At 37.7% G+C, this 144,179-nt stretch overlaps 6 protein-coding genes and 4 non-coding genes across 12 annotated transcripts; all 10 read left to right on the top strand.

Annotated features, from left to right (window-relative positions):
* The first annotated feature begins 33,052 nt into the window (after nucleotides 1-33,052).
* ppp1r3b (protein phosphatase 1, regulatory subunit 3B) lies at nucleotides 33,053-40,106 on the top strand. Its single transcript, XM_088912308.1, has 2 exons — nucleotides 33,053-33,272; nucleotides 36,254-40,106. Exons 1-2 carry the CDS (start codon nucleotides 33,250-33,252, stop codon nucleotides 37,143-37,145), a joined length of 915 nt encoding a protein of 304 aa, XP_088768434.1. The 5' UTR covers nucleotides 33,053-33,249; the 3' UTR covers nucleotides 37,146-40,106.
* A 6,110-nt stretch (nucleotides 40,107-46,216) lies between these two features.
* Nucleotides 46,217-53,964, top strand: eri1 (exoribonuclease 1). Of its 2 annotated transcripts, none has more exons than XM_088911676.1 (7): nucleotides 46,217-46,621; nucleotides 47,904-48,103; nucleotides 49,215-49,434; nucleotides 50,216-50,299; nucleotides 50,439-50,548; nucleotides 50,917-51,031; nucleotides 51,765-53,964. In XM_088911676.1, exons 1-7 carry the CDS (start codon nucleotides 46,544-46,546, stop codon nucleotides 52,005-52,007), a joined length of 1,050 nt encoding a protein of 349 aa, XP_088767802.1. In that variant the 5' UTR covers nucleotides 46,217-46,543; the 3' UTR covers nucleotides 52,008-53,964. The 2 variants fall into 2 exon arrangements, with proteins under 2 accessions (XP_088767802.1, XP_088767800.1); XM_088911674.1 differs by having other exon boundaries at nucleotides 46,233-46,621; nucleotides 47,901-48,103.
* Nucleotides 53,965-58,490: 4,526 nt separating this feature from the next.
* mfhas1 (multifunctional ROCO family signaling regulator 1) lies at nucleotides 58,491-107,607 on the top strand. Of its 2 annotated transcripts, XR_016090876.1 has the most exons (3): nucleotides 58,491-61,768; nucleotides 103,439-103,708; nucleotides 104,347-107,607. XR_016090876.1 is itself a non-coding variant. In XM_088912174.1 (2 exons), exons 1-2 carry the CDS (start codon nucleotides 58,888-58,890, stop codon nucleotides 103,567-103,569), a joined length of 3,012 nt encoding a protein of 1,003 aa, XP_088768300.1. In that variant the 5' UTR covers nucleotides 58,491-58,887; the 3' UTR covers nucleotides 103,570-107,607. The 2 variants fall into 2 exon arrangements, 1 of the variants encoding a protein (XP_088768300.1); XM_088912174.1 differs by having other exon boundaries at nucleotides 103,439-107,607.
* Nucleotides 107,608-113,126: 5,519 nt separating this feature from the next.
* LOC148838035 (uncharacterized) lies at nucleotides 113,127-118,462 on the top strand. The gene is made up of 4 exons (XM_088911152.1): nucleotides 113,127-113,254; nucleotides 114,447-114,501; nucleotides 117,000-117,072; nucleotides 118,347-118,462. Exons 1-4 carry the CDS (start codon nucleotides 113,127-113,129, stop codon nucleotides 118,460-118,462), a joined length of 372 nt encoding a protein of 123 aa, XP_088767278.1.
* A 2,464-nt stretch (nucleotides 118,463-120,926) lies between these two features.
* Nucleotides 120,927-127,580, top strand: rpl17 (ribosomal protein L17). Its single transcript, XM_088911640.1, has 7 exons — nucleotides 120,927-120,958; nucleotides 121,470-121,522; nucleotides 121,632-121,672; nucleotides 122,731-122,865; nucleotides 124,180-124,278; nucleotides 125,347-125,538; nucleotides 127,499-127,580. The coding sequence occupies exons 2-7, from the start codon at nucleotides 121,483-121,485 to the stop codon at nucleotides 127,544-127,546; spliced, it is 555 nt and encodes a 184-aa protein (XP_088767766.1). The 5' UTR covers nucleotides 120,927-120,958; nucleotides 121,470-121,482; the 3' UTR covers nucleotides 127,547-127,580.
* On the top strand, nucleotides 122,557-122,627 carry LOC148838034 (small nucleolar RNA SNORD58). Its single transcript, XR_016090896.1, has one exon. It is a non-coding gene; the product is annotated as a small nucleolar RNA SNORD58 (small nucleolar RNA).
* Nucleotides 123,974-124,043, top strand: LOC148838033 (small nucleolar RNA SNORD58). The gene has a single exon (XR_016090894.1). It is a non-coding gene; the product is annotated as a small nucleolar RNA SNORD58 (small nucleolar RNA).
* On the top strand, nucleotides 124,999-125,065 carry LOC148838032 (small nucleolar RNA SNORD58). The gene has a single exon (XR_016090895.1). It is a non-coding gene; the product is annotated as a small nucleolar RNA SNORD58 (small nucleolar RNA).
* On the top strand, nucleotides 127,048-127,115 carry LOC148838031 (small nucleolar RNA SNORD58). The gene has a single exon (XR_016090893.1). It is a non-coding gene; the product is annotated as a small nucleolar RNA SNORD58 (small nucleolar RNA).
* Nucleotides 127,581-131,828: 4,248 nt separating the features above from the next.
* nkx6-1 (NK6 homeobox 1) lies at nucleotides 131,829-134,380 on the top strand. The gene is made up of 3 exons (XM_088912041.1): nucleotides 131,829-132,390; nucleotides 133,028-133,200; nucleotides 134,135-134,380. The coding sequence occupies exons 1-3, from the start codon at nucleotides 131,829-131,831 to the stop codon at nucleotides 134,378-134,380; spliced, it is 981 nt and encodes a 326-aa protein (XP_088768167.1).
* Nucleotides 134,381-144,179: the final 9,799 nt, after the last annotated feature.

The raw sequence follows: 144,179 nt of genomic DNA, 5'->3' as shown, positions 1-144,179 counted from the left end.
CACATCACACCAAGATGGGATGAGAACTGAAATTAATTGTTCAAACTAAGCCATGTAGGTTTTTTTTTTTGCCTCTGCAAGCATCTGGAGATGTGAATTTAATACCATTGCAATTAGTTACAGTTCAGCTTTCCTGTTTCCCATCTTTCATCAAACAAAGCTTTGTTATAGTCAGGCATTCTGCATACCTTACAGAAGCATTGAGAAAAGCAGTGTGCATGGGAACCGTGGAGAAACAGACCTTAAGGTGATGCTTAAAGATAATAGAATTCCCAGTGAATTACTACTGTGCCTTGCCTGGAACAGAATGTGAATAACTTCTGTAATTTCTCTGTACTCTGCTGTAGTTAGTTTCATATTGCACATTGATGTAATAGTTCTCCAGTTCGTGTCAGAGGAGACCCCACAAACAGAACTGAAGTCAAAATGTCACAGAGGTCAGAGGAATTCTGTAGGTTCGTCATGTGTTATCCCCGTGCAAATCAGCTGGAATTCATTACTACTTCAGACAATAAATGCCACCAGAAAACTTAGCAACTGGCCCTCACTTGGTAGGACTGGGTGTGTAGGAGTAGCCACTATGTCATCCTCTGCAAGGCAAAACCATTGCAGGGAAGGTTAGGGAAGGAGCACAGGGCAAATTACCACAGATCTAAACATTTCCGAGAAAACTGCCCCACAGAAAAACATATACAACAAAACCTAAAGCATGCATGTGGCACATGCTGAACAAGCAGGACAAATGGAGATAAGCGATCAAAACGCAAATGTAGAGCAACCGCTTATAGTTACTGGATGTTCATAACCTTGCGCCCACAGACCCCTAGTCCTCATCATGCCAGGTTCAATCTAGGAATCCTAGGAATGGCCCCTTTGTTCAGGGAGTCTTATCTTGTGAAACTGTACAGTACCACATAGTTTGTGCTGTGGGTGGACAGAAATGCCTTGGTTATCATTTCCCTCGGAGTCGACATGGACCAGAATTGGATGTGAGAAGGACTTTTTGAAACATTCAGGAGGTGCCACAAAGTAGTAATGACCCTACTTGAAAAACAGTGTATGAAACAATGTCTTTATATAAAGCATTTTCTGGGGCTGATATGTGAATCCCCAGATTTTGTATGTAGCAGGGCTATTTCTTAATAATGTTTCCTTCAGATTTCAGTTCATTTCATTAACCTGCATAATCGGGCATTTTTAGACTTTTCTTTACAGCTGACACTTTAGTTAATGATCTAAGTCCCTAAAGATACTAGTACAATATTGAGAGACATCTTGAATTAGAACTATTAGGCAAATTATATGTCAGTTAAGTAACAAAGAGCTAATAGTAATGTTAGGCAATAGACATTGTGGCCACTGGAAAGCCTCAATGACTGCAGATTTTCAGTCTACCCAAGCTCTTTACTACTTAATTGATGTAATTATTGGCTTAATTAACCCAGGTTTAACAATGATACAACCCCCCCCCCCCCACCCCAACATCTATAGGCTGTGGGAGAGTTTTGTGGAAAGGTGTGAGTTATTATGGTAAAAACACCAATATCTATCTGATATTAATAGCTGCTTGGAAAGAGAACTGCAAAAAGACTGGGAAGGTTTTTAAACTACATATTGATAGCCATAGTAAAAAAGCTGACAAAAGGACTAGCTACATTGTAGTTGGTGGTTATGGTTTGCACTTAATTATAGAACAAGGATAATTTGTGTATCATTTTGCTTGTTCTTGGTCATGCAACTGGTTTCTTTGTTGATAAATTGCTCAATGGACCAACCACCTAAAAACTCAATGTGCAATGTTAGGAAAGATAATTTAAGCATGTTTGCAAATACATTAATAAATGACTGATTTAAAGAATCAAAATACATGCCAGTAAGAACTCTTAAAACACCACCTTGTTTTTATGGACCACAACTGAACTTCACAACATTGCCCTCCATACTGCTATGTGTATAGGGCAATGTTTACATCAGAATTAATCATTAAAAGAATTTTAAAAGGTCTCATCTTACCCTTCTGGTATTTATAGAAATTAGAACATCAACTGACCAAGTCCATCCCAGTTAATATCCCTTAGTTATCCCTTAGCAAATAGTTATTGCCCATTCGCTTCTCTCTATCTCTTCTCCTTGAACTTGAGCAAAGTTCAAATCAATCATTTGCCTGCCATGAGCAAATACTATGTGGAACCTCTTCCAGATTGTGTAACTGTGGGTGATGACACAATTTCTTCATCCTCAGAGCAAAGAATCCCGGTCTATAGTCACAGTGTATGTTTTGTGTTAGTTAGTCTTAATTTAAAAATATTATAAAAGAAAGAACTAAACAAAAGCATTCCACAGTTTCATTTTCTTCTAATTAATGTCTAAAACAGGAATCTCTAACCTGGATCTCCAGTCCAGCAGGTTTTGTAGGTCACCATGGATCTACCAATCTCTTGAGAAATGGATCAATTCCATTGTGATCAATTAAACAGGTGATTTGTTAAACCGAGTAAATTAGAGACCATTTTGGACTAAAGTCTAAGTACTCTTCAACCCTCAAGGCCCAGAGTCCTCTTAGCTGAACAGATGACTTGCTTGATTTGTCAATAGCTCATAGGTGTTGTCAACACCTACTATAAGATACGCAAACAAGTGACTTATAAGACTAACTGTATTGGGGCTCTCCAAGACCAGGGATGGAGACTCTGCTATAAACATTATAAACCAATTATGTCCTAGTGTCCCAGGCACAAGATGAATATATATTTATTTTTTGAATGGAATCAAATATGATGCTGAGCTCCAAAATAAGGGTTTTATTCCTTCTCAAAAATACAGAAATGCACTGTTAATATAAAAACAATAAAAACAGTCTCAGGTGAAAAAGGTATGAGTCCTGCCCTGCAGTGGTGCAACTTTAATCCATTTTTAGAAGTCAGTTATGATACATGTGGGTATACAGTACGATGCTAAATCCAAGAAGCTTGTATGTAATAATCATAGCGCTGGTTATCCATATTTCTAACAAATTCATTAAGTGTGTCTAAAAATATTCTTGTTTTTCAAATCAATTAAAGCTAACTTAATAAGAAAGCTAGGAACATATGTAATACATATAGCAATATTATGAGCTCTGTGCCTATGAAATGAATTGCAATGTGGTTTAAGAAATACCTATGCGAAGTTAGATTGTTTATCTCTAAAATACTACATTGGTGGGACTTTACATTCTTTAGGTTTTACAGTACATTACAAAGCTTTTTAAAAGACTTGAACTTAAGATAACTGTATGTGATGTGTAGAGTAATGTAACAGAACTGCAAACATTGACAGTGCATGTCAGACTTTAAAGTCGGAATAATTTTAAAGTTGTGTTTGATTAGATCAACATTGTATTTTTGCCTCAATAGAAACATTCCATATATTTCTTCTCAATCCCCATTATTTAATCAGCAAAAACTAAAATTCCAAAGGGAAACTACGAATCTACAATATTTAATTGCCTTGCGTTCTCAGAAAGGAATTTATTGAATGATTAAAAAGGAACAGCATTTAAAGAAAGGAAGTTTAATTAACTGGAAGTAATTACAACACCAAATGAACAGTAGGGGATGCAGTTAAGTGTCTCAGAGATAAAAATGAGGAAGTTTTTAGAGCTTCACCAAGGAAAGATTCAACAATATGCCTCAGATTGAGTAAAGACATAGTTCTAGATTAAATCAACAGTCACTCAAAATAGGGTTATTACCCACTGACTAGAAAATTGCTAATGTAGTGGCCTTCCACAAAAGAACAAGAACACTGAACCAAGTAATTATAGACTGAACGCTTTTGGAATTTAAAAATGTGGGGGATGAGGGACTTGAATTCGAGTAAGAAACCTGGGGTTGTATGGCGTTTTAAACCTTTGTGAAAGAAAGCGGTCTGGAAGCATTTCAACTGAGATTTCAGCATTCTGTTGCTAAAGTTGCGAGATAATTGCAAAAGAAGCTAATGAGAAATCCTACTATTTCCAGGAAAAGAAATATTATTTTTACTCCCAGAGTGTGTTACCACTGAGTTCCATACTACAACATTGCTCGTGAGATACATCACAATAAATATACAGTAATGGTGTGGACAGCATTGTCAGTTGTAGTTGTGGTGCAAAAATGTACTGTAAGTACCATAATCCATATTGAGCAAACATACAGACATTTTTTCTTGTTTTTACGATTATAATCCTAACATTATAACATTTTTTTTCTTGAAAATTGAAACATATCGTGGGAATCAAATGGTATCACCGAGCCCAATATTGTTAACAAACCAGTTCAAATATTAAATCTAATATATTTGTACAATTTATTGCTCATCTAATACAGGTCAGATAACATAGAGATAACATACTGCACACTATAGTTTCATTTAGATTTTACTGACAGGTTTAAATCAATGTTTTGCTTGATGTGTGCCTTAAATCATGTTCTGAAGTTTTAAAAGTTTTAAAAGAACATCATTTGTAAATGCTTTTACTACAGAACAGTTTGCTTGTTCTATAGTTCTCCACTAATGGAGTAATTAGTTTATTAAATTTCTGCCAAATGTCTCTAAATCGACAGTCCCACTCTTTGAATTCTGGCCTTCTCTGTGGCCCCATGACAAGATCTTTCACTGGATGATAGTACTTTTGACAGAAATGCACCTGAGATGTAGGATGTTCTGCCTATGCATTATGAGCTTCTCCCTCTCTATCTGTATTCAATACCCATTTCAAAACACACTGCTTCAGGCTAGCATAAATAAATGAATTTCGTTCTGTATCTCAACATTTCTTTCTGCCTGTGTGCTGTTCAATTTTTATCCCCAATTGTAAAATGCTAGAGATGACTTTACATGACAGGAAGTCTATAAAAAGTTTATTAAATATTCAAAATATGATATTGAGCTAACCACACTTAATAATGAAAGAGAATTTAAAAAATTAGAATTTTAAGAATGACAAATTGAAAAGGTCAATGATCTTTATTATATACATTTTGTTTTTGATTTTGTGTCCTTTCATGCGGCAATAGTTCATTTTGCAATCAACGTCAAAGGGTCATTTTGATGTCCTCCTGTAACCTCAAATATTACATCAATTAAGTATGGATCAGGCAACTTGTTTCAGAGTTCTAAAAGTGATATTCCTTCTATTTTTGTCACAGTTGCTCACTGAAATGTTTACAGATAAGTCATCTGGTGACTCTTGCCACATATTTTCCATTGGACTGGAGGCCAGACTCCAAAGTCACCATTTTCAACTTCAGCAAGAACAAATCTCATTCTATTTTATTTCATAAGGAGCAAAATATAGTGCCAAATTTGACGAAATTTGTAAAGCTCAGAAGTGGGAATATTATATTCAGGTATGATCTGATCAAAAGATTTCCAGACTTACTCGTGACTTTTTTGAACACTTCTTTTTCTAATAAGGAAAGCGATTGAAGAAATCTGTATTCTTATTTAGGGTGATTTAACCCCTTGGTGGAAATAATGCATTAGCATTAGATCCCACCCTGGTCATTAATGTACAATATCCTATTATGGTCTATTTCACCTTATTATGAGGTTTATATCTTCATAGATTACACGACTTTCCATGAAGTGAACATTACTTATACTTTCTATGAATTAATCAAAGTATGCTAAATATTAAATCTGAATTTTTACAATAGTTTATGATTCATCATTGACTCTGAAATATATCTGATTATAGACTGTGTTTAGTGTAAAGAAACAATTCTTAGCCATCAAGATCCCCTAACAAAAATAATTACGAGAACTCTTTAAGTAAGAAGCTTACCAAGCATTGAAGTAAACAGAGTGTTACGACCGCAAGTGTCTAGGGGTAAAGGGGTGTAACATTTAGGATGATTCTTTTGGAAGCAGGGGGGGTTTTGGTGAGGGACTAGGGAGCGTGATAACAAGGGTAAGGAACTAGAGTGGTGCCAAAGGAAAGAAAATAACAAACAAAATGGAGCGGGCTAGGACAGTGAGGGAAAGCTAATCTCAAACTCAATGATGATGACGTCATACTGAAAGTGTGGTGTGATGGTTGGCCAATGGGGAAGGGAGAACAATCAAGGGTCAGCAGTGTGGACATAACAGAAAAAACACACAGAGAACACACACTGGGACGTAACACAGAGAAAGAAGAAAGAGGCATAAAACTATACACACTACAAGCAAAACTGAACATTTCCCAGATTATTTTCATGTAGGGCTCTCAATAACCTGCAGTCTGCCTATATGCAATAACACAGGAACCTGGATTCCTTAGTTTGGCCCAAAGAGTCATTTAACCATGGCAGGACTAAAGGCTAGAGAGCACAGTACGTCACTATCGATATAAACGTTGATGACCTACAGTATATTAAGCGAACATGTTATTGACTAGAGCGCATTGAGTCTATTGACCTTTAGTTTTGGTAAATATACTGCATTTGCCCAGTTGTCAAGGTATATGTTGATTTGGGGACACAGATAGTAAAGACATGGTGAAAGACCAACACTTGCTTTTAAACAACACCTACTTCCATTCACACACAGACCCACCACAAAAAAAACCAACAATCCAATCCCATGGAATTTTAAGACTATTCAATGAGCACAGTGTTCCAGAAAGCAAAAGCAAAGTATTTGGAGGCTATGACCAATAATTTGGCAAATAATTATTGGGCAAAAATTGTACATGAATAGGGAAGACAACAGCCAATATAGAACAATAAACAGCATAGACAGAATTTATAAATTGGCACCAGCATGCATGAGAAACCACCTCACAGGGTGTGAGAAACTGGAAATGTCAGGAAACAATCAGACTGCCACACAATAGGAAGGCAAGAAAAACAGCTGTCAGTCTTTTTACTTCATTTCCATTACCCACATACCCATAGGGAGACAGATATTCAGCCATATATGGGACTTGACACTGGACAGCTTAAAAGAAATAAATGTACAGAAAAAATCAACAGAAAAAGGGATGTTGTGACAGAAATCTTGGAATTCAAAACAATTTACAGTGTATCTGAAAGGTGTCATTGTCATATAAAATACTCAGTCTACATTGCAGTTTTCAGAATTGTCCTTCACTTCCATTATTCAACACTTTAAACAGACTCATATTATTAAAACAATGTGATCTATTATGAACAGAGAATGTACGCTTAAAATCACATTTGATTCCTACTAATTCCCATGGATAATTTGCTGAAATTGTATGTACTTATAAAACAGCAATAAAAAGTTTCAAATTTATTCTCAAAAAAGTTACAAATCTTTTTTGGGCTAAATTGGTAAAGAATAAATTAAAAACAATTTATGTGACTCCAATACAACATAAAATCAGTTTAACTCAAACCTCCAGAGCTACTGATTTTTCAGTTGGGAATGCAATCTAATAATTCACAACAATACTTAAAAATAATAATGAAAAAGACCTACAAAATGCACCTGAATTTTAAACACAGCCGGGATTTATTAAGGCTCAGAGGAAGAGAATGTCTGTTATTAGCTCAAGAGTTTAGCTTAGGTTCTGCTTTGTGTTTACACAGTACGATATGATCAAGCAGTGTCAATTAGAAAACAAAAGATAAACTCATAAGAAAAACATTCATGCAAAGATAATTTGAGTCATATTACTGTTGCTTGATGTTAATAACTTCTCTGAGTGAACATACATTTAATATAACAGCTCATCCTGTTCATTAGAGAAAATGTATTAATAATGTGTGGTTATTAGCAGCACATTGTAGTGGAAATAATTATGGAAACAAAGAGCTGGAGGAAATGTAATGTACACAAGACAAAACAGTATCTTTTGTGTAAACATGGAATGTTGCCTAAAGCAGTGCTGTATTCTAATGGCACAATATGACTGGTTGCCTAACATGATGGGCTTCAAAAGGTTACTCCTGTTGACAGAATGTATAAAAATGCAAACTATCTAAACACATCAAAGAGTGGATCTTGTAATGACCTTGAATGACTTTGTGACAACTGGTCATGTTAATGTTTCTTCAAAAAAGAAAGAATATAAGTACATAAGTCAGATGCACATGAGCACTAAATCAAGGGTTTTCAACCACGCTCTTGGAGTTTCCCCTGAAGCAGGTTTTATTAGCAGCAATTAAATCAACAGTTTCTTTAAATCTGGAACAAGATAACAGTGATCACTTAAACTGGTGATTTTTAAAATAATTTAGTGACTATTAAAGACAACAAAGCTAAGAATTTCTGTTGTGCGTGTTAAATGGGCAAAGTAGAATTCCCACACCAAAGAAATAGTGTACAGTTTAAGTTCCTCTATGAGTCCCACATAAAGTTCTATTACAGTATGTTTTCTTTCACATCCCTATAGAACATTCAACACAGTCTCTGAATGTCCTAAATTCTTTGCATATCAACTGTGTACTTTTGTGCAAATGTCTGTATAAAGTGTTTTCATTTGTTTGGAATTATACTCAAACTAATAACGGGGGCCCAGTTAAAGAGGGAAACTATTAAATCACCAGAACCCTTCATAGCGCACAAATGGAAAAGCTCCGTCTGGCGAGGAGGATTATTTTTAGTTGTGAGTGCATTCCACCACCCTGACTGCGCCTTTCCCTGAGAGAGGTTCAATGGGTTCATTGCTGGCTTGTTTTTATTCGGCCTGTGGCTACTGCCACCCAGCTCATGTGTCAGCTGAATGATCGGAAGGCACTCCAAGACCCCTCTGGGCTTTTTCATTGGTGGAGAGGAAGGTGGCATCTGTAGCCACCTCTCCCTCCTGAGGAGAAGTGATGAAAAGGTTAATATGCCATAGCTTTCTTAAGATAAAACACCCCACTGGACTGTTGAATCAAACTGGATGATATTATTCATGCGAGCACTGTACGTTGACTGCCTTGTTTGGGAGACAGAATAAATGGCCATTTAATGGTTTTCTTGGTTTTACTGTTAGGGAGTTATGGGGATTGATCCATGTGAGTAGGCTCTACTCTGTTTGTAGCACAGGTTTGACATTTTGCCTCCATTCAATTTCCCAAACATTGCCCGTCCTCATTTCGTGCTTCACGGGCCATTTTTTTATTATTCTAGAACTTATATTTTAAATTATTTCACAATTGTGACCTCAGAAGACTTAGACTAGCACAAAACCCATGCAGATAGAGTATAATAACTCTTCATATTTGATCACTATAACAAATAATATTATGGTTCATAAAGACTATAGGTAAGCCAAAGAATTACTAAAATAGCATAAAAAATGTTTATATGTAGTAAACTGCAATGAAATCAGTCGTGTGGTTTTTGAAGAAAAAAGGTGCACAGCTCATTATTTCCAAGGGATATACAATCCTGTGTTTACGACAGCTGATAAAATACAGTACCAAGTTTATGATATACAAGAACCATATTGTGAACTATTTAATTATTAAAAAGCAAAACTAGCCTATATATTAGGAAAGGTTAAAATACAGGGACAATAAACATCCAAAGCAATCTATATGGGTGGTCTAAATTATGGCTACAACTGTTAATCTAATAAAGAAGAATATACATAAACATTAAAACTTTTTATTCATGTCAAAACTATATAAAAGTTTGTGTCTTTTACTATCGTTCTAGTTTGTATATTCCATTGACACAGTAACCCCTATGAATAAGACATATTTACAAGAATTTTGAAGAAGTCAGAATTGCAGAGCCTGAAATGGAACTTGTGAGTCTAAACTCATTGACCTCCTTCACCAGTTTGCTTGGCTACACTCAGTGGCAGAACTATTTTGTTCTGTTTATTCTGTTTTGCAGAGATTCACTCTGTCAAATATAAAGATGACAGATCTTTCTCTAAAGGCTCACAAGGTAAACTAAGGTAAAACACCTTTAAATACCTTGGAGACATTCAAACATTCCTACTAAATAACATTCAGTCTTATCTTCTCATACAATGAGGATTTTACTAATGTTATGTGTTAATGTGTCTGTTAGCTAGATTAACTGAGGCAGATGAATCTGTAAGTGTTGCACTGCAAGAAAAGGTGTTGAGAAAGTCCTTAGGGTTTTAGAACTCAGTTAAATCTTAAAGGGGAACTGCAGTCCCAATTTCTCAGTAAATCTCAGTAACAAAATAAATTCATTGACAGTATTTCGAATTAAGCACAAAATCTTGAACTTTTATAAAAGTACTGCAAGTTGCCATGTTGTCGAAAACTTGTATTCGAGTTCCTTCCTGGAACCCTTCCTGCTCACTAGTCACTGTAATGATTAATGTTATATGATTTATGAGCAAATAAGTACAGGTTGTACAGCAGACATTTCACTACAGAAATGTTCCAACTTATTCAGAGTTAAATGACAACTGTCAACAAAACCGTCTCGAAATCAAGAGCAATATTTCTATTGGATTAAAAGAGATGTATTCAAAAGCCTGTTTGTTTACAAAGTCATAGGTTCTCTGCATGTCACCGGACTTTTGGTTGCCTCACTCTGAATCGCAGAATATGGCACCGCACATACCTGGAAATTTTGGTGATTTTGTGATGTAAATTGGAGGTTTTACAAGTTGCTGTGTACATTTATTTTTATTGAAGCACTCATCAATGCTGATTCTTTCTAACACCAAAATATAAAAATAGCATTGCAGTTCCACTTTAAGTGAAATTCTCACCATTATCCTGCTGAGCCAGACCTCAGGTGTATAAAACATGAATCTTCATTGTTGTCTTTCTTTGCCCACTCTATTTCAAATCTTTGTATTTGACCCTGTCTTTCCTGAGGGTTCCAACCTTCCGGTACTAGAAAACAAGTGCCCAGCAAAGGTGTCAGTAAAATGCATTAATCAGCTTGCATTCAATTTCCCATTACTCTTCTGCTTGATTCTATTGTTGTTGCTCAGAGCAGCTCAACACACTGAATTACACATGCTAGTTAAGAGAAAATGTTCTTGTATTTCTGATTTGAGTTATATAACACTTGAAGTGTCTTGCACAATCAACCGTCATCCTAAAAACACTAGTGTTGTGGGTCTCATTTTGAAATGCAATTTCATTTCATATTCAGCTACTCCATAGATATCCATATATTTGGTCATTGTAACACGGGATTGCAATTCAAATTTCATACTTTATCAGTATTTAAAAATCTGATTTCCTGAATAAAGTTGAGCAGACAGAAATGAGCAGCACTCAGACGCTCATGTAAAAATGAAAAAGGATTGTATAGCCCAATGAAGTCTGAAATGTTAAAAAGATATATTTAAAAAGCAAATAATCAAAAACAAATTTATCTTCTCACCAGGGTAATATATCTCTGTGACTGCCTTAACATATGTGATTTCAGTCAAAGATTTTACGCTGCAAGGTTTTCTGTGAGTACTCCTTGTTTACCTCTCAGATTTATGCACACTTATTGATTTTCAGCTGATCTTTTCAGATCGCAAAAGGTCACTGGGTAATTGGATTGGTTGAACACTTTGTCAGTATGTTCAACATGTCTTTTTTTACAGCTCTTGCAAATTTTAGCAAGAGTTGAAAAAGCGAAGGGCAGCAACACCAGCTAGTGGTGGGCATGATGGCTGGTGCTGCCATGAATGGTTTTTCCCAGCTTTGACAGAAAACTGGAATCTTGGCAAGGAAAATACAGGAGTCAGTTTCTTGGCAGTCACATCTTAATGAGAACTGTGCTGCATGTGTTAATGATCTATTAATACAACAGTGTAATTAAAGTGTGGGCTTTTTTGAGTTGTACATCCTCAAACAATAGGCTGTCATTCCATCATGACAGAAGGAAAACAAGGAAAAAGTACCCTCAGCTGTCATTTGAATTCGTTTCCTTGTCTTTTCCATGTAACCAGCTCATTTCCTTTTCAATCTTTTCAGGCATTAAAATGTTTTCATTTTTTTTTCTCTGGAAATAGAAGAGAAGGCATTAAGTTGTCACCTGCTAGTGATGTTAGATAATTTAGAATACTACATCATTTGTTGACCCATGTCCCAGAGCAACAGAAGAGAGAGCAGGACAGCTACAGTACCTGCATATGCCAGCAGCCATATCACCCTGCAACTCACAACAGGCAACCCCCTGAAGCTAAGCAGCTGTGAGCCTGGTCAGTACCTGAATGGGAGACCTCCTGGGAAAAACTAAGGTTGCTGCTGGAAGAGGTGTTAGTGGGGTCAGCAGGGGGCGCTCACCCTGCGGTCCATGTGGGTCCTAATGCCCCAGTATAGTAACGGGGACACTATACTGTAAACAGGCGCCGTCTTTCGGATGAGATGTAAAACCGAGGTCCTTACTCTCTGCGGTCATTAAAAATCCCAGGGCGTTTCTCGAGAAGAGTAGGGGTGTAACCCCGGCGTCCTGGCCAAATTTCCCATTGGCCCTTACCAATCATGGCCTCCTAATAATCCCCATCTATGAATTGGCTTCATTACTCTGCTCTCCTCCCCACTGAGAGCTGATGTGTGGTGAGGGTTCTGGCGCACTATGGCTGCCGTCGCATCATCCAGGTGAGGGTGGAGGGGAGTCTCCATTACCTGTAAAGCGCTTTGAGTGGAGTGTCCAGAAAAGTGCTATATAAGTGTAAGTAATTAATTATTAATTATTATATGGTCACTCCTGTGACCCAACACCCAAAACCTGGGAACGTCTGATGGTTTATGTGAGGTCATTAGGAAACCCAGTGAATTAGGTCATAGCAGAGTGGAGCTTTTTGTTGTACACCTGAGGTAATTTTGTGTTAGACCATCTTGGTGATGTCTGCTTAGTCTAGATATAGTATTTCTCTCCCTACAGTGTACTAAGCCTCCCTACTTTAGAGGCAACTGTGAGAAAAGGAATCAACCTTTTATAACATATTATAACATACACCAATGGTCACTAGGGTATTCTTCCACTTACAGAGGAGGTTTCAGTAAGGGAAATTGTAGTTTATAGTTTATCAACATTCTCCAAAGAGATTGCAACAGAACATATGTTTTGAAATCATTTAATAGGAAATGTTTCTCATGACTGTTAAACAGCCAAGCTGCAGTTCCTTCAGCAAATCACCATAATGGTTACATGGACATGCAGTTTTTATTGTATTTGGCGTACTGCATTACTTGGCCATAATGTATTGCATACACCCTGGACACATAGCAGCTCTATTTATATTGAGATTTATCTGAATTTATCCTATTCAATCTCTATTGCACTATTATTATGTAACCTTTTTTTGTAACTTTAATTTTGTGATATTTATCCCTACCTGGCGAGCTCGTAGAAAAGACATTTCATTGTCAGCAATTACTGCTGCACACTGTATCGTTGTGCATTTGATAAATAAACTTTGATTGATTGATTGACTGTAATAGATTGGTATCGCATCAGAGTGTATCCCTCCTTGCACCTGTTGCTTGATGGGATAGGTTCCGACTCCCCAGTGACCCTGTATTGGATAAAGTGGCTGAAAAACGGATGGATTGATGTTTCTCATGAAAATGCATTCTGTTGCCTAAGACAAGTAGTCTGTCACTGTCCATTGTTGTCCAATCAGTCATGATCATACTAAAAGTGTACAATAATTTACAAGGACAAAAAAGGAACTTTATTGTATAAGTTTGAAAAAGAGGAATTTCTATTATATGTCTACTATATTATAAATATGTAGGCATTGCTTCAATATACTATGTTAACCTCTATATACTACATACTATGTTAACTTAAGTTAAGTTTGTCACAATAAAGGTTAAAGTTTTAAATATTAAAAAATATCAAAACTGTTTTTCAAACTAAGATCCCATTTCTGTCTTGACGTTTTATACTGTATTTGTCATGATTTTATTATATGTGATTATTTTTCCCTTCATTTTACAATATATCACCTTGAAAAGAAACAATAGTCAGCCAGTATCGTTTTTGATGAAAGCACCTTACACAAACGAGGCAATGAACTGTGCATTAACATCAGCTGCAGAGCTACTGTATAACAGAAACTGTTTTATGTTTGATCTGTAGGGCAGGTTTAGATGTATCCTTGACTGCAGTAACCTCATTCCTCAAAAAGGGTCCCACTTTCTCAGGCCTTTGATCATTGGAAAAATCTTAATTTAACACAGGTCTATACCTTCTTAAAGGGTAGCATAAAATCCATTTTAAATAATGCAATAGGCTTTGAATAAAGTGTTGCTTTGGCAGTAGTAAAACAGTCTGTAAGTGGCTTTACACATCTCATTTTGGTAAGTAAAGTAATTAGATTTGGGAGAGAATTGAAACAATTCTAATCAGTAGAGATCATTTCTCCTTTTAGAAAGAATCTCTTATGGCTTCTTCCATAGCCTTCTTTTTTTCATTTTTTTTCAAGGCTTCAGTGCTTGTGAATGAATTGTCATGCACAACATATCTATTTGGCAAGCTGTTAGAGTGTGACAATAGGTGAAGACTAAGTTCTAAAGAGCTTCAGATAAAACTGCCAAGCTAACCATCTATAATATACTGTACTATATGAATTTACATGTTGCATTTAAAACCTCTAACCGAGTTACACAGAGACAGAAGGCCCAAATTTTTATTTTTCTTTCACAGGTATTTTTAGTGTTTAGTAAAAACTGAAATACAACTGGTACTGATCCATCAATGTCAGACAGCTGGGTGTGCATTAAGGACAGAAGGCTCACTCTCTACCTTGTGCTGTACTAAATCTGAAAGGTGAAGGGAGCTGGGGTATTTATATATTTCTGAGTAATCACACACACAAAGGCCACAGTGCTTTTTATGAACAATAAAAATATGGCTGGGCCTCCTATTCCTGTGAAGTGTCACCTTGCCAAGAGACAAACTTAATAGTGGGTTGTGCCTTTTTTCATTATTCAGAGATAGACCACAGCTCTGTTTTACTATAGACCACAGCTCTGTTTTACGATATTCTGGGTGAATTTACCCCCACATCATTATTACTATGTCAATTTGTTGTTAGTTTGCCCATCATAGAAGGCATGGCACAGAGATTTCCAGGAAAGAGAAGCATACAATATAAAACAGTAGTGCATGTATGTTCAGCTGTATTACACTGTAAGTTAGCGTACCTCGTTACCTCCTTAAGACAGCACAAAGCCAAAAGCATTGTACAGTAAGTGTGATTCCCTGATTTATCAATCTAGTAATTTATTTCATCTGGATTTGACCATTGTCTTTCTCAAGATCTCAGACTGTTGGTCTGAGGACATCAGAGAGGAAGGTAGTATTTTTAGGTAAGGAACAGCCAGCATTTAAAGATCAAACACCGGGGCTCTGAAATCACCACCTATAGTTAAACTTGTACAAGAACTATTTATTTTCTCAAGAACGTACGAGTCATACTTCTTTCCATAAGAACAGTTTCTGAGAACCCATGCAGCCAAGCACAATCTAATGGTATGTCAGTCATCACCCACTTTGGAGCTTTTGACAATGCGGAAGATATAAATATGGCTGTGCAATCAATTTCAAGATGTCAGCTTCCATTCGCTGCAGCAAGGACATGCCCTTGAGTCTGTCCATCTGACATCATGTACAGCTGCTAGGTGTTTATTTGCCTGGTCCCATGACTCTGCAAAACATTATCCAATTATGCCACTATAAGAACAGCTGGTATGCATACCCTTGTACAGTATGTGTTGGACATATTGATTATGCTAGTGGTCTGTGCTGCTGGTACCCCCTTTAATTGCACATGTGCTGTACTGGTATTATACCCATTCGATTGTTTCCTGTGCTATGTAAACTATATAATACAAAATACTTGACACTGTATCTCACTACTGTTAAATGGTTTAAAAGTGAATTGATACCAGATTTTCCTATTTTCAGCCCTGCAATTCACTTTGGATACTCTTACCAAGAAGGAAAGTATGCTAAATTGCTTCTCTGTATCCATGTTATGTGCACACTGTTCTACCCGTTTCTATTTCATTCGCTTTGTACAACACATACATTACTTGCTTATTGCTTACATTTCTCTTTCAGTTTGTACAAGTCTTAAGGCCTTTGTACTAATTTAATTTACTGTTCCTGCGACTTCTGCTTAATATAAATTCCCAGTATTGTAAGTCTCTCAGGTTAAGGTTTGTTTACTAAACAAATGCAAATTGGGATTAATATAAACATCAAATTATTCTTGAACACAAAATTGACAAATTAAAAAAAATTGGAAAACCGGCCATGAAGAAAAATCAGTTGCAGACGCACTGGAGCCAAAGAGGTGTCTCTGTCTGTGTTAGGATACAGAGGATCCTCAGCTGTGGAATTTGATCAGCGGCCTATAGGCCAGTGGCAGTTGGTACTGTGCAGTGGTGAGCTTGCAGGGAGGTGAAGCAGACATGTCAGGTGCCAGCAACATCTGATTCCATGGGTCAGTATATTATTGCGGAACTAAAACACAGAAGGTAGGGATGATCAGAGACTATCCATATCATTCTATAAATATAACAGAAAGGCACATTTAATCTCCGTTCTCCCTTTACCTCGTTTCACTGCAGCTTTACTACCTAGGTTTATGCAGGAGGTTTTTGGTCCTTGGACTGAAATGCTGTTCACCAATTGTTTGCGTCAGTGACATACAGCTTTATTGCTCTTGTTTTTCTTTCCACCCTTATCTCTATATTTCTAAATTAAACAGGATGAATCTTATCTTTCAAGATGCGTGATAAAAATGATCTGAAATCATACAATAAATGAAAAACTGGGTTAATCTTTGTTTCAACCTTATGTCATGGGGACAGCATGAATAATTGCGAAAGTTTCTGTGCTTACAACTGACAAGTTGTGGGTTTGAGTCCCTAGGGACTCACTGCTGTACACTGCTGTTGTACCTCGAGTGAGTTTTTTTCCTCACTTTCTCCAGTCCAGCCACTGGGGACAAGCATTGCTGGGGGTAATCCCTGCAATGGACCAGTGTCCCATCCAGGGTGGGTCATATGCTCTCTGTCCACTCAACCCTATGATAACCAAAATGAGCTCTGACCCAATGATCTGCAGAGCTCTGGTAAAGGCTTTGTCTTTAACCTAGGTCTTCTAAAGATCATGCAGTCAACATCCAGCAATAGAACGTCTACAGGCTCATTAGGGCGAAAAAAAAAAGCAAAATTGTAGCTACAAACTGTGGTTTTAAAACATAGATTTTCGGCTGTACCAACGCTACAACACCTGAAATGCCAATAAGAAACAAACTAATTATTTATTTAAAGGAAAAATGTATTAATGATACGTTCCTGCTGACCAGTGATGAGAATCAACAAATTTATTTCATTCAAAGGCCTAAAATTCACATTCTCCCCAAAATGGACAATAACAGTGGTACACACAAGTACTGCAAATGACAAGTGAAGAGCATACAGGATGATTGTTACATGACATTCAGGCACAACCCTTGGTGTCTAAATTGCCCATAGTAATCTGTTAAACTGGGTCACTAAACAGACATTCCCAGTCCAGTGATTAACTTTGCTTAAAACAGCAAAGTTAACTACTGGGTTGGGAATGCTATTCCATATAAACAGAATAGAATGACAAGTTCTGTTTCAGTTTCAAACAACCTGAGAGCAAATCTTTTGTGTCTTTTTTGGTTACAAACCTTGATTTTTTACTACATTGCAATTGGACTTTTTCAGGACTTTTTAAGTCAGATATATAGTTGTATCCTAAATATAGGTATGTTTAATAGTCATCTTCAGTTTTGCAAAATAATAAATCAATTATTTTACCAATCACCTTATCTTTTTGTGGTACCTGAAACCTGAATATAATCTGTTGTGAGTTAAAAAAATGATATTATTATTTGGTTGGTTGGAGTTTTCAAGTTGAGGAATTAAGCTCACTTAATCCATCATCCAGTGTGATATTCACATTTGCCTGAAAAAAAAAATCTTAGCCTATAATTGAAGGGACCTATAAGATCTGGACTACTGGTGCAGTCAGTTACTGGGGTGAGAGAACTACACATTCTATGAGTGACAACATGCCCAATTATTTAGCATTTTAGCGCAGAAGTTCACTTGCTGCTCTCCCCTGTGCACTTCCTATCAATAGGAATTAGAAGTCATTTCAGAGGCAGAACTGGCTAAAACAATAACTCCACCTATTGGTAAATAACATTGTGTAAGATATACAGCTGATATGAAGTGCTTGTGGATGTCTGCACTGTGATGTACTGACATCTCACCCATGATGTAGTCTTGCCTTACACCCTGTGCTTCCAAGGATAGGCTCTGACTGGCCGTAATCCTTACCCGGAATAAGCTGTTTTCTGATAATGGATAGATGAACTGCTCTCATAGGTTAAAGTCCTTCACAAACCTCAGCTGCTCATAGAGTCAGAGCTTATCTGTTTCTGTAACGCTAAACAAACTGAGAGCAGGTCCATCCCTCCTGAGAGGAGGACATTTGGCCCATCTTAGTTGTTTGGTTTTTAGTACCACGGAATACTGGTGTCCTTATTTTGAACCTGGATCGAGGGGAGCAATTCTGGCAAAGATTTAACAGCCATGCCCTCTTTTGAGATTTAAATTCATGACCATCTGGTTAAGTCTCTGGGACCCTCCACCGTTACATACTATGACCTGAATTTCATAAAGAAAAAATACATTACGCAGCCTACACCTTTTAGCAATAGACACTAAAGCTGAATACTAACATATGAAAACTGTGTAAGCTAAATCACAGAAATGTGTTAATTAAACACCTCTGTTTATCTTAAAAACACATTACTGACATCAGTCCCCTTATTATCAGATTTTGTGTCTGATAATGTTAACCTTTTAATCATGCATATTTTAAGCTTGGAATTGTTGATGATCTAACTCTATAATTCAAATACTGTTTAATTTTTATCTCACTCCAATCATGGCAGTGTTTATTTACCTTTTTTGTAATTATTGTTCTACCTACAGTATATATTTATTATTTACCTATATTATATTAATTGACATACTGTAGTTTTAGGTGTCTGGGGTGCTTCAAGAGTGAGTTCAGCCTAGCCATGTATAGCTTTAGCTCAGACTTGAGGTGTGTTCAAATACGTCTCAAACCCACCGAGTCAGATTTCACTTCAGTATTTCATTTCATGAGCAGTCTCTTGCAGCCCTAACCAGTTTTTGCACCTTAAAGAAACTTAAAGTTCCAGTAATTTCTGTGACACTGCAAAGGAGCCCTGGGAAAAGGTCAAGCAAGAGTCACCACACGTAAGCAAGCTACTGTGAAGAGTAACCACAATATCTCAATAGTAACCGTATGCATGAATCATGGCTTTGGTGATTACTGCACCAGGTCAGTATTGCTCAAACTTTACAAAAATGCAGTGGTGCAAAGTTCTGTTGCTGCAGAGCTGAAGAAAAAGCAGCCTTCCATATACCGCCTAAGCACACGCTTGCCAAGTTCTTTTGTTCTCTGACAAATAAACCAATTTATTTAAACCAGTTATTGGTTTTCTATTTTTTTGCTGGTTCCACCTCCTGCTTCTTCCACCAGCCTGCCATGCCATTCATTTTCCACAGATCAGTGTGATATAGATTCCGAACTGCTCAGTGTGACACAGGATTGATTTTACATTGCTAGCACAGGGGGGATTTTTACTTTCTCCAAAATATATTTAAAAAAAACGGAAGCATCATCTTCATATTTGTTGAGACGATCTATGATTGAAACCTCCTCTGCCTGTTTCTTACTTCCACCAGTGGAAACACATGATGTGACCAAAAATGAAGTGCAACACAGCCTTGCTTTCAAATCCTGATACATTCATTGATTTAATAAAGCCAATTTTTTCCTGTGAGAGACATATTTCTTTTCTGGAATTTCTCCTAGAAATGGGGCTTCTACAAATGTATATATTGGTATAGTGCAGCTCTTTGTGTTTGTTGAAAAGCACACAAATTTAATTGTATTATTATTCCTGTTATTTATAGTTTTTTTATACATGATTAATCTGAAAGCCTCCTCTTGCTTTACAGTCATTTATGATCATATGTTTTACAGGTGTGGTTTCTCCTAAAATTTTTATATACCATATATTACCATTTGTAATTGCTTTTGTTTTGGTCTTCTGGTCTAAGTACTCCTATAGATTTCCACTACCACTGCAATGTATGAGAAGGCTGCTTTGAAGACTGGGCCTCAGTACAGCTGCACAATGCTGTATAACTGATTGGTGACTTTATTGCACTAGATACATTAGCTGCGGTTCAGTTTCACCATTGGCTATGTGTAATCTGCAGGAGAAGGCCCTGTGTGTTAATGGGGGTAGAGGCAATAAATTAACCACAGTCCACATATCTCCATTTCCCAGTCTTTCTTTCCTTGCAGTAGAAGGTGGGTGTGTTGGCAGGACTTTTTGGGAGGGGCCCCATGCCTGACCTCCTGTCCCTGCTGGCTGCTAACATAAGTCATTTATCTCCTGGTCAAGAGGCGGTGGAAGGAGACAGTCATGCTCTGTGTTAGGAGACAATCTTCAACTGCCTGCTTCCTGCCTCTGCACTTACCAATCACCAAGCACTGCACTAGCAGGATCTGCAGAGCTGAGGAGAAATGTGACAGGAAGAGAATCAAAGATTGCCAGCATAAATGCTTTATTTGAGAGCAACTTTTTTTCAGTTTTTTCTTTTTTAAATAGTAAACAAGCTGGTTTGTTTACTGGAGTGTAAGAGTTTGTTTACTCGACAGTTCCGCAGGGACCTAAAATGAAATACCAGAAGACCTTAACTTTATTTTTAAACCGTAAAAATAAGACACGTCATTTTGTTTTAGGAAGAAACACGTACAAATAACCCATAAATGTTTAATGTATCCTGCATTCAGCAGCTCCAGCTGCTAAACCAGTGACGAATTTGAAAACAGTGAGCATGCCAGTAAGTGTACAGTAGGTGATGTCTATAGAAAGGATATAAACATTGGGGTTGAGAGTTACACTAACTTTAAACTTATTACGTCTTCAGTAATTTTAAACATATAGAAGGGAGAAAAAATGATTTTGCTCTTTTATTTCCTTTCTCTAAACCTTGTCAAGGAGCCTTATACAATAAAAATCATTTTATACATCCCATTCTCCCATATAAGGCCACAGCAACTGCAGAACAAATACCACAAGTATAAAGAACAGCCCTTTTTAAAAGAAATTGCCAAGATCGATTTGACTGTTATCACTGTCGACACAAAGTTAAAACAGTTTATCTTGGTTAAACTTTGATAAATGGCTCTTTTAACTGTGTGCTACGCTCTTACATGCAGGGAGACTATCAGCATTCTAGCACTTTCTAAATGAACTTTCTACAGGAAGTCTGCAAGGAGGGATATTATTAGAGGCTAATGAGAACATAAATAAAAGAAAACATTAATTTTCTGATTCACATGATTCTGGTTTTGAAAGAATCTTCAGTGCAAGGAAAAAGACACATTTAAATTCCTGGAAAATCTGTCTCACTTATAAAAATCCACTGTATACAGAGAGGCATTAAAAATTAAGGATGGAGGTGTGGGGATAGCATGCTTAGAGGGTCCTTTTCTAATTTTCTGTGGGAAGTAATTTTAGCTCCGTCTTTAACTGCAGGATGAGTTATCTGAGGATCCCCCAGAGCAAAAACAGAACATGCGCCTGCTTTTCTTTTAAATCTTTTTTTTCTTTTTATGAGCAGAAACGCGCCATCCGGGGCAAGGAGAGGGAGGCAAAAAGAATGGCTCAGAGAATTTTAAAAGCAACATCTGTCCGTTTAATTCTCACTACTATCCTTTTGGGAGCCAGGCTCCAGAACTGCCTGCTCCTGCCATGGAGGAGAACTGGAGGTTTTTCCCTGAAGCTCCTGGCCTGTAGTCAGAACTGCTGTAGGGGCCCCAGAGGTGATACAGTCACTCTAGGTTACAGCAGCCCAGCACCAGCCAAGCTGCAATGAAGCAGTAACGGGACTGCTTGTAAGTGACCTACAGAGCAATAGCAATGTGACACCTGTTAAACCTCAGGAACAGAGCATGTGGGCGGAGAAGAGTTAAAAAAGGAAATGGCTTTGTGGTTTCCTGTTTGTACTCATGTTAGTGTCTGTGTAATTCAGCACCACACCTCCCCTGTCCTCAGAAACACCGGTCTTTGATACACTGGAACTCTGCATTCATTGTTTCCTTAAAATGTAACTAATAAAAACTAGGGTTTCTCTTCAAACCAGGGTGGAAAACCCGGTTCCTGGAAGGCCAAATCACTTTACAGTTAAAGGCTCATCTTAAGATGCCAGTTACATGAACTGATCTAAACACCATCTCAGACATTTATTATGATTTTTTCAAAGTGCTAGCCACTTTTGTGAAGTGAAGTGAACCTTGCAGAATTTATGGGTTCTGTCATTGTTTGCTTTTTGGATTTCCACAAATCAAGTAATGTGTTACTGTCTTAACAGAATTTGTTTAAAAAATAACCAAACCAGATTGCTTATACTGAATATTAAACATATTAGAGTAAGATTGTGAAATTCATGAAATTCCTAAATATTTCAGATAAAATATTTACAAGGAACACATTTCACACATTTACTGAAGTATTAAAGGGTTTTCTGAAATCCCTTGTTTCAGAAGCAAACATGCAAATAGGAATAATAACAAAATGCACTGAAGCAGATTATTCTAAAACTAAAATTATTATTATTAAACCTTATTTGAAAATAATTTTATTTTACTGAAAAACCATAATGTCATATTGGGCCCTCCTGAAAACCTGCATCTCCAGAGATATTGAAAGAGAAACATAAAAATTAACACTTCAGACATGTACCTGGAAACCTTCAAAGTTGTTGTTAACACTGTGGTTGTAAAGGATGTGCAGCTTGAAGTCATGGAAATTGGAGAAGCTAGACACATATTCCCACAGGTACCTACACCAAAGAGAAATCGGTTATGAATCTTCACTGACTCAAAGTAACTTGTTCTCTTTATTTACATGCAGAGAGATGTTGCAGCTGTGAACTGTTCTTTGAAAAGCAAAGGGGAGAATGGTGTCTTTCTTTCCTGGCTTGCCAGAAGTAAACCCATATTCCCAGGACAAGTTCATTTTTCATACTCCAAGTTCAGGTTGTGTCTACAGCAGCAAACATGATAAATAATTAACTCCTCACAAAAGGTAAGTAAGATGACAAACTTTTTTTTTAGAAAGTTCTCTTTTGGAAAGAGTTTTTGTGTGTGTGGTTTTTTATAAATGTATCAAACGTGTTATTTTCTTAAGTACAGTACAGAGTGCTGCCATATTTCAAATGAGCAACGCCAACATATGAAACATCAATTTCAGGACTGCAAGTCAGGGCCTGTGATTCTTAATGAAGTATTTTTCAGCTGAGCCAAAGAGGAGCCCTAACCATTTCAAATGTTTCTTTCTTGCACATACTACATATTATTCATCCTAGTGATGTGATCTAGGTTCGGGTTTTTAAATAGCAACGTCTGGGCTCAATCTGCACTCAGAGCGAGGACTTTGACTACTTAAACCACTTGGTTGCTCAAACCTGCTGTTACACAGTATTAGAAACAGTACCATTTGCTGTGAAAACTGTGCTTTCCCACAGTGAAACCACCCATAGGAAATGGAAAACTCCATTCCTCTGCAGATTGAATTCTGGACATCACTGCACCCTTAGGGAGCAGAGACCAAAACTGAAGGAAGAGAATTTAAAATTACATGGCCTTCAGTCACTTAAAACAAAGCTGGGATGAAATCAAAACTTCAGAACACCATCCTTGACAGTGGGTTTGTATGAAATAAAAGCAAGAGGTTTCTGGAAAACAAAAAAGATACAGTTCATGCCAAACCAATTGCCACTGGGTTTGTGTTTTCTTCAGCTAGGAGACAAGTCTCCTGTATGACTTAATCCAGACCCAAATCTCTGTAAATAGCTCTGCAGCCTAATTGATCCTCTTGCAATGAGTCATGTGATTGAAGTGATAAAATGCAAATTAAGGAGAAATAGATTAGCGAATTGATTGATACCCATAATGAACTGATCTTAAATTTTTGCGTTTTTTTCATTGGTTTAGAATTATTTTACACATCTTATCCTCTTGTTGTTCCCTTTTACAAAATAACTTTTTTGACCAAGAAAGTCATTCGCTTTCTCCTTCCAAAAAAATTCAAAAGGCTAATAACAGTAATAATTTTATCCAAGGTCATTTCTTTATTGAAAAGCTTTGTCATTGTTGATCAATGGGCCGAAATAAATGAACTCAACCTTCTTCTGATCGTTATGCTAAGTGATATCATAAAAGGCACAAAGACACCCAATCATTAAAATTGAACCGCTTTGGGTGCAAAGTCACTTGTGTTAATTAAATATTGGATTTATTCCTTTTAAATGAAGTCAGTTCCACAGTCAGATTTACTGATGTAAGAGTGGGCTTATTATACCTTCTGGGGAGATTTTAATAGCCTAGCATTCTGGGTCTTGAAATCCAATTTGTCTGTGTGGATGTGTACCATGAGAATCTGACATATAATTGCAGCAGTTTTGCAAAAGTTAAAAGTACCGCTTGGGTCAATATTCAAATAAACAACTTTCCCCATTTTAATGAGTGTAATTAGAGTTTAATTAACATATACTAAAGCTTTCTTTGCATGGATGAGTGCTACAATTTTAGTTATATCATTTACAGTCTCCATCCCCATGGCTTATTTGATAAGGCATCTGTGCTACAAAATAATGATATTTTTATTTCAACAACGTGACAATAACAATAAAGCCTTTCTCCATTGCTATTAAAAAATACTTTTTTGCCTCATTAGCGCAGCTGTCAACACCCTCCAAACTTCACAAAAAGTACCTAAATGAAAGGTTCAGAAAAATCCTGAACCAATATGGAAGGAGACACAAAGTTCACTGCCATCGCATAGTATACACAGACAACTCACATATTCTAGATTTCTTTCTTTCATATTCACGCTTCATTCTTCTGCAGGTAGCTCCAAACAGATGTTATCAAATATTTAGTGTTTTGACCAAAAAGAGAACGCTAACCCTTATTTGAATTTAGAGATCTTTGAACAAGCAGCAACAGTAATGGATGTACACAAAGCACATGATATTGTGTATTCAGATTTACAGAATGCCTTTGACAAATTTCCTCATAAAAGACTCATTCTTAAATTACAAGGTGTAGACATCCAGAGAACCACATGTGCTTGAACTGAGTTGACAGAATTAGTGGAGCACCACAGGGATCTGTACGAGGTTCACCACTCTTCCTAATTTATATCAATGATCTAGATTCTGGTGTAGTTAATAAACTAGTCAAGTATGCAGATAATACCAAATTAGGAGGATTAGCAAACTCTGTAGAAGCAGCAAATTAAATTAAAAAATATCAAAACAAAATTAAATACTGGGCTTTAAAACTTGGACCAGAGAACACAAATGGAAACTACTGAATGTGGAAGTGCATTTAAAATCAAGGGTTTGGGGAGTATGGAACTAACTGTTCAGCCATGTTACAAGATGGCGCTGTTCCATGGCGACGTCTCGCGCATTGCTCACTCTTCTCTCTGTCTATGTTGATGTTGAGGGGGATACCCTGGTTTTATTTTCAAGAAAGGGCTTGATCAGGTCCTGGACTCAGTTAACTACTAACTACAAAATGGGCCAGATGACATAAATGGCCCTCTCTTGTTTGTAACTTTTCTTATGTTCCTATGAGTGCAATGGTTTTCCATGACAGCACAGTGCTTGATTTTTCTTTTAGAAAGTTGGCACCCAGTATGGTCTATTGTGAAAGACTAATCAGGTGGAGATCCTGCTTATCCTGGTGAGGGTCGCAGCAAGACTGTCCATCCTGGAAGCACAGGGGGCAAGGCGGAACAAAGAGCTCAAGACTCCCCTGGATGCAACATCAGTCGTTTGGCAAGACTTCAGAGAACTCTAGCTACCCTATGAGAGGTGGGAGGAAACTGGAGCACCTGCCAAACACCCAGGTGGGCACAGACAACCCCACAAAGACAGGCAAACCCAGCAACCTGAAGCTGTGAGGTAAGTGTGCTAACTACTGCTCCAGCATGCCTCCCATTTTTACCTGTACCTTTGGAGACAGGGATGATAGTCCAGCAATTTCAGAAATACCTTTATTAACAAATATATTTTTAGACCACAAAGCAAAGGGGAAAGTGCAGATGACTTCAGTCACATGGGCACTATCTTTGGTAAAAGACATACTGATAAGGAGCAACTTTGTAACTTGGTTAGTTTGTGTGCACTCACCCTGAACTTCTGGGTGTTTGTTTTTTTTTACAGCAATGGTTTCTAGAATTTCCTTTTATTAAGCTCAGAACGTTGCACATGATGCTCATACCCTGTATACTACATTAATTCACAATGCAAGGAAAGCTACCAGCTGTACTACAGGATGCGTCAGCTGTGATAAAAAAGGAATCTTGCTTACTGCACTCTTTATACCAGCTGCTTCTGAAATGAACATAGATTATACACATACCTCTCCAACTCCTGCCTTTCATCAGGATTGCTGTATCTCTTCACATGTGCATTGAGGTGACTTCCAAATGCCAGGAGGCATCTCTGAAAATGTTCCTCTCCTAGGGTTGAAAAGCACCTTTGGTCCAGGAGCTTCAGTTCAGTGCTTCATATACCTCTTACACTGGAGCACACAGAATCTGTCTTTGTCCTTGATACCATTGTCTGATCTTTCTCCCAGGCCTAATACAAATTTTACTCCATCTGAAGTAAAGAAATTGTTATTTTGTATTGATTATGCAAAGAATCAGTTGTGGTTTTAATGTAAACTGAAAAGTCATTGATACTCAATAGGTCCATATATTAAGATAATGATGAGTTTCTTCAAGGACACCTAGTGCAAGATTTTGTAAGCTTGTATAGCACCATAAAACTATTAGATTGTCATTACGGTATTCTAGAGAAGATATGTTTTTTATCACCACTGGCTAGAGCAAATAAAGCACCCTGGAGGATTTTGGTGTGTTCTCACCCTCTGACAGACAAAGGCTCCAGCTGTAGACAGTGTCCTGTCTCTGAGGATGGAAAATATCATAACCTTAGATCACACGATTGTATATAAAAATAATTTCAGCTTTTTAATGTTTTACATCTAAATGGAGCCTTTTCCTTTGTTATGTGTATATTTCCACTCCTTGTAACTATTCCTTTGTGTTTGACCTCTCTTCACAAAAATGTTATTTTTTTATTTTGATCACCTTCTTTAAAAAAAAACACGCATTGCTCATCCAAGGGTCTCGTCCTTTTATCTTTATTTTTTTTCCTGTGTGGTACAATTACAGTGTTTTTGTTCAGACTCTTTCCACTTGTCCTGTGTCTTAAAATTACTCACATTCAATTCAATCTTGTACCTTTGACATTATGAAGAAGGGAACCAATCAGGGTAAACAGAAGGTTCTTCTCATCTTTGCTGCAGCCCAGACCACAATCAATAAAGAGAACCTACTGATATTTGAATTCAGATTAACTTGACCTAAAACCACTGATTGAAGATTGAAGACACCTCTAAATCCCGGATGATTACAGAACAGAAAGACCAAGGGCTGGAAGCTGTCTTGTGGGAGGTTTATAGATCCATGTAAAAAGAAAATAACCCATCATTTCTGGCATTTAGCATGCTATTGCAATAGCCTAAGATTGCTTATTGATGTGCTTCAAAAATACACATACAGTACATAAAATAAGAATATATGGAACAGAATTCTAATCTATGAGGTACAGGACCAAAATTATAAACTGCCTGTGAAAGAGCACACAAGACCATCCATAAAAATATATCAACCAAGATAAATTACAAGTGATTACCAAAACTAGAGAACAAGCAATTCCACTTGTGATTCTCATTACTACTTAAGCTAGAGGTTCTAATTTTTTTACTTTGAATTCATGAACAGTGGAGCAACCGAACTACTTTGTTTCCTCTTTTCCCTCAAAGCCACCCCCCCCCTCTTTGGAAAAACAAATACAATGCAATCAGAGTAGAACTGGAGTCTTATACAAGACAGAACAACAAACAAAGCAATAGAAATGGTCTGACAGGCATCTTTCCTCAGCTATAAACAAATTGCTCAAACCGAGAAGAGATGTGCTTTCAAGGGAATCACAGTTCTAAAGATGTGCAAACCATTGGTGGGGCATTCTAATTACAATTATGGATGGCCTGTTAACTTTTAATTGCCGCTAGAATAGCTTTGTGTTTGCCTGCATGAATATTAATGGACATACCAGGTGGTAAATGCTCTTGTTTGTTTTCTTTCTGGAAGCAATGGCTTGTTTTGCTGAACAATTTTTAGATGGCTCTTTGGAATCTTCAGCAGAGCACTGTTAAGGTGAGCGAGAAGATTCACTAGCCTAAAAATGGGAAATAAGTATTCAAAGAAACATAAATTATTAGGACTCTGCTACTTCATTATAATTTTTCAATGTTCTAAAGTACTGTAATTAGTTACAGTACAAAAACAATGGTCATAATTTAATTAAATTTAAGATCCCAAAATATTCCAAAAACAAATACCCAGGGTGCAGTAGCATTTGTGTTTTAAGTGAATTTCTTCAGATTCACGTTCACCTGTGGTGCTTTTCTGCTTCTAGACTTAGACTAGGTACGTAATTTCCACATTCAATGAATGGGAAGTTAGTCCATCACAGAGCTTTTCCCTAACAAAAGCTGCTCCCATTCATATAGCCCGGTGGACTAGAACAACTGGTATAAAGTGCCGCACTGAATGTACAATAGCGGCATCTGTAGTGTAGACCCACAACCCACCAGTCATGAGGCTAAAGACTTACCTGTTACACTACACTGCTCCATACAGATACAGTATACTGGTGAACTACAGTATATGCGGGTGAAAGAACAATAAGGTGTAGTAGAGTGTAGTGAAAGCATGTGTATCATAGGATTGAATGAAAAAAAGTAAATTTAAATCAAACTACATTACGTTTATACAAAAAGTATGAGAAAATGGCAGACGTTGCTCTGTAACCTATTGGCGGCCTTTCAAATAATGATACAACTCCACTAGTAATTTTTAGAATTAACTCTGAGGTAGGTATTAATGGTTCATTATCACAGCACAGGCATTGTCAACCAGTGACAAGGGATGTGTATCTTACTAGGAATGTCTTTCTGGGTTATTTAAGTGCTTGGTTAGTTTGATGTGAAGCTTCCCATACTTCATGGAGAAGTATTTAAAGCTTCATTGCTTTTCAGGAATCACTCTGCATGGTGTTCCCTGTCTGACAGATAGAGCTCATCGGGAGCACAGTGAGGAAGAAAATTAGCCTTTTGCCATACATATCAGTCCCATGTGGTCCTTGTCTCATGCCCATCTCCCAGGACTCTAGTATTCTACACCGCTGGGGCTTGACTTCCAGTTACTATATACAGTACGACCAGCTCACTTGCCAAAGAAGTGCACTCACAGGATGACAAAAGTGTTAAGAGAAACCTCAGCAGAGATATTGCATGCTCTATATGTAAGTATATATTTTACAAAAAAGTCTTACACAACCAAAGTCAGGAAATCTACCAAGCAGGCACATGCAGGCCACTATACGAGCCATTAATCTGTTCATCGCAGCTTGGAATACCCCCTGGCAGATGGTCATGAAAATGACACAAAAAGATGTGAAATATTCCGGTGATCTGTATGGTGTGTATCACAAATATACTACCTCATTAACCTTCTTTACACCAAATGAATCTTGAGGGATGCTTTCTGAAGCAAAATTGTTTCCAGAACAAAGTAAAAACAAACACGAATGGGTTAGGAGAGACAGAAATCATAGCAAACATGTAGATGTTAATTTTGCAGCTTGCACGCTGAAATAGCTCCCCCACTCAAATTTCTTCAGAATGCTCTTTAAAGTACTTGCACTATTGCAGTATCTTTTTTCATACATCACTGGTGCCAACTGTGAAATTTGTTCTGTCCCCTCTCCCCCCCATATTTCTTCCTATTAGTCTGGTATCCATTAAGTTTAATGTCCATTACGTCAAAAGAAAACTCAAAACAAAGTGTCTCTAACTCTTCTGTTGATTTCTGAACTAAAGTTATCATTTAAACATGACCTAATTCTAGACTCCAGTGCAGATAATGACATCGTAGAAGCAAGCATACACTAAGGGATGTTTTTTTATGAAAGATTAAAAGATACACAACAGTATTCAAAAGTCATTAAATGCTTCAGACATCTGTGTTTTGTGGTAGTTATTCTTTCATACAGGCCATGATGTATTAATGTTTTCACCTTTAAGCAAACAGGAATATTACAGTACATAATGAGTACTGTTAACAGAAAGGAACGTTTAAAACAGAATAGCAACCAAAGTCAGATTTTCTTTCACATAAGGCATATTGAAATTCCTAAAATATTTGAAATTAAAATTGTTCACAGATGGAATTTGAAAATGCATTTTTTGTTTTCTGGATTTTGTAACTTTAAATTAAAATGCCTTATTTCTTTAACAAGTAAAAAAGCTAAGATCCTCTCAATACTGAACACAGGCATAGTTTGCTTTGACACTGACTCATAGAAAAACAACCCTTTCATAAACAGCAACAGGTAGGCTTTTCTATAATGGATTGAGTATATATTTTCTTATACCTTTGTACTGTATGTCAGAATTCTATCTTATCAAATTTGAAGAGATCCAGGTCTGTCAAGATGTACAGCATGTAGAGCACAATGATTCTTCAGTTGCCGAGCTTTAAACCCTTATGTATCTAGTATTCACACTGTGAACATTTTCTCTGTACAAAAGATGAATTCATACTTAATCATCCACCTCCCTCTGCCTCTTTCCTCCCACACTTTGAGGCTGACTGATTTGTAGTCATGATATACAGTCACTATAGAAAGCCTACAAAGCCTTTCCAAAGAAACACATTTTGTGGCCTGACAGCTGACACAACAAAATTTATGATCATTATTAATTTATTTAGCAGACCACTTCATCCATGGTGACACACAAAATCACCACGCATTGCACAACCAGGCACGTCAATTTGACAGTACAATGTAGCTTAGTCACATGGTACAACAAGACAAGCGACAAAATAAAGCTAATGCTACTACATAATTCATTGAAGTATGTGATTATTATTGTAATTATTTGTACATCAATGGAGAATGGATGTCTGCATTTAACAAGACTGGTTTGCCTTGGTAGAAAAGAAAGACCTCAAATTTATGCTGGATTCTCATCTTGAGATGAGATATAATGGTTACTCACTGCTGTTACCCATCTGCTGCTCTGTTTCGATCTTTATTATTTTCAGTCATCCTTTTGGAGGTCTTGTTCTTTAGCTTTTTTTCCTTGTAAATGGGTTGCCAGCTTTGTTTTTTTTCAGTAACGTAGTGTTTAGTGCGAGAGTGACAGCTAGTTTCTCTTCTGACGTTAGAACAGATGTTGCTTCCCCTATACAAAAGAGCTTTTTGTGCCCTTCACTTCACATATATAGAAATTTCCATCAACCATAAGAGGAGTGAAATCAATATGCAACGATATCTGAATGTATAGCACAATAATAACAAACAATTGTGAGAGTAGAGGCACAACCACTGAATGCAGCAATTTTATTGCACTAGTGTCCATTCTATATTTTTCCATGTATTATTAAAGTGTTCTGGACAGCGAGTGGAAGACCTGCTTTGTTTCTTTGATATTTAAGTATATTACTCCCATGACATTGTTTAAGAGCAGGTATGACAGTCACAGACAAATCTATTGTTATCATTTATCTTGAACCAAGCTATTTGCCAATATATGAAATGTTCTAACGACTGTTATACTTTAATAATTCATACATGTGCTTGTAATTAATATTTATGCATGGCCATTATGACAAAAAGTGAAAGTATGAGCTACAGGTATAATTTCTTTTAGGACTGCTTGTAGTTGTCTTCATTGCTCATATTAATATTAATCAGCTCACATGTTAATAAACCACATTTAAAATTCTCTGAGCGAAAAGCAAGTTTTAATTATTTGCTTAGCAGTCAGTGTGCCAAGTATGCCAAATCACTGCTGCCAGAAAATTTTGGTTTTCTTTTCTAAATTTGAAGTGTTTAATATTTCCACAAATGGTACAGCATAGCTGCTGAACTGCAGGCTCAGATACGTGATGTCTGTGCTTGGCTAAGGAGCCAATTGTTACAAACTCCCATCTGTGGGATTATGGTAAATGCCTCCGAGTCACAATCATTTCTAAACTGTTGGGTTTTCAAAAAGTAGCTTTAAAAAACTAATTCTAAAAAAGTTTACAAAACACTCCAGAACTAGGGTTTTTGTATACCACTGCTGGAGTATTGTATGTGCACTGCTTATCACACTGAGAAAGCCAGAGACTGCTTTGGGACTCAAAACCATAGTGTATGAGCATGAGCCAAAATGAATCAAATCACTTCATATTACCTGTTCTAATCTAACTTTTTTTTTAATCATGCCATTCAAGCTCACTATATTATTGCAAAATCCAATGCAGCTGTAGACTTTTGTTGATTTAAAAAAAAAACTTTTTCCCCCGTTTGCAGGTCCACAGGTCCACTGACACCACTGCTAGGAAGAGTTTACCAGAGTGTTAGCAGATTTTTCATCTTATTTGTTAGTAAAAAAAGGATCTTGCACATAAGTGTGATTTTAGAGCTGCATGAATGAATATCTTTCAAAATACTTAAAGATGGTCACTCATTAGAGGTTACATATAAAAATAATCCACCTTGGAAAATGTAAGGATGCTACCTACATAGTTCAGGAGCTGGTTTGTTCTGTCCTGTGCATTGTCCAATGTTTCTTTTCAAAATGGGAAAGAAAAACTAAACTTCTTAAAAAAAAAAATCCACCCCCACCATGCCCCTTGACTTGTCCACGAGGGAGACTTGGATCTGGGGTAAAAATACTACTGCGGGCCAGGCGGTCTTATCACGTGATCATGCCTGGATCACTCGCTTCCAGGCCGTCTTCCTATTGGTCAAATGCCGAATTAGGCACCTAATGATTGGCTCTGGCCAGAGTTTCACGTGAAAGCAGTTTCTGGTAGAAAGCCGGTTGATGCCGAAGTAGTTGCAGTACAACAATGGTAATGGCACATGCAGAGGGAAAGAGTTTGGGCACTGTGGCTGCAGTGGCACATGTATCATCTTTTGGAAAATGAAGCCTTTGGAAAAAAACGAGCAAGTAACGACGTAAAAGGGGCCGACAATGAAGTTTAGCTTGAAGAGACATGAGCAATTGTAATCAGGTCACCTCGAGTTACTGTGCCAGATGTTTCAAATGAACTGTACCAGGTAAGTTTGGCAGCAGTCTTCATTACATGGTATGGTTTCATTCATTTGAGGGACTTTTAGCAAGTACCTTAAATGTCACTGTCGATTGCGTGTACATCCAGGCACGTTTTCAGTCAATTCTCAAGATGAAACTCCCAGAACATTTTCTATCATCTTGACTAAACGTGTTGCTAAATTATTGTATATTTTGCATTTAAAAGTACTTAAGAGAAATTACACCATGCAGGCCCTCCGAGCTGTAAGTACACACTAAATTGCACTGCAAATTTGTATCCGGCGCTGAAAGTTACAAAAAACAGGCTGTGGTATTTCCCATCATCCTTATGCAGATAGAGTTGGTCTCGTATAGGCGAGCTATATGCACTCTTTAGTATCCTGTATTGTTGCCCATTACAATTTGTTATGCCTTTTGTGATTTAAATTCAGTGTAGTTACTTTACACGCTACTGAAGTGGTGCTTGTCGATATTAATTTGTATGTGAATCGCAAGTTCCTTTTCGTTGACGGAAGGAGAGACTCTTGCCTGCGAAGATGGTTTTAACTTAAAAAACCAGGAAGAGGTGTTGACCAGGGATTGCAAGTTTGCGCAGTTCTAATCGTTTAATCGTGCACCCAGGTTACACTGAAATGAACTCCTCCAGGTATCAGTATTGTTTTTTTACCTATTTATTTTATTGAAGATGGCATTAGTGAGAGGCAAGATGAGGGGGGTCGCCCGTGCTTTGCATTTTACTAAAGTTTTCGGAGCTATGCCGGACTTCCTCACGAAGTTTGCTAAAACTGAACACGGCTGTTCCGTGCAGTGAAGGAAACAAAACCTCAATTTTTTTCAAAAACCTGTGTAAAGATTTTTTTGGAAAGGAATTATTCATTCGTTTTCTTCGCAAGCTGGAGGACAATTTCAATTTGGGGGGGATTTATAACAGATTACATCCTGGCTGATGTAGACTTCATTTTGCACCCGGAACTGTACTTTGATTTTTATTTTAATTTAAAAAAAAGGATCGAACGGCGAGCATCTTTGCATTGAGCTTTAAAATGTGAAAAGTTTTGTTAACTTCCGGAATCAAACTGTAACCGATCGTTTGAAACCTGCTGTCTGCTGGCGGCCGTATCGCGGGAGCTATTTTTACCGTCAAAGCAAATTGGGCTGGCAAATATTAACTGTCTGCCTTAGTGACCTTATACTTAAATCCTATGTACGCCGCTGCACCGATGATGCAAGTTATGTTGAAAGCTGGTGTAAGTGGCAGATCATTATCCTCCAGGATAGTGGTCTGATCAGTAAGTGTTGTAACTGTCGGATGGATGAAGACACAAGACGTTTACCTAGACCTGTTTGCGCAGAAGGTTTCTCTAAGCCTTAAGTGCCCCCCCTTTTGTCAATTAGGAAGTTGTTTAAAAATAAAAGGATATTTTCACAATAACTTTGAAAACCTAAAATGCAACTCTTAAGAGATGCTCGTCACTCCCTCCCACTTTCATCATTGCCATTTCATGGGGGGTATCCAGAGCGCCAAACCACTTTGCCACTCATTTTTCTTAAACTTAGTTGAAATATGGAAATTGGTACTTAAGTGGTAGTGCTAAAAAATTAAGGCTTTATATTTTTCTGTTCACATGATATTTAATAACATGTCTTCTTCAAGAAGACCTACAGGGCGGTGTGAAACGTAGTTTGATATGTTTTATCTCTAATCAGTCTTGTTTTTGGAATGCTTTCGTTTTAACATTGGTGGACCTCGCAGTGACTGTTCAGTTAACCCTGTATTGTGATAATTTACTGGGTTAACTCTTAATGCTGGCCACAATTAGAATATGGCCGCATTTGTCACACTTTAGAACTAGCTAGCCAGTAGCTCATACAGATGTTCCACTATTGTCAGTAGAGCATCTTCATTGATGTGTAGGTTAGGTAAAGGAAGTTGGAAAGCCCAGCTATTGAGATTTACCTGTTAGTTATGGGTTAAGAAGGTGGGATGGGAGGGAGTCATGTGGTTGCATACAGAGCAATTTTACAAATGGTTAGTGGAAAAAGATATTAACCTGCAGCTATAAACATGGAGTAAGCATGGTTACCATTGTAAGAATGTCAATGTGCTGTTGCTAGGGACCGACTTATCTCCCCCGTTAGACACATAGTTGCCTTCTGCAGTCTGTAGTGCAGAGCGTAGCAGGGTATGGGCTAATCTCCACGTGTTTAATGTGATTTACATGAAGAGCTAGTAATGTTGAAACACTCAACCAGCAGCTCTGGACCTGCAGTGGGGTTTTTTTTTTACTCTTGTATTTTATATTGGCTGTCTGGGAAGCCCTTTTAAAAAAAACTGAATGCAAAAGTTGCTAGGAAACCTAATGTTCCAGGAGAAGGTGTACCTTTGATTTATTTTAGTCGAGAAGAATATGAGTCCCTGTCCTTGAAGAATTTGAAATGTTCATCTTTCTTTATTTCATCTGATAGATTTTTTCTCATCGGTCTTGCTTTTAATTTAAGTGTCACATTGCTGTTTCTTGTTCAGTCCCTACATTTTTCTAATAATCCTACTAGGTGTCTTGCAGCATTATGATGTTTTTCAAACTGCAATAGTGTATCGCTTATTCTGTGTACTCCTTACCATATGCTGTACAATACTTGTGTTTGTTCCTGGAATAAAATTGCATTTCAAAGTCATTGGCTACCTTCACATAAAGGGGATAGTTGAATAAATGTGGAGAGCCTGAGAAAATGTTTTCTTCCTCAGTTAGTTGAGCTGATGTTGGCTCTCATGTCACTTGATATTTCAATGTATTTTGTTTCACTAGAACCTCATGTTCTAAGTGACCACTTAATTATTTATGAGGCTCTACTGTATGGCTTATTGTGGTTGTGGAAAGTTGGCATGATCTCCAAAGGTCATTTAAGGGATAGGTATAAATGCTTTTTATTCATCTTCTTATTTACGTCTTATGATGTGATTTTTTTTCTCCCCCTCTTCCCCTAGTGTCTTAGGCTTTTTCCCTCACAAGTCTGCCATACCTCTAGAGTTGGCCATGCCTCTGTATCTGACGAGAGATGACTTCCGTTACAAGAGGATCCCCAAGCTGGGCAAACCCCTGCGGTCTTGCATTCACCAGACCTCCATCTTGAAGGTGAAGCCGCAAGACGTCAGCAACCACTCGGAGGAAAAGTCCAAAGCCAAGAAACAAGTGTCCTTCGCTGACCACAAGGGGTTTGCTCTCACCATGGTCAAGATCTTCTCCGAGTTTGACGACCACATTGATATTCCTCTGAATATCCAGGAGCTCATTGATACGGTGGTGAACATGTCCATGGAAGAGGATCACCTTATCCTGGACTTCGCCCAGCCCTCCTCAGACTACCTGGCCTTCCGTCAGCGTCTGGAAGTGGACTGCGTGTGCCTCGAGAACTGCATGCTGAAGGAGAAATCCTTGGTTGGCACAGTGAAGGTAAAAAACCTGTCCTTCGAGAAGTCCGTGAAGATGCGCGTCACTTTCGACACTTGGAAGAGCTTCAGGGACGTGGAGTGCCAGTACGTCAAAGACACCTACACCGGATCCGACAAGGACACTTTCTCCTTTGAGATCAACCTCCCCAGCAAAATCCCCCCTCACGAACGCATTGAATTTGCTGTTTTCTATGAATGCTGCGGGGAGACCTTTTGGGACAGCAATCAAGGTCAAAACTACAAGGTTGTCCGATCAGTCCTGAAAAGCTCCTCCCAGAACGGTGACAAAGGTGGTTTCCAGTCAAGTAGCTCCATAGAGGACTTGGGGATTCACTGTGACCTATATGGCAGCCCCAGATGTGCACATGGAATCTTCCCTGAATGGCCCAGCTATGCAGGCTATGAAAAAATTGGACCCTACTACTAGCTGTCACGCAGAGCTCTCCAGGATTCAGTTTGTAGTAGAGTGCATCCTTTTTTCTGGTATGTTCAGGGAAATGCAAAAAGAAACTGGGATAGCCATCTAGTCACCTGCTTGAAAGGGTCAAAGAGATCTGTGGATGAGCTTGAAAGAGCTGAGCAGGTTTAAATGCAGCTAGACAGTAATGCCTTTACTTGAAGGTTGTCTGCTGAGACTCATGTTGAAAAAGACATTGGTTCTTAAGACTGTTGCGCGTACACTGAAGTGTGACAGCCTTGGAAGCATATCTCTAGAGAGAGGCCTTACTTGCTTTTGTCAGGCTTATTGTGAAAAGAGAAGCTTTGGACATTTTCTATTTTTCTATTGTAGTGCTATGCTGTGTGCGTCTTCTTAATGTATTACGGGGACATTTTGAAGCCAATATTTAATGTCAGTGGATGTAAGACTAGACACTAGTGGATACTCAGGATTATAGAAAATGGCTTCAGACATGTTGCTGCTATTGTTGGCAAGAATGAGCTGTCTGCAATCATAGAGGAGGGCTACGCTGAATTTAATGGAAACAGTCTTTATAGTCTGTTAGACTCCCAGACATGTTTGCTGTAGTGGGTAGAATTCTTCTTGGCAAGCTTGGTGGGCCTGGAATTAGCATTCACCACAGGAAGGCATTGGAGTAGTTCTGCCATTTGAAATTTCTTCCACATGTTGACAGCTTGTACAGTTGCTCCATTACCCTGTTGTTGAAAATGTAATTTCTGATCAGCCTTCATGATTTGTCAGAAAGGGAAAAAATCATGTCTCTACATCAGATCCTGCTTCCCTATTTGAAGAGATTTTTTTGGGGGGGTTGGCAGAAGTGATATGACGTGGCAGTATTGTTGGTATATTAGTGAAGATCAGAAGCTTGTTTATCTGTGGGAACAAATGGTGGGATAGATATTCTTAAAGCAGATCTACACAGTGCAGTTGTACAAGATCGACCATCCACTGCATTTCAGCAGTAATCCTTTCGTGGAGTAATTGTGGACAGAAAGCAAACAGCTTAAGCTTTCTTATCCTGATGTTAAAGTTTAGTCACGTTTATGTGGCCTGGACAAAGGGACCAGCCGCAATCGTTGGAGCTTTGTGGAACTCAGATCAGTTTATTTCATGACTGCTATTGCACTCATTTGTCTGTTGTTTCTCTGTTATACCACCTGTTTTACCTTCCTGTAGCCTAGTCTTGTGAGGCCAATAGTTACTACATGATCCCTTGACTAGGGATTTCAGTGGGTATGTTATTGATAAATCATGAAATGTAGTTTAAGTCAAAGCATTTTTAACTTCCCTTTTCTCATTTCTTTGCTAAGGTGGGAGGTCAAGAAACTCTGCACCACAAAATTTCAGTTTCATATCAATCCCTAATTTGAAAGCTATTTTCTCCCTGTGCTGCATCATAGATTTTTAAGGACGAAAATAATGGCCATTGAAAATGAGCTGCATCTATTTTCTCCCTTCGAGTTCATGACTTCTTTGCAGGTTTCAAAGGGATTTTATGAACAGAATATTTATGTATATAACAGTTACAGGCTGTTATTGGTGTCTGATAGAAATGATTTCATTTTGTTTTGGCATAATTTGCCTCTCAGTGTGCAATTTTTGTGTTAGTGAGATTGAAACATGGAAAGTGTAAATGTGATCTCATGATGAGTTACAAACTCTTATCTGAGACATCTGTACATTAAAATTACTGTGGCTGATGCAATTTTACCCTTCATAGTTGTACTATATATCATAACAGAATGAGCAGGGATCAGAGTATAGGTTTTGTACATTTGTAATCTAGATTGTTTCAGAGTCCTTTGTCACATTTAAAATGTTGAAATATATGCATTGTTTTAAATTGCAGGAAATGTCTACTAAAGGAAAGCAGTTGAAGACTAGCTAATGATTTACCCTTCTGCAGAGAAAAAAAATGTAATTTTAAAGGAGAAATGGCTTGAAGATGTGAATTTTTAGCATTGTTAATGTGAAGGGAACCTTTCAAGGGGTAATGACACTGTAGATTTTTGTGTTTTGTATGTTTTATTGTCATTGTTTGCTGATTTGAATGTCATCAAGTGACCTTTGGTGTAGTTTTATGCAAAAGAAATATGTAATGGGAGAAATATTTTATCATGCTGACTGCCATGTTTTTTGTCTCATTGTTGTGGGGGATAGTATAGAGTATGAGAACTGTCTGTGCTTCCTCCTAAACTGTTGTTGAACTGTATTGTATGTCTCAAAGCATTAATGTTTAAAAAAATCTGAGATGTGACTCCTTGACAGGAGAGCTGTCAGGTGCTTGTTCTTTTTTTGGCAGTCAGTGTTGAAACCAATGAAAATGCTGGAATTCTCCCTGCACTTTAAACTATCAATAACACTATTGTACACAAACAGAGAGCTGATGAGGCCTGTTGACCACTAACAACTGTGAAGGAGAGGTCGTTTTAAGCAGGTCGAGTCATCCTTTGTTTCTGTGGTGTGAAACGTTCAGACAGCCGAGAAGCGAGCATAATGTTGATCTTTGCAATGTGGTTGGTATTGGAGGGTTTTGTTATGTACAAAAGGGCCTGAAGTGTACACTGTAAAAAAAAAAAAAAAATAACACCACATACTAAGACTAGTTGCAAACTCACCAACTTGTTCAGTGATTGAGGGGGTGTGGGGGTGTCGGATGAACACAGTCAAAACTGTGAAATGAATTTAATGTTCTTTAGTAGAAATTTCCCTCAATTCAGAATGTCATCATCTGCATCCTTGCAGTTGTGTGTTCAAGCAAAATATGTGCTTTTTTGTGCTTTAAAGTGCCTTGTATCATAAGCTATGATCAAAAGGACCGTAGGGATATTTTTTGTATGGGGTGGGAAAATGCACTTTAATTGCAGCGATGTCGGAGTTCATTTGTGCTTTCAAAAAAAAAGTGTTTTATCATGTAAAAAAAGAAAATATTTAATAAAGGTTTTGTTAATAATTTTTCTCTGATGTTGGTACGCTTGAGAAGCTTGAGCTATGTTGTGTGTTCTATTTCTCTAAAAGGCATTTGTTGATGTGATGGGTTAAAGCAGGCTTGTGGAGAATTGTCTGAGGCAAGCCCTGACCCTTTGCAGCAGAGCTCCTCACCTCTGGGCATCAAAGGGCACAACTCATCAGGTTTTATCCATCTCAAAAAGCTGCGTATTGCTTAACACCTGTGGGAAAGCGTCAACGTTATCCGCACGACCAGGTAATGCATCCAGTGGACAAAGGTCGGGCTCATGGAATGAACGAGAAGATAACTAAGCTGAGGACACTATAAAAAAACTGCTGAGGATGGCAGCTATTTTAATGAGTTATGGTAAATGCTTGCAGGGGTGGAACTCTGTAATCAGTCCAGTCTGGATTGTCTCTGACTTAGATGCGTGGTGTAGGTCATCAAAAGAAACGGGGGTGAGAGTAGGTGATGGTTTCCCTTATTTTAATTTTTTCCTCTCACATTTCTCATAGGCCAGTGCAACTCCTCCACTATCAAATTCCATTTACACAGATCAGTTGTACAGTTTGTGCTAGATTGCATGCAGGGCTGGCTGGTGCTTCATAAATACTTGGAAGGGAACCTTCAGAACTTCAGAGGCAAAGTTTGTGGAACAATTCGCAAAATAACATGCTGTAGCTGAATATTGTAAGTCAAAGTGGTGTGGTCCATTGATTCTCACCAGACAAACTGCCTGAATTGATGGCTGTAAGAAAATGAACAGATTGTAAGTATTTTTGTACTGCAGAAACGTTTTCAATCCTGAATTTACAAACACCTTTTCCTACTTTGTTTTTAAATCTGGTGGGTGGGGGGGTCTCAATGTAGTATAGCTTTGTTTTTTAAGTGGATCTTATTGGGGGTGGGGGTAGAGTATTCAACATAGCCTTTGTTACTAGTAGAATTCCAACACGCCTTGGTCACTTATAATGAGCTGTACATTACCCTGCAGCTGAATTAGCACAAATTAGGGGGGTGGAACACCTCTGTCTTCGAGCACTGCAAGCAAACAAGCACCTGCCGTTGTCCGGGTGTCACTACTGTTGTACGGTAAGCCAGGGATATGCTGACTGAGTCCACTGCCCCAACACTTAAAAGCGTTTGGCCAATTGAATGTTGCTGTTTACAGAGCTGACCCAGCCAAAGCTTGAGCTACCACTGTTCAGGGCACACACTATCCTTTAAACAAGGGCATTTGTCTTTTGTGCTGTTTAGGAGGCCTTTTGTTTTTAATTATCTTAACTTTAAGTGTGTGCTATAATTGTTTCATTATACTGCTATAAATGGGTTTAGTTTTTGTCAGATGTCAGATATGCTACATTACTGATGGAATGGTAGGGCAGATGAAGTGATCTGATTCTGCACATTTTTTATCATCTTGCCTAAAATTAATTTAACATTGCATGCCTAAATCTTTTATGAGTCGTACTTGCCATCGAGCTGTAATTGTATTTTTCCACCTTTCACGTGGTGATGCGGTGTTGGAGTTCCAGTAAGGAGGATGCCTTCAACCTGGTGTGATAGGCTGGTGACGGAGAATCCTTTTTTTGCTAGAGATTAGTTTTGATTTTTTTTTTATATATATATATAAATTGTCTAGCTGACTCAGCTGCTGAAGATTACTTAAATACTGAAGGATTAGTCTTTTAACGGAATAAAAGGACTGGGGGGGGGGGCTTTGCCTGCCAGGAATATAAATATTGGAAGTGTGAATGCTAAACTGGGCTGTGTGATATGCCAGATCTGTGATGTTGAAGAAATGCCAATCACAGTCTGTGTTGGCTGCAGCATTTAAATCCTCAACTGCATCAAAACCACCAAGAGAGAAAACCGCAGATCCAGTTTACGAATACGTAGTACTGAAAGATACCTTTTTGAAATTGGCTCATCGGATGTATGTGCTATTGATTACACAGATGGTGCATTATGAATTATAATCAAATATTGCTGGCTACATGAAACAGATCAAACTTTGTGTATTTCATAGGATGAACAGGCACTGAAGTTAAGTCCTTGGGTCTGCCTCTTATTTGACCAAATAAGGAAAGTTTAGTTTGTCTGCTCAGCTGTATTGAGTGAGAGCCTGAATTCAATTAGATTCAATTAAAATGTGTCCTTAAACAGAGTAGAATTGATAGTAATGGGTCCCATTAGCTCATTTCATCTGTATGTTCAATTGGCAATTCCCTGCAGACAATGAATTGATTGCTATTTAGTAACCTTTTAACTGTGCACCGTCTCTTTTGCTGCCTAGCAATCCTTCACTAGCCATTTACTTTCTGCAAATTAACATCCGTATAGCTAGTTTTTGGCATGTAGCCTCACTTCCTAAAAGTTATCACAAGCTTCCTCCTGTCATTTAGTGATTGAACAACTGTCTTCCATTTTCATTAATTGGATTGCTGCCTCACAAATGCTTTCTCCACTAAAATAGCTTATTTAAATATTTAGACGTGCAATTGGTGGTCGGGATGTTAACTCATTACATGTGGAAAGTGTTTTTTTATGGAGAGAAGCCAGATGCTAGCGACTGTTTGGTATTTGTTTGTGTCTTGTGGGCTCAGTTTAAAATAAATATTTTAGAAATACATAGTAAGTGTACTTTAGCAGTTATGTCTGTGAGCAAGCATCTGCTGTCTAAATGGCACATTTAAGACCGTTTTCTCTGCTTAAGTTGTTTAAAAAAAGCCTGCAATCCAGTCTTGTGAAGGCACATGGGTGAGGATAACCCCTCTTCAGGAGACTGGGAAAAGGATCAGAGTCCGGGCTACAGAGGTGAAGTGCTCATCAGGCTTCTATTTCAGCTGGAGTTAAGGCAGCATGAGAGGAAGAAAAGGTTTTTCTCTCTCTTTTTCTTTCTCTGCCTGTTTCACTGGTACAGCTCTCTTTATAGCCAGATAACAGAACTTACAATTCTCATTCTCACACAACCCCCTCTTCCAGTAGCTGGATGACTTTCCTTTCTGTTATCAACAACATAATTTGTAGCCAATTGCTGTCCATGCATTATGTCAGAATCTCAAGGACATACAGTATTGTTAATACAATTTTGAGATTATAACGGAGTTATTTTTTGTTGCATGAAGGGTTTGAACAACTTATCTTCCTCTTATCTTTCTACTGAAACATAATATAGTATGTAGCTCCAGACATTAAATTACAAGTTTGAAAAACAAAATAGAAGTTCTTTGGATTTTAGTAAAAACGGATTAGCTCCTGTAAATGCAGAAAGGCAGCATTGCAATTTTGTAAAATGCATTCACAATGAATTGTAGTTTTCGCTGGTTTCCCAGTAGATGGCACTCTACCCTCTGAATCTTTATTTCTGAACTAATGCTCTGATATAGTGACTGCTGTGAAATCTTCCTTCAGATAATACATTCCTGAACACTTGATCTGCTGTGGTCCTATGATGCTTTTAAAAAATGTGGGGTTGTTAACCCGTTGTCTTTCTTAATTTTCACTCCCAGTTGACCTTACTTTCCTAAATTTTATTTATTTATTGTATTGTTGCATTATTGTATCATTTCGTTTCACTGTTGCTGTGTTGTCTGTGTTAAGCTGCTGTTGCACTGCAATTTCCCTCACGGGATCAATAAAGTATCTATCTATCTAAAAGCCAGCATTACTTTTGAATGAGACATCTACTTTTTGTTTAGAGAACCAAATTATTGGTGATGATTCCTGACAGGCTTAACCAGAACAAAGGTGCTTGTTATAAGCATTATAAGCAGAAACCTACTTAGTTTCCAGATTTTCTCAGTTCCTGCCTGTTGTTGAGGCAAATTTCAATTAGCTTCTAATTAAGCCCGGGCCTGGTAATGGTTGTTTCAAATTGTGGATTACATTATTGTTCACTTAATTGCTTCAATTAAGGCATCAAGGTAGAGAGAAAATGAAAAGCAATAACAGATGCTGCTTTACTGCACCCAGCAACACAAGAAACTGGTAAGAAAGTGACAATGTAAGATTTCAATCAAAACAATTAATGCAGTATTCTCTTTTATTGAAACTCTGATAGCAGTGCTGTTGAAATTTAATTCCATTATTTTGAAAAATGCAATGCAAATAAATTCTGTGAAAATGAACAGTTTTACTGAAGCCGCTGTATAATTTGGAACCTTACAGTATTTAATTGAAAATACATACCTTACTCTTAAATATTTACATGTAGGGCAGCGGTGTGTAGTAATAGTTAGTGTTCTGAATTTATAACTGGAAGATTGCTCATTCAGATCTGTTGTGGGGCACTGCTGTCGTACACATGTCCAGGGGATTTGACCCGGATTACTTTGGTAAAATGATCAGCTGCACAAATGTAAATTGCTTTGGCTAAAAGTGAATAGTGTCTTAGAGAATAGAGATGGAGATGGAGAGTGTACTCTCGACATTTCTGTACCACTGGGAAAAATGCTGTTCTTTTGCAAAGGGCTGTGAGTCAGTGGAACAAGCTACCAAAACATGTTGAAACCAGTACCCTGGGCTCTTTCACAAAGTAGCTGGATAATATCTTTGCATCACTTAATAACTTAATAGTTAATAACTTAATAATGCTCCTAATTATTAAGTTAGTCAAATGCCTATCAAGTGGGCTAAATGGCTTGCATCTCCTCTTATTTCTAACCATTCTTGTGTTTTAATGTAAAATGGCATCCAGTGAATGAACAATAAATGAGAAGAGAAGCAGAATAATACAAAACAGGACTTGTCTTCCAAGCTGTTCCTGACTGAAATCATGATCATAGAAAATGCTAAAGGCTCTTTAAGTGAGGGGTGCTCTAGTCCTGCTGGTCCTGTCTCTAGTCCTCTAGGTTTTTGAGTTGCTTTTCAGTTGAGCCCTCAATCGCTAATTCAACTCATTATTTGTGTAGTTGGACAAGTTAGAGCCTTTCCTTGCTCTTAAAATGCTGGGGATTAAAGACCTATAAAATGCACTGTACAATGGCCCTTGAGGGACAGATTTGGTCATCCCTGCATTAAAAGGTCAAATATTGCCCTGATTCATTTAATTTTCTGGGATTTATTTCAGCATTGATTCACTATCATGAAAGCCAATGTGAAGAATTTTAAATGACTCACTCCTTGGCTGTACAATAATCCACAACTCAAAGTTCAAGGTGCTGCTGTTAAAAGGTCATTGGATATAGTTCAGGGTGTATTTTGCTTTTATTAAGACATTTATATACCTAGATTAAATGCAGAACCATGATATTTTAGAAGTTTATCCATTATAGAGTGACCTAATGAATGTCCAGCCTATCCCCTTATCATTTCATCAGTTCATATTGCCATCTTTCTGCTGGGCTTCACTAATGAAATGAAGTTCTAATATTTAAGATGAGTTTATGAAGGTTTTCAGAAGTGTTGAAAAGGTTTTGAAAAATTTATCATATTATTATGAACTGATACCTCTTCATTAAGCTCTTCACAGAGACCAGGAACATAAAGATGAGCATGTTTTCAGGTTAATGTTATTTATCTCAGAAGCAGATAAGCACTCATCTCTGAAAAGCTGATTATCCTTCTTGCATTTTTCTGTTCTTCAGAAGCCAGTATCTGAAGATGCTAGAAAATAAGTTAATGACTGCATCATCATCCAGGTGGATTCTGCACATTGGTGGTGGTGGAGGGGAGTCCCCATTACCTGTAAAGCGCTTTGAGTGGAGTGAAAAATGCTATATAAGTGTAAGCAATTATTATAATTGTTATAATCATTATACCTAGTAATTATATAGTTCCATTCTCATTTAACATTCATCTCAAAATCTTGGATGTATTTTACTGAAAAATTTACTGAAAGCAGAATTTATTTAATTATAATTGTTTGAACGTAAAGAAGATAGCAGGTTATATACATTCCTTGGAAAATAGTTTATTTTTTTCTTTTAACAGTGTAAGAATTGCATTCAACGGGACGCACGACTTTTTCATAGAAGTTCATAGTAATGAGTCCTCCTTGACGCTAGAGGGTACCCAAGAACATTACCTCCTTTTCAGTTTTATTCCGTTGGTTCCAGGATGTCACCTCAGACAAGCAAACGGAAGCAGTCGTTGTTTGGAGTAGGGGAGCTCATTTTGAAATGTTGCACTTGTTATTATTTTAAACCACTGTCGACGTGATTTCTACTTTACTAGTGAATGCCGATTAAAAAGTCGAAATAGTTATCACAGTTTAGTTACCATCAGTATAGAAGATGAGTATCCTGTCAGTTCATCGTTAAACAACAATACATAAATGAGGTGCCGTGTTTGACACTGTTGTGAAGAGGTATCTTTCGGGAGTAGGGCACCGACTGAGTTAACTCGTGTACGTCAGAAAATATCAGGATTGGCGCCGTGTGGAAATAACGGTCTTCATGTCGGTATCGTTACAATGGCGGATCAAAAGGAGAACGTGAAGTTTCAGGACGAAAACAAGCAGCAGCGTAATGGATCAGACAGCTCTGCTCATGTAAGAATGATCTGTTTTGTAGTGTTCTTTTACTTCCATTTATAAAATACCAGAGAGGGACTACCTGAATTGAAGAGAGATTCCGGTTTAAAAATTACATTTTAATTGTCTATTAATTTCCTTTTTATTAACTTTAGGGGTTTGCTTAACTGCGAAAAAGCGCTGTAGTACTAGACGAGCAAAGACTTATGTGTTGATGTGTTTGCAAAAAAGTTAGACCGGATATAGTTAAGTTGTTTGCATTAACGTAACGTTAACACCACAAGTTTGTTTTTTAGACAGGGTGATGTGTTTCCGTGATTTTCAACAGTGTCGATATATGACTAACTTTACTTCTGTGTGTAGAATCGAAAGAGGGTTCTCATTTTATTTTGTCAAAATTGTGTTGTTCACATTCTACAACAGGACAACTCCAGTCTGTTCTATAACAATTTTTCTATCTCCACCTTCTTAATTTTGGAATTAATGACCAGAAAGACCAATGTTGAGATAAAGGCACTGGTTACATCGAAGTACCAAAGTATGGAAATACAGTACTAATGTACTATATTATATCTCTTAGTTTACCTCGTTTTTACAGATAACCAGGTGAAGTTTTTTTCATATAATGATATTTTCAATCTCTCTTGGCTGGAGAATTCATTTTGAAGAAGTCAAACTAAAAGGGACACCTAACAGCTAATTAAAGGAAAACCCCATATCAAATCTATGCTTTTGATGATCAATAATGCATCTGATAATTCTATTAAATGGAGAACTATGGTTAACAAAACTGAACAACTACAATGTTCTCCTATGTTTCTGGGACATATGTGAGGTGGGGTTCCTCCTAATATTTTTAAAGAATTAAAACATTTCCAAAAGCTCTGTATCGGTTTCTTTCTGAAAGTCCACATGCTGACATAGTATACTGACCTGGAGAATACGTTTGTACAGTAGTACCGACAAACACATTTTGGAGACTAATCAGATAATTCTGAATACATGCTGGCAATGGACTTATATCAGTGAACAAATATGACCCTTAAGAATGACAATGTGAGTTATTGTAGATTGGGTTTTATTATAAATTGGGATTAAAGGCTTCTTCTGTTGCTGAATAGCTTGCCTGCTTACATTTTCAAGCCTCTAATTAGCGGTTATACAGCACAACTGTGCCAAACCACCAGTTGCAAGGGGAAAAAGGTTTTCTCTATATATTGATAAAGTATACAGTACCTGTGGAAATATGGGATGGGTGAGAAGATTGGAGTAAGGCCACATGAATTCTGTGATCCAGCAGATTGAGGTCTCAGCCACTCTTGCGTGTCCCAGCTGCACTCCGAGTGGCCTCACGGAGAACGACGCACACAGCCCTGCTGCCAGCAGAGGCGAGTTCAGCAATCCTGTTTACAAAGAGATCGCGCTTGCCAATGGACACATCAACAGGATGAACAAAGACGAGCTGCGCAGAAAGCTGTCCGAGTTAAAGCTGGAAACCAGGTGAGAACTCAGCTCTGTGTAGGAGACAGTGCAAGCCATTGCTCCTCAGAACTGCTGACATTTATTCCCCTTTGTACAGCTTGGAATTTTACTCAATTATATATATATATTATTTATTTATAAATATTTATATATTTACTATATACACTATCTATTTAATATTATAAATTGGTCCTCAAAAAGGTGAAAATTTGTAAACTTAAAACTGAAATTTCCTTTTGTTTACATCTACAACTTTCCAGTTTGTCCTGAGATCTGAAAAATTTGCCCATTATTATTTTACCTTAACAGTAACAACAACGTTACCTCTTAATTATAATTACTCTATTTACCTTAGTACAGTAGTTAGGAAGATAAACAGACAAAATAAAATGTATAAATATTCGCAGAACACAGATGCACTGACATGTTTCTAGCCAGCAGTGAAGCTAAGCAGGTGTGAGCCTGGCCAGTATTTGGATGGGAGACTTCTTTGGGAAAAACTAAGGTTGCAGCTGGAAGAGGTGTTAGTGGGACCAGTACAGAGCGCTCACCCTCTGGTCTGTGTGGGTCCTAAAGCTCCAGTATATTGATGAGGACACTATACTGTAAAAAGAAAGTGGCACCATCCATCAGATGAGATGTAAAACTGAAATCCTGACTCGCAGAGGTCACTAAAAATCCCACAGAATCGGGGTGGTACCCAGATGACCTGGCTAAATCCCCCCCGGTATTTACCAGTCATGGCCTCCTAATAATCCCCCTCTCTGAATTGGCTTTATCTCTCTGTTCTCCTCCGCACTGATAACTGGTGTGTGGTGAGCGTACTGTGTGCACTATGGCTGCCATCCCATCATCCAGGTGAGGGCTACACATTGGTGGTGGTGGACCGCAGTTCCCATTGTCTGTTTTAAGTTCCAGAAAAGCGCTGTATAAACAAGGAATAAGGAATTATTATTTTGTGGGAGATCAGGCTGTAAGCATGGTGACTTCTGTACGGCAACTGCAGCAGTTTTACCCCACACACAGCAGTGTCACGTGTCCTCAGGGAAAGGGGGTGAAGTAGTACTTCTAATCCTTGGTGCAGGCAGCGTCACAGCCCCCTTTCTTGTCCTTGGGCTCTGTCACTCAGGGGGGCGAGGGACGTCTTAAAGAAGAGGCTGAAAAATTACTACAAGAAGCAGAAGCTGATGCAGGCCGTGGTGACGGAGAACAGCAGCACCGACACGTACTACGACTACATCTGCGTGGTGGATTTTGAAGCCACGTGCGAGGAGAACAACCCCCCGGATTACCTCCACGAGATCATCGAGTTCCCCATGGTGCTCGTGAACACTCACACGCTGGAGATTGTAAGTGAAGCCATGTGCTGGAGTTGAGACTTGCCTGGCAGCGTGACCGGAAACTCTTCAAGGTCGGTCAGCAGCAGACTGCTCCTTGCATATTACTGATGAAGAAGAAGAAATGTATGCATATACACATTTATTTCTTAAATAATAATAATAATAAATCTTAATAAATAATTCTTCTTCCAAAGTACAAAACAAGTTCTGAGCACATCAGTATGTCTATAACAAAATGATCACTACATGCCAGAAGACAGTACACAGTCTCTACTATTAAATGTTAATTTAGTAAACAAGGAAGTTACAGAGACTAAAGAGCACATCCAAGGAAGTTCTGACATGGTCTCAAAATTCCTAGCATGTAAATAACTCGACTGCTTGTGATACAGTTTACATCCCTATTTTTTCACCTCTTCTGTGCGCCATTGCAGAAAAAGGAAGTTGGTATACTAAATTACAGTCCATCTAAAGCAGTGGTTCCCAGCCCTGGGTCTAACAGACCTTGTGCCTCCTGATTTTGTCCTGGTGAATTTAGTCATCACAGGCTAATTATCTAGTGGAAAACAGAAATTCATCATTTGTACACTTGTTTTAGCTCTTAAAATGTTGAATGAGATTTGTAATTGGTATCAACCCTGTACCATTTTCAGAGTTTCCGACCTTTTTTTCATACTGGTGTGTTAACCAAAATGTAACCAATTGGACCAGGTCTTGTGAACCAAATTTAGTGGTACATTATGTCTCATTTTCCATGGTTTTTACTCAGATCATTTGTTTTTCTACACAGGAAGATACATTTCAGGAGTATGTAAAACCTGAAATTAATACAAAACTCTCTGACTTCTGTGTCCAACTAACAGGAATCACACAGGTAAGGCAAACTATATATTTTCCATTAAAGAAAAAGTTACAATTTGTTTTTTAGAGAACAGGATTTGTTTTTCTATGTCTTTTACTGCGGTGAAAATAAACTATTATTCGAGCTCTGAAATGATTTCCTTGTTCCCCAGAAAACTGTTGACGGAGCAGACACCTTCCCCACTGTTCTGCAGAAGGTGGTGGACTGGCTTCAGAGCAAGGAGCTGGGAACAAAATACAAATACGCAGTCCTGACTGATGGGTATGCTCCTTTTAATCGCCACTTCTGCAGAAGAGCAGCAGTGCTGCTAACAGCAGTGCTCTGGAATACCCTGTAACCCAGTCTGTGTGTCATACGTACAGCCTGATAAGATGAGGTGATCATATACTTTAGAAAAAACAGATATCTCCAACACATATTGGTCAAGGTTCCAGGCTTTTATATATTTGTGTTTAGGAGGTTAATAAGAGCTTGCTTCAGCTGGCATTAGCCAAAGCTTAAATAAAAACACTTTTTTTGTGTCCTTTAGCTGCTGTATCTTAGTAAACTAGCGTCCTTTGCAGATTATTCTTATTGATTGTAAGTGTAGTCTACACAGGGGTGTTGAGTTGCTATTTGTGTTTTTTTAGGGCTTGGGATATGAGTAAGTTCTTAAACATTCAGTGCCGTATAAGTCGCATCCGGTATCCCCAGTTTGCCAAGAAATGGATCAATATCCGCAAAGCCTACGGGAACTTCTACAAGGTAAGTGGAATTCATTAAAACAGAGTTTTAACATTTTAACTTTTTTAAGGCTCATCTTGTGAATTTCTTGTCTTACTTTTATCAGCTGCTTCCTTAAATTCACACACTCGGGCTTTGCTGGAAAAAAAAATTGCCTGACAGACCGACTGTGAGGCATTTTTGCGAACTTTGGTTATATTCTGTAATATGCAATAAGAGAAAATATTTTTAACACTCACAAAAACCTTTCCTGTCCCTGAAATATCTGAACTGCCCATTTAAGTAGACTTGTAAAGGGTAAAAAATACAGAATGGATGTGTGTTATACACTACTTTAACTTTATATTCCCTGTTTCTAGTCAAAATAAAAATCCAGAAATACATATTTTACCACTTTATGCATGCATGCTGCTTTTAGCATTCTCATTTTTTATTTGCTTGTTTTACCTGGTAAGTAATTTGAGAACAAAGTCTTGATCACAGCTTTGATCTAGAGACCCATTTACAAAGCAGGGAATACGGTGGAGCTCAGCTGGTACGATAGCAGCAGTCCAGTCAGGATCTGAGCCCCCGGCCCTCCCATAACCATGCCTTTGACTTCCAGAAAGAACAAGTGGGCCTGAGAGTGCTAACATCAAAGGCCCTGAATACAGCTGACTAGAGAGAGTACCGCCCCCCACACCTTTTCCTGTCCGACCCCTGACCCCACGCGGTGTGCCTGTGGTGACAAGCGTGCTGGTTCTCTGCTCTCTAGCTGCCGAGGACGCGGACCAAGCTGAGCACCATGCTGGAGATGCTGGGGATGAAGTACGAGGGCCGGCCCCACTGCGGGCTGGACGACTCCCGCAACATCGCGCGCATTGCCATGCGCATGCTGCAGGACGGCTGCCCGCTGCGGGTCAACGAGAGAATGCACGCCGGCCAGCTGATGAGCGTGCCCAGCACCGCACGCGTGGAGGGCGCCCCCGCGCCCCGCTCGCCCAGCTACAGGAGTTAAGCTGCACTTCCCCACACGCTGCTCTTCGGGGCTACTCTCAGTTTTAATTGTATGCAGGGTTTTTACATGTCATGCAGAATCTGTGATATGTGCACACAACAGATTGGGAAGGAATCAAAGGATGGGTGAAGGTGATCTAGCTTGTTCTTCATTATTCTAAACTCTGTTTCACTGGTACTTTGGCTCGATAACTAATTATCTCTTTGCATATATTCTTCAGACAGAGTTATCGCATACAAAACCTGCTTTTGAGAACAGGAGGATGTTACTTCCTTAAGGTCTTTCAGGATTCTAAATTCTAACTTAATTTATCTTAGAAGAGTTAGTTTCTTCTGTCTGTTAGAGTACATTTCTGAAGCATAGACAGTTAGTTGTGTGATCAAGGGCATCAGTATATAACTAAAACAGATGTTACAGTACTGAAGAAAAGCAGTCTTCACTTTCAGTAGAACGAGAAATGTTTTCTGTTGCTGTGAACCACTTTTACATAGTGCACGTGATATACCTATCACCAGCAGAGGTTGTTGTGCTACGCACTGCAGATCAGAGTTCAGTTTTAGGCCAAAGCAGTCATTCGAATTGCACAGTTTAACAATATAGCAGAATTTTATTATTATTTAAAAAAAAAAACAGATATGATCTATGTATTAGAAGTTCCACTGATCTCCATTTCACTTCCCTTCTACCTCTTCTGAAACGAGTACAGAACACCTTGAAGCCGTGCCTTAGGAAATAAGCCCTCTGCCAAATACGGAGGCATAATGTCCTATTTTTTGTGGACTTCCCTTCGAACTTCTTGATGCAGACCTCCCCTGCATGTAGTCCTAGTGTCATTGAAACTCTTCATTGTAAGTGTATAGGAAGGTACTGTGCTTGCCCCTTAGGATACAGAAGAGTTGCGTTTCAGTGACTGTCACACCTGTGGTAAGTGACAAAGTATTGTGCAGGTGAGTGTCAGTAAGAATTTTTTTCCTGTGTCATCTGTCTCCCATTCCAGGATTTTCAGATGGCCTTGATGTTTTCTCCCATAGAAGCATAATTCATGGCAAGCTCATGCTTCACAAATAATGTTTACATACAATCCTAGTGTATGCCTCTGAAATCACCTCACGGTTTATGGTTCCCAAGTGTATAAAAGGTGCTTTTTTCCCAATCTATGTTCCTAATTAAAACTTTCTGTTGGTTTGCATTAATGTTATTTGTAAAATTGTAGAGGGGGAGATCTGCTGGAAGAAAATTCAAATATGCAATATTTTTGTTTTCACGTGATTTGGGAGTTTTAGCTATAATTGGAATTAAAATGTGTTTTGCACTGGAGTGTAGTGCTTCAGAAGTCACTGTGTTTTAAAAGTTGCTCGTTTGCTAAACAGTTGAACAGAAGTGTAACTGGTTATTTCAGTTTCTTCAAAGAGTAGTTATTAATGAGATCTCTGTTTTGCATTACGCATTTAAAAGCTCTCATCTCACAGCATCAAAGATCTTTCCGTTTTGTGTAATGGATTGTTTTGAGAATTGCATTTGCATTAAAATTGGAGAACCTTTCAAAATCTAATTCAGAAAGAAATAGGCTTTAGAACACTTGATATCATAATAATTCAGCATCAAACATACCAGTGTACTGTATACAGCAGTCTACAGTTTTCCTTCAAATCATTTCAATGAATGGATTTCCTTTGGCCTTATTGTGCTTTTTTGAGTAATACAGAAAATGTACAAATGGACGTTAAGTGTAAGTTAATGTATGTTGTTTAGGAAATTTTTTATCAATGTGTTCTAGCAGAGCGAATATGTGTTTCACAATGAAAACATTCCCATGTACCCTGTCAAAAGGATTTGGCTGTTTTTTGCACTTGTATAAATTTTTGAACACCCAAAATGTTTTGTTCTGCTTGTTTTAATCATATTTCTTGATCTTTTCCTTTTTTGATTGACACTTAAATAAACTTTTTAAAGTTTTTTTCTGCTTCATTTATTATAATCTTGAGGTGTTTCATCTGCAAAAAGCAAGAGAAAATATTTCATGGAGACTTTGACAGCAGCTGTCAGAATATTTTAGGACTGCATATGCTGGGAAGCTTGAATTAAGCACATATTTATACCCGTGTTAGAAATTAGAGAGGTTTTCCCTTTGTCTGATTTGTCTCCGTTTAGAGAAGCCTGACAGCAGTGGACCTGGCTGAAGAGAGTTCCACTGATTCCTCTACAATATTTACTAACAGTAGTTTCCAAAAAGCTAGTTTTTACATATTAGTGGGAAAATGATCCATTTTTTCTTGAGTGTAAAATCCTTAATTGTGTAATGGCATTGATAGTCCTGTTACTTAGTGCAAATATTACAGTTCTTCCAATTGGTTTTTGAAAGCTGGACATTCGTGAAAGGATTTTGGCCACTAAATCACAAGGAAAACTTATTTTTCCTTGTAGAATGGCCTTTTGTAGTTTGAAGTAAAAAAATTAAAAGGTCTTGTATTGTGCTATATTGTTGTTTCTATAGTTTTTTGTTTTTAAATCTAACTGGACAAACCAAGGAAAAAAAATAACAGAGATATTAAAAGATTGAAAGATGATATAAAGTGCTTTAATATTAATAATGAATAATTGCTTATACTTACATAATTATTTTCAGGACACTCCACAGGTGCTTTACAGGTAATGGGGACTCTCCTCCACCGCTACCAATGTGCAGCCCCACCTGGATGATATGACGGCAGCCATAGTGCACCAGAATGCTCCCCACACACCAGCTATCAGTGGGGAGGAGAACAGAGTAATGAAGCCAATTCATAGATGGGGATTATTAGGAGTGCAAAGGACTATTTGGCCAGCACACCAGGGTTTTCAAGAAATGCCATGGGATTTTTAAATACCACCAAGAGTCAGAACCTTGCTTTTACATTTCAGCCAAAGGACAGTGCCCTTTTACAGTAGAGTGTCCCAACACTATACTGGGGCATTAGGACCCACATTGACTGCAGGGTTAGTGCCCCTTACTAGTCCCACTAACGCTTTTCCCAGCAGCAGATCAGGTCCTTGGTTTCAAATACAAACTTGTCACAATCTCACAAGGAAGAACATTATGATGTATACCGAGGATCAAAAGAACTTCATCACTCTATGCAGGCTTGTTTTCACAAAAATAAAGTACACCGATTCTATGTATTGACTAACTGTTTGTTTCTGTGTTACTTAATTGATCGTTCATGATTGGTAGTGACCACTGCAGCGACTGTAGCATGAGCCACTTAAGCTACCAGTATGTTCTGGAATTGTGGGGAAAAAACCCATATGAACCCAAGAAGGACATAGTACAATCTGCATGCAGATAGCACTCTAGGCCCAGAGTTGAACCCAGGTCCTCAGTGCTGGCAGCTAGCAATGCTGACCACTGCACCACCGCCTAGTGAAAACTGAATAAGAAAAATACAGAAAAGAACAACACTTTCTTTGGATAGTATACTCACAGTATACCCCCATCAAAATCATTATTAGCCTCTGAGGGTTTTTTCCTCTACACTCATCCAACCCATTCCAGCAAAACTGTTGTTTGTTACCATCTCCCAGACCTTCGGTTTGGCTGTGTCCTGACTGTTGTGGTACATTCCCGTCTTCCTGTTGACCAGCAATTTAATTCATTCAGTAATGCGGTAAATCTTACTGAACGCTCTCTTCGCTATTATCCTTTATGGGGAAAACTTACCAGTGCTCTTTGTGACAGGACATTAGTTTCCCAGTTCATTTCAGACCATTTGAACAGAATTTTTTCTGATGACAGATTTCTGATGTTGCTTTGAGAAAAGCTATGGTTGCATCTGAAATAAAATCTCTCTGCAAGGAATGTTATTATCCCCACAATGCCCTGGAGCACATATAAATAATAGGGCTGTTCTCCTTACTGTTACAGCAAATCTTCTAAAGCATATTTATATCTTCAGGACATTAACCTTAATACCATGGTTGCAGTTCATCTCACTGCAACCTGGTGCATCATATGTAGTACTGCAGAGTATCCACTAGAGAGCATTACTGATCCATCGGGAGGAGGGTTTGTGTAATAAATTTTATATGTTTATCTTCATGAAGTAGGCATAATCTTTGTAAGAACTGAAACTGAATAAGAAGAGACAAAACAGATGCAAAGCTTTATACGAAGAACAGGTAAGGGTGTTAGTTCTAAAGTTCTGAATGATAAAAATGTACCTTTTAAATTAAATGCACTTTCTTCTTGTACTGTACCTTTTTAAGATTCAAGATTTATTTGCCATATACAACAAGTGTATTGGAATGCTTACTCATTCAGCTGTACCCAGTAACAGTAGAGAAATAGGCACAAATGACAAACAGACGCGGACAATAAATGCCTTATGGAACAATCCACTTGGTCAGTTCCACGGAACGCTCCATCATGACCATGCTAAGTCTAATCTTGCCTAGGGACATTCAAACATAGAAAAGTCACCAACCTACTTGGCCTTTGTGGTCACCAGACTTTTACAAAAAATGGTTTCTTAATTCAGAGGTTCAGCACTTAAGCCTCTGTGTCTGTGGAAGGGGACAGGAAACCAGAGAACCCAGCAAAACCTCCACACAGACAGTACCGCAGGCCAGAATCAAAGCTAAGAGCCATGAGAATTGAGACAGCAACACTAAAGGCCATGTTACTGTGCTATCCACAAAAGTTAAGTAAATTAAATAGAACTTCAGCGCCATTTTCAGCTAAGTAAACAATATCCCAGCTGGAAAGAAAGGATACTTGGATTTTCTATAACCAGAAAGCCTCAAATTATTATATATTTTGATAAGTACTTTTACTGTATTTTACACCAACAACAAAACAATCATTATATAAATATAAGAAGTAATGTACAGAACATGTACAGTACATTTTTGGTACAATGTTTCAACTGAGGGTTATTTATGAAAAGGGATATACTAAATTTATAGTCTCCTTCTCATATCTCCCCTCTTCCTTCACAAAAACAGGGAAAATAAAGGAAAAAGAGACAGGTACAAATATAAAAGGAGTTGCAGCAAAATACTAATTATGCTAAACAGTCTCTAGAAAGCAAATAAAAGGTGAAAGGCCAGTGCTATCAGGTTTCATCTGAATAGGAAATTGGTGACAGATTGAAATCTGTTGTGTAGAAGGGAGGCTCAAAAAAAGCCTTAAATGACATACTGTAAATTGAACAGAATAGTGCAGAAAGGCAGAAATTGAGTTAAACACATTGTTTTGGCTGTGGAGCCTTGAGAAAGATAAAGTATAATGAGCTGGGGTATGGTAAAAAGAAAAGTGAAGGGGGAAAAATGGGTGGATAATGGGTATAAGCATAATTTAGTGAAAATATGAGGGACAGATGACAGGGAAAATATTTGTGGTACCCAGCGGTCACGCCAAGCAGCCATTAGAGAGCAGTAGCGCTCAAGAGAAACAGAAGTATACCGAAAGTGTGCATTGCAAATGCTTGGTTTAATTTTCAGTAGTTTTAGATTGTTCTAATGTCATTTGAGTACCGTACAACTATCTCAGAAAATTCCCGCAGCTTCTAGAAACGTTTATTATGTCACGGACAACAGTTACCTCATATAGGAGAACTCATACATACTGTACTTGATTCATAAAAACCTGTTTTTTTTTCAGGAGAAATAAGTAGATACTAATTCAAAATCCATGGAATATACACCAGGTAACACTGAGTACAGTGTTTATTAATCATTATTATTTACATTAATACAGCCTTTTTAATCTCAAAGGATCCCAATGGGACATATGACATATGGGAGGTGGGCACTGAAGAGCATCTCACACCTGAGAAAAGTCTGTTATCCACTTCACAGTACTTTTTAAATATAATACTTTTCTAAATTATAGTAATGACAGAGTACTTTGCAAGATTATTGTTGTAAGGTGTTACGGGGAGGTGCAGCGTCTTCATTAATACTAAATTAAAACAGCAATGAAAAGGTGTAAAACCAAAGTGACCAATTCAATATTCTTATATCTAATGAAGTTTAGACGACAGCACTTGAAATAAACAGACTAATCTTAAAATTTAATGAATACGTTCCGGAAATTAAGCAAATAAACTAAAGACTTATACGCGAAAATATGAAATATTTCATTTATTTGTTTAAACGAGAACTTAAAACGTAGCTGTTTGTGTTTCTTACATTAAACTTTTCCCTAACAAAAGAAGAACTCCAAAACTACATTTTGAAAGCCAAGAGTCAGCGGATCGAGTGTGCAGCTGAAATACCCGTACTAATCAATTCTAGAATAACGATTAAGTTTTTAAGTTAAGACACATTTTAACATACTCAGACAATTACAATGCAGTACCCAGTATTGTGCTACACTTCACGCTGCCCTTACGTTTCGTATCCATCGGTACCTCCTCTAGAAGGTGGGCTCAGGGCTCTGACGCACTGTTAGGCGTTGCTGCAGCTCCAGTCTCTCGGCGCAGCTACAGCTGCAGTCCGTGAAGCTAAGGCGGAGGGACTCGGCAAAGGAGGAACACGGTACGTGTGTTACTTTGGTCGGATCATTTCGTAAACCTGCTAAAAACTGGACGGAATGTGAATGTCGTGGTACCGGAGGACGCGCTGGCGGTGCCAGGCGACCTGCCTGCCGTATTCAGTGGACTGTTCAGGTTAATTCTCCTCATTCATTGAGGTAGGCTTTTTCTGTTCTCCATGGCGCAGATGAAAAGGATGCGAATATTCTTGTTTTTGCCCTGTTCGTATCATTTTATGATAGAAAAGCGAGGCGTTATTGCCGCTCGTAATGCCTTTGTTTCAATGACGATAAATGTGCAGAAGACTCGAATTGGGAAGGAACTGGGACAAATAATCATGCTGCCAGGATAATAGATGACTACTCTCAATGAAAACAAGGAGGAGGGGTCTTAGTGAAACCATGGCTGAGAAGGAGAACAATCTGAAAACAGCCAGGTTGTGGAGAGATGCTGCTCTGCGCTCCAGGAAGCTGAGAAGCAACCTGCGCCAGCTGACCCTGAGCACCAATAACAACCAGAAGATCACTCTTCCAGAGAACATCAATGAGATAGAAGTCCTCAATCTTGGCAACAACTCTTTGCAGGAGCTGCCAGATGGATTGGGGGCCACACTTACCAACCTGCGCATTCTGATATTAAGGAGGAATAAATTTACCTATGTTCCTTCAGCTGTTTTTGAGCTCAGGCACCTGACAGAGCTGGATCTAAGTCACAATTGCTTGGGTCACTTTTCTGAGGAAATACATTGCTTGAATAGCCTGAAAAAGCTGTGCATCAGTCACAACAAAATCAAATCTCTGCCAATGCAGATAGGCATGTTACATTGCTTAGAGGAACTGGATATTAGTTTTAATGAGCTGCGCGAGCTCCCTTGCTCTTTTTCCCAGCTGAAAAAGCTCAGAACACTGGATGCAGACCACAACAAACTCACTCACTTCCCAGAGGAAATTCTGTCACACAATGACCTTGAAGAGTTGGACTGTTCAGGCAACAGGTTTGAGGGATTGCCAGGTGGAATTATGATGCTTCAGTCCATCAAAATCTTGTGGCTGAGTAGCACAAGAATTTCCACTTTGCCTGAGACGTTCTGCGATCTGAGGAATTTGGAAAGCCTAATGCTGGACAATAATTCTTTGAAAGCTTTACCACAGGCCTTTGGAAAAATGCAAAGACTGAAAATGCTGAATCTTTCTTCTAACTCCTTTGAAGAGTTCCCTCTGGTTATTCTTGAGATCTCTGGTTTGGAGGAGCTGTACTTGAGCAGAAACAGACTGACGCTTGTTCCAGAAGATATAGGCAAGCTATGCAAACTTGCCAATTTGTGGCTGGACAATAACAAAATTACGTACTTACCTGATTCCATAGTGGAACTTGGGCAACTAGAAGAGCTGGTATTACAGGGTAACCAAATTGCCATCCTTCCTGACAACTTTGGAAAACTCTCCAAGGTTAATATATGGAAAATTAAAGACAACCCGCTCGTGCAGCCTCCTTATGAGGTGTGCATGAAAGGCATCCCTTATATAGCGGCCTATCAGAAAGAACTTGCACATTCCCAACCTGCTGTGAAGCCAAGGTTAAAGCTGGTTCTGATGGGGCTAAAGGATGCTGGGAAGACTAATCTGAGACAATGCCTCATTACAAAGCCCCAGGACATGACTGTTGGAAATGGAAATAAAGGGATTGATGTGACAAACTGGACAGCAGATGCTGAACGGAGTCTAACCTTTATTGTGTATGATTTGTCCGGAGCGCAAAGCTATGATCTGATAAAGCCGTTTTTTCTTTCTCCAGGTGCTTTGTACATTCTTGTTGTCAACTTGAAAACATATGTATCCAGGCATTTTTATACTTGTGTGGGGTACTTCTTGCATCTTCTTAGTGCCAAAGTCCCACACGGTGTTGTGTGCATTGTAGGGACTCACACTGATTTGTGCGACGAGGTGGAAATTGAAGAAAAATGCCTGGATATCCACCGGCAGATTGCCCTTCAAGAAAAAAGAGACACAGAGTTCTTACAAGGCCTGGTGCAAAAGGTTGATGAAGCTCTCAACCAGGACTATGACATGAGGAATTCTAGCCCCCATGTGTTTTACTATGGGGTCTCTGACAGAAACCTTCGGCGCAAGAAAGCGCAGCTGCAATATCTGTTCAACCACCGTCTCCAGATCCTCTCCCCAGTCTTCTGTGTCAGTTGTGTCCGAGACCTCCGAAACACACAGAGGCTGAAGGAGAAGCTCATGTCGGTCGCCGAACATCGGGAAATCTTTCCCAACCTGCACCGGATCCTTCCCAAGTCCTGGCAGATGCTGGAAGAGTTGCACTTTAAACCCCAAGATCTCTGGCTGTCCTGGTGGGACTCCGCCAGGCTGGGACTGCAAGCTGGCCTTACAGAGGATCGTCTGCAAAGTGCTCTCTCTTACCTGCACGAGAGTGGAAAGCTGCTCTACTTTGAAGACAGCTTGAGCCTCAAGGAGTATGTCTTCCACAACCTCCCAAAGTTCATCGACATCCTCAATGTCTTCTTCCAGAGGGACGCTGTTATGCTCCTGGAGAAGCTACTCGGTGAATCTGATGGGGACCAGATGAGAGCCACCCAGCTCCACCACTATGTGGAAGGGTTCCTTCTGCATGGCCTCCTGCCTTCACACATCATCCGGCTGCTCCTGAAGCCCCATATACAGACTCAGCAGGACCTACACCTCATCCTTGAGCTACTTGAGAAGATGGGCCTCTGTTACTGCATAAACAAGCCTAAGTGCAAACCTCTGAATGGTGCCACCATGTGGTACATGTTCCCTAGCTATGTTAAAAATGAGGTGCCGCATGCAGAAGCCTGGATCAATGGAGGGTCTGGTGTTTGTGGTCAGCTGTTTTCAGTGGAGCAGCTGCAGATTGAGTACAGCTTCCCATTTCTTTTCCCCCCTGGACTTTTTGCCAGGTACAGTGTACGGATCAACACCCATGTGGTGCAACGCTCGGATGGCAAGTACCAGATATTTGCCTATCGGGGAAAAGTCCCTGTTGTGGTCAGCTACCGGCCTTCTCGGAGCAGGCTGCAGGCAGAAACCTTGTCCATTGCCAGTCATGCCTCTTTGCCAAATATCTGGACAGCTTGGCAAGCTATAACCCCTTTAGTGGAAGAGTTGAATGTCCTTCTCCAGGAATGGCCAGGCCTTTACTACACTGTGCATGTCCTCTGTTCCAAGTGCCTTAAAAGAGGGTCACCTAATCCCCACACCTTCCCAGGTAGGTCTGATTGGAAAAGTCTGTACAGCTATTTGTGTTTTATTGCAATTTGTTTCTGTTCAATATGCAAGGAAATTAATTAAATTCATAGAAGTAATCAGAAAATATCAAAGCCTTTTCATTTTCAGTGCTAAGCTTTATTATGGAAATCACAGTATTTTGCAGTCTGGACCCTCTAATGCAACACACTTCATGGCAGTCTTTGGCTTGGTCACGTCAGTTTATGAGCATGTGCCCATTTGGAAAGGAAGCTCGACAGTGTAGCCATGATTAGTCTGTTTGCTTGGCTGAAATCAGTGTCTCTACTCAGCGTTGAAAGGATTATGTCTAGCATTACAGGCAAGCATATTGCATAGGTACTAAGTGTTACACATCGTGCCATGAGAGGATGCTCATATCTGACACTTCCAGGACATTCAGACTGAAAGAGAAACAGAAAATCTGGCAGAGAAGGCTGTTTTTTTTCTGTGTGCCTGACATATTCACTGGCACACATCTGGCTTGTGTCCTTTAATACAAATTTTCTCAAGACCGGTGTCTAACACAAAGGCTGAAAATCATAAGGCAACATAGGAAGTAAAAGTTAAGGTGAAATTTAAAATGTTATAGTTTTGTCTATGTATTATAGCCTTAAAGGTTCTTAAGGTGTTTTAAGTTGCACTGCAGGAATGTTTATGGTAATTTGAGATACTAGCGCTAATAATAATACTTCTAATACTGCTGTTACTACTGTTGAAAATAGATTTTATTTGGCCAGGCATTACATAAACATAAGAATTCTTCATTAATTCTAGTGGAGTATTTCTTTCACAATAATAAGGTTGCTTAATTTGAAGTCCGTAAGAAATGTACTGTACAGTAAGTGAGCATTTTAAAAGTCAGCACTAGTATTTTGGTCAATACATTTAAAAAGTGCCCACACCTGAAGATGGCTTAACAGCCTAAACATTATATTTTTTTTATTTTTACTGTTTTGTGTGAAAAGAACCTTTACATTACTTTACATTGAAACAAACCCTCACATTCATATTTGTCAACACATTTTAAGAAAACATCACATTTTAAAATTACAGTTACTGTATAAGTATATATTTAGTTGAATAAAACATATAATTACTTGAATTTACTTGGTACTTGGTGTTCCAGTCTGAACTATACTAAAGGGAAAATTGTAACATACATAGAGTACATGAGCTTCTCTTCCAAAAGTAGGCTTTTTGAAGTTTGCTTGCGGTACATTTGTTCACAGTATATACTTGGGGTTCCACTCAAGGGTGGCGGGAGTGTGGGACAAGCTCCACAGCCATGTTGTTCAAACTGGAAACCCTGGTTCTTTTGAAGAAATGGCTGGATGAGATCATTTCAATTAGCTTTTTAAAAAAAAACAACAACAGATGAGCTGTCTGGACCAAATGGCCTTTGCTCATTAGTTAACGATCAGATGGTTGTATTTACTGACATTACTTATGTACCGGTGTTGATACTCTTTAGAACTCTGCTTGGAACAGCCTTGATAAGGGTGAGCAGATCGCATAGTATTGCTCTGTTGTGCTCCCCAGAAGGCTCTTTATTTACCATAAGGGAGGTTTCATACTAGAGAGTACTGGAAATCATCAGGGCACAAACTGAAGAGATTGCACAAACAATAGATTCGGGTGGTTTCTGGTCATATATTTGAAAAAATATCTTGCTCACAAATGATATCCAGCATAAGTATTATTCTAATAGATTTTACATATGAGAGATGGAGTGTTTTTATCCAGCAGTCATTGAAGGTGAGAATTAGGAAGGCAGTACTGTGAATGTGCTAATCATGCTGAAACAGCAGGAGATCTCAGGCACAGAACTTCACTCTGCTGGGCTTCCTTGGTGCTGCAAGAATTTTCAAACTCCTTGTGAGTTGTCTCCACACTAAGGACAACTAAGGACCTTGGTGGAAGTTGGAATGCTTGGTGCCTTAAGAATGAGTCTTTACTCAACATCTTTACAGTTGCAAGACATTAAGCATTTAGATATTATTTGGATGTGTAAATTAATAGGTAGTGTTATTTTAATGTCTTGTCACTATACAGGGCAAAGCAGCAGGATATAATGCTATACAGTGTTTGTCTGTTTGGCTAAAGATATGCATACAATTTTTTCCTTTGTTGTTCTAGTTATGATGTCATGGCTAGTGTCATGATGCAGATGCTATTCCAGAAAGCCTTGGTAAGATGATATCTGTTTCAGGAAGCTGCACAGGCTGACGTGTCTCCCAGGGTGGAGAGTGGAGCACTGCAGTCGGGTGTTCCCTGGGGTTACTGTGAGAACGGCAGGAATAATTGGTCTGTTCTGGCACAGGGATATAGTCTTTCATTTCAGTCAGAAATCCTAGAGTCCTAGGAGTTTAATACAGTACAGTATTATTTAAGTAATAATACTAAAAGATGCATTAACATAATAGGTTATATGTTGGGTTAATAAAGGTATCCTAGGCCTGATAGTGACAATGGCTGGCAGTCCTAGATGGACTTGGCTTAACCTAAGACGTACTGTAAGCTTGCACTAATTACTCCAGTCCAGCTGCTTTTCTGACTGGAACATTACCAGCTCTAACTTGGCAGTGAAACGCACGTTGCCATGGGGACCTCTTGAATTTTGCCTGCTGATAAGAGTTCTAACAGCATACGACAGGCCAGAGACTGGTGAAACATAATTGTTGCCAATAGAAACACAATCAGCACAATGAAAGTATGCGATTATGAAACATTGCGATAAAATAAAACTAGTCATGGCAATCAATATTTGTTGCCTCACAACAAAAGCTAAACATAACATAACCTTCCAACTTAATGATTAAATGATATTTTATTGTTCTAATCTAATGATTTTTTTTTTACCGGTTGAAGACTCCTTTTGATTGATCTAACAGTAACAGTCTAATTAATTTTATTGTATATATTGTTTTTTTTTACACCTGGGATCATGCTTTGGATAACTAGATTTTGGGTTTGGTGTGTTCTGTGATTTATTTGCCAGAAAATGGAACCAGACCAAAATAAGCTTTGTCAGAGTACTTTCTTTAGTTTTACAAAGAGCTTTTCACCTTGTCTTAGTTCAGACACCAAAGGCTGTAATGAGCAATGACCAGGACTAATGGAACAAGTAGAGTTCTGGTTTCAGAAAATGGTGGAGAAAACTATTGTCATACTGCAAAGGTTGAAACTGCTTATTGTGTCCTGAATGAACTGTAGAAAAGGAAAGTATTGACTACAAACTAATCAACTTTGCTCTGAGAGTCAAAACACATTTTAAACCTCTGGCTCTTGTGCACCACTGTTTTTTAATACTTTTTTGGCTGTGGTGCAAAACATTCCAGTTTTTTTGTAATATTACATAAAATTAAGCAAAAAAAGGTGAATGTCTAGCAAAGTAAAGAAGTAAATCTAAATTGGAACAAAATAATCCATTTGAAACTCCTGACTTTTTGTGTTTCACTGCGAGGTGTAAACAATTTTCTTTTGTTACTGGACAAAATACTGAACTGGCATTTTAAACTATTAAAACCCTGGTTTGTGGGTGCGAGGTACATCGTTCCGATTGTTTCAGTAAAATGCCTGCTTTGTCTTTTAGAGAAGTACCTACTAGAGAAATACCTACTGTATTGGCATACTGGGACTTTCAAGATAATTGACGAGATTGCAGTTAGAAGGAAACCTTTATGTAACCAAATGAGTTAATTGACAACACATTCTCCTTTACTTTGTACAGCACAACATTTTACTGGAGCATTTTTATCAACGTACCTTGCTCAAGGGTACAACAGCAGTACTGTACCTAAGATTTCAACCCGCAAGCCCCAGTAACAAATCCAGAGCCTAAACAACTGCATTTTTAATAGACTCACTGTACTGAATCTCTTTGCCTTTTGTGATGTTGCTTGTACATGTGAAATACTGTAACAATGCTCACTTACATCAAGAGATTGTTTTAATTATTTTGTTAACCCTGTTATTTCAGTGCAGTGAACTGTTATGCAGTTGCACTCATTTATGATGCATAAACCCTCCTGTAACTGTTTCATTTTTTCAAGTTCCAAATTCTCCTGATTAAATTATACATACGTCCTCTTTTATATCATTCAAAACTTTCTTTCAAAATTTGCTCCTTTGATAGAGGATGTGTTAGTGTGCATTTGCACAAGTAGTGTTTCGGTGATGTGCATGGACGTTCTGTATTTCGAAACTTCAGAACTGAATCTGTTGGCTACTTTCCATCTCTCTGAGGTCGTGACATTCCAAACTCCTTCACTCTCTGTCTCTCTGTAATACTGTGCTGAAAAGCCTGACTAGTGTGGGCCATAGCTTTGAGATTCTTTGTGGATTAGTTCATGTCCGGCTCCCTGTCTGGTTGAAGTCAGTTGGAATAATACAGTTTGTAAGAAAGCTTTAACTTTTAAGCTGAAAAGAGCTGTGCTATGTATCTGTCTGTACTGCTGAAACTATGGAAAAAATGATGTTTCCCATTTGGACACCAGCAATATACAGTAGATGGAAGAGGAATTCTGAATTATGTGATGAGGAAGTCAGGAAATCAGACGAGATCACTTTATGCCATATACAATTTCTTGCATTAAGAATTTGTCTTTTCACATACCCCAACTTGCTCTCCATGAGACACACAGATAGGGAGAGAGAAGCCTGGGGTCAGAGTGCAGGGTCAGCCATTTATACGGCGCCCCTGGAGCAGTTGGGGTGAAGGGCCTTGCTCAGGGGCCCAACGGAGTAGGATTCCTCTGCCGGCCACGGGATTTGAACCGGCAACCTTCCAGCCACAGGTACAGGTCCTTAGCCAGTGAGCCACTGCTCTGCCCCTAAATCTAAAAAATGTAAAAAGTTCCTAATGAAATATACGTAGGTTCAAGAAAAGTTAAGTTAAAATTGCAAACAGTGCACAAAACTATTGTCATAAGGAATACTCTTTTTTGCTGTAGAGCAGACGTTATAGGTACATTCTGTATACTGATTTGCATTTGTCAAAAGGGCTGACAACAGGAGTTCTACAGTAATTGTCACATGCTAGTAGTGTGTGTGGCCACCTTTAGAAGGAATACAAGCTGTATACACATTAATTAAGTTGCAGAGACTGTCCTGTGGGATTTTGTCCCATTCCTTTTGTAGAGCCAGGACTGCCATGTGCCTGTTCACTAGTCTCTGGTCTGTGAGCCATAGATGCCACACATCCTTCCAGCTGATTTCACAAACGTTCATTCAGGTCTGGGTTCATTCAGTAGGGTGTCCATGGTATAATAACCATTGTGGAGCGTGAGGATGTGTGTTGTCCTGTCAGAGAGTTGTCACATTTGGATGACCCTACAGGAAGAGTCACATGTGAGGTCCCAGTACGTCATTATAGCATTGTGTAGCCAGGCTGCCATCAGTCACTACAAGGGGAGATCTGTGGCTATCAACACTCTGTCAAATTAGTGATAGGGCACTGACTTAGTCCAGGACTAATTAGTCCAGTTGGTTCTTTTCTGTGGGTGTTCCCAAGCAGGGTGCTGTTGTGTCTTATGTCTGCTGGGTTTCTGGGTTAGACACCAGTGTAACTATGACCCTCCGCAAGAGAAACCAGTTTCTGCAAAAGGATGGATGGAAAAGCCTGCAAGGAATTTCATTTTTAAGGTGAATTTGTGCTCTTAATTTACAGTAAGACAAGCCTGATGTCGGTTAATGACCGTTTTGCAGTCTGGTTCGTCTTCCAATGTGTCATCCAAGAAGAGTCTGAAGAATAAAAAAGGACAGCTGGCTTAGAAAGAGGCTGGTTAGTTTACTTTAATAATAGGTTTTTTGAAGTGGAAAAAGCTGGCTATTCCCAGAAATGTTGCTGAGTTTTTGTAATATTTTTGTGGCTGTAAGTGAAAAAATGTTTTCTGGTAGTTCATGTAGTGTTTAAAACCACGGAATTGCTGCAGTTGTGATGAAGTTCCCAAATGGCCTAGACAGTATACATTTTCCCCTTTTTTCCTTATTCAAATATACATAAAAACCCTGCAAATAGATAGTCAAGGTCTAGGGCATGCAGAGTAATATCATAGAATAAGCTTGGCTAATTACAAGCTGATGGGAGAGATTGTCAGTAGAAATCACACTGAGAGAGAGTCCCATTACATTAAAGGTCAGGTCTGTAGGCAGCAAAATCCACTCTTTGCACTCATTCCCTTCTCCTAATTAGGCTAGTTGACATCGTTTGTATGTTTTTAGCCGTGGCCTCATGTGTAGGAAATAGGAAATCCCCCCCCCCAGCCCCTCTGTCAGCAGTCTTTACTGAAAAACCCCCCAACTGAATCAATTAGGATAAAAATGCAAGTGTAATCTCCATATGAGAAGCTCCAGACTGGGTGATTATCCACTGTGGGCTTTGGAGAATGTGAATACAAATTCTGCTGTAGGTCAGAGTGATGGATTTTATTGCAAAAATGTAACAATAATGTATTTCTGAACACATTCTGCTACTCAGAAGAAACTACAAGCAGTGTTTTTTTGTTGTGCCTCTGTGTTTTGGGAGTGGTATGTCTCTACAATGGACTGACGTCCTGCGAGGGTGTATCCTGCTTGCAGGCTCTGGCTTCCCTGTGACCCTGAATTGGAAGAAGCAGTTAGAAAATAGATTGATGGATGGATCTTGATGGGTTTTCCTTGGCCTCTCTGTGTGCAGGGTCTATGTCTGTGTGTCTAAGTTGTTGTTTCACAAGTATAGTCACTCTCCTTTCAGGCAGCTCATTTTACAGTGACAGTGCATGTATTTTCAAAATAGAATTGCATCATTTGTGAAACTAAAAAAAATGTTGTGCAGTAATTTTACATTGAACGATTCTGAGCAGGGACTTAATACTGTGTAGATCCACTCAGTTTCCATGTCTTACAATATGACAATTCTGCTGAAGCAGTGAAACTGAAATTTCTGGGATCTCTTTTATTTTGGCTATGACACCAGCTTGGGCATTTGTTCAGTGAAGTCAAACTATTTCAAGCAGCGCATTTTTAAAACAGTGGTCTGTTACCACGGCAATGCAGTCTCTCTATGAAACATTTTCAGCTTTACGCTCTTTGGATACATGAAGTAAATATAAATAAAAAATGTCTGTCAAGTATTACAGCCAGAGGCTAAATAAAAACTTTCCTCAAAACAACGCTTCTTAAAAAGAATACATTAATGCATTGAAAGTAGAGCCCTGGAAGACTGATTTATACTAATTCTGTAAAAAGTGTGATTTCCAATCTCATGTATCGACAACATGTAGAACCCCCTGCTGTTAAAAGTGTAGAAAGTGATCTGTAGATTATATAACTGGTATTTTTTTAGAATTAAGCAGTGAAAGCACACCATTCATTTAATCTAGTACAAGTCACAGTCAGATGTGGCGTGTTGCTATAGTAGTATGGCATGAGCTAAATTGAAAATACTTTATTCAATTACCAGACCATACAATCCCTTTTATGGCACATTTCTTGTCTGTGGGATTAAAAAATTTCCTTCAGCTTTGATTTACATGTTTTCTGTCTGTCCTGTCCTCATTGTTTTGCATGTAGTCAAATTGTCAACTGAATTAGTGAATTACAACAGATGAAGCAGTTGCCGAGGTGACCATAATTATGTGAAGCAAAAGCACTTCCACAGCGCGTGTTGCATCTGAATGCATTCACTGAGGGGCCATTCCTTGTCAGCTACCCTGACTGTATTCCAGAAGCCTCACACCTCACAACCTCACCATTTCAAATGCACCAGAGTTGCATATGAATCAGGCAGACCTGTGTTGAATGAAACTCATCAGCTCAGGGTAGTGGGGGATAACAGTGTGCTCTGACCATAGTTCAAGTGGGGGTTGGTAGAGTTGTCTCTCTGGTGTGTTCTAGGTTAGCGAGTGGAATGTTTGGAATGGAAACTGACCCGAACTTGCTCTACCCCCACCAGCTGCAAGCCTTTTCTTAGTTTAGTTGACATATCTTGTTCAGAAATGGAAAAGTGCCATGCTGGACTGTCTTGGATCTCTTATTTTAAGGAATAGAGTACACAATTTTGCTGTGTGCTGTATCATGAGGTGAAATGTCCTAGGGAAATCTCTTCTGACTCTCTTGGTACTGTTAGTTGGGTTAAAACGTGATTAATGGCAATTTAAAAATATAATGCTCTGCAGAGTAAGAAATGTCTTATTAAAATGTACTTCATACGTAATCAAAGTTACATTTTTCTGAATTATATCCACATTAATGTAAAAATAGTGTAAATCAGCCTTTGTTCCTTTCAATTCTTTTTTTATTTGGTCTTTTTGGTAATTTACTGCTTCCTTAAATGTTTTTCCATTTACTATGTATTCGATGAAGGTTATGAAGACAAGGTGCTTTCCATAAAACAGAACAACTGTTCTTTATTTGCACAGTGGGGGATCCGGTGTCAAAATTGCTGTTGTTGAGTATGAGCAGCTAATGACACCTGCAGTAAGAAACCTGTATGTGTGTTGCCATGGGAACAGGGCCTGTCTGTGCTTTGAAAATGAAGGCCTTGTGTTGGCAGCATATTGTATCTGTGTGTCTGGAAGTGTTTCACAGAAAAATACACCTTGCTTTGGGTTTTTCTCCTTAATCTCATGTCTTTTTTATAGGTTGAACTACTTAAAGCTGTACATTTTTAATAAATTGCTTGAGCATACTCTTGCTTAAATGTGTTCAAGATTTTTACAGTGCTATTTGTTGTTTTAAATAGAAGATCTCATACTAATAATCCATGAGTTATATGGGGCTATAGGCAAGCCTCACTGGTATTCTGGATTCTTATTCATTACTAAAGTCATGTCAACGCTTGGAGTTGGATTTTGTTTGTGCTTCTGCAGACATGAGGAAAATTAAACTGCTTACTTGCAGACACTCTATTGAATGGTTGTTTGGGTCTTCTTCATTGGCTTTGAACTGTGAGACATGAGTAAACAGCCTCAGTGGTCTGACATTTTTGTGTTGGTCTGGCAAAGTACTGAGCTGGGATCTGTGGCTCTCAAAGGCAGTCTGATTCTTTTCTTTGTTCCACTGAAAGCTGCGGTAGACTGTATTTAATTATATTGACAAAATGAGACATTTAACACTGCACGTGAACTCAGTGTAATTAAGTGCATTATCCCTAATGTATGTATCTGAAATAAATAAAAATGTCCAGGGTTTACCTTTCAATGGGAACAGCTTGGATCCATATTTCATCTCCTTGAAAACGTATCAGATGTTGTTTTACCCTGAGTGGGGATTTACATCAGTGTGCAAGCTGTAGGAACATGTTCTTGCACACCTGAATGTGCCACAGCTGGAACATTGTACTTTTCTTATTTATTTCCACTTTTCAGCACAGAATTCACCTCTTTTTGTTTACAGTACCTCCTCAGAATGGATGTTATGCCATCACAATAATCTTTACAGTTCTGAGCCTTTGAACATTTTAAAGCCTTTTAAATTAATTTAGAAGTTAGGAAGAGTAGGGCTGCTATTTTCTGGATTGGATTAATTTTAATTAAAGCAGAACTGTATTACAGTTTTATAAAACTTAGGAACGACAGGTGTAGTTGTAATGTCCCTACAGTATGTCAGCTCACCATGCCTGTTGGAATTGATTTACAAGCGTGTCTAATAAGTGCAGTAGGTTCTTTCTTTCTCATTCTCTTCTAAAGTGCATGTCATGTTTCCTGTGCTGCCACAGTAGTAGCCATTTACGATTATTAGGTTACTTTGTTGTCACTCTGAGCTAGAGGTACACAAAGGAAATGCTAAGATTTTTTTAGGAAGACACATTGTTTGGCGTTGTCTTCTGTACTACATCCCCTACCAGACTGTACTACATTCCCTAACAGAAGGATAAATGTCACGATAAGAACATAAGAAAGGTTACAAACAAAGTGAGGTCCATTGACTTACTTAAGAGAGCTACCAATATTTTTATGTGAAGTCTGTAGGCCTTAGCTTTTTGCCCAGAAGAATAAAAATTGCATCGACTGAGTTGTTTGGCTATTAACACACCATGTACAGTATAACATCTAGTGTTCACTCTACATCCTGATCATTGTTTTATTTCTGTGTGAAACTTTGCTTAAAATAAGGTCTTAGCTGCATTGGAAATTGACTGAAGAGAAAAATGTACAGGAATGAATAGGGTGGTATTTAAGCCTGGTTATTAGAGGAGTGGAAGAGAAAGTTAATATCAGGGTGCACAGAATGGTATAAAAATAATCTTCATTCAGCTGCATTGGAATGGGCTCAACTGCAGACATTACGTTACCCTGAGATGAATGGAAGTCCACTTCCAGCCTTCTCTAATATGTACAGTAATATCTATAATCTATTAAAATTGCCTTTAATTAGCAGCATTAATGTGGGATAAGATTGGTACGCAGAGCTGTATTACAGAGTGGACTGACTGCAATTGAAAGTGAATTGCTTGTCATAAGCTAATGGACTGGTTGGGCAAAATGTCTGTGCACAGAACTGCTGATTTCTTACAGTTTTATAAAATCTCCACAGCCAGTGATATGAGGCCATTTCCAGATGTAGGTTGGCTGTGCCAAATTCCTGACCTAAACTCCACTGAAATGTGAAATGAGCTTGATAGGTACATGGGATAGTATGCTAAAAAATCTCAGAGAATGTGAAATTGTGATGGCTAACAAATGTGTAATGATAAAGTATACCTCTTGCAACGTTTCATTTTAAATGAGGGGAGAGATTGTACACAGAACAAACAAATTACATTGCTTGTTACTATGCTTGAGGTTTCATCTGATAGGGTGGATAATGCATGAAAATCTGAATCATTTGGAAATCTGGTGGTTGCCTTTTGCCTCTGTGAATTTAGCTTCTGAATTCTAGGTGCTGAACATCATTGAGCTCAGCAGACAAAGCATAAAAATAAGACATTATAGGATGGCTATAATATCTGTGCTTTAATTTGAGTACTTTTAGTACCTGAAGACTTTTTTTAATCCTACAGATTTGTTTGAAGTGTAACATTAATTTTCTTTTCATTACTGTCTGGCACTTTCATTTTCAGTATTGCAAGTTTTTACTCTCTGATATTTGTGGTTAAAAGGCAGAACATGAAAGGATAACATTAAACACAATTTTGACTTTGCGTACTGCTTACTAACAGTCACAAAGAACAGTTAATTTCTGTCATCAGATATCAAAGACAGTAAAGAAAGTTCACCACTAAAATAATTTTTAAGGACTTTCGAACCTTTAAGTTATTTTTATTTTCATTTTATTCAGATATAGAAAACAATAACAATTTCTCTCTATACATTACATATTTTTCCAAATTTAACTCAAGAAGGTTCTTGTAACCTCCCATAAAACAAAATTAGGATCATATTGCCATGTATAAACTTATTCTGATGTTTTAAGTGAATAATACTATCAATACATAATAATGTTTATGTTGATGTATATATGTATGATATAGCTAGCTTTCTTTTCCACAGTAATTATGGCTGATATAGCAAGATTGTGGGTGTTTATTGACATTATGTTGTGTTAGAAACTGTCGTTTAAATACTGAATTTCAACCAGTTGAAGCAAGGACTCTGATCTTAAAATAAATGTTGACGCCAATGTGGGAGGCCAGATCACAACTGGCTGAATAGGATAGCTTAATTTCTTTTTTATGCTAATCATTAACTCTCCCTTTCTTTCCCCAGATGGCTTTTGGTTTTACTTGAAGCTACATCTCTACTGGACATAATTTATTTCTTTTTATAGCAGCAGCCTAATTTGAGTCTCAAAGCCATAGATTTTTTGTTATTATCTATTTGGAATAATATACCAAGCTTCAAAGGAAACATTAACTGCAACAGATTAAAATGGGTATTATAAAGATATTGGCAATCTTTTTTGTAGCTGGTGCATTGACATTATATTGAAGAGATATGACATAGGTAAATTCATATGCTGATTAACATCTGCCGTGTGTGTGTGTGTGTGTGTGTGTGTGTGTGTGTGTGTGTTGCCACTGTTGGAAGTAAGAAAGCCATTGTTTTACAAGCAGCATGAGGACATGTGTTGTTCAGCTGGAATCTTGCCGTGTTAGAATGAGCCTATAGGAAGGGCAGCATATGAGGTCCCAAGACTTGATCGATGTAGCATCATACAGTCAGGTTACCATCAATCACTTATGACCTGATGTTTCTGATGCAGTGGAACAGGCACCATGACAAAAGCTCATGAAGATGGTGGTGTGTTGATCTCAGAAAGATTGTGACCTGGCATTGATGGACTGCGTTTGGCTGTAATGTCTTGCCAGGGTAGATATTGCTGGCTGCAAACAGCCAAGATGATTAGCTAGTTAGAGTGCACTGAATAAGTCCAGCCCCCAGCATCCTGATGGCACAGTTCTCTTGAGAAGAGAGCCATGCTGTTTGCTTTCTGTGTTTTTCTTTTTCCCCCCCATTTTCTCCATTCTAGAGATTCACCTCATCACTGTATGCAACAGTCACTTCGGTGCATCACTATCACTTATGAATGATTAGTCAATCAAAATGATGCTGGAAATATTTAATGAATATCTAAAATCTGTATACTTTGTTTATCCAATAAAATGCAGCCATTAAGTGGTATCTTTTGATATTCAGTATAATTAACATGCATTTAAAAAAATAACATATGTTTTTGAAGCTGCATCATTCTGCCATTCGTAAGAAACATTGATTAGATAAATATTAATGGAAAAGTAAAGCATAGTAAGTAATGCAAAACCACTTGAAGCCATCTGTAGGCATAAAAGATAGCATTGTACCTGCCAGAGTAGTCGTTAGGGATGTGGACTCATAACTGGAAGGTTATGGGTTTTTGTTCCTAATTTTTTACCTTTGATTAATGTTCTTTACCCTAGGTGCTCTGGTCCACACAGCTGAGTGATTAGATTCCACCTTACAATGGATAAGCTGTCCATCCAGGGGAGTCTCACAAACTCTTATTGCACTTAATGCTACAGAAACTCAGTTGAACTCCATGCCGATGAGCCTCTCGGATGATTGTGGTATTTATGCAACTATTTAAAAGTCTGAAAGGCCTCTTAATGGAAATATATGTTTGTCAGTTTCCATGTATGACCATGTTGTGTTTGCATTTATACATATGGAAATACTATGGTGTTTCAGACGTATCATTGCGGAGAACACTTTGTTGCTTGTGCAGTGTCCAGTTTGTTCTAGCAAATGCTTTCTCTGGAAGTTCATGGAGTGCCATTGCTTTGTAAAAATGTAAAAATCGAGGAGAGAACCTGACAAACAAAGCCATTTCCAGATTTATAAATTGGGTAAACCAAAGAAAAAAAAAGCAAAACCGTAACAGGATTTAAAAACAGAATAACTTGGTGTATTATAAGTTTCATTTTTAAGCATCGGAGAAAAAAGATCCATTATTGCTTTTATTAATTTGCTGTTCTCAGACTGCTGACTAGTCTGTGGCATTTTCATAATAGTTTAATGAAAGGCTGTCGGACTAATACACTTGGTTAAATAGTTGCTTCCTTCCTTATTACTCAAGTGCTGTAATACAAGTATTTGATCAGTCCCTGTTTTCAAGGGAACCATTCAGTTTGATCACTCAACTGTCTCACTTAGTCTGCAGTCTCGGTTTGTTAATTTTCACTGTTGGCATATATTCCCAGATGTCTGTGATGGTGTAAACTCCCAATTGTCAGCAAAGCGCACCTGTCAGAGAAGAATGTGGATATGATGAGTTTAAATGCAACCTCTATTAGTATCTCATTTCTAAATTGCTTGAAATGTTAAGTACTTTGTATGGGAAAAAATATGCTTTGATTAATTTCTCATTATAATCTAGCTGTGTTTTTTTGAAGGAATGATATTCTTAATACAACATGCAGTTTTTGGATTAGGGGGCTCCTTGTCCCCCAGTCCCGAGTCTAGTTTTCTAACAGGGTTAGAAAAGAAAGTACCTTTTTATGAATGTGAGTCAGGCTTTTGGAAATGTAGGATTTGGTCTTGTAGCACAAGCCTCAAAACATCTATTTTAGATGTAAGAAGAACATTATTATTTAGGTGAATCAGAAATACTTTTCCCCCAAGCTCCTTCTGGTTCTTATCTAGCCTATGATTTCTGCCTGGTTCTTTTCCAAAATGGGTATCCCCAGGTTTTTACCCAAGTGTTTTCACCTAGTTAACAGCATCTCATGACAAACGTTTTGTTGTAGAGGCCTGTCTGTGAACTGTAACATTTTTGAAAGGTCAAAATTAGAAATCTGTAAGGGTTTGACATTGTGGAGGGAAGAGATAAGAAGCTTGAAGTTTTAGAAAAAAGAAATGGGTACTTTTTTCTATTGCAATTTTTCAAGCTGTCTGAGTGAATGTGTTTCTACTATTTAGGTATTTGGCAGGGTGGCCACTAACTGAGCAATTTATATTAAGAACTAAATCATTAGGTGCTGAGGCAAACAAGCTTTGCAAAAGCTGTGTAAAAATCCTTGAATTCTTTGAATGAGGTGATGATGGTAGTGGTGGTACAGTGTGCAAATGTAGAAGAAAATCAGTTTGGCAGTTGATACTTACCTCCAGGGAGCATTGAAGGGATAGACTGAGATACTCAGGGATAAGTCTCAATTTGCATTGTACTTCTTATCTGATTTCTGTATCACAGACTTGTGTACTGCTGTATTCTATATTGTCAGTATTTGTTTTCTTCCAGAAATTGGGATGATGGTAAAAGTCTTATGTGGCATCCTCCACTCTAATGCTAAATATAAAATTGTTAACAGTGTGTATATTTGAACAGTTAAGCACCCTAGCATGGCTGCCTACTGCAGACCACACATTGATAAAAAAAGCTCATGAAACAACACAGTGGCTCATTCAGTTTGCGAAATCTTGCGTTGGAAGAAGCCTGCATCCCTTGTGTCCGAGGATGCTTATCTGTGCAGTTAAGATGACTGTGGCAGGCCCATGCAAAACCTGACCTGCTGTTATCCTTACTTTTTGTGATGCTGGCCACTACTTTACCAACAACTTTTTCTGTCTCTGGATCTTTCCCATTCTATCAGCTGTGGATTAGCGAAGCTGCCTTTGTAATCCTTTTAGCAGCTAACCAAGGATTAGCATTGCTGTTACAAGTGAATAGCAGGTGACTTACAGTGAAGGAAGCTCAAAACTCTAGCTGCCACAAAATGCCAAGGTCTGTGAGACTGGGCAAAGGGGGAGGGAGTGAGCTGCACTGTTGCAATTCTTTCAAGAAATGTAAAAGTATTTTTTTCAGCCTGTATTATTTAAGTGCACTACATACTGTATATGAGGGAACACAGTTGATTTCTCACTGAAGTATAGCACCCACCTAGGTTACAATGTGGAAGCCATTGTACTTCAAAAGCCCCGCTACACAGCTGATAAGCTAGAGAAATTACTTCACGTATTGAAATAAGAAGGACTATTAAGAGTGACGGATTGTGCAAGCCCGAGATGGAAGTCGATCAGACACCATGGTTAACACCCCTGCATTTTGAGTAATGCCATGGGGTCTTTAATGATCTGTAATGATCAGTTAGAACCTCCTTTTCACATCTTCTCTGAAGGATGGCACTTTGGAAACTGCATCGCCTTTCATCATACTGAAACATTGGTTTGGAAATTCTGTCTCAGAGGGAAAAGTGCCACCTACCACCTGGTTTTCCTTAGAAATCTCCTAACCTGGTACTGATTAGACCCAGCTTTACATAGCTTCTGAGGATCTGACTAGAGGCTACAAAACTGTAATGCTGCTACCAAATACATTACAGTTTTACAGCTCCACCTAACAGCAGTTACACCCAGTGAAACACCCTGATATAGAATAATTTGTCCTTTTACCTTCTATATATAATTCTGTGCAAATGTTTGGGATACTTCTATTTGTTGGGCCACATTTTTGGTTTTATTATACTCTTATTTCTCTGCCCTTTCTCCCTTGGTGCTTAAAATAATAAGTCAGTAGATTGGTGCCAGCAGCTTTTAAAACTGCTCCAGTAATGCCTAAAAATTGGAATTTGGCTTTGGATAATCCAAATCATTTTCTGCTCATTTGTATCTTGCCTTTTCTTGTGCAGTGCGAGTAAATCGTCTTACTCTAAAGACACTTTGCAGCTTTAGTCAGGCTTTAGACAATTACATAGCACTGTAATTGTTCTTGCTAAAGTTACTAATGAACTCCTTATGGCTGTTGATTCATTCTTTTAGATTTCAGCATTGAATTTGATACATTAAATTATGACATTATGGTTACTTGGGAAGTGTTAGGCAGCTGTGATCCTAGACTTAAATTTATTAAGTCTTAACTTGCTGAATGTCAACATTTTATTTCTTTGGTAGTTTTAGTTACGAGGTCTGGTGTTTGACAGGGCTCAATACTGGGCCCTCTGTTATTTAGTATTTACATGTTTCTTATTGGTCAAATACTAAAATCAAGTGGTCTAAATGATAATTTCTATGAAGATTATATTAAAGTCTTGTCCCTTCTAAATCTGGTACCAAGGTAGCTGTTCAGAAATCTAATTATGTTTGTCATATAAAAACTTGGCACGATTCTTTTGTATCTTAATTGTGAGACTAAAGATATGAAGTCTGAAACCTCTCCTCAGTTAGAAATACTATAACCTTAACCTTGACATCTGATGGCACTATGTTTTAGTTTCATTCCAAAATGAAGAATATGTGGGTTGTCTTTGAACCTGGATTGACTTTTGAGTCTCGGAACAGAATATTGTAAAGAATTTGTTTTTCCATCTTGGCAGTGAGTTGCCAGTCTGCGCCCTATGCTGTCTGTGTCTGCTGTGGAAAAACTGGTTCATGCTTGTATTTATTCAAGGATTGATGATTGCAATGCCCTACTTGATGGAGTCTCTAAAACTACACATAACAATTCTGCACATATTGCAACTCCAGCTAGAATCAGCAGCTAGAATCCTGACTAGGGTATTATCGCAAGTGATCACATTACATATGTCTTATAGTCCCTGCACTGGCTTCCTGTCAGGTTTTGAGGTACTTACAGAATAGTTCTACTTGAGGTCAAGGCTCTGTATGGTATGGGTTCTCAGTGTGTTGCCAATATGTTATCTGTCTAGTTCCCTCCATGTGACTTCTCTCAGATCATTCGGGCTTATTATGAGTTCAGATGCTTGTTCTGCACACAACGGGTGATGAGGCCTTTGGCTGCAATGCCCCAGAGCTCTGGAACACCATCCCGACAAATATTAGGGATTCAGCCAGATCGGGTGCTTTTAAATCTTGCTTGAAAACTTTCTTTTGGGACAGGACGTTTTGGCATTGTTTCACTTTTTGTATATGCTTTGCTTTCAGTTTTGTCATTTTCATTATGTATTATGGTAAAATTAGCTTTTTGTTTTTTTGTAAAGCACTCTTTGATTTGATTGCTTATAATATAGTAAATATCAAACATAAGTTTATTATTATTGTTATTGTTTCTGTAGTCATTATGTTTTGAATTAAATTTATTTGCGATATTAATACCTTATGGGGTGAGAGAATAGCTTTACAACTCCCATGTTTCCAAAATGCAATTAAAGCATATTTATGCCAGCTCGCTGATGTCAGTCTTTTGCAGTTTGTTGAAGTTGCAGATTTTAGGCTATTTGTGGATTTTCTAAACTTTTTTATGAAAGTTGCTCAAGAAATAAAAAAGGAAATTAAATGGTTGTTGCTTGGTATATTTAGATACAATAGAGAGGCTGACTAATAATAAGATTTTAATTACTAGCTACAGGCAGTTCTTTGGAGACATATTGTTACTGCTGGAAATAGATCGGTGTGTGTAGTTGTACCTGCAGATCTTCTCAGTCCTTTGTGGAACACAAAGTTTATTTTCACTTTTATTCCTTTTAAAAAATGGAACCATATAACAGGATTTTTTACTGCTGTTTTCATTCCTGTGCAATATCTCCATTGATATTGTTTGTCAGTAAGAATTATTTCGGTCAAAGTGTTCTTTAGCCGAGTACGGTATTTATGTTTGAAAACAGTGGTACCTACAGTGCAGAATTTGGCTTTATCCTTGTTTTCAAGGCACATTGTCAAAATATTTTGACGTCTCGGCAGGGTACCTCCTAATTTTTTTTTGCTGCAGACAGAGGGAACATAATGGGGCTTAAGGCTTAATAACATTTGTTCTTGGTAATGATCTCCTGTTGACAGATACACTCTCTTTACTTGTTGATGTTCACCAGGAGACCAGGAAGAACAATGATCCATGCTTTTTTCACAGTGCCACATTCCAGATATGTGCGTGTTAGGACCTGTGAGTTTCAAGGCCTTGTGTTTCATTACAGAAGCAAATACAGTAGATACTTGTCTCTTCCCTTAAAGGAAGAATAACATGAATGTTTCATGATGAGATCAGGCCATTCAGGGCACCAGGGCTTGTGGCTTTACAATATATTAACCAGTTATAGTATCAAGGTGGTTTGAAAAGAGTATCATCAACCAGTATCATCAATCACCAAAGCACAGCTTGGCAGTTTACTTTGTGAATAAACATAAATCATTGTGTGGGTGGATTTAGGTGATTTCGATTTAATGATCCTTAGTAATGCCAAAAAAATCAAATATATTTTGGCTCAGAATGGGTTCAGAATAAAACATACTTTTGTAGTATCATGATAGAATTGTTAATGAATTAAATGTAACTAAATTTTTACTATCAGTAGAATGCATGCATTATCCTTGCCTGCATTTTTTGATGGTATCCGAACAGTGGATTGTGTACATGTCTGATAAGATCTTAATGTATCTGTTTTCCGTATATTTTGTATCTTATTTTTTATATTGATTGTGACTGTGGTTCCATTCTCTGCTCAGGATGTAGCAGTTGCTGCTGAGATGATTAATGAAAGATAAAGGTAATATCATGACGTGGCAAATGTGCCAATAATGAACTATGTGATAGTTAAACTGGGTTCTTCAGAGTACATTGGAAGGGCAGATTCTCTCATCACTCGTCATGGTAATCAAATCTGAGCTTTAGTTAAAAAAAATGCACAGAGAATTGCAAAGTACACATTTAATAAAATGTGAACCCAATGCAAACATTTGAAAAATTCTCATGTTATGATATTTCAGTCAAATTAGATGGAAAACACTACTTAACCGAAGAAAGAGTGGCTGTCATAGGACAACAAACAAAACAATGTTTTAACGATCAGTCTATGAGTTCAGTGAGTTTGTAATGCTAGTTTCTATAACAACAGTGACTCCCTGTTTTCCAAAAGTCACTAATCAGGCTTAATTGAGCATATCCTGTAAGCAATCATTACGTAGGAGAGAAGTTGTTTTTCCTTATTTGTAGCTATAGTTTGGAATTTTTTTTAGATAAAAAATTAAGCACTGTCATTTTGCACCTGTAGCTTTAGATGAAAGCCGTTGAATTCATATCCCATAGTCTGTGAAACCTTAGGCATTAGGCTTGTGTGATTTCCTGATGCCATCACTGACAATGACTTGTATTCCTCTGGACACCTATGATTGTCAAACTGCTGCTTTGTCTCTTTTCTTGCACTGGAAATAGGGAGTGACTGTCAGTTTCACTTAATAGACATGCTACTCTGTGACCTTTTGGTCTCATTTCTGTTTACTTTTATGTCATAACAGTTTAGGAAGATGAAAGTTTTTATTACGTTTATCATAAGAGTGATAAATGGGAAGTAGGTGGGTTTCTGCATTACAATGGCTTCTGTGAGAGCTACAGAGCTCAGGGGTAATTATAGACTTGTGTAAATACCTCAATTGCAACATAATTTGCATGCCGGATCCTAAAGATATTTTTAATTAAAGAATTCTACAAATCTGTCTGAGCCAAAATTCCTTTCAGAAACTACAGGCATTGTTACTGGTGTTTTTGTAGCCCCTTGTGGGAGAATAATTATGTTGGACATGTGATTGCCTACTGTACGTTGAGCTTCTTTGACGAAAGCAGTGCTGAAATTAAAAACAATAGAGAGCCAATATTTCATTTCAATGATTACCTTTCAAAAATATGTGATTTAAATATCTAAATATAATATATCAAATTATATATAGTTGATCATTCATAGAAATCGATTTTGTTCAAAGTCTTTACAGTACATTTGCTTTATAAATTTTATAAATACTTTTTAAAGCTGCATTTTATTGGTTATCATCCATTACAGAACTTACTTAGATGTCGTAGAATCAAAGCAGATTCTATGCATATGTGTAATAGTACTGGAATAATATTTCTATAAAAAAATTTGTATATGATGAAATACTGTTTGAGCAGAACATTGTGAATCTACATTTTCATTACCAGATATTCCATTAGTAGCGACTTTGTACAGACTTTGAGCCTCTAAAAACATTCTTTCTTTTGATTAGCCATACAGGACATTGGAAAGATCACTAAAAAAATCAGATAGATTTGTCAGCCTAACTGGAACTATAGATTGCTTCTAGAGCATTTTGTATAATACTGTTTAGAACATCCAAACCATGGTTAAAGAAAAACCTCATTGAAGCTTTGGAACTCTTATATACTGAGAGTGTAGCTAGAAGTGCCAAGAACATTGATAACCTCATTCAGCCCATTTCTGGGTAATAATCAAGGCCTGCTTCACCGATGACACTCTCTTCTTGTGTACAGCAAAGGCCAGAAAACACCATCAGAGGGAAGGAAGCCTGGAACTAATCATCTTCTTGCTGGGAAAAGCAGCTAAGGAATTACAAAAAGCCATGAACTTGGAGAAAAAATGGAATCTGTTTTAGCTTTTTTAGTTCTTCATGTCAGACTTTTCCTTTCTAAAAAGGAACTATTGAACAAACTGTGGAATAAATGCATGTTTTCTTCCTGACATCATGAAAATCCCTTTGAAGTGCTGGTGTGGTTATCTAAGTTTGCTTTGTTACCAGCTCCGACCCACTTCTTTCAGAGAAAACATTACTTTTCAAGGGCATGCTGGCCTGTTCCCAGGGTATTCCTGCATGCTGAAACTTACCATTGTAGCTGTAGTCAGTCACAAGGCTGAAAGCAGGAAAAAAGGAAATGAAAATTCATTACTTTAAGTAGAGCTATGTGTTGAATTCTCAGTGGTTTTCAAGTGCCTCCTTTTGATAACATTCTTGAAAAAGTGCAATACATCCAATGAAGATAAAGAACAGTCCTCTTTATTATTCAATAATCGATTGAGAAAGGATTTGGGGTTAAATTTACCAGGGAATTTAACATCACTGTGACACTCTGAGAATTTTAATTTTGTTTTTTTAAAAACATTTTGTTTATTTTTTTTGTGTGCCCTTCATTTCATATCATTTGATTTTTTTTGTTAACTGGCTGTCCCTAGCTTTCTAATACAGATTTCTCCAATAAAAAAATCATCACTTTTATAGACATAAAGTAAAACTATCTTATTTTATAGGGGAGAGAATATTATAGTATTTCAATCCTAAAAGACCTTAAGGCATTTAATGATCTAATCCTATTGTTGGCTGCAGAATAACAGGGTTCTGAATGAGAAGTCTGTATGAGATTATCATACTTTTCTTCTTTCTTTGCTTCATGCTATAACAGCCTCAAGACTTCTTTTCAGTTTCAATCTGCTACATTACTGGACAAATTGAAAATGTGGAGCATATTTTTAAAGTCTATTACTTATTAGTGAAATAATTCCTAGACAAAAACATGTCTGAAAGTATTTGTATTCAGTGTGTTTGTCAAACTAATTGCCCTTTTCTTTTATGGAAACTTTGCAAAGGGAATTTTAAGTAGGATTTTTTTAGAAACGTTACTGTTGAAGTATTGCTTCAGATGCTTTTCATAATGTGTGAAATGTTTAGGTCAAGTTCAAGCCACAGGAATTCTACAGTGTATGAATCAGAAATCCAAATGAGGTGACCAATGATGCATATGACGTCCTGTAATTCTTTACTTTTGACACACTGCATGCTTCCATGTTCATTACCTTGTGGATAGCTGATGTTTTACCAGTAAATTAGATAGCATCCAGCACAATCCAATGAGGAATTGTATGATTTTTGTGACATTTATGTTCAAATCATCATTTGAACACTAAAGAAGTACACCCATTCCTTGATTTATTAATGTCTGGTTTACAGATTTTCGCTAGAGAGAAGCACGTATTTTCATACCCAGTTTATGCAGTTGCAATGGCATGCTCACAGTGAAGATCTGCTCTTTGTAGCTAAGTGGAAAATGCCATCCTCAGACCAAGACCTCTGTCTGCAGCCTCCAACAACACAGTTCTTCAGCTCCTTTGCCATCTTAGAATTTCTGTTTGTATTGTTAACTTCTACCTGGGATACTTAATTATCATAAACAAGCAACAGTGTTTATATATCAATGATTCATTGCTCTGTTAGAGTAAAAATAATTAATATTGGGTTATATTCTATATATCGAGAACAAATCGGAAGACTTGATATGGAAAGTAATGGGAGTTTCATTTACAAATGTTTCAGAATTTGCATTCATAAATCAAGAGATAGGTGTCCTCAATCCCATGTTTAACAAAAGAACTATTTATTAACTTGCAGAATGTATGACCAATATCCGTAAGTATGCATGTTGGAATTTCTGGCTCTACGATGTAAATAAATTCTTGGACATAATCACTAGAACTATATAACTCTAAGACTAAGAGACAATTCAAATTATTCTAAAACTGTAGTGCACAAAGTATATTCTGTCTTTCTACTCAGAAAAAAGTAAGTCCCTTCCCTTTTTTTGCTGGCAGGATCCACAGCACACATTCTTATTCTTCTTCTCTCTCTCCCCTTTTTAGGAATAATCCAGCGCTCAAGTATGCTGCCTGGTTTATAGAATAGTCAATCGCACAATAACTTCTGTAGTGAAGAATTCAACAATTCTCCTATAGTGTTTCTGTGTGTGCACCATCTTAGAAATACCAGTACCAAAGTCTGCTATGAATTATGAGTCTAAAAGCTTTGAAAGGAATGTAGTTATTTCTGTACTGCTTTGTAAATGCAAGAGCTCCACTACATACATACTGTACAGCATCTGTTAGTAACTGTGATTGCATTTATCTACTGGTCTTTTCTGAGCTTCCCTAAGAATCATTGTTAGATAATTCTTGTAGGAGATTCTTTGTTAGAATATTCAATTTAGCCTAGTCCGCAGTAGTGTACGTATGCTCACCAATCAGGCCACCTGTTTTGATTTATTTCCTTAATTACAAGGCCATGGCCTTGATTTGAAAGACTATCAGAATTACTTCGTGACAATACAGTACTGGAGTCAGTTATTCATTACGTTTATGTTTGGGATTACACTCTTGAACTTTAAACAAATCAGTGTATTACTTGAAAGTATGAATACTTATGGATAAATTTATTTTATCAATTGCAATAGTTGCTAAGATAATACATATTATAACTTAATTAATTTGCTGGCAGAGATCACTTACTGCTAAAAAAGTAATTGTGTGCTATAACCTTAATGCTGAAAATAGAATGTGTCCAGCTGGAAACCTGCTCATTTCTCCAATGCCCTCAGGGGACCGGTGTCTCAGCCAGGGACAGTGCAGTCATGTGCTCTCAGTCCTTATACCCTCTTTTTCCAGGAGAGGTTTCTCAGCTTGGCCAAAACCTTACCAGCACTGGCAGCTTACTAGTTTTGAGACAGGTTTTCTGTCTCATTAAAAATATGCAGACTTCATAAGATGGCTTTGTCAGGGACTGTGATGCACATTTTCACAATGAAGAAGGTTGTTGTGACAACAGCCTTGTGTACTGTCATCATCGCTGTTTCCTGGCACTGTGTCTAACATTAATAACTGGTGGTCTGTGAATCATTATTTCAACACCTGGCTGTAAATGGAGACACTACGAGAGCACGTTGTGCTGTGTCTAAGTGCTCCAAATGATATAGTGATATTCCAAAACAGAGTTTCTTCCTAAGGACACTAGTAACTGATGTGGATATATATAGAGTTTACCTATCTAACTTTATAACAAGTATTATAAAGTACTTACTCCATCTCTTTATAATGCAGCATATTGAAAAGTTGTTGTAACATTTTTATACGCATCACTCAGAAGATTATTATTATTGTTGTTTGTTTAGCAGCTGCATTTAGCCAAGGCAACCTACTGTACATTCAACACTATAACTGTGAATACTAGAACTATAAACAAAAGACACTCATAAATTCATAAGTTGAGAAAAAACTAAATTCATAAATTGAGAAGATTAAACCAAACTTTAAACAATACCATACAAGAGACCAAAATCGTTTCAACATTGTGAGGAATCATTAGTTCTAAAAGTAGAGCCTATGAAAGGAACATTTAAGATACAGAAATAAGGGTAATGTTCTTCACTGCTGAATCTTAGGATCTGTAGTTGCATTCTGAACCCAAGAAGGTGCTGGAAGGTGTCAGAGATGGTACAAAAGAAGAACAACCAAGTGAGCAGCAGAAGAAGATGAAGAGAGAGGAGAAGAGGCATAAGGAGAGATGAGACAGTAGAGTTTAGATTAGGAGGCACAGGAATAGAGACAGTGGCAGGTAAGGACAAGGAGCTGAAATCTGATGTGAGCAGATAGGCAGAGTTTTGTATGAACTGAAGGAACCAGGGTGAGATACAGCTAACCCCCGAGATATCGGGAGGAAAGTAAAATGAAATTATTTGAACAGAAATAGAAAACTGCTTTGAGTAGGACATCATTGTATAATAAACACAAATTCACACATTATTTGTGGAAGTATTAATTAAACTTCCTGATTAATAGTATCACACACAGTATTTAAAAAGTTTCACATTTATTCTTCTTGAAACTGTTTGACATAGCTCGGAGATTTCTCAGGTATGAGGACCTTTAAGGACTGAGGTACAAACAGTTGTCGCTTATTACTTTTAGTACTATAATCCCTGTTTTGACCAACACAGCATGGTTCAAGGGCTGGTTTGTCTTTGCAGCATGATTAACAGAAATCCTTCTTATCAGCAGAGAACATTATGATTTATATTTCTCTTATGTAACCTTTATTATATGGCTGGAAAGGTTTCTTCAGCTCAGTGAGGTTAATCTAGGTTGGATTAATGAGATCCTCTAAAGGCTCACGAAAAGCTGTTATTCTGGCTATGTTTGGATTTGGTACTGGAAATGTCACAATTAATGTTGTTTTACATTTTCAAATGCTCTCTAATTGCCATACATTGTCCTCTCTATAGTCCATTGTGCATTTTCTAGCCTACATTAGAGTGTGTCTTTAGGATAATGCTTGCTATTGGCAGGTTTTTAAAGGCGATTATATCGGGCAAGACTAAGATAAAGCAATGAGGATAATAGGAACGTAAAGGGTCCTAATTGCAAATCCAAGACTTTTTATTCATTTTAGACTAGAGGGAGTATTATTCTTGATTATTATTCATAAATTGCATTTGTAGTTTGTAAAAGTAAAAATAGACTTACTGTAATTTGCTGTATGTAAGTGATTATGACAACACTGTTATGTGCTTTGTAAACGTGGGCATTTAACTGTGGCATGCATGCCATGATCGAGCTTTTGTCAACATAACAGTAATGTTGGATATGGTTATCTTCTGCTCTTCTTTTCACTTTGACTTATTTTTTTATTAAACATGTGGAAAAGGGGAAACTAGTACTGAGATTCAGCTTAAGAACTGAAAGGATGTAAACTTACTAGTAATTATTTCTTGAAAATTACTGCAAATGTTCATGCTTACTATAGACTTCTAGCAAAGAAGATCATTCAGGTGCTGTATATTTGTCACATCCCAGCACTAGGTTTTGCTTCATCTGTGTTAATGAGGAAAGAAAATGAAATGGTTCTGCAACAGAAAAATGTGGTTGTTATGATTTGCATAAAGGAAAAGGGGTTATTAGTCTATTGTGAACAATGATTTGCCAGAGAAATAGCAGATGTGCAATATAGGCCTATCTAAAAAAAATGATGTAGTCCTATTTTGTTGAAAATAAGTAGAGTTTATGCAAAGGTGAAAAAAGTGTACTTTTTGTACTGGTGCAAAAACGTTTACAGGCATATCCTGGAAGCAGCAGCTAATAAAATAAACAGTAACCGCATAAAAAAATAATTTACCCTGGAAATTGTTAACCTTGCTTGTTAGTGTTTTTAGCTATAGAGGAAAATAATGTTTTTCATATTTTTTCACTCAAATACCCTGTATGCTTAACAGCTCTGGAATTTCAACGACTGCCTTTCTACTGCAATGTAGACTTATAGTTTTGTCTTATTACATTGTTTGTAATGGAGCTCTGGTTACTTTTAAATGTTCCACAAGAGTAGGTGCAATACGTCATACAAACTTAACATAACCCTTGCAGACCCTGCAGACTATTTCAAGATTCAAGAGCTTGGTAGTTCTTGGATGTCTAATGTTAAGGCATAAAACTTCTGAAACTCACAATGGAAGCTCTCCTTTTCCAGCTGGGCACCCTGAAAATGTCTGCCTGCTGGCGACAGATTGGAAAGCCTGCCTGCCTGTGGGTCACGCTCTGGCTTTTCCTCATGGGCTGGCTTTACTGACAGGGAATTCCCTGGTCTGTGGCTGTGGCCTCTGAAATCACCCATGGAATTTCCTCTGTGCTGTCAGGGTGCACTCTGACTAAGGCGTCAGAGCTGAAGGCTTGACTGATTAGAGGAGAGCGTCACCTCCATCCCCCTGGCATGACTCTGACTTGGGGTCAGTGACCTTGAATCCTATTCTTACTTCTCCCTGTGTTTCTCCTGCTGCACCTTCAAGGGAGAAGCGACTGGTGTTACCTTGAATAAAAGACGTTCCTCCTCATGTTAAGGTGACATCCTCTTGGCTTCAGCCTCAACTTTTTTTATAATGGAATTAATATGATTAAGTTAGCCAGACTGCCTTTGATTTGAACTTTTTTATTTGTCAGGAAGCGGATTTACCCATCCATCCATTTTCATAAAGCTCTACTACTGATAAGAGGTCCAGCAAATCAGAACTTATACTACAATCACAAGGTCCAAGGTTGGAGCTGAGGGCAGGACTGCTCTCCTCTTGAACACGATTTAGATGTTGATTTAGCTGATAAACCTAGACAGCATCTCTTTGAGAGATGGGAAAAAGCCAGAGCACCTGGTGAATGATGATCTTGGAACTGCAAGGTAGCAGATGCAATAGTCTCAACACTTTGCTCACTTTATCTATAAGAAGGAACAAGACCTCTTTCAAAGCTAGTGGCTTGTGCCGTTTGCTCGCTGTGGGCATAACGAGACTTACAGGCAGTAAGGTGGGTGGTTTTATTTTGCAACTGATTTTGCCTGCAGCAAAACCCAGAATTGTAGCTGGCAGTGAGGGGCACCTGGGGCTGGTTCACTATGAATAACTGCTTGGGAAAGACCCCAAATGACTTGACCACAAATAATGACCCACCCAACACCCCACCCTGCCTCCCACTTCACAAACAGCACCCCTACCCCTTCAGGTAGAGGGCACCCATAAAATGTTGTGTGAAATGGCACCCCTACTTGAGAGGTTCATATGCATTTATATTTGTACACCAGAATGGGTCATTTTTACTCCATGTACACAAGAACTTTAGTCAACATTTGCCTGTATCCACTACATTATTTTTAAACCATCCACAGCAATACTTGATACCTGACAGCAAATTTAATTTGCTTTTTAATTTAAATTGTGCATCGTGTTCTACACACAAAAGTATCTATATGTTATTTCTTATTCAAAGTATCCTAAAAGGACAAGATCAGTACAGATGGCCAGCTAGAACATGCTCTTGATTTTAATTGATCTTTACTTTATTCTTCCATTGTCCGTTGGTTATATAAACTGCTGCTGCCCTTGAAGACTTGAATTGTAAAAGTGGGTTGCTACTCTATTTGTGCTTCATATTAAGAGCTTCTGCACTGAAAATCTCCCCGTGCCTTTTCCAGAAAACCACACTCTGTAACTGTAGCACCTTTGGGAATTTCAGATGTGTGAGCTTTTAGCTGTCTCTTCTTGCTGCGGTAGGAAGAGCTAATTTTAGGGCTACTTCCTTTCTTGTCTGTCGGTTCTGCAGTGAGTTAGGCCAGCTTCTCCGGTTCTTTCATTTAATAAGTTCAACAGAACTAGGGAACAGAAGGAAACGTGTGTGTGAGAGCTGAGTGTAAAGAAATTCTGAGCAAAACGAGATGTTGTTTTGCAGTGAATTGTTTTTTTATTTTCAGGTTTTCCCGACCTTTTTGGACTTTTTAAAGGTTAATTAACATCTTTACATACTATAAAGGGCTGCACAGTGGCACAGTGAATAGCATTGCAGCACTGGGGCTGGGTTTAATTCTGCATGGAATTTGCATGTTCTCTGACCACTTGGAGTAAATTCATACAGTTTTCTCCCACAGTCCAAAGACATGGATGGATCTTTGCCCGTTATGCATTCCGGCACTCAGGGGCAGCAACAACCTGTTGCTGTTACCATAACATTTGGTTTTTACGGGACAGGGTTGTTAGCCTTGTGCCCAACCTCCAACATGGAGGACCTGGTGCCCGACGTGGGACACAAACCACTACCCTGAGATTAGTTATGAGTCTCATGCTGTACCAACAGAGCTAGCCGGGGCACCTGCAAAGACATACTGGTAGGGTAATTGGCTTTTGCGAAAACTGGCTCTGGTGTGAGTGTATGTATGTGTGTGGCTGTGTCTGCCCTGCAATGGATTGGAGTCTTGCCTAGGATGTACTCCACCTTGCACCTATTGCTTCCCAGGACAGACTTCCCTGTGTCCCTGTATTGTGTAAAGTGGTTAGAAAATGGGTGGATGAACATACTATAAGCTTACAGTGGGTTGTTAAACTGCCAGAATTCTATTGGTAGTACATTGGGGTGACTTCCAGCAGAAATGCAATTGAGGCTTCTATGATGCTGAAATCTCTTTATTGGCACTGTGGTTTCTGTTGAAGTTATAAACATGCTTTATCATCAACCAAAACCTGAAGCACTGTTTTGCAGCCCATCTTGTGCCATGAGAGGTTTGCCAGTGTATGGATTGTAATTATTGTGCTGTAGCGGCCAACGTAAACATTGAGAACTCACCTAGGGGTATAAATTTAAGTAGTTTGGATTCTTCAGAAGTTGGATGAATCTGGTATAATAGGGAATGTCTTCACTTTTTTGTTTAATTTCACTCTCTGAAAGTACTGTATAGAATATGAAGCTGGTTACTTAATAAAACTTTGATTACAGTCCTTCTTTAATTTTAAATGCCATTGTTTTAATCAATTGAAATGTAATATTATACGTAATAATATTTCTATATGGTAAAATGTACTGAATTGAAGCTTAATTTAATTGAATCCCATGCTTCCTAGTAATCTACTTTCTTTGAAAGAAATATCCACAGTAGATCTCCTTCAAAACTGTACAAATATGTGTGTTTCTCCAGTCTTAGTTACCCATGCCTCACTGATGAGCTCTAGCAAGGTAGAAGCTTATTAAATCTTATTTATATTCAAGTTGATTCATAGCAGCCTATTTTATTTGACAGAAACACCCACCATATTCTGTAAAATCTCTTTCAAAACAAAATGTACAAAAAATGCTTTGTGAAAAGTACAGACCGTATCCTACAAAATTACCAAGACTGTTACGACAGGAACACCTACAGTATGTTCAGCCAATTATAATTAAAACAACTTTTTTTTAATTGAACAACTGCATCTGTAGCTGAGGGGTTTTGTTAGTCGCCTTTCAATTTGAATCACAGATTGGCATAGGAAAATCTTCAGGCTTCTCAACCTAGGCTTCTGATAAACCGCAAACATCTAAACTTGCAGGTGCTCCTTAGAGGATTGCCTGTTTCAATCTGAGGGCTGTAACAGCCTGCCTGTGGCCTAGCCATGTTCACCAAGCCTTACAGTGAGGTTTCTATGGTAACCCAATTCGCCAAGCCAACACACATCTGTTTTCATCACCACTGACTTCTGCTGCTTAAGAGCCACCCAGTACAGTGACTGGTTGAATTATGGCACAAGGACCTCAAGCTACAAGTCTTACAAGCTGCCCATGTTAGATATGTGTTGAATTAACTGTTATTCACAGAGGATTAACCTAATTAATAATGTTCTTAAAATTACTGAATCTGGATAAAGATGGTTGTTTTGGGGGTGGTTATAGTTATGTGATCTATTTTTTTCCATCCACTTCTACATATAAATTTGTGTTGATATCCTGTATTTTTAATTATGATTTCTGAAATTAATGATTTCAGTAATCTGCTATAACAATAGCAGATTACTGAAATCAGTTTCTTTTAATTGTTCTATTATTGTGCAGGTATTTGATTGTATTGAAGTGGTAACACTTTGTACTTTTCCAGACTTTTTACATTGAACACAGTTACACATTCATGTCAGATCTGATTCATGAGTTGTGCTTTTGGATGCTGTGTGACACCGACACTCTCTACTGCAGTCACACGTAGTGCACTACAGGCACCCCTCACTAATAAAGCAATTAATGTAAGAGTCAAGTAAAACAATTTATGTTGAAATAGCAAAAATATGTAAGTGAACACCCTCTCACACACTCTTTAGGACACTTTTAAGGCCAGTCCATCTGCTAAATGAATGAGCCTGTGAAATACAACAATCATTCTGTTAATAATTTACATTCCTTCAGTAGATTCCAGGGCAAGGTCTTTTGAGTGGAAATCAGACAGCTGTTGGGAAATCTTGTTAGGTTATATAAGTTGATTGCAGCATCTTGCTGTGTACCACTCAGAGAAATAGGCACTAAGCTGTGTGCATGTTTGTGTGTGTGTGGGAGGTGTTGGAGAGAGGAGGTCCCCATCACTCCTGGGGGGGTCCAGGTTCTCCCCTCTCTGGACTGATGAATGCTGAGGTGACCTGGGCTGAGTCAGGGTTGTATGGAAAAAGATAATTCACCTCCCACTTTCTCCTTCTCCTCACCAATCCAACAGGCCAGCAGTCAGCTGTGCTTAACACTCTGTCCTGCTAATCCCCTAGCTGAACTAATACCTTCAGCACGCAGCAGCTACTCAGACGCAGGTTGTAGCTCACTTAGTAGTTGTGGCTCTTACCACAGGAGCCCCGCCTGACCCGTTAGCCCGTGTCTTCATTATGACTTCAGGAGGCTGAGGTTCCTAGCAGTGTCTTCCATGGGGGTCCTCTGGATCGGTACTCCTTTATCCATGGTGACTACAGTATCTCAGACTGCCTTGGAGAAAAAGAAAATTGAAAGGAAAGTGTTCCCTTCAACAGTCCCCTAAAAAAGTGACCCCAGGTTACTAAAATACTTAGACTGAATGTCAGTATTTTAGTAAGATGATTTAAAATTGTGACTGAGATTACTTTGTAAGTTTTAAGTAGTATTTCAATAGTAGAAATCAGTGGTTAGTTATTTTGGGAAAATTCGTAAATAATTAGGCAAGCACCCCTGGGCCATTTGACATGGTATTAGAGTTTTTGTGAGTTTTACATTCTTGAAGTATGTGTCATATTTATGCCAGGGTATTTTTTAATTAAAGCTAAGGAAGATTCATAACTAAGTGAATTCAAAGATGAATCCAAGACAATGGAAGATTACTCCTGTTGTCTGTCTTTCTGGAGAGAAATGACTGAGAATGAACACATAACGGAAGCCCATTCAACAGGGCCCTGTGTGTCTAGTCCCAAGAATTAATCTATATCACCACCCAAATGTGTCAAAAAAGCTCCTTAAATGAGGTGTTTGTAGCTTGAGATGAGAGAATGAGTAACCACAGTCACTGGAGCTGTATTGCATTGTTGTACATAAACTGATGTGTCCTTTAGGATTTAACTGAGACAATCTGTTTTCCCTGCAAATTCCCATGGACAGATCACATTGGTGCCATTCTCATGTTACGTGAATCATGTAGTTCATGTGTAACAAATGTATGTTAAAGTACTCGATTTTTAAAATACATTTCACATATTCAGAAGACATACTTGGTGCTGCATGTGAAAAACAAACAGAAAAATGAAAGCCAAATATTTAGCTACCTGAGACTGTACAGACTTGTCAACAATAGATAGTTATCAACAAAACAATGTTGACACTTATCGCTTTTAAACCATTTAATGTAGCTTACTTTGAAGTATGGGCATTTGGAAGTAGTCCCTGCCAAAGCAAACTAAGTTGTCAGACAGAGTTTATAACGTGGCCCATCCCTTTGAAAACCCCTATATTAGAGGGAAAAGTTCACTTCTGACAGATTGGTAGAGCTGAATATTGCTAAGTGAAAGTACTGCAGCCAATGTATTCTCCAAGTATGACAGTGCAATAACAGTCTAATATTGAAAGTTGTAATTGCCTTCATTGCAGGATAATATAACTTTTGCTATCATAGTTACATACTGTAGTATCATCTGAATTAGTTTTATAACATCAAGTTTTTTCCCCTTAACTCAGAACAACATAGCAGGCAGCTTTTGCAAACTTACAATTTGCAATTTGCTTTTTTTTTGGGGGGGGGGGGGTTCTGCCTTCCAGAGAATGGACAGCATAAAGCAAAGGAAGTTTGACCAGAACACTGATGGAAAGAGGAAAAATGAAAGCATTTTTTTCTCTCTTTTGTTCTGTGTATGAAGGGGGGGAGTTGCTTAGACTGACAGGAACTTCACTTTGATCTGCAGAGCATGGCTAATCACCTAGCGAAACACTGCAGAAATCCAGTCCACTGGACTCTCAACACAGCTTGGGAGGCTGATGAATGGAATGACTGTGCTTGTACTGCTTTCGAGATGGTTAGGCTTGTGGCCAGATTGTCTCTTCAGCCTTTCTTTTGTGGCCTTTTGGAGTTGTTTTGATAAACGCCTGCACAGTGTTTTATCAACCTCACTTGCTTAAAGATCTCACTATGTTAAAATAGCCAATGTTTCAATCATTTATCTGTCATCAAGAGATTGAAAAGAGTTTTGCCATTAGAAAAAGAGAGCAACCCATTGTTTAACAGGCCTTGCCAGAGTCTACTTCATGGAATCATCTGGTTTCTTCTTTTTCTTCCTTTGGTATTGTAAACTGTCTATTCTGAACTAAGAATGAAATCAATTAAGTATTCTGTCAACCACCAAAGTTTTACAGCCTTTGACTGCAACATACATTTTACAGGTAAACTTGCTTTGATGCAGTAAGCTGCATTAGCTTCTGTTACATTGATGTACATCAATTCTGTTACATCTCCATTACACCCTACACCTTGCCCTGCAGGGACATCTCTCACTGAGGCTCAGAATGATTCTTGAGACCGCTATGGCTGAGAACACAGGTTTTAAAGACCTGCATTTGTAGGGTCTTTTTCACACTGTTGGAAATTACGAAATAAACGTTAAATGCTGTTTTGAAGTGGTTACTTTTTTACATGCAGTTGGGTAAAACTGAGAGCCAAGCAAGAGTTTAGCACTGCATGGTTTACATGCAAGAAGGATGGCATTGTAACAATGTAGTGACTAACCAGAAGCAAAGACGAGATTGAGTAACAAATCTTGCCACACCCAAAATTCTCCATTGTGAAACATTTTGATAGAAGGTATTATATTCTTTAAAATCAAATAAAACATCATACTGTACTTAATATCACCTTTATAATCATTCCCCTACTCTTCTAGTTAAAAGGAAAATCCCTAAAACAAATGACACAATCTTTCTTTTATTGGAATAATAAAATAATAAATAATAATAATTGGAATTTATTGGAAGCCTAAGTGTGATTCTGAAAAACTGGCTTAATGTACAGTATATAGAAAGGAGGAGCACTGATGGGCTGAATAGCCCCTGGTTTGTCATTACTGCTGATGTAACTGATGACATCTGAAGGTTCCAGTGATGTTTTGCCTACTTCTGTTGAAGCAAATGTCTTCCATACTTACTATATTTGGTGATGCTCTACCTTGCAGCAATGTATAATGACCCAAAACATACAGCCAGTGCAACCAATGAGTGACTTTCCCTATTTAATTATGTATTATACATGCTGAAGAAACCACTGAAGAACACCCAAAGAACAGGGAAGAACTCATAGTGGCTGTAGCAAAGCATCTCAGATGATTACAGTGTTTGGTGAGCTCAGTGGGTCACAGACTTGAGGCAGTTATTGCCCCAGAGTATTACGGTATGCAATCAGCTGTATGGTTTTTACACTTTGAAATGAAAAATGAATTTGTCCCAGCACTGCATAGTTAAATACCTATGATGAATACAAAGTCTTTTTGTTCTAATATGATCAAACATATGCATGGAACTGCACAAAAAATAGAAAAGATATCATATTATACTTAGCATATATTCATCTAGTAATCACAAATACAAATTACAGTTTTAATACACATGGATTAATGATAAATGATAAAACCATATGCATTTATCAAATGTTGGACAGACCAGAAGAAAAATAAACAGCAATAATACATCAATGCAATAATTGATATTTTATTTTGTTTCCTGTTAAATTCACTCTCCGGATGCCAGATTAAACGCTTCAGCAAAGACAAAGAAAGCACATTCTGTAACAACCCCAGCTGAACTGAATGAATTGTTGCAGGCTGTGGTTGTGATGTGCGATTGGTTTCTGGTGCTTTGCTAATTTGCTAATTTGCTAATTTGCTAATTTTCTATGTTCTCAGATGAGATCTTGCACCCTGCATTCATTACACACCTCCTGTACTGGATCGTACACACTTTTCCCTGTGGGGACTGGTGTCAGTGTCCAAACACTTTCTATTACTAGCGAAAGTATCAGTTTCCTTTACCATGCAGAAAGGTCAGTTCTCATATGCCAGACCTATTTATATCTAGAGAGTACATTCTAGTTTCACCTTTTGCAGCAGAATGCATTTCAGAGGTGTTAGAGGGTGTTATAGGTGTCCTTTGTCCATCTTTCTGAGGGACGCATTCAGCATGGCAGTTTGCCAGGGTTTTCTCACTGGTTGGGATGATCAGAGCCAAAGCACAACCCTAATTTGCTTTTCCTGCACACTTCCTCCCGGCAGCCTCCCTAGAAGTTTTTTTTTTTTCTCTTAGTTATTTTTGCATGGAATTCAGCAAGCAAAGCAAAAACTGTAAATCTGCAAATCAGGCAGAATAGGTGTAGTGAACCGTTGGTTACTCTCCAGGGCTGGTTGGGAAGTAGGCAAAACCAGTGCATCAGACAATTTTTTTTTGCCTCTCGTAGATCTGTAGAAAGAAGCTGGTAATAAGTTTGCTATTTCATATGGTTTATGGAGCCAGAGATGTTTTGCTTTTCCTTCTTCTAACAGAAAACCTGCGCCTTGTCCTTTTAAAGCAGCGTTTAGACGGTAGCTGTTAGCAAACGGTGATTATCTGCTTCTTGGAAATTTTTAAGTGTGCTTGTAGATCAACGTGAAAGCACAGAATGTCCCAGAAAATGAAGGCTCAAGCACCTGCACTTGCTCTCTTTCTGTTTCTGTCATTTGGGAAAAGAAAGGACCAGGATGTGAATTAAAGCCCTGGAGCATTGCTTTTGTTCACAACTGGGGCTCACATCGCAGGAAGGAAGTCAGCAGTTGAAACCATGGATGCCATTGTTTGGTCAGTATGTCTCAGCAGAGAATAGACTGACCTTGGAGTTGTATTTTTTGCAGAAGACGGTGCAAATTCTGTCAGGGGTTCCTTAAGGCAGGAAGTCTGCTGTCAACATGAGCTAGAACTAGGATTTTTGTTTTCAAAATCACAAAGGCAACAAAGTAAAAATGTGTCTTTCCTTTTATGGCATTGATTGCTCTCCTGGAATAAGGAATATGAGGTCATTTTGGTGCATTGCTCAGCTGGAATGAAGGAATGTAGTACATTGTAATACCTGGTAGCAATAACAAAATTAATTATTGATTCTTGCTTTGATGCTTGAGCTAGTTATTGTCTGTCTGGAAAACCACCAGAGTTTTATATCTCAAATGAAAATCACTGTTTACACGTGGAGAATATTTCAGTCCCTTTGCAAATCTGGCCTCTATGTGCAAGTGGCAAGCCCTTACTGAAAAAGATTAATCTTCAATCACTTATGAGATACATGGCAGTCATGAAGAAGAGGGTTTTATGGTGAGACAAAAATTAAGCTTTTTGGTCTTAATGCAAAGTGTAATTTCTTGGTGCAAGCTCAACACTGCACATAACCCTGTCGCATCATTCTAGATATCAAGCATCTTGTAATGTAGAATATGGGATACTACACTTTAGAGTGAACAGAGTGATAAGAAGCATCTGAAACTGAATGAGCATAGTACAGAGGAAACCAAGAGGAAAACCTGCTTGAATCGCCCGAGAATCTTAGCAAGATAATGATCCAAAGGTTTGACAGAAAGTTAAACCAAGTTAAACCCCTTGTTACAGCCTGTTTAAATGTCCTGGGGTGGCTGAGTCACAGACTTGACTTGAATCCATTAGAAATGGAGGGATTTTGCTGGATGAATGTGCAGACATTGCATTACCTCTCTAAAAGACTGAGAGCAGTAATTCCAAAGGTGTTTCAATCAAGTATTGACTTTGAAGGCTGAATACTTAAAAAGTCAGTGAAAATTCACTTTTTATTTTCATTTCAGGTTTCGCTCATATTCAGCCACCTTCATATGTACGTATTCAGTTTGATTGTCATAGTTTTGAATAAAACGTTTTAGTTTTGAAAATAAATTGTATACATCACAATTTCATAATATTGGTAGGAGGAGAACACTTTTTACAACACCTGTTGTGGCTGTTGAAGAATATAATATCCTGAAAATGATGACATAAAAAATTCCTGTGATGCACTTTTGTAAGCAAGAATCTTTAGGTGCCCAAAGGGCTGATGGAAAGTCAAATTATGAGCACAGTTACGCAGTTTGAAAGTGATATTTCTTCTGCCTTAGGAGTACTTTAAAGTTATTCAGGATTTGACAACTAGACCGTTTTAAATTTACAAAGACAATCTACCTAGCTATCTGTATAGAAACATGGAAGCTATTGACATTCTAAATATAATTTTATGACCATCGCCCTCATTCCAAAACAAAATCTATTTCATGTGTACCTACCTATTCCCTCACAAAAGGGACTGTATCTTAGGAAATCTTCATCCTTGAGTTTAAATATTCGGTCTACATTCCCTATACCTTCCACTACGCACCATATTTGCAAAATCCAAATGTTAAAGTGGAGATTTCCCTGAATTTTGATGTGATTTTCCTGATCTCACCCTGCACAGCCTTGCATGGTTTCTTTCTATGTTTACTCGCTGCTTTGTTGTTGATTAAACATTAATCCGTTTTGTATTGTGTGGTCTAGACACCTTTGTCCAATTGCCATTCAAATGCAGGGATATCCAATGTCAGGAAAGTCCTTCTGCTGAGGCAGGGAGCAACTGGAAGGTCAACAGCCCAGATGCGTTTTGCGATGTAGAGGACAGATGTTTTGAAAGTGGTCACATGTTGTGTAGTTATCTTGGCAGTCTGATTCACCATTAATAAATACACTTTGCTTGATTTCCTCGGAAACCCCCAAAAGAAGAGATCACTTGTTTTGTAAATTGGCCAATTGCAGCCACTGTATCCTCTGCATTAATGCACTTCCTCCTCTGGCTTCCTTCATATACAGTACTGTGGCCAAGGAAGCATATCTGCATCATTACAGTACAAAGCCTTTGTTAAAATTGTATAGAGAATAGCCTTAACCCATTAGCTACTTGATCATCTAAAAGCTTGATCAGCATCGGATTTCACAACAGTTTTTTGAAGGCACCATATCTGGGAGGAGCCTCTGATAGGGATGCGTCAAAAATAATTGCCTCAGCCCTTGTTATGGCCCAGAAGGTAACTAATGGACTCTGTGAGGCCTTGAAAATCAAGCTAAAAGAGATATCAAGATAAAAGAGGTTCCAAGAGGAAAAGAAATGGAGTATATGTGTGAGATATCCAGTTACCATTTCCAGGTTTCAGGAAAAACAGAAAAGATAATTGGTTAAATATATTACTGTGTCTATTGTATCATTTGTTTAGAGTATAAATTCATATGCAACCTTTGCATTAGCTTATTGAGTTTATATAAAATATTATAGTGCCCCAGATCGATAAAAAATTAACAGAATATAGATTTACAACTAACTGAAAGATGGCATCAAGAAAACTGCAGGCTTTACAAACCCTGTAAAAGCAGAGCAGGCTGTGTCTCCTGGCCTTTTGTGCAGTGTTAACTTGCAGCGCCTTAGAATCCAGGACCTTTTCTTCCAAAGCACAATAGCTTTTCTTGTCCTGTCTAAACCAAGCCAACTGTCTGCGTTGTTGCATGCCGCACCAAGCGAAGCTGAAAATACAGTACAGCAAAGTTCATCCTGCTCTGAATGAACCGTTTTCTACGGTGGAGTGCATCTTCTGTGAAACCATTCATCTGTGCCAGGGTGGAGAGAGATTAGATTTCCAGGCACTGCATAAATAATAAAACTGCTGAGTTATAAAGTTTTCTTGTGTTAGAACAAAGATTTGGCAGATACCTGTCCCTTGTTAGTACAGAGATGTAAATTACGGGTAAGTGATGAGACACTTGATGGTAATATACAGTGCAAATGTATTCATACCTTTCCAATAATGTGTCTTTTTTGTTTTAATTACAGCTGATGTATAGATACTTTTTAAAGTGAATATTTTTAATCACAACTTTATGGTTCAAACTGAATACGTTTTCAGCTTGCTGTAAAAGATACAAACACTCGTTGTTTGCAGTGAGGCCTAGTTTTTCTAAAGTTCTCTGTGCATTTGATGTCCAGCTTGTGAAAAAAAACTCTCTGTACTGATGATGTGCTTATTGAATCACCTGTAATGGTCTTTCGCTTTAATTTTGGCCCTGGACTAGTTTCCAACAGGCTACAGCATCAGTCAAACTGAAGAGCACAGCTCTGGGATTAATAATATACAGCTCTGGGGCAGTCATTTTCAAAGATATTTTTTTATTTGCTGATAATACCGTTTCTTTTTTTAAGCTGTTTGACAGAAACCTGGGGGTTCACCCTCTGTCTTCAGAATTTAGCATCCTCTAGAGGCACAGTTTGATTATTTTAAAGAAATTTAATTTAATTGTGAAATGTACAATAAAAACATTAAAGCTATTTGAGATTGTTGAATCCTTAGGGCCTAAAATCAATTTCAGCAAAGTGGTGAAAACTGAATATCTGTGAATATCACAAAAAAGATTACAAATGTTTTCGGTGCATTCTTGATGAGATTTCTAAGTTCAAAACATATTGACTACGGAAATAGCACAGTAGTAGCTTTAATTCAGTTGTTCATCTACTTCCCAAACACATTTAGTAAAACTGCATTGCACTTGAATTGCAAAGTGTCTACTTTGTGCTGAACAGAATGCAATACAAGTACATTTGTTTTTATGCAAATCCTAGATATTTGAAAGGTTTTCTAAAATACTTTTCTGCCTTATGGAAAAAGACACAGTAAAAATACTTTGAAAGCTTTCTTTTTGTATTAATAACAGTATTGTGTCAGGGTTTTGGAAAAGTACGTTCTACAGTTGGTGACAGCGTAGTTGTGGTAGCCTGTGTTATGAACTGAACACAGCATGTAAGATGCTGTTATTTTATGATTTGGCTGTAGTTAATGTCTTTTCATCTTAGGATAGTTACAGCATGTGATGTTCCATCTGAGTGGCTTGTGTAAATAGCTTAAGGGCAGAGCCAGGAAATTGCCCACCCTAAGTAAACTAGTCATGAACAGTCTCAAGCCAACACGTGAAACTCTCTCATGAACCATGACTCCCTTTTGAACAAAAAACACTGTACTCCTAAAACTCTCTCTTCTAGTGTTACTCTGTGTAATACTGATAACCTCTTTTTCCTTTAAAGTTTAAAGAAACAAGAAAAAAGGCAATTGTTCATTGCAACGAGAATGGTATTTTGGCGCCCCCAAGTGAGCTCTCTGAGAATATTAACTAACTGTAGATTTTTTTTTCTCTGTAAATGTACATTGTAAGAATTCACACTCACTATACAGCCTTGAAAAAATAATTTAAGATTTCTATTAAAACGGTTTATATTCATAATGTTATTTTAAAATAGGTGCATATGGCATAGAGATAATATGTATGCAGTAGAACACCCAACCACAAGCTGTGGGAAATAAAAATGTCATTACGTACTGTAAGTGTTGATCACATCACACTTCTAGCTCAGTCATGACAGATTTGAATGAAAACTCGTCTTAAATCTTCAGCACATGGGGGTATTGATACTGATCTGTTCAGTTTTAAAACATTGACTCATCCTGAATGTGTCAAAGCAACACAAAGCAATTGACCATTTCTGATGGAACAGAAATAGCATACAAAAAACACTGCTTCCTTGATGCTTGGGAACAAAATGTATTGTGCTTTTGTTCGATCGAAATACTGTAAATAACCTCGGAAGGGTGTCCTTTGCCTGATAAAACAATTAATAATACAGCTGAGAAGAATCAGTATTACATAGGGCTGTGACATGGCATAAGGTTGCATCCTGCTTTGCTTGGCTCTGCTATCTTTACTAAAGGCAGAGAAAATCGGTTTAAATCACAGTGTCTGGCAGCAGATGTCCCCTGTGAGAAGTAAGACTCTTTAACAATTTGTATTGCTTCAGAATCATTAATCTATAAACTACTATGTCCTAGAGAGTCATTATCAAAAGTTTGCAAACAGTGAGAAAGTTTATCCGGGGTGTAGCTTACCATTTGGAGCATACACTGGGAATTCAAAGGGAAGGAATTCTGTGACTAATGACCCCATCTTGCCAGCCTGCAAAAGCAGATTTCATCCTCAGAAAGGATGGGACTGCTAGCCTATAATATGGATTTTGTCCTGTCCCTACTGTACTGTAAATAGTTCTTGAGGAACAGTAGAAATGTTGAGGTCTGGGTGTTTATTATGTGTTTTTCTAATTGTGTTAGTTAAAGTTGCAAAACAATCCTATTGTGCAACTACCTAATGGCCTTCTGTCTAGAGGCGTTTGTTCCGGTAATTGAAACAGTAAAGACAAACACATAATCCACTGTTTTCATTTTTTTAATAGTTTCTGTAAATCAAAGATCCAAGTCCATATGGTTTTGGGGCTCTAAAAAAAGATAAATTCCAAATGCTTTATGTTTCTCAGCGAGAATGCAGTGCCCTTAATAGGAAGGGTTTTTATACTGACATTCCCAGTGTCTATCTCTCATTTCAACTTTGCACTTTGATAAAATGCTAAAGGTGATTATGTCCATATCGACTCATTAAGAATTTTCAGTTTAAAATGATTATGCTGTGGTTTCTGGCATGTGACTCATATATGAGTTGAAATATTACTATATGCCTTTGATTTATACACATTTCAAATATATAGTGTTTTACTTGAGATTTAATCTTAAATTATCCTAGAATTTAATTTCTTTTTCTTGAGACCCTCTAATGAAGGTTGGACTTTTTGCAAGGATATTTTTGTAACATTAAGAAGCACAATCATTCTAAAAAGCTGTGATGTTGTTCATGCTGTCGAGTCTTTCACATGATAGATAGTTGCAACAAAGATAATAACATCCAGTGTGTGTTAAGTAAAGTGAAGGGCCTACTCCCATCAGGCCGTGCTCTGCGCCTGACCTCTGCTTTTGTCTCTTTGTCTCTCAGGGGAGCTGCTGAGCCAGCCCAGGCCAGAGGGAGTGACGGAGATCATCTGCCCAAAGAACGGATCGGAACGTGTCAATGTGGCTCTGATTTACCCCCCTACCCCCACTGTGATCAGCCCCTGTTTGAAATGAGGGTCCCCCAGCTGCAGCTCCTCCAGCCCCTCGCCACACAGCTGCCCCCCACGTCAACATGTCAGCCCCCTGTCAGCACTGGCATCCCTGCAACCAACACATCACTGTCAGACCAAAGAACAGCACAGCGCCACTCCATGTAAGAAGACACAGGACAGCTGATCTGGTCTCCTGCTGAGTCGGCTCAACTGTCGGGGATGGGAGTGCATATTGAATTCTGGACTGGATTCCTTTAACTTGTCATTGAAAGTCCAGGATAACCCGAATGGCTATCCTGAGAATTAAGATGAGTGGTGATTCTCTGATGCTCAGTAACAAGCATATACAGTAAATTTCACAATGTTTGCAGTTTCAAAAACGCATGGAAAACAAAACTCATGACATGTTATACTCGTAGTTAGAAAGCAATACTTGGCCTACAGTTAAACACCTTTAAAGAGGAAAGACAAGTTATTTTCTGGAGAAATCTCCTTTTTAGCAGTCTTGAGCAGATAAGCATTGCAGGTTAAGATGGTGTTTTTGCTTAAGTTTGCATGGAAGAATTTTTTTCTACTGTACTTAACTATGTTTTCATATTACATGGATTTGCAATGAAATATATTATTTTTTTTAAATTGTGGCTGGTAGTGTTTCTGTACAACACTTTGTGCTTTGGCAGTAATGGAATTGTCCATTTTCCTTTGAATATGAGCAAGAGCTTACACACAACAATGTCACTTGGGAGAGTGGTACACAATATAGATTTTGTAACTTATTTTGCTTTTCCTTTCTTAAAAGGGTATCAGAATGGCCAGTCTTATGGATGCCTACGTATTATGCAAAAGGACAACAACAAAACAAACAAGACTGGGAAGCTGAAAATCCACGAGCGAGTATCGGGCTCTGGTGGAAGCATGGACCCTCACCTCTGTTTCAAGCCAGACCAGCTGGACAATTCTTGCTGCTTTTCCGGCCTCATGGTCATCTCAACTGTTGTCCCATAATGTTGCTCTACAACAACCAGGCCGAATAAACAGTGAGGCAGAAAGAGGAAGATGCAGTTGGGTGTACGTTATGTTTCCTGTGGCTTCTCAGGGATTAAGTATGTAACAGAAGCGCACTTGAAAGCCATATTTACTCTCCCAACATGGTTGTCTTAATGCGAAAGTGAGCAGATCATTCACTGAAACAAAAGCAGCCGGGGGTGGTGATGGTGATGGTGAAGAAGGGGTTCTTTTCCAGGAAATAATGTGAAAATAGAAGAAAACAACAGTGGGCCTGTCCTACTGCAGCAGTTCTGAAGGACATACTGCGATGTGCAGAACTGCAGATACCAGTGAGGTGGGAAGTTCTTGAGAGAGCTGGGATCAGAATGTCAAAAGATTTAGTTCAGGAAGTCTGAACTAAAGGACAGATTTAAAACGTCAATTGGTTTTTTAAGAGTTTGTAAAATGGTCTCCTGATCCACAAAGCAAATCCTGCTTTTCCCTTACCATATTGTAGTCAAGAATCCTGCAGGCTGCATTCCCAAACTCCAGGGCTAAATCTGTGTGGCTTTAGCAGCCAGGTTCATCACATACTCTAGTTGTCCTGTTAATGCTGGTGTGAGGCAGGACTAATCAATACACACTTGGCGTCATGGATCTGAGAAATCATGTTGAATTTATATATCATATATTTAATCTCTTATAATGACCTCATGATTCTTGATATCAATTCTCAAGCCAATCCTGCTATTGTCTGCAGACAACAGCCTTGATAGAGGAGCACAGCAGCTGTTTCAGCTGATTCAAAAAACATTCAAGGGAAGCAATAGAGGGGAAATCGAACAAATACGTAGCACACTCTAAAGTAAGTATTTTAGCAGGACAGAATTTGGTATCCTATTGTATTTGCCCTTGACACTGCACTTCACATGCCTTTTCAATTGTTCACTCCATTGACAGCATTTTATCTAGGAGCTTCCTTTTCCTGTGACACCTTACCAAATGTTAGTTCATGAGTTCTTGTCCGATGGATTCTTTTTAATTCGATAAGTGGCCAGTTGTTGTAATGCTCCTCGCATCTGTTAAGTATTTGCTGCTTCGGGATTATCAGGATTATCATCCCAGACATCCAGGATAGCCCTTGGGGCTCACAGAGAAGAGGGGAAGATGATGTGGTCGCATACTCTGAAACGTGTTCCATGGCCACCTCCAGTATCTTCTCAAGCTCTTGGCCCACAAAGCCTCTCAGAAGGAGGATGAGAGCAGCACTCGCTGAGGGCACTGCAAACTCCAAAGGTGGCAGGCAGGTTACGAAGGTCACTGTTGTGTAACTGCCTCAGTTAGCTAGTGGCACAGTCTGGATACAAACCAGTGAACTCTAGTGTCTAACCGAGAATAGCCTCAATGGCATCCTTACTGGCTGATCCACGAAGAGCCCCACCATTGCTCTCATTTATACCCTTGGATTTTCCTTTAGCATCTGCAGATTCAGGACAATCTGTGTGACTGTTGTTACTACTCTGTCTCATTTCTTACATTCGCTGTGGTGTCACCAACCTGCTAATAAAGTCAAAGTCAGGAAGAAGTACATTAGTTGGGCAACAATATTGAAGTACAGAACCACTCACCTGAAGTAATGAGTGAACAATCCACACAACTCCACCCTCCCCCACCATTATTCTGTCAGGGGATGCTTCTGTTCTGTGTTTTAAAAAACGTCACCTTTCTCCGCCTCCCATATTTGAGCCAAGGACAAATGTGGACAGTTGTGATTTCACTGCCTGTCGAACTACTCTCTTTTCAGCTTGCCACCATAATGGAAAGAAGCTAAAGGGTTACTGAGTGCAGAAGGGCTGGGCTCAGCTTGAATGTTGACTGCCTGGTTCCTGTGGTTCATAATGATTTCCTTTCTCTTCTTCTCTACAAATGTGCTGCCCACTGTAAGCACCTGTTTTTGGAAAGATTGCCATGACTAACTTACCTTCCTTTCGCTGTGTGTTTTTTCCTGCGGTCTTGCTGTGCTGTGACTGTAACACATCCACTACACTATGACAGGAAATTGAAAAATGCTTAATTGGACCTTTAATAAAGAATGTACTGCCGTCAGTTACAATACTGTCAGAGTCTGATAAAGGGCAGTGAAAGCATAATAAAAACCATAGGAAAATGAAATACAAATAAGGTACTGTTCCCTCATGCAGAGGAAAGCTCCAGTAAGTGTAATATTATCCTTACATCTACTATAATTGACATTTTTTTACAAACAGGGGCAAAAAAATGTTGTAGATTGAACCTGAACCGACATACAGACAACTTAAACATATCATGTTCCTGGGGAATGCACAGGTTTATCTTTAAATAGATTTTTTTTTCTTTCTTGTTGCTTTGTGTATCAGTGTGAATCAGTATTTTATGCAACAGTGGACTATTGCATGAAACACCGTTCGAAGTTTCACTATTTCCCTCAGGTGCTTCTTGTGTTTATAAGATTAACACAAAGTGGCACAACACATTGAATCTCTAATTTAAGAAATAGGTAATGTTAACATAATTTCATATTTGTGGTGTTTTATGCAACCAGTCCCAAGGGCCTAAAAGTGCAAAAAGATTTATTTGTTAATGAAAGCAACAATACTGAGGCTGTTTCTTTTCCTTTATTTTGTTGCTGAGATGTTTTATTCTTTAATTAATCAAGCTTTTATTTTTTGTACCTGTTTTTTCTTTAGTCTGTGTTCACAGAGAAACAAACATCTACTTTGTCCTAGATTAGTAGATTTTTTTTCTAATAATTTCTTTCCCAAAGAGGGAAGTAAACTTGTAAACAGTATGTAAAGTCAGAAAAAACTGTAAAATTTGTATGTAATATCTTTATTTTTTTAAAAAACCTGATTGACACATTTAAATCCAGCTGTATTCAACTTCGTTAAGCATTAGTAACCATACAATGTTATGCATGGGTCACTGGCTCAGACGCAATGTTGTATATTGCTATTTTTATAGCTGGTGAGATCGTTTCACTACAGTTACTCTGAAACAAAAATGAGCACCAAATCCAAATAAATATTTGCCTTTCATTCTCCCCGTTCTGTTTTACTGTGTATCATCACTGACTGATAAACAAATCTGGCATGTCTCTACCTTGAACAAACTTTTGGTTGGTTTATTTTATTCATTTTCCTTGGCCTTCAGCTGACAAATAAGGTAATTTACAGAGTGCTATGCACAATTTGTGTGTGATGTGTGCAATGTTTTTAGACCAATTCTTAAAATCTCAATTTTTGAAGTAGTAGGCTCATACTGTATGCTCTACTTTAAAAGTTGTATTAGCATTATTGATATTATTATTATTATTATTATTATTATTATTATTATATATTATTATAGATATAGATATTATAGATACAGATATTATTATAATTATATATTATTATATAATATTATATATTATATATTATAATTATATTATAATAATAGATATTATTATATAGCCATATCACCCTGCAACTCACAACTTGCAACCCACTGATGCTAAGCAAGTGTGAGCCTGGTCAGTACCTGGATGGGAGACCTCCTGGGAAAAACTAAGGTTGCTGCTGGAAGAGGTGTTAGTGGGGCCAGCAGGGGGCGCTCACCCTGCGGTCCATGTGGGTCCTAATGCCCCAGTATAGTGACGGGGACACTATACTGTAAACAGGCGCCGTCCTTCGGATGAGATGTAAAACCGAGGTCCTGACTCTCTTTGGTCATTAAAAATCCCAGGGCGTTACTCGAAAAGAGTAGGGGTGTAACCCCAGCATCCTGGCCAAATTTCCCATTGGCCCTTACCAATCATGGCCTCCTAATAATCCCTCTCTATGAATTGGCTACATTACTCCGCTCTCCTCCCCACCAATAGCTGATGTGTGGTGATGGTTCTGGCGCACTATGGCTGCCGTCGCATCATCCAGGTGGGGCTGCACATTGGTGGTGGTGGAGGGGAGTCCCCATTACCTGTAAAGCGCTTTGAGTGGAGTGTCCAGAAAAGCGCTATATAAGTGTAAACAATTATTATTATTATTATTTCAATTTTTAATTCCTATTTCCTTTCATTCCATTAATACTAAAATATTCCTTTCCAGCTTTTATTTTCTAGATGACCTGAATTTCTTGAATTGAGCACCAGGGATATATCAAGAAATCAGACACCACTCCGTTTATTAACAGAACACTTTTTCCTGGTAGGTGCCCATAGCATAAAGGATCCTATCCAAGAAGCACAGGGCGCAAGGCCAGACTACACTCTAGACAGGATGGCAGTCCATCACAGGACACACTCATGCATGCAAGGCCAATTGAGGGACACCAATTAAATTATTGGGTGTGTCTTTAGGAGGTGGGAGGAAACCGGGCACCTGTTAAAAACTGTTATTTTATTTCTTATCTTTGTCATTTCCTAATTTATGTCTTCAGTGCAGTTTTAGCACACTCGTTCTATGTCCTAAATGAGCTCTGGGGAACATTAATTGACAATACTATGGAAAACATTTCTAAAGTATATTTATATTGAGGGTCTCTAACTTCAGTAAAAAGGCCTACGCTATCTCTCTGTGACGGGCTGGTGTACCATTCAGGGTGCATCCTGCTTTGCGCCTACTGCTTGCAACAGACCAGTGTCTTCAAATGTTTGTAATAACATTCCCATAAACTTCAATCATTAATTCATCAAACTCAAAAGACTCTAATTGCCTTCTGATGATGGTTAAGAGTTTATAAATGAGTGGACAATACATTTGCCCAATAAAGTAAAAATGAAAGTTTAAAGCAAAGTTAACTGAAATAAAAGTTTGCCATTTTTTTTAATGTTTGCATTCACTCAGAAATGTTCATAAAACATTAAATATCGTCTTATGGAGCACTGCAAGCAAATGAGAACATTTCCTCAAATCAGGTCAGAATCAGACTCATTAGCAAAATGTTGACCAATTAAAGAAAATCAGTCTATGGGTCATTTTGCATTCATGGGTATGCAATGTCCTTTGTTCCCCATTTCTAACACACTGACTGTTCAAGTGATCTGAAGGATAATCAATCATTTCTTGATACCTGGAAGAGGTAAATCATATGAGGGAGGCTGCAGCTTTGTCTTTCAGGTCAGGTAAGTCTCAACGCAGGAATTCTGCCAGCCTGCTAGACTCCATTAACAGTGCTGAGAAGGTACACCACTGGATTGGGGCCATGAGGATTACTTTAATTAGATAGACCAATATAAAATAGCTAATCGCACATACCTGCCTCTGTTGACCTTCATAATTCTAAATCTGCGTCGAGATATTTTCTCTGGAGTTAAGCTGACAATTACTAAAGGAAGTGGTGAAAATAATCAAAAGGACATTAATATATTGATATTCACATACATTTCACAGAAATCATGTTCAAAGTTCTTTAAATAACATGGCTGGGCATTCTCAGTTAAATTCTCTCCTATATAATATCCATTTTTGTGTGGGACATTATGGGTATATTACATACCTGTCAGTCCTGCAAGTCAAATTTTAATTGTCTTCTTTATAACTTTACCAAATACGGATATCTAAATGAGACTTTTTGAACTGTTTTAATCTACAAAATAATATAGCAAGATATAAATTAAATAACAAACTTTATCATTTGTAATCAAATGTTATTCACAAGTTACCAAGAAAGCCAAGGTAAATGTTAAATTAAATTCTTATTATTATATTTTTGTTGTGGGTAACACTGTGACTTAAAGGATGCTTGAAGCAATTCTGAGATTGCTCTACTGCCGCCTGTTGGTGGAAATCATTCATAGTTACAGTACAGTATGTGCAGTACTTGTATGTCATTTGGTTTGTTAAAAATCATTGTTTCTACTTTTATCTTAACATTGTTTTTAAAAACATATATCATAAATGGATTAAATATTTTATGTATATCCTAATGCAGGGTATGTGAATTTCATTTTTTCATCATACCATAATTGTCTAGCCAGATGTTTATCTTTTTATTTTAAAAATTTTATTTTGATTTCAATGTTAGGTACAACAGTTGTAACATATTTCAAAACCACTGGAAAAAAAGTATTTTTTCCCTCAAATTACCTAATGAGTTGGCATATTCAATAAAAAAAGCTTTTAGTGAAACTAAAAACACAAGAAACTGAGACTCTTGCATTATTATGTATGAAACATTTTCCTAGATATTTTCACAATGTACAATACCTTACAAGGCAAACAAAATGTAAAGATATATATAGTAGATTTAAAAGCACAGACCATAAATCAAGGGTTATTTTGGTCAAATTCTCCAATGAATTGGTATCAATTAAGTGTCATTCAGAAAATTGTGTACGATTTTGGTCACCACATTATAAAAAATATTTGCTTCTCTGGAAGTATTACAGAGCAGAGAAACCTGATACGTTCCCAGGCTTGGAGGAATATCTTACACTGACAGACAAAAAGAACTGAACCTTTTATGTATTGAACAGAAAAGACTCTGAGGTGACCTGATTTAAGTATTCAAAATCCTCAAAGGTGCTGACAAAGTCAACCCAATGGGCTTCTTCAGAATCAGCAGTGAAAATGGATGTATATTGGATGTATATTTAAAACTGAACACAGGAGACACTTCTTTGAATTACTCATTACAAAGGATTGTGGGAGTATGGACAAAGTAAGTAAAGCCTATGAACAACGAAACAAAGTAAATGGGCCGAATGATCTCCTCTCATTGTAACATGTCTTATATGAAATTTATGAAATTCTCAGACATACATACGTTTTTTTTACAACAGTTATTAAACACAAATTTCTGTAACAATATTACGCAGCACAATAACAATAAAAACCTTAATCTTCTTTATTTGTTTAGTTACTGTACTGTACGTCCAAGTGAGACTTGAAATACTATACAGCAGGTATCATTTGGAAGAACATTGTTTACTGTTCTTCAGTTACACATCAGCAACATAATATAAAGTATCACTTTTTTAATTGTCTTTAAATTGTAGTTGACAAGGCATTTCTTCAAATGAATACAATGTGCTGACTTACTGTACATTACCAGCCCTGATCTAATCCAAACATTTGAAAAATAAGACCTAAGGCACGGCCAAATTCCAAGAAAAGCACGAGAGCCTCCTTTTGGATGTATTACATTTAGGCAATACCAAAAACACAAAACAACTATTAATGAAGATAAAATAACCTCTGACCATCTTTTATTCATTTTTCACTAATATTGTTGGAGAAAGACTAATAGCAATAGATTACGAGAGTAAATATGTGATTCGTAATGGTGGGCGTCATACTATCATATTTATTGCTCAATGGTGAGACAGGTTTCTTGTCCAGTGTATTTACAGAAAATGTTAGAAGACTAAATGCATGGCAAAATTACAAATCAATGTTCTAAGATTATGTAAAACCTTGTTTATTATCAACATTATGGAATAAGGCTCCGTAATGCCAAAGCATTTAATTTGCAGTGACGTACTGTATTCAATGGGGAGCTAAATCATGTATTTACCAGAGAAGCCAGTTCTTTAATTATCTCCCACACAATGCAGGGCTTATTCAACATGAAAGGAAGTCCGAACCCCATGACTTAGATTCCTGCTTTTCAAGTTGTTGCTGTGAAGCTAGTATCTGACACTCATTAATGAAAAGCCTGGAGGACTTTAGGTAAGTGTACAAGTAACTGTGAGAATTTCTCTTGTATATTTCAGAAAGGAATTATTCAATACTGGATATGACACCACAAAAACTGATCGCTATGATAACCCTTTCTTTAATTTCACAGCAGATACTATATGTAACATTTAGTGATTAACTACTGTCATTTGATTTAATAAATGTAAACAGAATTCTGATAACTATAAATTAACTATAAATATCTACAAAATTATGTTTATGCAAATTAAGTAACTTTAAATTAGTACAGGATCATTTACTTCATTCAGGAATGAAGACTTTATGTTTAGTTTTCTTTTGGAACAATGTACAATATATTAGCCAAAACACAATTATAAATGAGATAAATCATTTTTTTCCATCTAGTCAGTATGGTTGCTGGGAACTAATTGATTCAAGGTTCCCATCCAGTCATTTCTTGAAAGGGGGTCAGCTTCAGCAACATGGCTGGGTAGGTGATTTCATACTCCCACAACCTAATTGAACATAAACAAAACTGAGCAATAGAAATTAAGTTTATACCCCTTTATCTTTTCAATGATAAGGGAATGACATAGGTATGCCAAATGTCATACCTTTAAGGTGATTTATTCTTTTAAGCTTTTGAGTATGAGCATGCAGGAGGACTATGCAGGACAGATTAATAATGCAGAATGTACAGTGTGAGTCAGGCAGGCCCCAGTTGCCATGGCAACAACAACAAACTCCTTCCTAAGTGAACAAGTGTGACTCATTAAGCAGGCCAGAGATTGACACTGTTTATCAAATTTGATTTCTTTTGCTAAGACAAACTAGATTTTTTTTTTCCTGCTACTGTTTTTTGTGGAAATTGGAGGGATATTTGAAGAAAACGGTTACTTCCACTTGGTTCTCTTCAGGAAATGCAGCTCAAGGGTCTATGATGCCGATCTCTTCAGGAGCAACTGGGCATGTGGGAGTAGGGGTTGACAGCTCTATAAAATGGGCGCCCGAAGGATACAGACAGGATGCCGAGCTTTCCCCAAGGAACTGTGATTCTTATTTGGAGAGGTATGTAAAGCTACAGTTTTTTAAAACAAAAATCTTGCACTCATTTAGCCATTTAAAAATACTGGTGGGAGAAAGTTAATGCGATATACTACTTTGATGCAGACTGACTGAAAAAGAACCTCTAATTTAAGTACGAAACTGTACTCTGTCCATCTGCCTTAGAATACTGTGTAAATGGAAAGCTTTTATGAAGGGTGCCATCTCAGTTTTAATTGATAAAGGGGAGAATGTTACAATTAATGTAAATACAGGAATTGTTTAAATATTAATAATTCCATTCAAATGTTACTTCAAATGCAGACAAATACAACCAGAGATGAAGATATAAAATTTATAAAGAATAAATCAAATTATTCTCAAATTATTTTCAAGACATTGAAAATACTGGGAAAATGATACTGACATATTCGCAGTTTGAGGTTATGAATGCTTGAACCTAAAGGGGAATTTTAAGAGTTGTTTAATATTATCTGACATCAAATTCTAGTGAACAAAAATGTCTCTGGTTCTAAATCTATACTTTGATTTATCTGTAATCTTCACTGCTACTTACAAGGATTAGTTGGTTATGAATATGTATCAATATTTCTTGAATTCCAGTCACAGGTGCCAGCACTTTCTCTATCAAAACAAGCTTGTTTTGACTAAACAGAAGGTCAAACATCCACCTACATACAGTACAGTAACAATACATACGATAATCAGTCCAACTGCCAAAAGCATGACACACTGGCATGGTGGTTAGCGTTGCTGGTTATAGCTTCAGGGTCCAGGGTTCAGTTTTGGCTTTGTGTATATGTGGTTCTGTGTATTTTCTACATGTTCATATTCTCTAGGTTTTCCAGTTTTCTCTCACCTGCAAAAGACATTCAAGCTACAGTTGGCTGGCAATTTTAAATTGTACGATTCTCCACAGCCCTGTGAAGGACTGGAGTCCTGTCACAGGGAAGAGCAGCTGTGTCCTCTCAGCCTAGCCTAGCCACCTGTGCTTCCAGGACAGGCTCCTTTTTGGCACAACTTTCACCAAGTTAAGCAGCTTTCTGAAGATTCAGCAGGAGCAAGGAGATACATAAACCCACTAGCACTCTATACAAGAAATATTTTGTAATGCAAATCTGTTTTGTGTTTAGAACAGGAAACTATGTTACAGAAATAGTGCAGTAATTTATTCACATTTTTATCTTTTTTTCAGGTATTTAGAAACTCGCGCCAGTGCCAGAAAGAGAAACAACAGTGACAGAGCTGTGGTAAGTGAATCTAGGGTTGTTTATGCTTAACTAGATTAGGAATAAACTGTATATCTGCTGATAAATGTTGAATTTCTACCAATATATAAATACGTAGTGTCTTACTCCTGTAGACAACAGAAAGGTTTTTTCTGTGTTTCTACCTTTCTGATCTCTGACTTTGTTAGAAAGGGTTCTAAAACATTAGTTGGATGAGTCTGAATTGTTTCCTTGAGTAGCTGATGCAAGAATGCAATATTTTCTTCAAAGGAATTCGCTAATTTCTGAATTTAAAAAGGCATAGTGTATTTTATTGTATGGCGTATACATTAAATGCGTTTTCATGCCCAAGTGTCAGATGTTTTCTCATTTAACACTACCTACAAATAGTAGTATTTATGACAAGACTGTTAAAGATCCCCCTTTGATGATGGTATGGCTGGGGGGGTTTAGCATTAAATTCGGAAACCAAAGTCTATCGTTAGTCCTGTCATTAAGAAGTCATTAACCGCCTTCTTTTTACCAGCGTCCCAACAGAAAGCGGGCGAAGTTGTTAACAAAGTTATCGTAACCTAATGTATACCCTAAGGGAGTATTAAACAATACGCTCTCCCTAAACGTTTTGGATCTTCTCAGATTGTCAGCACTCACTATTACAAATAACACTAGGGCAACCGCTGACTGTTCAGAAACTGCTTTTATAGAGAACTGGCGATTCCGACTGCAACCAATTCATTGATTACCTGGTGACGATGCAAGGAATGCACTTCTTTGACTGGGGTAACTCCGCCCCCTGGCGACTCAACCCTGTCTCTAGTCTCACGCTCTGCTACTAGTACTTTTGCACCATGAAACATGACGGTCAGCATTCAATAAAAAAATAGCTTGCCGAAGACCAAGCAGATTTAAGAAATGTCTTAAAACCACTTTTTAAGCAACTATTCTGAAGGACATAGTAACTAAAGAACATGTATAATCACTTATTATGATTTTATCATTTAATAGAGTTTCTTCAAAATAGCACGTATACTAAAAGTATTAATGAAGAGTGCATACACATTGTGCTCAACCTTTCTAGCAGCCCGATACTCCTTGGCTGTACAATTTCCCATGGGAATTTACACCTGTCAAAAGTAAAAAATTATTATTTTAATAATTTTCTTTCTTTAAGGCTTATGTGTTGAATGTCAGCTTCTGCACCTAACTGGATTAAATAAAACATTCAAACACCGTATTTATGTCACAAAGGTTATATGTCTGAGTCTCATTTTCTGAGAAATGCTGGTTTAAATGAGTCTCTGAAGTTATTTGGTTGTAATGCAGTCGTCTTGGGATTTTTCCAACATTCCATGTTTTTATTATATAAACATACACTGAGGGTACAAAACATTAGGGATGACTGCTCTTTCCTTCAAACAGACTGACCAGGTGAATTCAAGTGAAAGCTATGAACCCTAATTGATTTCACCTGTTAAATCCACCTCAACCTGTGTATATGAAGGGGAGGAGACAGGTTAAAGAAGGTTTTTTAAGGCTTGAAACAAGTGAGATATGGATTGTGTATGTGAGGGAGAATGGGCAAGAGAAAGATTTAAGTGCCTTTGACGGCATAGGATAGTAGGTGCTAGGTGTGTTGGTTTGAGTGTGTCAAGAACTGCAACACTACTGGGTTTTTTAAGCTCACCGGTGTCCTGTGTACATCTTGAGTAGTCTACCACGCAAAAATTATCCAGCCAACGGCAGACCAGGGGTTGGAAATGGCTCATTGATGAAAGAGGTGAAAGGAAGCTGACACGAATTATGTACATAAGCACAACCCATCACACCTTGACATGAATTGGGTATGGCAGCTGATGACCTTGCAGAGCTCCACTTCTTCCAGCAAAAAAACAAGCAACCCCTGTTGCAGTGGGCTAAGGAACAAAAACATCGGACACTGGAGGATTGGGAAAAACATTGCCTATTCTGATGAATCAATGAATGAATTAGCTGGAGTAGAGATCCACTACCAACCAACTCACCACAACTGTGGGAAGCACTGGAGTCAGCATGGGCCAGCATTCCTGTGGAACACTTTCAACACCTTGTGGAGTTCATACCCTAATATTGAGGCTGTTCTGAGGGCTAAAGTGGGTGTGACACGATATTAGGAAGAAATCCCTAATGTTTTGTACACTCAGTGTACAGTATATGACGCATTTCATGTTTTTCCTCTGTTTTCATATTTGATAATGAGCAAAAATATAAACATACTGTATAGGCCATAGTATATAATAATTTAAAGGCTGAGCCTTATGTGTTTATTGTTGTGTCAATTTACTTTTTTACTCATTCTTACAAGTGAGGAAGAGTTACTGTAGTGTGAGAATAATCCCTCATTTGATTTACCAGCCTAAAGATCTTTCTGTGTGAAATGGGTTAGAGCAGGGCTCTCCAATCCTCATATTGGAAGGCTGATATGTGCTCAAGATGATTTTCTATCTATATTTTGTGTTTTCATTTTTCCCCCTTTGAAACAGATAATCAGACACCAGAATTCACACAGCCTTAATTCTGATGCTGCTGGTGAGGAAATGAACACTGACAGAAAGGGTAAGACCCCTCAAAGCTATGGAGTAGCAAGTGCTTTATACAATATTTTGATAATTAAATAATCCAGAAAATTCAGATAATCCAGAAAAAATATGCACAAAAATGATGCACAATGAGGATTTACGGATTATGTATTAAATGTTATCACATTCGGTAATATTATTCTGTTTGTGGTATGACTAACTGTTCCCACTCTCACACTGTAGCAAAGTATCTTCATCTTTTATCTAAGGCAGGTATGTTTAAACCATACTTTCAATAGTATTAACACATATATTTTTTGTACAAAATGACCCCCCGCCCCTTCCCTCCAGAGAACAAAAGAAAGCAATTTCTGTCCTGAGTGGCTCCCCTTTAGCAAGATGGAAAGATGAGAAACTAGTAATATTTATATTTTCTGCATCTGCCAAAAATGTAGAGTAATGTAAGTGTTCATGCACTGGCCCTTTTAAGCTGCTGCAATGTGTGTAGCTTTGGTATTTCAGCTGCCTAGTTTTAAAATGTCATTAATTATATATGCATCAAGAAATAACCAGATTCATTATGCCACAATTGTTCAATGAGATAGATTGCTAGCGCCATATTTCACTACTTTTAAAATATAAACATTAAATATTATATGCACTATAGTGATTATAAACCTCACAGACATTTTACTTAATGCTATACATCTAACAACTGTTGGCAAAAGGTTGCAACATTTTGATAAAACAAAATCCACTGCAAGTGGATTGGGATCGAAGGAAATAAAGATGAAGAGAATGCCTGTAACATCATTTAAAATTTTAATAATTATTTTTAAAACTGTGAGACACCAAAATAAAGCTAGAAAAATTACAACCTTTAGTCAAAAGCAGGAAAGACTCATTTAATATTGTGAATGAACCTAGTAGAACCTGAGATATATAGTCCAGAGAATGTACAGTACCTAGAAGAATAAGAACACTGCAAATCTAAATTGCAATTTATTGAGCACTTCTTAAACTACTAGTCTTGCTAAGAAAACTTTATATCTGGAAGAGACATAATAACTTTGTTACATATTCATAGTTGTATACTGTAAGTACTGAGGATTGCTGTAACACTTAAATTATGAGAGTTCTAGATTAGTGCCATTCTTTCCTTGTACCTAAAAAATCAGCAGTTACTGTATATCTATACTTTAGATTTTCTAATATTCATAAGGTATGCTGTGTATGTATTTAAATTGTTTTGGCATGGTCATGAGAACAGCACATATTTTATTTTGTTTCTTTTTTTTTGTTGTTTCACAGGCCACAACGATAAAACTGTTACAGATCAGAAGAATGGCAAAAGTGATGGTGATGTCTCAGGAAATGACCCTAGTAAAACAGCATCAAACAAATCATCAGCCTGTAATATTTTATAAGGGCATTAACTTCATGTCATAAACTTTCAATGGTAAATGGATGCTCTTCCCATGGAAAAAGATCTGTTCCCTTTATGTTGCATTTACATCGCTCTATATATAATAGTATAACTATTTGAATATATACAGTATTACACAAGTAATTACACAAATTCTTAATAGTCATTGTATTATATTAACCATAGATGTACCAAAATAACTTGCCTATGAATATTAAAAATGTTATTTGTATGGCATATTTAGTTTTCCATCCTAAAATTCTGTTTATAAATTTAGGAATTAATCTTCAATCCCAATTTCTAAATGGATTTTATTTTATTGTATACAAGGCAAACATGACGTAAATAAACACATTTTTGATTATGCTAAATAATCTTTTTTGCATACCGCTGGTAAGTTATTAAATTCTTTATTTGAAAAAAAATGCAATTCTACTATTTTCTGAAAGTGTCAGAAATGCTTTTTCTTGGGTGATTTAGTCATCTATGCTTATTATCTGATCAAACTGTGATATTAAGTAAATAGTTATGCACACCACTTTTTCTTCCTTTATACAGTACATCATTAATTTGAATTATGAAAGCAAACTAATACTAATGATAAGCTTTATTTTATATAGCACCTTAAATGTCCAGTAGCTTCTCAAAGCACTTCAAGTGAAAAAAAAAACAGTTGAAAACGAAAGAAAACATTTAATAAAGTTAGGAGATAAAATTAGCACAAATACATGCAGTAGAAGATGCAATAAGCAGATACAAACATCAATTGAGTGAAAGTGAGATGGGGGTAAGAAGATAATCTGGGTTCTGAGGTGCCAAGCACAGTAGGTGATACTACAGAATTACTTACAGAACGGAGATGAGTGAAACAGCTGTTGAAAACTGTAACATATCAACTCAGATTGTTATAGTCGTCTATCAGCTATAAAAAGCCACAGTTAATCTTACTTCTGAAGCATTGCAGAAATTACTGTATAAATGCAAAACCTTGGATCTAAAAAGTGCAACTGTTGAAGCTACACAAACACGGTTTCTGCAAGATAATTGAGAACATGCAGTCTAGTTCCCTCAGCAAAGTCATTAATTTGGGACTACAAGCATGAAAGACCTGATACCCAAACAAAGCAAAATAATAGGGGACCAGAAATAACACGAAGTCTGCCTGGATGACCAGGAAGCATTATTGGACCCCTAGAGGTCCTTGGACCCCTAGAGGTTTTTTTTTCTCCTTACTAAGGAGTTTTTGGTTCCTCTCCTCCATTGTCTTCTGGTCTTTTCTGTTCCGTATTCATAAAATGTATGGTCACTTGCATTGTTAAGCGCCTTGGGGCAACCTTGTTGTGAAAGGTGCTATATTAAAATAAATTGAATTGAATTGAATTATTGGTCTGTTTAATCCACCTGCACAGGGTCTGAGGAAGCTGGTAATTATGACTAATCAAGAAACCTCCAGGACTAAGATTTGTCAACCATAGCCCAGAACTAGAAGAAGGAACTGAGGGCTAGTTACAACTTGCCGATTTTGATCTTACAATTTCTTATTGTGTCAAGGAACAAGACCCACATTTTCTGCAAGCAGATGATGTCTGATGGGATTGAAATGAGTGTTGGTACATCTAGGTCATACAGCACAAGAAAATAGTCTATCTCACAATGTAGATGCTAAAGCCATAGTGGCTTTGTAATGTAAAAGCACTACTGTGGACTTGCATTTATGGACAAATTGTTGGAACAAACCTGAAATTAAATATAATTCTTCCAGAGACATAAGGGTGAGATACTTTTAATGCCCTGTACCCTTGAATGCAGAAAATCATAATAATACTCTTTGGTGTGTCCAAAAACCTGGCATATTCCAGAGATGTTTGAATGAGAACAGGATATCCGACTGAATATTTATATCCAACAGTTTGTATTTACTAAGGTTGTCCAACCAGAACTTATGAGTAACGAGGGAATAAAGTGGAACATTTCTAAACCAAACTTCTTAATTTTTAAAATGCAAAGAATTACAAGAACAGAAACTTTCAGGCAATTAGGAATGATAGAACAATAACTACTTTTAACAATGATAAAAGATGAAACAGGAATAAAGAATAACGCTTACAACCAGGCCCAATACCGTAAAATATATATCTGATAAAACAAGAACATAAAAGATAAAAGTAATAACTTAGATTAAAAGAGATTTACAGGTTTGAATTGAAATGCTGTTAGATTTCAATTTCATAGTCAATAAAACGTTGTCTTTTTTCGTTTTAGAATAATCGATAGTGGGATTTTCTCGCTTAAGAACCATGGGCACTTCTTGTTCGGATCTGGATTGGATTATATCCTGACACGAAATAATAACATTTGTTGTAGTACACCGCTGTCTAAGAAAGAAGTGATAGGTTCATGATTCTCGTTTCGGCATTTCATCTCGCGATATCACACGAGTCCATTTGTGCTTCCGGGGCACGTTGTCTTTCCTCTTCCCTGTCGCGGACTGACAAGAGTAGGTCATGATAGAGAATATGGGCGCTGCGAAGATAGCTAAAATCTGTCTTAAATCTTAGGCATCGTGCTTCTGAAACTAAAATATAACAATGCTGTGTGTTATACAGTAGTAGAGGATGTTTTTAATGTTGATATGTGGATTATTAAGAGATGTTTACATTAAACTCCCAGTCTTAGCACCAGAGCGTTACAATGGCTGACTGCCGCCTACATTTTGCGCTGACCAGTTCAGCCTTATTGTACGGAAATAAGCAAAGCACTGATTTGATGTTCAGTACATGTGAGGAGAAATATTAATCATTGAAAAACTTGGCGAATGGTCTTAAGAACGCTGATTTCTTAATCTGATAAACGGTGATCTTAATTCATAATCCTCTATATAGAGTGCAAGGCCTGCATCGGTCTCTGTAACGTGGAACGTGTTTCTCCTCCGGCTGTTGTTCATGCAATACTTTTGCTTGCTTTGAATACATTTATAATTTATCCGTTTTTCTGGGTTTTTTTTACAGCGAAGTTGTCAGAATGGTCCGCTATTCTCTTGATCCCGAGAACCCAACTAAATGTAAGTTTTAACGTTGGAACTGTCCGCGTCGTCACCTTGCCCTGTGATCTTGTTTTAATTCAGTTGGTCTTCATGCTTTGTCGTCTTACCGGTGTTTCTTTCCCAACAGCATGCAAGGCCAGGGGTTCCAATCTGCGGGTCCACTTCAAGGTAACGATTTACTCCTGTGTGAAAGACCCTTGGTTCTTATTTTTAGGGAAATGAGCGTTTCTATTTTATACTAGAAATAGATACCAGAAAGGGAGCTCTTATTTTTCGAAAAGCAGATTTTTTCGAATGTAATGTTATTTCGTACAGTTTGCCTTACGTATGAAAGAAAACAGCGTGGAAGGCGTTTTAATAAATGTTGCAGTTGTTGATCCAGGGTGATTGTCTGAAATCAACCCACGTGTATTTGGTTTCTGAGACCAGCGAAGATATTTGCATACAATAAAGGAACAGGTTTAGTTTTCTATGTTAGGCTGCCACTGTTACACTACTAAATGAAAATATTAGGCGTGTCTGTGAAATATAGATAAAACACTGCATTGGTTTGTATATTAACTGTTAAGACTACTATATCACCTGTAGGAAAATAACTTACGGAATTAGGTGTAAATGACATTTTCGTATCTTGATGTTAGTATACGTCTTATTTACCAATGCACGAGAGAGCTGCCTGTTTAATTTATTTTACGTCATTACTAAACGAGTCTGTTATATTTCAACTTTGATTAATTACTAAAACCTTAACAACCAAACGATTGAAGCCCTCAGCACATGGTTTTGAAAGGAATGGGTTCACAAGCCAAGAAAGTGATTTACATGGAATGATCAATCCACATGCTCTTTGGCTGTAAATATGGTCATTGGTAAGGCGATTTGGGCATGGTTAAGCAGAGAAAACAACCCTACCTGAGATAGGCAATATTGTGGTATTGGCTTCAAAACTGTTGGCTTGTCCTAATTTGAAAAAAATTCTGGCATAATATAATAGTCTAAATATTTAGATATAGTAAAATGGTATTATAGAAAATAAAGGCTGGTGTTGAATTTTGCCGTGATGATCAAACTTAGGAGACCTTTGGAATTCAATATGACAAAACCAAATTATAATCTGAGCAATTTTTAACCACCATGCTTGATGCCGATGTGCCCCTCAGAGAAACGGCTCAGTCAGATCTCATGTAATGCAGCTCTGCCTTCTTGTGTGACGTGCTCTGTCCTAGAACACCCGTGAGACTGCTCAGGCCATCAAAGGCATGCACATCCGCAAGGCTACCAAGTACCTGAAGGATGTCGTTGTGAAGCGCCAGTGCGTCCCCTTTCGTCGGTACAACGGGGGAGTTGGCCGGTGTGCCCAGGTGAGTTTCTGGATGGGCGTGAGAGGGTCACTGTGAATGGAATGTGTTTGCTTTCCCACGGTACTCACTTTTCAGCCCTTTAACATGGTGAGCTATGTGGCAGCTTACAGGACAGTGAACCACTTGTAGGTATGATGCAGCTCTCAGTTGCAGCACCCCCAGGTCAGCTAGAGTAATGTGAAACTTTGAAATACCAGATCTTGCTCTATTTGGCGACGTCTGTTATGTGTAACAGCTACCTCAAATCGGAAACGCAATTATAATGCTTCATACACTCACCATGCAAGATGTTAGTATTGTAGTTCCCTTTTATGGCAATTGCCAGACCAACCATGTCCACTTTTCAGTAGTTCTGAATAAAGTCTCCTTGATTGCTAATAGAAAACTGGGTTAGAAGCATGGTTTTTGTGATCATTAATGTGCTCTGGCCATGGTTTGGTTTGTATGCTGCTTATCATAAGAACTGCGATTGAATGGCACACTGAATAGTGTAAGATTTGGTATTTAAATTGTTTCCCATTGGCTTGGCATAACTTGGGCAATTATTGCAGTTGGCCTATAGTATTTCTATGGGAACTCAAATATAACCCCCACTTGGTGTACTCGAGCCTTTTCTATGCCAGATTACTAGTATAAACACAGTTAGTATGATGAATAAAAATAGCAGAGAAACCCTTCCCAGCTCCATTTCAGTATTCCTTTTTAACCATTTTCCAAAATGTCCTTTTTGCAACAAACTTAACTTTTTGTCTTCCCCTTTAAGGTTACTCTCCCCTCAGACCTCCCGCATATGTCCCCATATGCCCTTTCTTTTTCACTTGTTACAGCATTTGAGCCCACTCCCAGCCCCGCATTTTGGAATCGGCCCATAAGATAAACTTCCCTTTGCCAAAGGAATGAAAGGAAGAGACTTGATTAGGTAGCATGCTGTAAAAGGTATTGCCTTATCCATCCCTCACTTAGTTCTCCCTCTTCATGTACTCTGGTACGTCTTTAATAGTTTAGTGTGTTAGGCACAACTGGGGTCTTGTGCTGCCCATTGCATATACAAAATGTCTTGTTTTTGGATATGCTTTTTGCATGCGTGTCGCACAGTTGCAAGCAACGGTTGCAGTGATGACCATCTTAGGACACCTTTGGATTTAAGCATGAAAACAACCTTTTTATCTCTGAGCAACCGTTCAATTGTGTAACTTGGGCACATATTGGCATCTTGCTTATGTCAAACTAAAAAGCTCAGTTTCACATTTATCCTTTTTTTACTGAGCAAAGGAAAATGATATTAGTATATTAATTAACATTTTTCTGAATTAGGCTAAGCAGTGGGACTGGACACAGGGCCGTTGGCCAAAGAAGAGTGCTGAGTTCCTTCTCCACATGCTCAAGAATGCCGAGAGTAATGCTGAGCTCAAGGTAATCTCCTGACCCCTCCTGTGTGCCTGCTCTGCAAATGGTGCCTGAAGTACAGTCTCTCAAGGTTTAGACTTCTAATGCTTTAAAGTGGGTTAGGTGGCAGTGGTCTGATGTGAACAACCTGCATAGACTCCATTGGCAGATTGCAGTTTGGATATCTGTCTGAAAGATTTCCATTAAAAAAAACTAGTTACAAGCCCTTGGTCAGTGTTGCAGGAATACATCCTCCAATGCTGTGTTAGTGGCTTTGTATTATAGTGTTTGTAAAGTTCCTCATAAACTAAGGCAAAATGTTTAAATCTTAGAACAATGATGTGTTTGCACAGTTCTGTTTAGGAAGTTGCTCAAGTATGGCAGGTTTTCCTGTTGAGATTCAGCTGAACATGTGCACGGTCTTTGTTATGATCCAGTGCAGAATGTAGTACAGTGTGCATGGGTCATTGCTAATGTATTACCTCAATTCTTTTACTGTATGTGATTGTGTCATGGCAGGTTTTATACAGTCGGTATAAATCAGTTTTGTGTACAGAACTTGAATGAAAGCTATAGCCATCACGTGCAGCCAAATACTTTTATTTCCTGCAATAGGTTATTAAGTTGTCTATTCTGTTGTAAAAATCAAAATTAAAACTGATGTTTAGTTTTTCATTTGTGTTTAAAATCAGCTTGTATTCCTTAAAAAATGTGACATTCATTTTAAGGTTCTAGAACAAGCCATAATTGCAATGATGACTTCTTAGGACACCTTTGGAAATACCATGAAAAAAAATTCTAAACCCTGAGCAATTATGGTAAATATTTTGATGATAGTGTAAGTAACACAAGTTGTTGCAGCCATTGGGTTTGCAGTTTTGTTTCTTTAAGCTAATTTATTTCTGTTATAAATGCTGCATGTGAACACTTAACACCAGTGTAAAGTGCAGCTGAAAGGGCCTGAGTAAAAGCAGTTTTGCTCAAGGTGGTGTCTTGCTTTAATGCGCCTGCCTCCAAGTTACTGGAGTAGAAACTCAGCCTTGACATTCTATGCAATTCTGCTCGGAGTTCAAACAGTTTGCTCTCTGGGTGTAGGGCCTTGATGTGGATTCTCTGGTGATCGAGCACATCCAAGTCAACAAAGCTCCCAAGATGCGCAGGCGTACCTACCGCGCTCACGGCCGCATCAACCCCTACATGAGCTCCCCTTGCCACATTGAGATGATCCTCACAGAGAAGGAGCAGATCGTTCCCAAACCAGAAGAGGAGGTTGCTCAAAAGAAGAAGGTAACATTTGGCAATTAAAAGTCCTTTGGATCAACTATGTTTAGGTTGCAGACCTGTGTAAGGTTTAGTAATACAATATTAAGCCTATTAAGTCATTTCTTTGGCAGGTACAGAGAAAGGGTGTTAAATAGGCAGAGAATTGATTTAATTCAGCTCGCCATCTCTTGACGAGAGAAATTGTGAGCCATCATTGGCTTGGGTACTAAGCAAAAATGACTAATTATATACTGAGCATCAAAATCACTGTATGCATGCACATTTTTAGGTCATTTATACAGATTTCATGTATTTTGATTTTTTTATGTTACATAACCACCAAATCGCCTCATTTCACTTCAGTTCACCTCAGGTTTCACCTATGAAAACCTCTACTGCCTGCAGAGATCCACAACCTAAATGTACAGTCCTACGTTGAATAAAATCCTGGTACCTCACTTGCTGTTTCCTGTGGGCTGTCCTGGATTTTGCAACATTCCAGCAGGATGATGTGTCCTTGTGCTGCTTACATTTTAGCAGCTTTTTGTGAGATGAGAATGGGGTGTATGCTGTGGTGCCCTAGTTGCTCGACTTGAGTCCCTTCAAACCTTTATAAGATGAGCCAGGGGTGATGTCTTTAAACTGTAGTTGCCACACAAAGTAGACAGTTTAATGGTTATTTTACAGGATTTATTAGTGTTGAGCGTGTTACAGAAAATGATGTCATCCCCTTTAGAAAACCAGACTACATAAAATATTCCTGTGGTAGTGTTGCAGTTAGTCACTTTGTAGCCCTGAGCCCACAAGTAACTAATCAGATCCCAGCAATCAGACAGCACAGCTGCTTCTGACTTTTACTTTTACTCCTTCCTGGACTAATGCAGCCTGGTGCAGAGTACATCCATTATATAGCTCGTATTGTTTCCAGTGGTAGCCATATGCCATTAGCCTGCGACTTTCACAGTGGATCCCCTATGGAGCAGCACTATTGATCTCAAATGTTAATCGGCATAACTAATTTACCTGTGTCATGTCTGTTCACTAAAATGTAAGTTTGTCTGCTACAACACATCATTTTCCTGGTAGCTGAATTTGTTGTATTTAAAAGGTTTCTTTGATGCTCTGTATGTAAGTTTTTTTTCTCATACTTTAAATTAGAATAAATGTTTAGAGATTTTGCACTCCCTTCTTGATTGTAATCAGTAAGAGACCAGGATAGAGACTACAAGATATTGTGAGCAAAAGGAAAGAGAGGGCAGGTCAGGATCTTGAAGTGTTAATGGAGATTTTACATGGGGCAGTGTTTCAAGCGGCTGGCTATTGAACTTCTCAAAATCCTATTTTTTTTACTAATTTGAAGTAAGTACCAAGCATATCTGTTAGGGTCTAACAGAAGGATGCTAGACCAGTTAAGCTTGTAGCTATTGCTTATAGTGTTGCTGTAGTTTTAAAAGTGTTTGACAGTTAGAAAACTGTTTTTGACAGTTTCATTAAAGGATTTTTTTGGTGTTTTACAAAATTGTTAGCTGATGGTTGCAATGATGACTTCTTAGGACACCTTTGGAGAAACCATGAAAAAAAAAAGTTTTTTTCTGAGCAACCAAGATCTACATCTGCAGAGTCTGGGCAGGTACCTTCTCTCCAGTCACACTGTTATCTTCTGCAAACCTTTCTAAGAAATCATAAGCAAGTGTGAAGTACAAGACCTTTGCTTTTTGGCTTGCTGCAGTACAGGTTTCTTTCCTCCAAGTTAGATTCCCAGTCCTGGTCACGAAAGGGGTGGTGTGCCAGTTTCCTGGGTCTCTTCAAAGCACTAATACCTGAAGTGCTGAGATGAGCTTTTAAATTGGTCCAGTTAAGATGACAATAAGATGGTTTAGACTGAGCTCAAATGAAAACTGACAGTGGTCCTCCCAGACTCGATTCATTGCAGAACGTGCAGTGTTGAACTACCCTGAGCTGATGACTATTTTTGTTCTTTCAGGTTTCCCAGAAGAAGCTGAAAAAGCAGAAGCTCATGGCTCGAGAGTAAATGTATTTTTAATAAAGAAAAAATCCAGCACAAATCTGTGGGCTGTCATTTACCCTATTTACACCTATTGAGATTGATTAAAATGTTTGAGATGGTTCATAACGTGGAGGGGAGGCTCACGACGATGTGTGAAACCAGTTATAATTCCAGTCAGTGGAAGGAAGATCTGATTCTTCTGTTGCACACTTGGCATTGCATGAATTCTAGATCCACATTCTGTAATTAGTTGCAGAATTTATGCATTTTAACACCTGATGATACTATCTGTTAAGATGTGTTCTTGTGGGACTTCTTGGGTTTTTCAGACAGTTGTAGTTTTTAACAGCTCTGTTATAAAACTGGTGCTTTGGGATGCTATGGTCAAAGGAAAGAATAAAGGTTTTTCTTCAGTGCTGACCTTGGCATTTTTAATCTGCTCCTTCATGTGAGTGGTGCACTATAAGTCTCCTGCAGATTACCTCTGGTATGAATAGGGTGACGCAGTGGGACTGAGAAGTGACATGCCAAGTGACTTAACTGTTGGTGTCAAAAGCAACATTCATTCGGTGTCGGATGTCATTGACGCGTCGCTTTTCTACAGGATTTTGCCAAACAACATTCCAAAGCAAAATATTTCTTCTACTTGTACATATTAAGTGAAATGTTTTACATAGTAAAGAGAGACCAGAAATGTTCTGGTCCTGGAGGGCCAGTGTATCTGCAGGATCTTTCCCGTCTGGCTCATCAGGTATTAAATGATGCCACAGTTGTCTTTGAATAATGTTCTCAGAGGTCTGCCGGCATTTGCTTTGGAAAAGATGTGTAACAGTAGCATGATCCAAGATGCCCTTGACTTCACGTTATGAAGTTTTACGAGCCTAACGTCCATTTTCTTGGAAGATTTTAACACCTGCATCATCACCCCAAAAGTGTCATAATACAATGATCGGTTGGATTAATTTTTAAAGCTAAGTGAATGGGTAGGTGGCATTTTGCTTATAAACCTCCAGAACACATTCAAAGTCCTGAATTCATGAAACATTTCAACAAGACAGTACTAGACTGTAAGATTAAATGAGCTTGTGTAATGGCTTACTGTGCATGTTGAGTGTCTTGGCTGTCTAGCATTTAAAAATATTGTTTAAGATTCTACAAATATATCCTGACTACATCCTATGATGTCTCTTGACTAGATTAAAAACTGGTCAACACCTTCATCTTCTCTAAACATGTATTAGTGCAACGCCCTGCTCGCTGGGATATCTAAATCCACATTGAACAAACTGCACTGGCCAGAATCCTGAGCAGGTCTAGTGCAAGTCATCACATTACTCTTTTCCTGGAGTCCTGACACTGGCTTCCTATCAGGTTGTGTCACTTTCAAAATCTTAAAGCTGACTTATAAGTCTCTAAATGACTTGGTAATTCATTACCTGTCTTATTCATTATCTTCCTGACTGGTCTTCTGTTTGTCCCCCTTCTCTCGTCTACATCCACTGGAGTTCGGTTCCCAAGGATATCAGAGAGTCACCTTCCTGAGCGCTTTCAAATCCAGACTTAAGACCTTCTTTAGGAAGGCTTTTACTTGATGTCTGCCCCTTAACATCTCCCTTATCCAAAACCATTGTTTTTTTATTGTACTATTTTATCAGATCTTTTGTTCTTACTATAAATGCTTTGAGAACCTTATTTTAAAGTCAATGTATAAAATAAAGTATATTATTACTATTATAATGCAATGCAACTGTTGATCAAATTCTTACCCTCAGGTAAAGTGGGAATGTAAATAGCTGTCCTAAATCTTTAAAGTGAGACCCAACCCGTTTTTATTTTGTGCAAATCGGCCACTTTTTCTTTGAGGAACGATTTCTAGTTTGCCTGCAGCTCTAGGAAGTTTATACCGTGTTATTCCATTTCTCCACAAGATGTCGCTCCTGTACAGGTTACAGTGTTGCGGTGAGAGGCGTTGTGTACTGTACTTGAGACACCTACTGTAGGTCAAGTTTAGGAACGTGACCGTGTGTATTCCTACGACTATTGCTATTATTACTTTAAATGGAACTCTAGGATGTTTCGGTCTTCATTGTTTTTCTTTTTTATAGAATGCTGAATGAGCGTTGTTAAATTGATAATGTTAAATGTATGCTGATACGGGTTAACATCCACTGCTGCCCAGATTTCATTTATAACAGAATTTTTATTCGATAACTTATTCAGTTGATGTTTTTTTGCACATCCAAAACATAACTTAAGCAGTTTGCTCATTTTAGGGTATTTTTAAGTCAAAACACTTTACACCATTCTACAACTGATAAGTTCTTGTTCAAAATACCCATTTGAAAACTGGAAACATATAATATTTTAAATTATTAAAACTATATAGTTTTATTATTTGTGGAATTAGTTATTTTATTGTTCGAATTTGAGAAACTATAAACGAGTTTAGTTGATTAATGAAGCTTGAACGTAGTAAAAACAGACTTGAAACGATTGTTTTGAGTCGGGGGCGAGGAGATAATATTAATTTTAATATATTGTATTTAAAATGAGCCTTTCTCAACGACATTTTTGTGTGTCGACGAGCTCCTAGGGAAATAAGTTATCGCGTATTAAATATAATCAGGTTAGACCATAACCCAAAACTGTCATCTTAAATTAAAAATATGGGATGTACACTGTGTTCTACTGAATAACATATCTGAATCAAGGACAAAGTCTAATTTGGATATAGTCTTGTTCAACGTATTTCATCCTGTCTTCGACAACTAGTACTATTGAAAGGAAATGATGGGAAAAACGTAGATCCAAATATTATACCGTAATAAACCAGTAATGATATGCAGAACAACAATATAAATCAAGATCTAAAATTTGTATAGTCCTTCAAAGATTTTGGAGATTTCTTGTAATAATTAACATAAATAAAAAACCGTAAAGAACAAATAATAATTATTAAACTATTATTAATATACGGAAAATGATGTCATCCGCACTTGAACATCGCTGCGAAAACGTATTCTCTAAATATTATTGCCATTAAAGAATGGCAATTTAAAGAATCAGTTTGCTGTTATAAACTTAACTATGGTTTGTATTCATAAAACTTATGCCGTCGTCCACAATTGATATCAAAAACTAGAAAGTGACATATCTTTTAGCTTTCTGATTGAACAGTTTGTAAAATCTGGAATTAGCGTTTCCTGTTTTAAAAAAGACACGCATGGTTAAATTTGCGCCACGTAAAAGCTTTATGAATACGGGCCTGTGACTCACACCAGTTCATCATCTATGGCGTTGCTTTTTGTGCTTGTTCAGCGGACAGCAAGTTCATTTGACCTAATCTTTGACAACTATTTGGAACCAAATTCATAGAAAGTCTGGAAACTGTTCAGGGCGATGTATTTAACCAAAGCAGGGGAAGAGGGAATGGGCTGCTAAATTAAATACTATCAAAAGAATCGTCTTTTTTCGTCTCTGACAAATGAAGGCAGATGTTCTTTTATTTGTCAAAATAGATCCCAGATTGACTAGATTGATTTTGTCCCCCTTTTTTTTTACGTGTTTAACCAGCCAGTCCAATTGCAACTCTTTTAATATGCAAACGAGCGCCCTGAAATGAGCCAATAAGAGCGGCTCCTAAAATCATTTGGTCCTTAAGGATTACACGCAAGCAACGTCACTCGAGATGTCACCCAATAGGAATAGAAACTCCCCCCTCGACTTTCTGAGTGACATTCCCAAAGTTTTGACTTTTGCGGCAAAAGCAAGTAGAAAGTGATGAAAATGTTTTATTACAGTCAGGACCTCCGTGTGCAGTGGCCAAAAAAGGATTTTCTTTTATTTATAGAGGTTTAAGCGTTTTAAAACACCTGCCTTTACCTTTGAAGTAAGGAAGCAAGGAGCGTTGGATATGTCTTCAAGTCGAAAGCCGTGTGCGCAAGTATTACCCGATTAAAGAAAGAAGAGATCGGACTCCGTCACTTGTAGGGATGCCTAAAAAAGTCGTGGTTACAATAAATACTGGACTTCTGGGACGTGAAAAAAACACGGGAGGAATTTGTTTTTCAATTTAGACTTAAACGTGTTTTAAGCTACATGAGAAGGTTTGGATTTTTTTGCTCCAAGTTGAAACAGTACTTAACATTCAGATTATGCTCTCTGTATATTGCCTGATATCTATTTATTCGTGAAGGACCATTTAACTTGAATATATATATATAATTATTGCTGTTGAATAAGTAAGTACAGGAATAGGTAATTTTTTAATTTAATTTCGACCTGAGTTTAAAATATTTTTTCGGTTATGTTAGCCGTGGGGCAGATGGATGGCACCCGTCAGAGCGCTTTCCTCTTGAGTACCCCTCCTTTAGCAGCTCTGCATAGCATGACCGAAATGAAGACCCCACTTTACCCCGCTTATCCGCTGACATCCAACGGACCTGCCTCATCGCCTTCCCCGTCTGCCACCTCCCCGAACCCGGGAGGCATCCCCGTGTCTTCCCCGGGGATCAAATCTTCAGCTGCGCTCTCTTCTCTCGGATCACCCCAGCAGTATTCGGTCGCCACCCCCCACGGAATAAACGACATCCTCAGCCGTCCCTCGATCGTCTGTAGCGGAGCTGCAGGGGCTGCGGTTGCGGCGGCCGCGACATCCTCCGCCGGGATTCTCACAGGACTGCCCCGGTTCAGCAGCCTGAGCCCCCCACCGCCTCCTGGACTATACTTCAGCCCCAGTGCCGCGGCCGCAGTGGCGGTGGCACGCTATCCCAAACCCTTAACAGATCTCCCGGGCAGAACCCCTATATTTTGGCCGGGAGTCATGCAGAGCGCACCTTGGAGGGATGCCAGATTTGCTTGCTCACCTCGTAAGTTGAACATGTTCTACTCATTTTAGATTGCAATTTACAAATTGTTAATTCTAGGCTAAATAATAGATACCGCTGTATCATTACTAAAGCTAGTATCAATAATAATGATTATTATTAAACAGTTTATTTTCTCACGTTATTACATTACTGTTAGGACAACAGCGATAAAGTCAGTTCTGCATCATGCTTTAGTGAATATACATCATTCAGAGGATTGAACATATACTACATTTAAACAGTAGCCTATTGCTACAATATTAATAAGTGTGTAATAAAATAGCAATTGCTGTTGATTACGTTGCGGCAATATTTATATTTACATGTGTTAACTACTGTGCAAGCTGTCACTTGGGTACTGTCAAATTACAGGGGTATGTTTAAATCGATCTTTTCACTGACGAAAATCGAGGTAATCATTTATATCATCATTCTTCAAAGAATCTTTAATGGTTTGTAATGCAATAGTCAAATTCTCTTACTAAAACATAGCAACGGAATCGAACTAAAAGGGCCCTTTTAATATCTTGATATATAGATACTTAGATACTTTATTGATCCCATGAGGGAAATTGCAGATATTTCCTTAACAAAGTAGGACTGTTGAATAACTCAAGTCGTATTTTTTCCTTTTCAGATCAGAGTTCTGTACTGCTTGACAAAGACGGAAAGAGAAAGCACACAAGACCCACGTTTTCCGGCCAGCAAATTTTTGCACTAGAAAAGACTTTCGAACAAACGAAATATTTAGCTGGGCCTGAGAGAGCGAGGCTGGCCTATTCATTGGGGATGACAGAAAGTCAAGTGAAGGTGAGATTATCTTGTCAAACATTAGATAAGAGAATGAAGATCACACATTACTGAGATTAAAAACACAATCCGCTTTGGTACCCCCCACACATATATCCGTCTTTCAGGTCACTCGGCCTTTTTCCTGTGGAATAGCTTTTATTAAAGTTTACGCACGTTTTCAGAAATACTGTCGTTTATTGTTCAATCTAAATGATTTAGGTTGAGTTGATAGGAAATTAGAAACTGAGTTCATTCGATCAAAAGAAATTCGTTTAAAAGTAAACGATACGACGATGCTACTTTTAAAACTCATATTTTAAGATCAGCGTGTGGCTGATTTCCGTTGAAAAAAGCTGCAGTTTTCGAGCACAACCAGCACTGAGCACTTTTCGAATTACCCGACGCACTGTTTTTAAACGCTTGTGAATGACAGTTTTGTTAAAGGTGTTATTAATAATGTTCTGGCACGTCTTGACAAAATTTTGTAGTACGAATTTAAACAAGATGCAATGTGTCGTTAATTTTCAATCAATATTATGATTTTAACTCCACTTTATTGTCGCAAATCGGATTGAAGGCTCTACATTTGTAAAACTAACAACATGTAAATGAAAATGATTATCTCTATAGCACTTGTCATGGTAATGTCAGACTAAAAAGGTCGTTTCCTACATTAATAAACACGCGTTGAAAGGTTATACAAGCTTAGTATGTTGATTAAAAAAAGGAATACCATGTTTTTATAACACTAGTCTAGGAGCATTTTAACTAAGACTATTTAATGTAGTCATATGTACACTGCAGTATTTACACCATAGGTACTTAACATTCCCGGAGACCACAATATCAAATCATAACAGCTTTTTTTTTGCCCCAAAGCTACTATTCTTGCTATTCCATAGCTCACACGTAAAATGCATAAAGGAAATGTGCTTATTTACATATTCTTCAGGTTTGGTTCCAAAACAGGAGGACGAAGTGGAGGAAAAGGCACGCGGCAGAGATGGCCACGGCGAAGAAGAAGCAGGACTCGGAAACAGAGAGACTGAAGGGAGCCTCGGAAAACGAGGACGATGATGACGAATATAACAAGCCCTTAGATCCCAACTCAGACGACGAAAAAATAACTCAGTTACTTAAAAAACACAAACCTAACCCTTCTCTGCACATCCACACGTCCGAAAACGAGAGTTCGTAGAACGAAAAAAGTAGAATATAATTTTTAAGACAAGGAAACCTAGCACTAAACTGTTGTTCTGAGCAGCGGCCTATTTTCTTCAAATCAAGATGAGTACAGTATTTTTATTGTGTTTGACGAACAGGAGGAAGAAGGACTTTAATACATTGGGAAGAAGCTTTACACGATTTAGTTCAATCTCAGAAGCGGTCGCCCGGGATGGCGATCCAAGCGTTGTGATTATCGCACTGCAGATAACTGTGGCTGGACTGAGGGACCTGCGGGGATACTTGTAAATAACAGCGTGAGTTGTACTAAATAGAAATGATATTACTGTGAATATTTATGTGTAAAATATTTTGTATAGAACACCACAACGACAAAATTATTCTCATTTAACCGCTTTCTTTCATGATCGTTAAAATTTGGTTTCTGGTGGTTTCGTGAATTGCGATGACAACAGGTTTTTATTGTTTCCTGAACAACTTTTCACCGTAAGAAACGGCAGTTTAAATAGTCTGAATTTCATTAGCCTTTCTTTCACGGCTGTGGCTTCAACACTTTTTATGACTCTTTCGCTTCCAGTATATTGTTCTCTCCACGAATAGTATTAAAATAATTTATTAAGAATTTTAAGAATAAGAAATGCCCCACGGGTCTTAAAAAAAGGTTAAAGCCCCATTTAAAACGAAGAAATAAAGGTAAACCAGTTGAATTACAAAAACGAAGTTCCGATTTAACATGCAAATAAAGAAAATAGCTGTGTTTAAATTAAAGTACATTTGTAATATAATGAGTAGAAAGTGTTTTGTCTCCCCAGTGTTTACGCTAATTAAAATGTTTGGATTTTAGGATTTTCACACTTAATTTATATAATGCTTACGTTTGTAACTGTCCGAATCTCGCAGAAAATGTGTATTGCAGGTTCATATGTATTGCACTTTTATTAAAAAAACAATAAAACGAAAATGAAAGTTTTTTTTCTTCTGCATGTTGTTAAGAAGACTTTTTCACAACCAAGCAAATGATTTAAAGAAGAAAATGTTGCAGAAATATTTCTTTCTCGAAGAAAGCGCCACACCCCAGCTTCCTTGATGACATACAGCTAAGCAACTCCCGATAGAATTCACTAAGAACCTTTGATTTCTTCTTTTCATAATGCACAAAAGAAGCTTTGATACTAGCGAAATGGAAAATTGGAATATACACAGAAGTTCTATAAACTTTCCTTTTTATCGCACTGATACAGTATCAAGCTGCGACGAGGTGTTTTTAGATCGGGGGGGGGTATCTGGAAACGAAGTTCTTACGGTTTTTATAATATTTATTTCAATAAACCATTGAAGAAGAACTTCTCAAGCCTTAGAAGCAAACTTCATCTTACCTGTTTCATGACAAGACTAGTACCGACTATTTGCTTCAGGTTTTGCTATCGTGCCCCTTCTGAATATCTTCTGAATCGGGTTTATTTGACTGATTTTAAAATATAATCTTGAAGGAAAATAATTCTGAGGACCATGAGTCTCCGATAGCTTTTCTTGGAAATCTGAGTCACTGTAGACTTTTATATGGAATAGTAGTATAGTAGTACACACTATATAGAATAGATAGTGTTTAGGTGTAAACTCTTTTATTGCTTTAGTAAATATTAAATTTGCAACATCAGTGATAATAGTAGTGTTATGTATTCTGTCATTTAATTTTTAAATGATTTTCAAAATTTCTTGGTGTTCATTATCTTCATATCATTAGCTTCCGATACACTTGTCATAGAACGTTAACGTTAAATATCCAATATATTATAAATAATATATATATATATGTGTCATCTTTGATAAATATATTGAAAGATCTTAAGCTAAAGTTACAACCTGAGTGGCAAAATTGTTCGGGCTGCAAATAAAATATTTTTTGAATAGCTCATAATAAATTTAGATTGCAAAGGGCATAAAATTACTTCTATCAGTGACTATATGTCTAGAGACTTCCGAGATTAGATCAGCATGTTCTTTCAAAATTGAAAACCACTCAGCCAGCCCACCGAACTAGTAAATATTTAATTAATCAGATGTGAATTTAAAACATGTAACACTTTCACCGGATGCACAGCAGAGTCGTAGTGTTAGAAATTGTTCATCAGTTTTCTGAAGGTGCACTGTGCACCCTGCTGGTAGAGGAATAATAAATTGTTTCCGTTCATCAAAAAGCACGTTTACATTGCGTCTCTGAATTAGTCTTTAGAAACAATATTACTAAATAACATTATGCAATACAGTTTAAGACAAGCCGACGTTGTTTCAATTATTAAAAATAAATTAATTCAATCTTTGCGTTACGCTCTGAGGTTTGTAATTCGTTGCGATTTTAATTAATTGTAAGTGACTTTCTCAATTCAACGGCTTAATTGGTTTTGCTTTTTAATAACATTTTATTTTGAAATATTTCAAATGTGATACTGATTTAGTAGACTCGCCGACACATGTTGTCCTAAACAATTGTAGTTTTGTCACGATTATCAGACAATTGTTAGAACTATGGCAGATAGTGCCTTAGAAACACACTTAAAAATTTACCGTCGTACATGCAAAAAAAGCACATGAATTTATTTGATTAGCTCTCAGTTACACAGTCTGTCATTAATTAATGTAAACATTCTACGAGTTTCACATCTTGATGATGTTTGTTGATTTCTGTGGAAATTTAAAATATTGTTTAGTTATCCTTTATCAAGTGTGTTGCAAATAGATTATTCCGTTTTGTTGTTCATGTGGTAGAATGGGCTATACAATCAATGGCATGCAAAATATATTTCTAATGAACATTCATTATATGCAGCAGAACCTTACAAAATAAATTATCAAACGAAATATATGCAGCCCATACTGTTGTTCGTGAAACTTTTCTTATTGTTCTTTTATTGTGTGAGCCTTATTGGATAGAACACTATTCTGTTTATCTTGTTGAAGAGTCATATTCGCAAACAACTAGAATGACAGACTTTAACTTGTAAATAATAGTTACAATGGCCTTTTCCTACAACTCGTAAACTACAACTCGTAGTCCATATTTAAAAGCCCTATATCCATTGCACATACAGGAGCGTGCAATCCCCCTAACGAGACAGTACAACGAATACAGTATCCTCTGTATCACTAACTGCTTTTATAAGAATTACATCAGTAGGCTATGCACCGCGGAGTTATCGGGCTTTTCTTTTACAATTCTTACTAAAGCTTATAGCGCACTTGTGCAGACTCCGCGGGAGACATTTTAATAAGAGCCGGATTAATAAATATATTGGATGCACCACAATCATTAGTAACTCATGCAGACAGTACTTTCTGAAGGATGGCGGGGCCTCTTTACCATGAGTCATTACAAAGGTTTAAATCTTGCTTCTCACGGAGGTTAAGGAAGGCGAGCGGAGCACCAGTAGAGGATGCTGTTTGTTATTGAGGTTGGAGATACTGGGCAGGGCTGCTTGCTTTCAGTCCAAGTAAGCTGACAGCACTGTATTGATTAAGTAGAAAATCCCGTATTGTTCAGTTCCTTGTCTAGTAAGTATGTTCATTACACGCTAATTTAGGTCAACAGACGCAAAGGTAGACGAGTGAAGGAGCTTCTGGTTTCATAAGAGCAACGCAAATATCCTTCGTTTCCTATCTGTATTGAGAAATATAGGCTATATATATATGATAACCTTTGTATTCGTCTTAGTTATCGAAAATTCCCACCGTAACATACTGTATGTTGTGTCAAATTACAAAGATTATTTTAAAACAGAGATCTCTTCTAAGCTTCCCGAGCAGTTGTTTAATGAACTAAAAAAATCGTTTGTGATGGACTTTTATGGAATTCCGTGAATGACGTAGACACGTCCTTTTATTTTCTTATAAGTCACCTATTATAGTCTTTTAGGGTGAAACATTCCTGAATTTCTCCTCTTGATTATATTTTATGCCTCTCGAAACTCTTTCGCTAAATACCTTAAATGAATTATAAAATTGTTCAAATATTTGTAATTTATAAATGATACATTGTAAATATTTATGGGGTGTTTTTTATACAGTACACAGTCCAACATAGATCTAAATAAGCCCATTAGTGTCCATCACATCTGGTCTTTATGGATTGTAAAAATGTATGGATTATAAATAAGATCTACGAAAAACAAAGTGATGAGAGTTTATAAAAAATATTGTTTAAATTATTTTATTTAATGTAAGCTTGTTTTGTTTGCAGTTCGTTTTACTTTTTAGACGTTTGCGGCACCTTGCGCGCTTACTGTATTAAACATTTGTGTTAAATCTTAAAACAGACGTTTTTTTAACGTTAATCCATATTCAATGATTTGACATCCTTAAAAATTGATTATCACACGAGGTTTAATAATAAGCAAAGAAAGAATATATCACATACAACATAAATACATATTTTTTGTAAATCGGTATATGCATGTTCTGTCGTAGTGTAGCATGAACCTTTAAGTTTATTTTCGTCACTTTTTGTTGTACAATTTGTTCACAACATACTGTACACATACACTCTGCAGAATTGCGTAACTGACTATAACATTCAAATGCTTTTATCCTCTATCAGCGTTCAGCGAGGTAAGTGCAATTCCATTAAAACGATCAATTCAGCAAACTTGACATTTGTCCCCTTAAATTAGGACATGTATAGGAATTAATTAGATTGCTTATCCGTTGTTACACAAAATAGTATTTAGAAGTCTTATCATTGCCTATAACAACAAAAGTGTTGTCCTTTTAACAAAATAATTAAAATACTCATTTATGTCTGCTGTCCAGTAACAAATACTCAAGGTTTAAGAAAAATAAAATCGATAAAAATGAATGAGACATTTACTAGCTTCATTACGATAGTACAGTACTAGTAATTATTTGAGCGGTAATAATCCTCTCAAATAATGACCAGTACAGTATTATTATCTTCATATTTACATGGGATTAGGAATTGAGAAATAGTCTGAAGAAAATAATAAATCATTCCCTGAATAATCTTACTGTGACAGCAACTTAAAATGTTGAGTTGACAGAAATGATTTAAATTGCTTAATTATTGTGTCGTTGTTTCCACACCTGTACATCATACACTAGAACACTAGACTGTCCTCAGGAAAGACAGTTGACGGTGAAGGGTTAGTTTTGTAATACAGTAAGACAACAAAACTGAATTCACTGTTCTAAATTCTATATTGCTTAAATCAGAAAGAAGAACAAATTGCTTTTACGATGATGCCTTAGTTTCGCTAGAAGTGAACTTTACTGTTGTGGGACGAGCTTGTCTGGAGAATGAAAAAAAAATACACTCCTGGAGATAAAGTAAGAGTGAACTGGTGAAGAAGAAGGCCAATACTCATGAAACTGTAGGCCTGTGCCCAAAATGTACGGTTTCTTTTAGGCTGATGTACAAATTCTGGTGAGAAGGGCAAGTGAAAGCTAAAAGATCAGAAAATATATACCGTTACAAATTACTTAAAGAAAGGTAAAGTCAGTGCTGTATTGATCAACATTTGTGCTGTTCGTCCCAATAATAAATAATGAGCTATAAGTCCCAATAATTGAAATCGCTTTAACGTACTTGATATACTGTATCAAATATAGGTAATCGTAGTATAGGTAATCGTAGACCCCAGATTTGAAAGAATATGTATGTAACAGTAAGCAATCATATACAGCAAAGCATCGTAACGCTTAGAAAGGTGCTAAGCACCGTCTGCAGCTCGTTTACACATTGTGAGATGCAGCACTGTAAGTTAGGCTCCAGCCTTTATCTGGCACAACATCCGCGGAGGAAAAGTCCTAGGAAGTCGGTCTACTTGATCCCCTTTCCAGCGAAATTAATGCTCTGTAATAGATAAGATGATCAGACTCCCTTCTCTTTGCTTTTGGTGGGGTATTGGGACACTAGCCTCCCTTTTCGAACCAGTGACCACTACACAGATGTTCCACCTCTAATGTGCGGGATTTCTTATAATTTACTTCTTCCGACTACTAAAGCTTCTTGGTCTTGACAAGAGAGAAAATACTTCTACGTGTAATACTTGTATAATTATTCATAATGCATTTCATGTGAATTGTATTGGATGCATCATTAAGCAGTAGGCAAAGCCGTTTCTTTGTCAAATGCCCTTTAAAGATCACATAGATCTGTCACTACTAAGGATACTCTGAAAACACGTGGAACACTGACTACTCGCAATTGTGACTGTGTCCGGGAACAGATCTTCGATCACCCACTGGCACACATGATATTTCCTTTACAAAGACAACTCAGACTTGTGCATTTGGCTCAAACGATCCGAGGTCAACACATTGGAAGAACAAGACTACTGTATAAAATGAACGGTCTGCTATCATTACATTTTTACCTCAGAGTCTTTAAACACGTCGTTTAAATAGAGAATTTACATTCATGAACGAGATAGCCGAGTGGGCTTTTCTTGCCGTTAACAATTTATAAGAAAACTGAATAAGTATTCCCATGCATATGTTGCAATAGAAAATCACCACAATTTCATTTTCATTATTTATTTCGTTTACATGTGCATTCAATTTTAAAGAAGCGCATTTTAAAATTACTTTCATACAGTACATCAGTAATATTGACCTGTGCAAAACAGAAAATTTCAAATAATTCCTAACTGAAGACCAAGTTATCAATTAACATAAAGTTATAAATAAGTTTTTTAAAAGTATCCAATTATTCAAAACCACATGAACAAAGACAGAGCCTCCACAGATCTGGCGACTGACATGCGTAGAATTTTATTCCAGGAGAAAACAGAAAAGATGACTAGCCACTCCATTATTATTAAATTGAGTGCGGCTGTAGCCACACTCAATGTAACCGTTTCAGATGGGAGTGATATGAGACGATGTCATGTTAGACTGCAAGAAGTGATAGCTCCTCAATATAACTGGCATCAAACTGCCTGTGGGGTCAATCCGGTCTTCCACTTGTGATTCTAGCAACCTCGGGTTTCAATTTGTTTTTAATGCCTTCTCTGTAATACCATTTTACACCAACATCACATAACTGCTTTAGTCTGTCTGCCAGGCAAATTGATTTTGGATTACAAATTAAACACCAGTACCCAGTTAATGTACCTATTGTGAAAAAAAGCATCAGAAAAAGCTATGCTTACCTTGAAATTAGTGTAAATTCAATTTAAGTTTAGAAGAAGTGCAGTTAATCCAGCAGTGGACAACAGTTTACATTAATAATTTAATCACTAATGGACTGTAAGAACACTGCAAGAGGTTAAAAGATATTGACAGTCATTTTATAGGTGTCATTATTTCGGTCATTAATGAATACAGACAATCAAGTATACGATTTAATTCCAATACTCGATCTGATTTTTTAAAATTACATTTTAAAAACACAATGACACGCACATATATAATTCTTCTTTAGAAGTCACAATGGTGACTAAATCAAACTTTAATCATGATCAGAGAATGTATTGATCGGATGCGGCTAGAATTAATTACATTCATTCCTGAGTGATAAATCATTTTAATAAGCACATAAATAAACATTTTAAAAGGGCAGAATAATCAAATAAAAATATAAGCTTTTTGTGTGAAAGTTTTGAATGATTTCAGTACTGCATATTCAGGTCTGGTATTATTTTAGTTACACCCAATTAATTTGCAGTTTGACTAAATTATCTAATTTCACAGTCAATGAGCAGACAACCATTAAATATCAGTATTTCTCAGGCTTCTGAATGACGTGGCACAGCAAGCAACGGTCATCGCTTTTTTCTCACTCCTCACAGGGTAACTCCACTTACTCATAATACTCTGCCTGTAACTTCTAGCTTGTGCCTGAGAAATCTCCCCTTTAGAGACTGGGAGGCTAGCTAGGTACCCCACACTTATCTCCCCCAAAAATCTTAAAACTTGTTATAGTTACCAACTGGCAGCATTACTGCAGCATTGTGCTCACATTGAACTGAATTTAGAAACAGAGAAATTTTTTGAATATTAGGAGATTATCCAGACAGGACATTATCCTGAGCTCTACTTTGTATTTTAAAATACATGTTTTTTTTGGCACATAGAAATAAAAAAATGATGTATAACTGATGTTTCTGCAAATACAAAGAAGTGTTTCTAACATCAATACTGTTAGCCGCAGCTCACTTTAACGTGACAAGTTTCTATGTTCTTTATAGTATAAGGGCAGCAAACAATCGTTTTATCAGAGTTCAAGATTACAGAACTGTTTCCTGAGATTTAAAGAACTTCTCTGTTTTTTTTTAAACCATACTACCACCATATAGACATGCTGTTGTGGAAGACCTTTGTTTCTTGTGAATAAAACTAATGAAATTTTTCTCTTTACAGACCCCTCCCAAATAATCTGTTAAATTCACTCATATACAGACCTGTCAAAAACTGAGCACAGTGTTTAGAAAAAATAGTTTTGGTGTGTGGGAGAAGATGAGTCCAGGTGTTACATAATCCAAAGAAATATTTTAAATGTCACATGGAATTTCTGGGCCAGGCAATAGTAATAAAAATCATTGATAATAGCTCTGTTTCCAAGAGTGCTTAGAAGTGGAGGTTACAAATCATCAGTTAATAGGTTGAAAGAACATGCTGGAACACAGAAAAAAAAGTTAGGAAATGTTAGGCTAAAGAAATATGTGTTTAAATGGATTTTGAAGACTGAAAGGGAGGCTTGTACTGTCTCAGTTAGAGCATTGCACAGTTAAGGCAAATTTCTGTACAAATTCCTATCTGTCTGTGTATGACACCTTGTAATGGAGACACTGAGCAAGTTAGATGTTAAAATGGGAAACTGTAGGGAGCTGGGAGAAGGATTTGGGACACTGCGAATCAAAGAGTTGCAATGGGAGACTTGAACAAAAGTGATATTTGTCTGGGGCTTAGATATGATTGAGTTCAGTGGAGTTTTGAACATAAAGAAGATTGCTCATAGTGCACTCTGAAGCTCCAGTAAAGCAGCACATTACAATAGTTCAATCTGGAGAAAATAGAGGTTTTGGAAGTATTACTCTGCGTCTGATTAGGATAGAATTTACAAACCATTAATGTACATGAAAAAAGTATCCATGTTGTACAATATGTGTAGTGGCCCCACAAGTATCACCTACATCTTGTTATTGTTTAGCTGCAACAAAATGAATGTTGGTGATAAGCAGCCTGTAAGAGCAGTGATAGCTAGATTTGTGTTTGCCCTAGTCGGCATGTACAAAGAAAGAAGTGTAGAAAGAAGATTCTAAAGAGATGAGGACCCAGAATTGAGCCTTGTGGAACACCTTAAGACATTAATTACGTGTTAGCAGCTGTTCGTCCTATTGTCCCAAATTGCTTTCATTAAAAAAGAAGCTATACTAATAATGAAAAACCTCAGCATAGGTGTCTAAGTGATTTAGGGGGACAGCCTGATTAATAGTGTCACGGGTATTTGGGGCTAGCAGAACAAGAACAGAACACATGCCTGCTGCCTACATTGATTACTATGCCGGGCATGTTTGTTACAGTATATTTTAGTAGGTGTTTTCTACTGTAATGTATAAAATAGTGAACATAAAAAGCATTTGATGAATAAAAGGAGGGTTTATTAAAATTGTGTTTACTCTTAGGTAAATACAGTAATTTAGGGTATTTTATATTGTTATTTCTTATTCTAGGTCCAGACTTCAGCCCTTTTAGGTTATGTCACAAGCCATGGGTCATGAATCATGTCCATTTTGTCATGAGTATGTTAGATTGCTTTTAACACAATTTTCTACTTATAATTCACTGAAACAGGAATA

The sequence above is a fragment of the Atractosteus spatula genome, chromosome 3 (assembly GCF_055471065.1).
Source record: "Atractosteus spatula isolate fAtrSpa1 chromosome 3, fAtrSpa1.hap1, whole genome shotgun sequence".
Taxonomy (NCBI): Eukaryota; Metazoa; Chordata; class Actinopteri; order Semionotiformes; family Lepisosteidae; genus Atractosteus; species Atractosteus spatula.
The sequence above is the reverse complement of the archived record's forward strand: the minus strand, read 5'-3'. Positions and strand labels throughout refer to the sequence as shown.

Coding starts and splice junctions, on each gene's coding strand:
- ppp1r3b (XM_088912308.1), top strand. CDS start 33,250: ATGTTTCAAATGAACTGTACCAG. Junction 33,273..36,253: donor TTTCAAATGAACTGTACCAG/GTAAGTTTGGCA, acceptor CTCTTCCCCTAG/TGTCTTAGGCTTTTTCCCTC.
- eri1 (XM_088911674.1), top strand. CDS start 46,544: ATGGCGGATCAAAAGGAGAACGTGAAGTTTCAGGACGAAAACAAGCAG. Junction 50,300..50,438: donor AACTAACAGGAATCACACAG/GTAAGGCAAACT, acceptor CTTGTTCCCCAG/AAAACTGTTGACGGAGCAGA. Junction 51,032..51,764: donor CCTACGGGAACTTCTACAAG/GTAAGTGGAATT, acceptor TCTGCTCTCTAG/CTGCCGAGGACGCGGACCAA.
- mfhas1 (XM_088912174.1), top strand. CDS start 58,888: ATGAAAACAAGGAGGAGGGGTCTTAGTGAAACCATGGCTGAGAAGGAG. Junction 61,769..103,438: donor TAATCCCCACACCTTCCCAG/GTAGGTCTGATT, acceptor TTTGTCTCTCAG/GGGAGCTGCTGAGCCAGCCC.
- LOC148838035 (XM_088911152.1), top strand. CDS start 113,127: ATGCCGATCTCTTCAGGAGCAACTGGGCATGTGGGAGTAGGGGTTGAC. Junction 114,502..116,999: donor ACAACAGTGACAGAGCTGTG/GTAAGTGAATCT, acceptor CCTTTGAAACAG/ATAATCAGACACCAGAATTC. Junction 117,073..118,346: donor AATGAACACTGACAGAAAGG/GTAAGACCCCTC, acceptor GTTGTTTCACAG/GCCACAACGATAAAACTGTT.
- rpl17 (XM_088911640.1), top strand. CDS start 121,483: ATGGTCCGCTATTCTCTTGATCCCGAGAACCCAACTAAAT. Junction 122,866..124,179: donor GAGTTGGCCGGTGTGCCCAG/GTGAGTTTCTGG, acceptor TTTCTGAATTAG/GCTAAGCAGTGGGACTGGAC. Junction 125,539..127,498: donor AGGTTGCTCAAAAGAAGAAG/GTAACATTTGGC, acceptor TTGTTCTTTCAG/GTTTCCCAGAAGAAGCTGAA.
- nkx6-1 (XM_088912041.1), top strand. CDS start 131,829: ATGTTAGCCGTGGGGCAGATGGATGGCACCCGTCAGAGCGCTTTCCTC. Junction 132,391..133,027: donor CAGATTTGCTTGCTCACCTC/GTAAGTTGAACA, acceptor TTTCCTTTTCAG/ATCAGAGTTCTGTACTGCTT. Junction 133,201..134,134: donor TGACAGAAAGTCAAGTGAAG/GTGAGATTATCT, acceptor CATATTCTTCAG/GTTTGGTTCCAAAACAGGAG.